The 127,484-nt window shown below is 37.4% G+C and overlaps 2 protein-coding genes across 3 annotated transcripts; both read right to left on the bottom strand.

The window, feature by feature from the left end:
- Positions 1-7,431: 7,431 nt before the first annotated feature.
- Slc25a31 (solute carrier family 25 member 31) lies at positions 7,432-30,745 on the bottom strand. 2 transcript variants are annotated; one of them, XM_047566682.1, is made up of 6 exons: positions 30,517-30,745; positions 23,933-24,060; positions 14,606-14,723; positions 13,873-14,027; positions 12,261-12,386; positions 7,432-8,340 (listed from the first exon to the last, which is right to left on the bottom strand). In XM_047566682.1, exons 1-6 carry the CDS (start codon positions 30,743-30,745, stop codon positions 8,143-8,145), a joined length of 954 nt encoding a protein of 317 aa, XP_047422638.1. In that variant the 3' UTR covers positions 7,432-8,142. The 2 variants fall into 2 exon arrangements, with proteins under 2 accessions (XP_047422638.1, XP_047422637.1); XM_047566681.1 differs by lacking the exon at positions 7,432-8,340 and adding an exon at positions 8,750-8,761.
- A 3,336-nt stretch (positions 30,746-34,081) lies between these two features.
- On the bottom strand, positions 34,082-127,203 carry Intu (inturned planar cell polarity protein). The gene is made up of 16 exons (XM_047566680.1): positions 126,996-127,203; positions 114,281-114,819; positions 93,944-94,029; positions 83,098-83,301; positions 77,260-77,378; positions 74,351-74,440; positions 68,552-68,629; positions 65,220-65,409; positions 57,085-57,138; positions 49,145-49,207; positions 48,124-48,345; positions 46,414-46,896; positions 45,018-45,115; positions 39,581-39,770; positions 37,598-37,755; positions 34,082-36,092 (listed from the first exon to the last, which is right to left on the bottom strand). The coding sequence occupies exons 1-16, from the start codon at positions 127,136-127,138 to the stop codon at positions 35,981-35,983; spliced, it is 2,829 nt and encodes a 942-aa protein (XP_047422636.1). The 5' UTR covers positions 127,139-127,203; the 3' UTR covers positions 34,082-35,980.
- Between the last annotated feature and the right edge of the window lie 281 nt (positions 127,204-127,484).

The raw sequence follows: 127,484 nt of genomic DNA, 5'->3' as shown, positions 1-127,484 counted from the left end.
GAAAGAACAAAGTGTAGACTCCCAAGAAAAGTGAAAGTGAGGCTAAAGTATTCCCAGGTTCACTAAGTTAAGTCGCTTCTCCCACCAAAAGGTCTACGTTTTCCTCTCTCAGGCTTATCTGGGTCATCAACTTGTTCATCAGTTTGTTTCCATCATTGCTCCTTGCATCCCACTTCTTCCTTTTGGGTTTTCTTTCAGTTTTTGTCAATAAAGGTCTCTGAGTGAACTATATTTTGTTTTTGTCTGAAAATATTAACAACCTAACTTCTGAATAATAATTAACTCTAGTTTTTTGTTGTTTTGGTGCTAGGGATTGAAACCTGGCCTGCACACATGCCAAACACACTCTCTACCACTGAGTAATATCCTCACATTCCCTAGAATTTCCAGTTGAAATTACTTTATCGTATCTTTGGTATCCTTTACTGAAGAGTCTAAATACTGCTCGTTTTTAAGTCATGAGTTTGTCTTTTTTTCTTTGACTTCAAAATGATGTGTTTAATTGTGGATTTTCTATGTTTATTCATTCAGAATTGTTAACCTGAAGATGAATGGGTTTTTGAGGTCACAAAAAAGTATAAAACATTCCTTTGAATATTCCCTTACCCTTTTTTTCTCAGGTTCTTCTGGATCTCTTATTAGAATATATGGGTTTGATAATGGAATATTATTCAGCCATAAAGAAGAATAAAACTATGGCATTTGCAGGTAAATAAATGGAGTTGGAGAATATCATGCTAAGTGAAATAAGCCAATTCCAAAAAACCAAAGGCCAAATGTTTTCTCTGATAAGTGGATGATGATACATAAGGGAGGGTGGTAAAAGTAGAGTGGAGGAACTTTGAGTTGTGTAGAGGGAAATGAGGGGAGGGAGGGGGTGGGAGAAGGAAAGAGGAGACTGAGAGACATCATTACCTTATGTACATGTATGACTTCACAAATGGTGTTAATCTACATTGTGTATAACCATAGAAATGAAAAGTTGTACCTCATTTGTGTACAAGGAATCAAAATGCAGTCTGTAAAATAAAAATATATAAAATTTAAAAAGAATGTTTGGGTTTATTAATTTAAACCTCTGTAACCTGTAGATCCTCTTTTGTTTTGTCATGTTTTTAATTTCAAATATTGTACTATTTCTAGAGGTTGTTTTACAAACTTTTCTGTATCTTCATACTGTGTACTTTTTTCTTTAAAATATCCATTAGCTATTTTGGACATGTCTAATTTTATGTCCATTAGTGTATTCTATTGCATTTTAAGTTTGGGTGCTAATTCTGTGGTTCTTATCCACTAACTGACATGCAGTGCTTTTGTTTCCTGTGACTTATGGTGCTCTGACCCTGAATTCATCTTCACTAAAGGCTACTTTTTCTGAGATTTTTGCATCCTTGGTCATGGAAGTATTCCAGAGAGGTGCTATAGTTTTGTCAGCTCTGAGAGTTTCACAGGTTCTAACAGTTTTAATGCTTTCACGTGGGTTCCGATACCATAGGGCGTGAATGTTCTAGACTGTCGTGGCGCAGATTTGAGTGTTTTGATTTTTCACAGCTTTTGTTTTCCTATTCACTGTTGAGGTGGTTGGAAATCTCGTCTACCATGAGTTTGTTTTTATTTTCCTGTCTCTCGTTTATAGCTTCACTGGACAATTTATGTGGTTGGTGGGTATGGTTTGCTTGTTTCATCCCTACTTTAATCAGGGACCAAGTTCCTTCCCAACTCCTACCTGTTATGTTTTCAAAACCACCCTAGCTGTCATGTGTGGTGGTACAGGCCTGTAAATCCCAGCAGTGAAGAGAGGCTGAGGCAGGAGGATTGCCAGGTTCAAGGCCAGCCTCAGCAATTTAGCAAGGCCTTGAGCAATTTAGTGAGGCTCTGTTTTAAAATAAATATCAAAAGGGCTGGGGATGTGGCTCAGTGGTAAAGTGCCCCTGGGTTCAACCCCTAGTATCATAAAAATAAACCAAATAACAACTGGCCGACCGACCAACCAACCAAAACTAACCTAGCATCCATATATTTCTGAATCCCAGGGGCTGCCACAGTGGCAGATTCCAGCTACTACCCAGGCCCTGTGTTTCCTTTGTTTCTGACATATGGTACTCTCCTTTTATTTAAAAAAAAAAAAAAAAGGGCAGGCCAAACAACCCTTTTGGATATTTTTTATATTTTTGTTTTTGTGGGGTTGAGACATCTGTGTCAGAAAAATATGGCATTCTGGTACATATTTAGCAATACACTTACAAGTATCTGATGGTCCACTTCAATTGGATTGAGTTCAGCTCTCTGGTCTAACTTTAGTTTCTCCATTACAGTGCTAAGCTATTGTCTTGAAGCATGCTTTGTTTTTCCCCTAATAAAAAAAAATCAGTGATGTTTTCCCATTATCTATCTAAATTTCATCCCAGCATGTGAAGCCCTTCACAGTTTGCATGTTCCCTCTCCAATGTAAGTGTTCCAGGTGTGGCCTCCAGGGTGATAGGCCACAAGGGCTTCTCCCTCACCGTCAAGATCAAGGCCTTCATAAGAGGCCTCAGGGATCAGCTAGCTTGCTCTGGAGCATTTCTGCCTTGTGGAGACACAGCCTTCTGCCCCTCAGAGGGTGCAGCCTCACCAGACACCATGCTGGTGCCTGGATATTGGACTTCAGGCCTAAAGAACAGTCAAAAACAAATTTCTGTTCCTTATTATATAAACTACCCAGTCTCCAATATTTTGTTTTAGCAGCACAAGATCACAACCCCTGATCAACTTTCCAACCTTCTTGTGTCACATTTTTCTGTATCAAGCTTCAGCCAATCTGATCAATTTCTGTTACACAAGAGCTGACTTTCTGCACCAGGTGTTGTTCCTGTAACCTCTGATTGCTCCAGTTCTGCATGTCTAAAATCTTCTGTACTGTTTAAGATTCAGCATACAGTACCATGAAGCCTCCCGTGATTGCCTTTTTGAGTCCGTGTCCTTCCTTCATGAGCACTTTGTACCTTGGTCTTCTGTACTTTTCACATCCTGTTCACTGTTCTTTTTGAGGTCCACTGGCTAGATTATTACTCTAGTGCTAGATTTTGTTAAAAAGAGTGTGGACTGCTTCATACTAGTTAAGGCCTTGAATTTTTGGATGCACAATAAATAGTTGTTGTAAAAGTAGGAACTTCACCCTATAATAAATGTTACAACCAATTTACATCTAATTCTAAAAGCTTCTATGTTTGAAAGACCAAAATGGTATATCTGTATGTGAAGAGGAATCCTTTGAGGCAGAAAGGTCTTCCTCAGAGGATACAAATTTTGCATTTTGTGTTAAATAAGACATTTTCAAGGTAAGTAGGAAGGAACTAATGGGCAAAAGGAAGAGATTACAAGAGAAAAATAATATGTAAAAAATAAGGTGCAATGGCACAGAGGCATAAAGAATATGACATATTTGGGGAAATCAGAAGTTACTGGTATGCCTGTAATTCCTTAGAAAGGCAAGTACAATGTACAGCTGAAGTCGAGAGTTGGATTATTGAGTACTGTATGCCACGCTAAGTCTTTGTATCCAGTAGGTCAGCAATTTACCTTTCCAAGAATGAGGACCCTCTTTTAAAGTCCAAAGACATTAGGTCTCCCAAAGGATTTTTAAGAATTGAATGAAATATCCACACACTGAAGTTTAATAACACTCCAACATGAAACTATTTTGCTAATCCTCAAAGCTTGTAGAAATATGGATAAAAAATATACATACACATCTCACTTTAGAGTTCAGTTTTATTGATTATATGAACTTTAGATCACTTGCAAAAATGTGCTCCCAACCTTTCCTAAGACATTAAGAGGCACTGAAAAAGATTAGGTAGAAGGTGACACGATCAGATTGGAGTTTAAAAATATTTTAATAGCAACATTGAGAATATATTAGAGAAAAATGAGGTTGGATGCAAAACAGTCACTTGGGAGGCTTGGCAGATTCCCCACTGTCTCTCAAATTCTATTACTGTCCTGTGCACATGGCAGCCCAACCACATACTCTTGTTCCCACTGTCTATAGCCACGTATGGCTGTGTGACTCAAGTGTCATCAGTGTGTAACTTCTACCCGACCTGGTTAAAATTTCTTTTACCTGCTCTACTTCCCACCCTTTCCTGTGACTGGAAACACAGATGAGCCAAAGATGCGCTTTAAAAAAAATTTTTTTTAACTGTAGACGGACACAATACCTTTGTTTTATTTTTATTTATATGTAGTCCTGAGGATTGAACCCAGTGCCTCACATGTGCTAGGCAAACGCTCCACCACTGAGCCACAACCCCAGCCCCAAAGGTACACTTTTGACTATTCCCATGGTATAATGGTCTAGGGCAGGGGTTCTTCACCAGAGGTTCCCAGATACTGAAGAGATCCATAGACAGAATTAAGGGAATGGACTTGAACTAACCTTTAACTGAAATTTAATATTTCCTTCAATCATGAATATAGGCACAAATCATGATTGTAAATCCTAGTTTTGGGGGGATCAGAGCAAAAAGATTAAAGGAAAGTGACGGTTGGATGAAATTCATAGAGCATAAACCCTGTTAGCTTGGACTGCTTACCTCCCAGTCATTATGTAAGAAAAGCATCTGTATTATTTAAACCACTGTACTTTTGAGTTGCTGTTATAGCAACTTAACTTTTACTTTCACTGGTTATTAACCCATTTTGTCCTGCTGTCCCAGACACAAAACACCTATAGAAACTTATGCATGGTATATAATTATACATCATAAGAATGTAATTATATGATTATATTAATTATAATATACATATGCTCTAGATTGTGATTTCCAACCTATTTTAAAGGATCCAGGTCAATTTTTCTTGAAATATTCAGATTGAAAGCTTGGGACTTAATGGGTGAAAGTAATTTATATGAGATATGAGATCTAAATTAAGGCAATGGCAATTGAGATGGAAAGAATACATGAGAAGAAGTATTTAGGAGACATAACTAATAGTTTTCACTCTACTTGCTATATTAACTTAGGTGGAAAGAAAGCAAGTTAGACTTTTAGATTTCTAGTGTTGAGTGACTGGGTACAAGGGGTATGTACTATTGAGATAAGGAAAAGAACAAAGTCTGTGAATTAAGACAAGTTAGGTTTCACAAGTGTTGGGTTAGAAAGTCTGTGATACATACAGGGGAAGATGTGCAAGAGACAGGCAGAAAAATACATCGGGATAGAGTTAGAAAGCACCCAGCATTGGCCCCCTAGAGAATACTAACATTTAGTAGGTGGTGGAAGGAAAGAATTCCCTTTGAATTTACGTTAAGGTCAATCGGTTAATAAGGAATGAAGACATCAATTTCTTATACACATATCATAGTTTGTATTTAAACAAAAGAACTATTTTAGAAATATTTGTTCTAGAACACCAAAGTTCTTTTAGCATCAGTTCAGAATAGGAATATAAAACAGCAAACATTTCAAGTGCTTCTGAACTCTTACTCCCTAGATGGTGCCTGTGTTTGGTATTTTCATCCCCCTTCCCTCAGTGAAACCTGTGAGAAAACACTGAAATTTATTGAAATAAAAGTTAATGTAGTTTTAGTAAGGGTAAATGACTACCAACAGAAAAGGTCATCTTCTTTAATGGAGGATGTATTTTTTAAAAAGTTTTTTAGACACAATGCCTTTATTTTATGTGGTGCTGAGGATGGAACCAGGTGCCTCATGGAGGATGTATTTTAATTGATTAAAGATAAAAAGAATGAAATTCTGAAATGAATTTTAGCTATTATTTGGGGGAGATAATTTGAGCAGGAAATTAAAAATCCTACCCAACTCTGAATAAGATGTAACATTAGCAATTTAAGATAAAAAATTGTGCATATTTTAAGCACATAATTAGCTGTGCATTTTCCGACATTAGGGTATTTAATGAAATTATTTCCTTAGGAAATCTCCATTATGATTTTGCTCATGAGTCATCTCATTTCAGTTTGATGTAATGTAAGAATTTTAGCTCAGTACATGATACTAACATTTTACGCTTTTGTTCTAATGATAAGGTTTGGATGTAGGTGTCCCCCAAAAGCTCATGTGCGAGACAGTGCAGGAAGGTTCAGAGGAGAAATGATTAGATTGTGAGAATCTGAACACAATCAATGAATTAATCCCAACAGGGATTAACTGGTAACTGAAATGGTAGTGTGTGGCTGGAGGTAGTGGGAATTGGGGGTGTGGTCTTGGGATATACATTTGTATCTGGCATGAGCTGTTTCCCTCTGCTACATTCTTCCCCCATGTTGTTCTACTTCACCTGGGGCCCCCAGGAATAAAGCTGGCTGTCTATGGATTGGGACTTCAAACCAGGAGCCCTCAAACTTTTCTTCCCATAAAATTGTTCTGGTCAGGTCTTTTAGTCACAGGAGTGAAAAAGCTGACTAAAACATTCTACACGGGCTGGGGAGATAGCTCAGCTGGTAGAGTGCAAGGCCCTGAGTTCTATCCCCAGTACCATAAAAAACAAACAAACAAACAAAACATTCTACACATCTTCCAGACTTAAATAGAATTCTTGTATAGCAATTTAGTGATTAAATTCGTATTAGTTCTTTACCCATGCCATGTAGAATTCTTTTGTACTGAGGATTGTACCCAGGGGTGCTCTACCAGTGATGTACACCCCCAGGTCCCTTTCTAAGATTCTATGTTGAGACAGGGTCTACAACACTGGCCTCAGGTTTGCAATCCAACTGCCATGCCCAACCCATTCAGAACTTTGAAGACTTTTCCCCTGTAAGTATGTATGACTCTGTGCAAGTTTACGATTTTGCAGTATTTTCTTAGCTAATCTTCATAGGGGAAATGATTACTAGTATTTGATTATTTATCTTTGATCTGAGAGTTAAGAAGGAAAGGAAAAAAAACAACTATTTTGTTTCTGTAACTTCTGTGTTATGTTAACTACAAGAAATCATGTTGAGAGTTTTCAAGAGTTTTTTTTTTCTCAAGTGATAATGGCAATATACTTTGGATTATTAAAAAATATTTTGCCTCTGAATACCAGGATGTTTACCTATTTCATTCTGATCCACAAATCAAAATTCTCCCCAAAATCAAAATTCTCTAGTTTATCCCCACTAGTTTAATGTCCTTACACCCACTCAAACTTTAAAATCTAGGTATTTCAAATTTTTTAATTTTTTTTGAGACAGGGTCTAGCTAAGTTGCTTAAGGTCTTCTAGGTTGCTGAGGCTGGCTTTGAACTTGTGATCTTCCTGCCTCAGCCCCCTAAGCACTGGATCAAATGCACTATCTTCTACAACATCTCTGAAAAAGCAAGCATCCTATACAAAACCTTGGAAATACTGCTTATATTTCTATGGAGAAAACAGACAAACATTTTGCTGTCCTCTGCTAACCAAGGTAGTTAAGAGTCAGGGTTAAAGAAGGTTCATTTACAACAGTTTTAAACTTCCTTTATTATCAATACAGATTACAAAAACTAATTTTCAAAGGGATATTTTCTGTCCCAAGATATATTCATACTACCAAGACTTTATTTTAAATAGCTAGCAATTGGCAGATAAACCATTTTATATCTCTTATTTTCAAACCAGTTTTACAGTGCCATTAAAATCATTATCAAATTTTAATGATAGATCTGTGCTTATCAAAAGCTATATGATACTGTAAGTACTATACAAAGTAATTCCTGAGCTGTCTTATTAGGGGTGTTGTAGAAGAAAGCTTATTTATGCCTACAGATATAATGACGACAACTCTTGATAAACTTTTAAAGAAATATTTGTCATATCCTATGATTTTCAAAAGATGAGAAGACAGGTATATTTAATGAGTAGCAATTTCAAAGAAGATACTTTCATTTTTTCAGATTATATACTTTAATTTTCATCACAGATATAAGAAAAAAATTTAAACTAACAGAAATAACATACTAGTTAAAGTCAAATGTCTCATTAAAATGAGTTAGCATCTAAATGGGAAGGAAACCCATATTTATGATTTTAATATTTAAACCCTTGAAAAACACCTGTGCTTTATTTCAGAATTAGCACTTTAATACTGACAGTAATAACACTATCAAAATGTATACATATGGTAGCTATGTAATTTGTGTGCTTAACAAGTTTTAAATGATGAATTTCCCAGTTTAATCTGATGAACTACCTCCAATGTCAATATTAATGAATTCTTTAATTTTATCATATAACACCAACACCAAAGCACCCCCCGTACCACGAAGGATGTTGGAAAAAGCACCACGAAAAAACGCATTGATTCCCTCATGTTGGTATATCTTCACAAAGCAGTCTATGGTTCCTTTATATTGCCGTTCCGCCTCACCACTCTATATAAAGAAAGACAAACAGTTCTTCATTATCTTGACATCTTTTATTTTAAGAGAGCTTTCTATCAACACTAAGGACAGAGAACCCGAAGCTGAATTAATGGGCGTATGCTGAATACCGCATATTCCATAGTAGCAATCTCCATAGTAGCTGGAGATTTCATACTTGTCAGGCATATCTGAGAACTGACCACACACTAGGCTTACCACACGCTGACAGACGGCATCACACAGACCATGGTTCTTCCTCTATCATACTGCAATTAGTGAGAAATTAATAGCAAAAAGATGACTAGGAAACTGTTTAGATATTTTGTAGGAGAAAATCTTCTTAGAAAATAGTGAAAGTCAAATAACCACAAAACTCTAACTCAATTTATAAGATGTAGCTTGAGTGGTAATTTATAGATTAATTAATGACCTTAACATTAGAAAATAAATTAATGGGGAATTTAAATATTTAAAAAATGTATAAGCCTAAGAAAATTGAAATAAGTAAATAACCAGCAATAAAGGAAGTAGAAAACAAACAAATCAATGTATAAAACAATCAAAAGATAATAGGAAATAAACAGTACAGAGAACATCAAAATATGAGTTTTTTGAAATACTTTTTGGATAAATTTCTGGAAATAATGTTTGAGAAGAAAAAGAGAAAAAAGTCCCAAGTTTATTAGAAATGGCTAGGTCAACATAAATTTGCAAATGATTCAAAGATTAATGAGCAAGATTTGAAAAACTTCATGGCAATTATTTTTAAAACAGAATAAATTCCTAGAAAAGTATAATTTACCAATAGAATAGGAAAAATAACTGAAACAATAGTATAATTGTTAAGAAACTCAGTTGTTAAAAATACCCTCATAAGGAACACCACACATCCAGATGGTGTCACATGTGAGTTTTAAACAATGAACATTTAATTCCAAGTTTAACAAACTGTTCTAGAGAAGAGAAAAAGTGGGAAGACCTTTGCATATTAACATATTAGACTTCCACAACGTTGATACCAAGTTAGACTATGACAACACAAAAGAGAAAAATCCAAGCCAATGTCACTGGCACACAGATGCTGAACAAAGTCCAGCAAACCAAACCCAGTCAGGGATGCAAAACACAATACAATACAGGCACCAGAGTTTATCCCAGACACACAAGGCTAGTTCAGCTCTGTAGAAAACAGATTAATATATTAACATACTAAACACAAAAATAGGATAATCTCAATAGAGAAAAATGATAATCACGTTCATAGTTAATAACACTATATATAACACAGGAACAGAAAGGAACTGCCATAATACAATAATGGGTAACTACAACCTCCCCGTAACCTAACATTAAGTTATATCACACTGAAGACATTCCCAATAAAACTAGGAACAAATCAAGGTGGTCAGTTATTACTTCTTTAATATAAAATTGAATCATTCAGTGAGTAGAGAAGGGCATGAAAAATGGTATGAAAATTGATAAGGAAGGGGAAAAAGACAATATTATTTACCCATTATATGCCTATGTAAATAATCTTCAAAGCGTATACATACAAATGAGCATCTGTAATAGCGTTAATGAAGTCGTAGGTTATAAAATTAAAATACAAGAATACCACTGTTATGAAATGAACTATTTCCCCACCAAAATCACAAGTTGAAGAAATATGCCCCAGCACCTCAGAATTGATTCTATTTGGAGATAGGGTAGTTAATGTTAAAGAAGATTAGTCATGAGAGTGGCCCCTAATCCAACATGACTGTCTTTTGAGATGAGGTACAGGAAGGAACATGAGATGATTTAGGAAGAAGACAGCCATCTATATATAAACCAAGGAGAGAGGACCTGAGAAGAAACCAACCCTGCCAACATTTGGTCTCACAAACTTCTAGCCTTCAGAACTGTAAGAAAACAAACTTCTGTTAAGTTCCTCATTTTGTGGTATTTGTTTTTTTAATTTAATTTTTTTTGGTTCAGGGGACTGAACCCAGGGGCACTCAATCCCTGAGCCACATCCTCAGCTGCCCCCTTTTTTACTTTGAGATGGAGTCTTGTTAAGTTGCTTAAAGCCTCACTAGGTTGCAGAGGCTGGCTTTGAACTTGTGATCCTTCTGCCTCAGTTTCCCAAGTCGCTGGGATTACAGAGTTGTGCCACCACACCCAGCTTGTGGTACTTGTTATAGCAGTCCTATCAAACTGCTATCAACACACATATGTAAAATTCCACATACCCATGCCTATTTTTTTGTATCATTTTCAAAGTTGCAGACACCATGTTCCTTTATCCTTAAATACTTCAGTGAATTTTTTCTAGAACAAGGTTATTTTCTTACACAGACAAAATTTTAAAATCGTGACATTTAACAATGCTCCGATACCACGTACCTCATTTACAGTCTATGTGCAAATTAATTTTCCATTTTTAAAACTTTATCAATGTAAGATTTTGACTACTCCCAACTCAAAGAAACAATAAGATGTCTGAGATGATGCACATGCCAATTACCCTGATCTACTGAGTACACATTGTATACATGTATTAAAATATCATATTGTATCCCTTAAATGTAATTATTATACATGAATTAATCATTTTTAAAAAGTTTGTTGATGAGGTAAACTAGAGCAAGTTATAAAAAGAGCAAACAGATGTAAAAGGAATGACTCTTAGGACAGTCCATGAGTAAAGCAGTAAGTTAGCCCTTCCCTTCCAGGCAGTTCTTCCAAGACCATTTTAAAGATCATAAAAATGAGGACAATGACAGTAACTACACCTCACAGAATTGTTTTGGGAATTTAATGAGTTAAAGTATAAAATTCTTAGGACAATATACGGCACATAGTAAGCACTAATACTACTCTAGTTCTCTGGCCTCATTGGTTTCACTTGCCCTTATAAAACCTATGATCTCAAGCTATACCTCCAAGGATGTCATTTTTTTCCATCTATGCTTAGAATGTTCTCTTGCAGCCTGGCATAGTGGTGCAAACCTGTAATCCCAGAGACTGTGGAGGATGAGGCAGGAGGATCACAAAATCAAAGCCAGCCTCAGCAACTTAGCAAGGCCCTAAGCAACTTAGTGAGACCCTGTCTCAAAAACATAAATAAAAAAAAAAAAGGGCTATGGATGTGGCTTAGTGGTTAAGTACCTCTGGGTTCAATTCCTGCTTAATAATAATAATAATAATAATAATAATAATAATAATGGTTATCTTAGTCTGGAGAAAGCCTCTTCTCTTGAGATTTTGATGTCCAAGAGGCCTCATCTAATTACTATAAGTATTTGGCACTAACTCTCATGCATTCCTGGAACCTATTCACATTTCTATTTAAACTATTATTTTTATGTCTTCGAGTCTAGACTATGAGTTTCGGTGCGGGTTCTATCTTATTTTATTTGTGTCAACAGAGTTTAGAATAGATTAAGCACTCAAATGTTTGCTGAAGGAATCAACATAACAATAAACAGTAATGGAGATGAACTTTGGATTAGGGATTTATATTTAGAATATAGATCAATTATAAATATGTTTTTATCCTTTGCATTTAAAACAAATTTTTATCAAAATATACAACAAGTGATTATGTTGATGGCTTATAACTGGGCTTATTCTACTTAATCTAATATTTCAGCTAAGATAGACACACTTATCCAATCTCTTCCATCCCATTCTCTTCTCCAAGCAATATATACTACAGAGTAAGGGGAATTTCTGTTCTAATGGCAGATGAGGAAGAAGTTTTGCTTGCTGGTGGCTATTTTAGGATAGGAGAGCATGTAAGATGGAATATATCCTGTATTCATTTTAGCTAAGTAAAACAAATGACCTATGCCTTTCAACTAAAATTTCTCTGAAATCTGAATAAATTATACTTGGATATCAGATTAGAAAACTCAATTAAGCTTACAAATAATATAAAATACCTGCATCATCATACGTCTTCTAACTGTGTCAAAGGGATAAGAGAGTATTCCAGAGCAGGTAGTCACAACTTGAGCAATGAAAAAAGAGACAAGAAAGGGCGTTTCCTTTGGTTTTGGTAATAAACCCTAGAAAAGAAAAATGTACCATTCAACCATATAAATTTCAAAAATATCTTAAATTCTTAAATCAAAGGATAATTTTATAAATAGACTGAAAGAAGGTGCAACTGTATTTAAAATTCAATAAAAGTCAGTTGGATTTAATAATAGCAGATCAATAAAAAAGGATACTGTAATATATGACTACACTTCAAGAGCATATTTGGATAAAAAAGTGTATTTTCTATTAAAGGGATTTATTATTAAAGACAACTAAAACTAGGAATGATAGCAGCCAGTAATCAAAAAAGTTCTTCCATGGCTCTTACTTCTGGTGTTGAAAATAAAAAAGAAAGAATGCCTGCTCTTAACATCAACAGATGATGTCTGGCAAGTAGCTTTAAAGCTCTAAGCTACTGTAGAATGTTCCTAAATTTCACAACTACTGTAGGAGATAATAGAGAAAAGCAGAGGGAGAGTACTCAACAATTTTCCTAAATAAATATTCTTAAGATGCTATAATTTTCATTAACACGTCTAAAAAGTACCCTAAAAAGTAATCTGTCCAGATCACAATAAAATGACATTCAACTACATTTATACCAATGAGGGAGGGCAATATAAAATATGGCTTTATTATAAAATTTTCCTCAAGCTTTAATCTTATTTAATAACTAATGCTGATACTAATTCCATTGCTTCCTCTTGGAATCATTTTGCTGCAGTTACTAAAGGTATGGATTTTTTGCTTGCATTTAACAAGCAAATTACTTAACTATCCCTAGACTATTGTATCTTAAAAAATCATGATTGTATATGATTCCAGACCATTAGGAGGATATAAAGTACTTTAGAAAGTTCCTAACAAATAGCTCAAAAAAGATTGATAGGGCTGGGGTTGTAGCTCAGTGGTGGAGCGGTCACCTGCCACTGGGTTCGATTCTCAGCACCACATAAAAATAAATAAATAAATACAAAATATATTTAAAAATGACTGACAGTATTATAACCTTTCTTTCTCCTCCTACATTATAGAAGTGCTATTAAAATATGAAATGGAAAAGAAGTTCAAAGCAACTTGGAGAATGCAACACAGAATTTAACAGTAGCTAGTAGATAACCAAGCTAGCATTTAATTATAACTTCTCCACTTCCATGAAAGTAAGTTGATTATTTCCATGTAAAAAAGTGATAATAAAGTTAATAAAATCTAAAAACTGTTAAGTGTCTTTCTGTTTGCTGAAGATCTGATTATGATGTAAGCCTAGTCAGTATGTTTTCCATTTGCAACATGATTTACATTACAAACACCACAAAAACATAATGTTTTGATACATGATTTGTATGCAAAGTCAGGCCCATAATATGGTTATAACTTAATTAGGTTATGGCAGTCATACTTAAATAGAATTCCATGGCTCTTATTTCATCATTTATTTTGATTTGTACAATTAGAACAACAAAAAGAAATGAACCATTGTTTAATACATCCAAGTTAAAGTTCCCAAATTACCTTAACTGTATCATAAGCTCCAAAATAAGAGGCTCGGTACACAATGATGCCCTGAACCGAAACACCAAATCCTTGGTACAAACCAACAATTCCATCTGATTTTGCTATTTTCATAATACAATCACCTAAACCCTTGAATTGTCTTTCTTCAGGACCTAAAATAAAGCCATTTACAACTGTTAGCAACAAGATATATGAAATAAACATTTTAAGTAAATTAAACATTATATATATTTAAATGATCTCAAACTACCAAACAGAATTCTATTAAGAAAGCATAATCAAAATCTACCCATTCACTTAGAATGATCAAGATTTCAAGTAGCTTTTTAAAAATAAATTGACAGTCTCTTATAAAAGTAATATAATTTAAGCAACCCGACTTAAGACATATCATTAAAATTACCAGAAAATAGTGAGGAAGAGGCAAAAGGCATCTCCAGGATGTGAGATGTACATCTGACATACTGAAGAGCCATAGTAAATATAAGGTGCAGGAAAGTATCTCTGGGAAAAAAGTAGAACTACGTTACATAGTCTTTATGTTCACACTTTTGTTCTCTCTTTTAAGGGGAGTGGAAATGTACTATACTTTAGGTCCTATGACAACATTTGGGTAAGAATAAAATCTAAACTGTATCTGATAACACTGTTGATGCAACGTGACTCTATAACAAATAACGCACAGTTCAAAACACAAACAAGGAAGAGTTGATTTCTAAAAATCCCATACCTTTTCCAATATCGACACCTAATCGGGTTCGGGCAAAATCTAGTGGATATACTACACACAAGGAAGTTGCCCCAGCAGCTCCACCAGAAGCCAGGTTTGCCATAAACCACCTCCAGAACTGAAACACATTAATTTTAAAACAGTTTTTATTAAACTATAGAATCGGACTGTTTAAAACAGCTGGAAAACTCTTATTTTTATAAATGTTGAAAAGATTTGCAAGCTGCTTTTATAAAGTAAACATCTATAATAAAATATACTGCATTATCCAAAAAAACTTCTCTTCATATTCATGTAGCCTTTTATTTTTATCTTTTAAATTTTGCTGTTCTGAGGATTGAACTTAAGGCCTTATGCCTTGTGCTTAGTGATAAGAGCCCTTGCCTAGCATGCATAAGTCCCTGGATTCCATCCCCTGTACAAAAAGGATGGAGGAGAAAAAAGAAGGAAGGATACATAGGAATGGAGAGAAATATTCTGGATAGTTATGTGTTAGTGTTTATTTTTATAAAAGCAGTGTGTAAATTTGTTTTTAACATTTTTAAAACACAGCAAGCACATACTTGAAAAGCAGGTAATTAGAAAACTAGACAAGGTGACAGGAGAAAAGTTTCATCCCTAGAGCTGTTTTTCTGGTTCAAATTCAAGTAGAAGTGTTATCATTACAATTATTGCCTTTTTCCTGAGGTAATCTCTGCTTCCTAAAACCAACTAAGTGAAGCCAAACATGATGTGCACCATAAGGGTTTATGAAGTATATCTACTTAATATCAGGCATGGATGGAGGCTTTATTTTTGCCCTTGTCTTGGGAGGGGTACTTGATAATGACCCAATCTCACTTTGTAATTTTAGAAATAACTTTACACAGCTCAAAAATATATTAATTATGTTCAAACGATGACATGACAATTGGCACGCACCAATTATAATGTAGTTGATGGGATGTAAGTGCAACCTTATTGGTCTACAGCTTCACTTGGGCTGTTGGGAAAGTCTAGTTCATTTTGATAAATATTTAAAATGAGCCTTCCTCAGATCCAGAGAGCAGTTTTTCAACATTGAGGGCTTATGGGAAAAGAAAGACATATCTAAATTGGGTTGCTATGGAAAAACCAGGGTACAAGGCCATTGTAAACATTAAATATATTAAAGTGAATAATATTCTAATTAAGTTCCATTTCTTTCTTCTTTATTTTTTTGGTACTAGAGATTTAACCCAGAGGAGCTTAACCACTGAATCACACTCCCAGTCCTTTTTTAAATTTTGAGACAGGGTCATGCTAAGGTGTTTAGGGCCTCGCTAAGTTGCTGAAGCTGGCTTTGAACCTGAATTCCTCCTGCCTCAGGCTCCTGAGATTCTGGGATAACAGGCATGTGCCACAATGCCAGCTCCTTGCTTTATTATCTTGTTCTTATTTCTAATAATAGTTTTAAATCTCAGATAGCTTTGGAACTCTTAGTTTTCTCTTGGCCTGGAATGTCCTTCCTATTCTTTTTAAACAAAAAATAATTATTGCTTCATAATTGAATTCAAGGTCCACCTCTTTTGAGAAATCTCTCATCTCTGAAACTGTATATAATCATACCCTCTCCTCATAAATATTTCATCTACCAGAGAATTAAAGGTGAATCACAGAACCAATAAATAGAATGTGTCAACATGTTCCAGACTTTCATTTTTAAAACAGTTCATAAAATCATTTTCAATTCATAATTATTTTTATACTTGTCTTTCAATTTATAACAGTATACATTTATACTCCAATAAACTGTTTCCTGAGGCCAAGATTATATTTAATACCTTTACTGATATCTAATTCACAATTCATATGATTTGTTTGTAAAATATGCAATTCAATGAATTATTAGTATATTCAGAGTTGTGTAACTATTATCAGAATTTTCAAACATTTTCATCACCCCAGAAGAAACCCAAACCTGCTATATGTCATTTTACCTCCTCCCTACCTTTCTAAGCTCTAGGTGTTAGGCTACCTTCCATCTCTATAGTTCTGCCTATTCTGGATGTTTCATGTGGATGGAATCATACTATATAGTGCTTTGTGATGGGTTTTTTTCATTTGCCAATGTTTTCATTCATGTTGCATGGTTTAATACTTTATTCTGTTTTATTGCCAAATAATACTGTTATGTGACTATGTAATTTATTCATTCCTCAGTTGGTAGACTTCTGGGTGGTTTCCATTTTTTGGAGACAAGATTCTTAATTCAGTTGTTTATTTCACGAACCAAGTCACGGGGCTTTCCTGGGAGATATGTATTTAATAAATACTTAATGAAGTACAATGATAAAATGCCCCTTACTGTTTCCAGACTCCCACGGTTCATTTTAAATGATATTCATCAGTTCTACAAGTATTCATGTTTCATAATCATAGAGTGACAATTAGATTAGGAGATTGCATGTGACACTAAGTAAGCTAATCCACAGAAACCTGGCAGAAAAAAATGAGCTGGGCCATATTCTTTTTTGGAAATATGACTGAAGAGATTCTATGTAAATCAGCAACAAGAATAGAAATGGAAAAGTTATTGACTTTCTTAGTATTTCAGGTTTCTTTTGGTACTCTTGAAAGCTACAGACAAATCCTCTCCTAAGAAAAATCATACGTATATGAGTATACTTTTAATGTTTTGGTATTCTGGAAGTATTCATGGATACTGCTCTACACAAAGTTCACAAAAGATCACTATGATATTAACCTTGAACTTAAAAGGAATAAAAAGTACAGGTAAATAAAAATGGATCAATATTAAGATAGAACAAATGTACACACAAAAATCAAGTAATCAGTAACAAAGTAAGACTAGATAACTTGGGAAATAAAGAGTCCAGTTTGGTTCAAACTCAAGTCTCACAGTACCATTATAATAAATCCCTTTTTTTCTTAAGACTGATAAGCTACTTTCTGCCTCTTAAAACCCGTAAGTCAAACCAAACATGATATATAGCAAAAGGTTTATGAAACAGATCTTAAATTCTATTTAATCTTTTTCTATCCTTCCCAGATAGAAGAAAAAGACATCACTGACTTTTTGAGTGGATAATCATATAATCTGTCATTCAAGTCAGGACACTTCCAGCAGTGATAGTGGGAGCTATGAAAAATGACACTGGTAGACCCAATATGTATTAACACTAGAGCCAACTTATTGATGGTAGGAAGAAGGGAGCACTGAGTAGAAGGAAAGAAGGGAGAAAGGAGAGAGAGGGACAAAGAAAAGAACCTACTCATGCAAAATGGTGATTCTTGAAGTGTCTGTGTAACAAATAAAGCCTGTCTCATCATGAGAATAATATAGACCCAGAATGTGGTTTATTAGTATAAATGCATTCCAGTTAATTATAAGCTCATAATTTAGAATATTACTATACTTTAAATTCCTTCTGTTATTGATTTCTAGTTTCATTCCATTATGGCAAAAAAATACCTGATACAATTTCATATCCTTACGTTAATACTTGCTTTATGGCCTAATGTGATATATCTTATAGCTGTTCTATGTGCACTTGTGTCTTCTGCTGCTGTTGGGATAGAATGTTCTATACATTTCTGTTGGATCCATTTGGTCTAAAGTGAAGTTGAATTTCAATGTTTCTGTAGTAGTTTTCTATATGGAGGATCTTCCCATCGTTCAAAGTGGATTACTGAGATGATGCAGTTTTTATCATTCTGTTGATGTAGTTAGTATGCATATTTAATGATTTGTGTACACTGAACCACCCCTGCATCCATCCCTAGGTGAACCCAATTGATTATGGTGAATAATCTTTTTAAAGTGTTGGTTTTGACTTGCTAGTATTTTGTTGGAGATTTTTGCATGTATGTTTATCAAGGATATCAGCCTGCAGTTTTATTTTTTTTTTGTTGTGTCATCTGTTTATTTTGGTCATCAAAGTCATGCTGGCCTCACAGAATGTGTTCGGAAGAATTCATTCCTCTTCAATTTTTTGAAGTAATTTAAGAATTAGTTATTAGTTATCATTGCAGTAACAGAAGTATCTGAAGAAACAATTTAGAGGAGGAAAGATTTGAGCTCACGATTTCAGTCCATAGTTCATTGGCTTCATTCATTTTGGGCCTACAGTGACACAGGACACATGGTGGCTGGGAAGCAAAGAGAGGAGAGAGCTGGGAATAATATGGTCCCCAAGGACTCACTCCCTCCAACTAGGTTCTACTTCCTACACTTTTCACTACCTCCCAAGGGTCTATTGAGCAGTAAATCCCACAATGAATTAATTCATGGTGAGATCAGAGTCCTAGTGAATTCAATCCCCACCTCTGATCGTTTGTGCATTGGGAACCAAACCTTTAACACATGAGCCTTTCGGGGAAATACCAGACAAACCATAATAGTTTTTCAAATGTTGGTAGAACTTAGCAGTAAGGTGTCTTGTACTGGGGCTTTCTTTTTTGGGAAACTACTACTGATTTCATCACCTTACCTATTATTGGTTTGTTCCTGTTTTCTATTTCTTCATGACTCATCATGGCAAGGTACATATATTCACTTATACTAGGTTATCAAATTGTTGGCATTTAGTTGTTCATAGTAATTTCTAATGATCCTTTGTAATTCTGTGGTATCAGCTGTAACATCTCCATTTTTATCTTTGAGTCTTCTCTTTTTCTTAGTCTAGTTAAGGGTTTGTCAATACTGGTTTTTTTCCCAAAGACTCAGTTCTTCATTTCATTGATCTTTTGTATTTTTTTTTCAGTCTCTATTTCACTTATTTCTACTCTGGTCTTCATTTCTTTCCTTCTATTATTTTTTGGTTTATTTTTGTTCTTCTAGTTCCTTGAGATACGTTAATAAATTGAGATCTTTATTAATGGATGTGTTGATTACTGTACACTTTTTAGTCAAGGTGCATTTGTCACACATTTTTGGTGATGCTGTGTAAACAAACAGCACTGCTAGGTATAGAAAAGTATATATAGAACATACAACCCTGTATAGTACATACTTGCTAATGACAAAAAATGACTAGGTTGCAGATTTGACTATTTACTATGCTATACTTTTATTATTTTAGTGTACTCCCATTTATTAAAGAAAGTTTATTGTGAAACAGTATGCAGCAGCTCATACCTCTTATTTACTGTTTCTCCTGACCATATCATTTTCTCTTTAAATTTTGTCTAAATTCATCTCTTTCTTGTGTGTGTGTGTGTGTACACAAGGGATTGAACCCAGGGTCTCAATGTATGTAAGGTATATACTCCACTGAGCTACACCCCAAGCCCCTCTCTTGTGCTCAGTCTTGTGTTTTGTTCAGCATGATCCTAGGAGCAATACGCATTAACATAAATTGTGTATGTGTATATACACCTACACACATATTTCCATATGTATGTATATGTATTTATATCTATATACACACAAAGACACAATCACAATCATATAACCTAGGTGAGCAGTAGCTATACCATTTAGGTTTGTATCAGCTCATGCTATGTCTGCTCAATAACAAAACTGTCTAATGACTCGTTTCTCAGAAAGTATTTACATCAAGTGATGAATGACTAAGGTCTTTAGTACCTTAGTCTTTTAACTTTTATACCGGAGTTAAAGGTGATATGCATATCACATTGAAAGTATTAGAATTTGACTATGTATTTACTGTTTTCAGTTAGTTTTACCCTTTCATATGGTTTCTTGTTGCTATTTAGTACCTTTTCATTTCAACTCAGAATTCCCTTTAACATTTCTTGTAAAGCTGGTCTCATTACGATAAACTCTGATTTTGCTTGTCTTGGAATATCTTTATCTGTCATTCATTTCAGAACACCTTTGTTAGGTATAGGAGTCTTTGAAGATTTCATCCCACTCCTTCCTGGCCTGCAAAGTTTCTATTGAGAAGTCTATTCATAGACTTACAGTGGTTTCTATAATACACGATGTCTTTCCTTACTGCTTCGATTCTTTCCTTTGACTTTTGATAGTTTGATTATAATGTGTCTCTGAGGATTATTTTTTAAATTTATCTTGCTTGGAGTCCTTTGAGCTTCCTATACCTGGATGGGCATATCCCAAGATTTAGGTTTTAAGAGTTTTCTTTGAATAAGCTTTCTTCTTCCTTTTCTCCTTGTATTTTCATAATTCATGTAAGTATATGTTTGATAGGGTTTCTTATGTCCCTTATGCTTGCACTGTTTTTCAGTCCTTTTTATTTTTTCTTTTTCTCTAATTGACTCATTTCAAATGACATGTCTTTGAGTTTGTTAATTCTTTCTTTGATATGATCAAGTCTGCTGTTGAAATTCTCAGTGAAGTTTCTCAGTTCTCTCATTGTATTCTTTGCTCCAGAATTTCTACTTGGTTCTTTTGCATGGTTTCTATTCCTTAAAGTTCCCATTAAACAGTCATGCACTGTTTTTCTCCTTCCATTTAGTTGCTGGATTTTCTTGCATCTCACTGAGCTCCTTTAAGATGATTATTCTGAATTCTTTTATAGGCAATTTATATACTCCATTTCTTTGGGGTTAGTTATCCAAGGTTCATTTGTTTCATTCGCTAGTGTCATGTCTGCCTAATTCTTTGGTTTTTATATAGCCTTCCACTGGTGTCCCATGTATTTGAAGGAGCAAACCCCTCTTCAGTTTTTATAAACTGGTTTCAGAAAGTTAAAGTCTTCTAAGTGTCTGAACTTATAGTACTGCCTCCAGAATGTGGTTCAAGAGGACTAGATTCAAGCCACATGGCTACTATGTGGGTCCACAGTGAAAACTATAGGTGTCCAGTCTCTTATCAGGAGTTCTGGAAGGTATGGATCCTATCTAGTCCCTGAATGAACTGGCCTGTCAAACACCTTAGTCCATGAGGGTCTGCTTTACAGTTTACGGATGGTGCATTTACCACGCAGTGTTCTGACAAGAGTGGCTTCTTCCCATTTCTAGGACAGCTCCCTTTGGATTCCTGGGTTGATTCTTAGATATGCTATACTGCTGCAACCCATAGCTGAGGGCTTTTGGGATCGGGTCAAATATTTGTTTTAGGATCTATAACTGAGACCAGAATCTTCAGATCTGTCTCCCGGAAGGTTTTTAGGTGGGCAGGCCTGCTCTGCTCCCGAGAAAGGCTGGAACTAATTTATCAGGCTGTTTCAAGACCTACAATGGGCTATGGTCAGCTAGTCAGCTGGGATAGTTTATGTTAATGTTGTCATTTATTGTAAATACTTGTTTTTGTTTATCTGGGGCTTTGGGATAAGTTATAACAGTTCAACCTCTGGAAGGGGTTGGAGATTGAGTAGCTAAGCCAGTCAGTCACATCCCACACTTTTAGAACTGGACCCTGAATGAAACCCCTGGTATTAAGGTTTAGACATGAGTTTTCTCCCAAAGGCTTATGTGTGAGACAATGCAAGAAAACTTAAGAGATGACATGATAGGGTTATGAGAATCTTAACCTAATCAGCATGTTAATCACCTGATAAGGATTAACTGGGTGGTAACAGGAGGCAGATATGGAGTGGCTGGAAGAGGTGGGTCACTGGGGGGGGGTGCAGCTTGCCTCTGGGGTCTATATTTTGTCTCGGCGAGCAGAGCTCTCTCTGCTTCCTGGTGCAAGGTTTCCAGCTACTTTCCTCTGCCACACCCTTCTGCCATGATGCTCTGTCTCCCCTTGGGTCCCAAAGAATGGAGTCAGTTGCCTATGGCCTAAGACCTCTGAAACCATGAGCCCCAAAATAAACTTTTTCTAGTTAAAATTGTTCTTGTCTTTCGGTCAGAGCAGAAAAGCCATCTAAAACACCTGGACATCAATGCTTGATGAGAACTCCCTTGGTTGCAAACACATCACATATGTTGTCCCATCCTGTTGGCAGAAGTTCCTTGCTTCTCTATGTGCTACTCCCCTTTGATGATTCATTTAAATCCTTTTAAAATAATCAGTCATGTGTACAACAGCTTTTCTGAGTTCTATGAATCCTTCTAGTGAATTACTAAACATGAGGGTAGTCTTGGGGAACCTGATGAACGGAAAAGGGAAGATTCTGAGTCAAAGGAAATTCTAATTATCAGAGCTGGCAGCTAAAACAGACAGGAACACTTTACTGAATGTCGATCATAAAGCAAAGCACTACGCTAAGTGCTGTATAAGTAATCACATTTAAACCTCACAATTAAACTATGAGGTAGATATTATGATGTCCAATTTTCAGACGAGAAAAATAGGTATCTGAGAAGTAAAATGACTTTCAAAAACCTACACAGCTGGGCTGGGGTGGTGGCTCAGTGGTAGAGCGCTTGCCTAGCATGTGTGAGGCACTGGGTTCGATTCTCAGCACCACATATAAATAAATGAATAAAATAAAGGCATGCTGCCCATCTACAACTACAAAAAAAATTAAAAAAAAAAAAAAAACCTACACAGCTAAATGAACAGAGTGCCAGGATCCAAATCCAAACCTAATTCTAAGTCTAAAGAAATGTTTTAGTTACCTCTGTACCCTCTCCAACATCAAAGGTAGTGCAAAGCTTCCAAGAAACATTTTTAATGAAATAAAACTGCAGAATAAAGGGAATAAGGAGAATAAAAGGAAATTAAAGGAGGTTGTAATAAAGAAATGTTCCATACACTGTTGACTTACACATACCTGCTAAGACAGCTTAATTAGTTGGTTGGAGTGGTAAGGGATGTGGAATGGGAGAGAGAAAAGGGGAGATTTTATAAGGGCGAGGAGAAGACCTTGGGAGTAACGTAAATGGTACAGTGTATTGGACACAACAAAACAAATGGAAATCAGAACAAATGACATATAGTTAATATGAGAAGAAAATTTTTAAATTGAGATTTTATAACCAAGGTAGTAATTCCTTGAAAACCAAAAAGCATCTTCACTAAAACATAAAAAAAACAAACAAACAAAAAAAAACTCATCATTTTTCTCTTTTGTTTGATTTGGTCTTCCCCACACACTTTAATCTCAGTTAAATAGTCATAAAGAAATAATTTACTTCTTTAGGGAATAAAACACCCCAGTGATATTTGTTGACCACTTTCTGTACTTAAGAAAAGCAGTGATATTAAGATATAAATTACATTTAATATTTACTTAGAAAACACTGCCTTAAGAAAGAGTACCTTAATTATTGAAGTTCTGTCAAGAGATTTAGTGAAGTTTGCAAAAGTTAACCCAGTTGTTTTTCATGTAGTTCTATAATTTAAAACAAACTGTAATTTGTTAGTATGTCCTTCTTTGTTTTTACCACCACTAGAACACCTTGCTCCCCAAATCAAACATCGCACATAATCTAACCACTTTAAAGATTTCAGAGATACTAAAATTTAATTACCTGTTTTTCTTTATTAACTCCAGACATGAAGAGTTGTTTGTATTTATCCTTAAAAGCAAAATTTAGGGCTTGTGTTGGAAAATACCGGATGACATTTGCCAAGTTGCCACGCCAAAAACTGAAGAAACCTTTAAAAGGAAACATAAAAATATATAAATCTATATTGCATAATTACTAAAGAATGCCCAGTTTTAACATACTTAATTAACTATCAAAAATATACCTTTTCTCAGGAGAAAAATACAGGTTTCTAAAATGTATGTTTCTCCACTGAAGAAAAAAGGCATTGTTAACTTTATGCAGCCTATCCCAATTTTGTTAATTTCAAATAAAAAAGCCATTAAGTAGCTAAAACACTTATGGAAAGCATTACCCCTTGAAATGGGGATTTTTAATACAAAAAGAGTTCACCAGTAATTGTCAGAGACTAGCCTCATTCACAAGCCTTGATGTGTGAACTTCTATGGAGATAGGCTATTACAAATACATCCACTGAACTGGTCTGTACACGTGCTATGAGAATGGGAAGGGGATAAAAGAAACTAAAACACAGTGTCTTTATGCTGTGACACCATGTTGAATGGTAGGTGGAATTTAGCCAGAAAAGGGATCCATTTCAAGTCAAGACAATCTCTAAGAGACCTAATGGAGAAACCACGAGAAACTTTTGAGGTCAATAATATTTCAACCCCAACTCTTGGACTGACCAATCCTCATAATTCAGCCACTGTGTAACTCCTAAAATTCAGAGTAGTCCTTATAAGTCAAAGCTGCTCTAGAATATGGTATGTTAGTTCTTCAGTAGCATTGGTTGTTTACCATTAGATTGCCAACTGTCAAATGATATGACTGTACTACTCTAAATAGGACACTTTTAGTCCTGGCTTGGAGAACACAAAAAAATCAGTCTTTTAAAAATAAAGATTCAGATGGTCACTGTGGCACATGCCTGTAATCCAGCAGCTGGGGGTGCTGAGGCAGGAGGATTATGAGTTCAAAGCCAGTCTCAGCAATGGCAAGGATCTAAGCAACTCAGTGAGACCCTGTCTCTAAATAAAATACAAAATAGGGCTGTGGATGTGGCTCAGTTGCTTAAGTGCCCCTGAGTTCAATCCAGCTAAAATAAACAAACAAATAAATAAATAAATAGGATTCAAAAGAAAATAATCTCTTATTTCATTTCATGAAATTAAGCATTGCTCAATTCTAGAAACGAAAATAATGCCAGAGAAGATCTTTAAAAATTGGGTCAAGAATCAGAACAGACATCTCTCAAAAGAAGACATACAAATGGCCAATGGGTATATGAAAAATGCTCAATCCTCGTAATTATCAGGGAAAAGCAAATCAGGACCACAATGAAATATCACCTCAGAAGGGTAAGAAAGGCAAAAGATAATAAATAAATAAATAAATATTTACTTATTTTAGCTGGTGAGGATGTGGGGAAAAGGGAACTCTTACAATGTTGGCAGAATGTAAATTAATATTGCCCTTCTGGAAATCAGTACGGAGGTTCCTCAAAAAGCTAAAACTAGAATTACCATATGATCCAGCAAACCCATTACTCAGTATGCATGTGTATATGTATCTCCCCAAAGGAACAGAAACCAGTATGTATGAGATAGCTACACTCCCATGTTTACTGTAGCACTGCTCACAAGTGCCACCATGCAGGCATCAACCCCAGTTTCATCAACAGATGAATGGCTAAGGAAAATGTGGTACACAAATGGAGACATGTTACTCAGCCTTAGAAAAGAAAATCTTGTCATTTGCAACAATATGTATGAAACTTAAGTACATTATAAGTGAAATGAACCAGGCCAAAAAGACAAATACCATATGCTCTCACTAATAATAGATGGAATCTAAAAAAGTCAGATTAACAGAAGCAGAGAGTAGAGGGGTGGTTACCAGAGGCTGGTCCAGGGTGTATGTGGGGCAGGGAGTTGGAGAACAGTTATAAGTTGTTTAAAGGGTACAACGTTTCAATAATGAAGGATAAATGCTAAATATTTAATGTATGGTATAGTTACTAACACTGTAAGGACACTTGAAGTTTGGTAAGAGAACAGATCTTAAATGTTCTTACCACACAAAATTTTAAACATGTGAGGTGATGGGAATGTTAATTAACTTGAATGTGATAATCAATTCACGATGCAAGCATATATCAAAACATAACCCTGTACAAAGTAAATATATTCAATATTTGTCAATTTTTCTCCCATAAAGCTGGGAAAATTATTTTTGCAGTAATATTAACACAGAAAAAACAATAATAATTTGCTAGAAACTTCTTTTTTTTTTTGGTACCAGAGAGGGCACTTTAGCACTGAGCTCTATTCCCTAGCCTTTCATATTTTGAGACAGGACCTTGCTAAATTGCTGAGGCTCCTGCACCAGCCCCCAAGTCGCTGGGATTACAGGCATGCCTGGCTGGAAACTTCTTTTAATTCTAATCCTCCTAACTGCCCATGAAGTAGGTACTAGTAGTCTTCCCATTTTCCAGATGAAATAATAAGATAAAAATAACTTCTAAGGAACAGGTGAGTTAAGTAACTTGCCTAATATAACTTGGTCACAAAGTTATTAGCTGGAATTCAAACCCAAGCAGTCTGGCAAAACAATTCACTTCAGTAACTACAATATTTCTCCTTAAGTTCTTTAATCATGGAAATATTTTCTGTGCTAAGAAAGGTCAACTTTTTTTTTAATGGAAGTAAAATTTTTAAAACTTGAGAAATACAAGTAAATTATACAGGAATATTTCTTGCTAGTCAGGGCTGGAATGAATTACTGGGGAAGATAGTGATCTAATTTGTGCAGGTATTTTTACTGATGTTTAAGTTTTTAGTAGCTAATAAAAACTTTCAAGAACATAGTTAAACATTTGTATTTTCTCAGAGATCAGACTTCTGGAGAGAAAGAACTTAGAAAGTGAACTATGATTGAATAAATGATATTGAAGAATAAGATTCAATCTTCTGGACCATGGGTCATAGTAACATAAAAGCACGTTACTGGCAGTGGCTAAAGACAATTTTAAAGAAAGAGGAAAGCACTTTTTGGCAGAAGTCTCATCAATCTGATTGAGAGAGATTTAAATTGAAATAATTTATTTTTAACAAAAACCAATTAACTGGATTTGGAAAAAGTATCATATGAGAACGGTACTGGTATTCACATTTTACACATGGCTCATATTAAAGGTCACTTTGGAAATGGCTAATTCAGCTGCTGGTATGAATACGGGTTTCAGATTATGAGTTATTAGTTATAATTATGTAACTATGATTATGATATTAAATATTTCACAAAATGAGTATTATATATAATAGTACAAGTTTTTAAACTTTGGATATTGAATATAAATGGAAGATTTTAATGACAAAAGAAACCTGGAAGCTGCATAAGAACATGGAGGAGCACCAGATTTATAACTAAAGGAGTTAACTAGAGTTGGTTGAAGACTGTATTTATTTTAGGAAAACTACATTTGTGTGAAAAAAAAATCCATTTGTAGGAAAACAAATATCAAGTTTCAATGAAAATCTAGAACTAAATCCCTAGTTTAACAACAAGAAGACATATTCAGGCAATTCTTAATATGACTGTAAAAATACAATATTACATACATAAAATATTTTTATATACATTTCACAGAATTCATGAACTTCTTGAAGCTGGGATCCCCAGCCCTTTCTATTTTGAGACAGGGTCTCAATAAGTTGCTTAAGGCCTTGTTAAGTTACTGAGGCAGTCCTCAAACTTGCAATTCTCCTGCCTAAGCCTCCCCAGTCACTGGAATTACAGGCGTGCACCATTGTGCCAGGCTAAATGAAGTGATTTTTTAATTTGTTGCTTTTTCATATTTTCTATCAAACATATTATTTGTGTAATAAAAATTTCAAGTATAAAATAAAAATACACAAAGTTGGAAGGTGACAAAACCCATGAAATAAAAAAAAATCTTCAAAGAACAACATTACTTGAGACAAATCCAGAAGCTTTTATAAACCTTATAAAAAGTATCAAAGTCAATCAAATTGTCTATCCAAAGGAAATTCTATCCAGAGGAAGGATGAAGAAATCTATCCTTGAGATAGAAAGAGATAAAGTAAGGAGGTAGTGCAAGAACACCTCGTGTGTTTTCTGAGATCATCCTGTGGGATCATTTAGTGCTGCCTGAAAAAAGGAAGTTAATAAAATCAGAGAATATGTGTAAAACAAAAGAGAAACTTTACAGCATTTGAGATAGGTTTGAATTCTGCTTTTCAAACATGAGAAGGCAAATTCCAGGAAATACAATATCAAGTTTGATTCACTGTTAGATTCTAGAATGTACTAGCATGATGAATTCTCAACCCCACCAGGCTCAAGTCTTCTATATATGATACATATTTCATAATATGTCACCATCTAGAAACAAAATTCAAAGCAATGACCAACTCATCAACTTTAAAAGTCAATATAATGCCCTCACTGCCATATAGAGAAATTAAAGGAATTTATAATATATTTTAATAAGTAAATTGGTGGGCCATAACCATGCCACAGACATAACAGATATAGCCTTGCCTCTACTTATACCATGAGGTTTCATGATAAACAACTCGGTAAAATTTTGAACCAAATAGTATAATCTTCCCTCTGCTTCATTAGATGGGAGGGGTATTACTAGACTCTGTGCATAAAGTCATCCCTTGGACGGTCTGTGTAAGTAGAGGCAGGTTTGTGTTTATAAATAAATTAGGGGCTAGGCTTAGATAATCATAAACAGGCTTTGCTATTACATGAATGTCCAGTGGAAGTATAAAAGTCATTCAGACTGCAAGATAAGTCTTCATTGTACAGGACTGGCCTATGAATACAGCAAGATGTGTAGCATTCCGACCCCTGCATTTCATATTACTGCAATTGGGTATACATAACTGTGCTTAAAACAAACACAAGTTTCCAAAAGTGCCTCTAGATGGCAGTATCATTCCTGTTATGAATCAGCGTAATCTGCAAAGGCTATCATGATGTAATCCTAACACCTTGTGCAGAACAGAAAACATCTTAAAGTTCTGCTTATGTTATATCACTGTGGAAGGTAAAGAAAACAGGGAACAGAACAGTACTTAGAATTAATTCAAATTACAAAAGTCATACTAAATATGTTTTGGTTGAAACATTCAAAAAGTTTGAAACAAAATAAATTAGCACTGATCAGCACAATCTGACCAGAATACTTCCCTTTGATTATTTAAAATGGATGAACTAACATTAAAAAGGCCTATACTTCTGTAGAGGGTTTTAGAATAAACAGGAAGGAAGGCTGGGTTCGTGGTTTTCCTGTAAAAACCCTGGAGGAAATGGGAAAGTTGTTTTGATAAAATGAATGGGAAAGAAGAGAAGCAAACCAGACACTATGAAAGATCTTAGCTTGGCTCCCAGAAAGGCAATATAAATGCACAGTTCAGATGATCCCTTCAGAATCTACCCCAAGCCTATGTAGTCTACTGAACAGGAAAGAGAAAGTTGCAAACATGTCCCTAGAGAGAAAGGTTTTTAATCCTTTTGTTTTTTTAAAGGCCAGGGAACCATGTCCCCAGGTTGATCGCCAAGTCCTTGGCTCAAGAGATCCTTCCATCTCCCCAATAGCTCGGACTACAGGTGCCTGTAGAATGCTTTTTCATGGAACAGGATCCTACCCAAAACTTAAAAGAAATGACTGCTCTGGAGCTGAAACCATTTCATTTCTTACTCAGACTACAATACACAGGTCCACTTTCTAAAGTTTGCGCTGATTTTTCCAAATGATAGGATAATATAAAATTCCTGATAAACTTACCATCCCCTTAGTTAACTTAGGGATCATTCTTCACAAAGCACTGTTTTTTTTTTTTTTTTTGCAGCACTATGGATGGAACCCAGGGTTGCCCTAGTACTGAGTTAACATTTTTATTTTGAAAGCTTCTCTGGCTGGCCTTGACCTTGTGATCCTCCTGCCTCAGTCTCTCTCGCCGGGTAACAAATCCAGATCCATATATAAAGTTTAAACAGAAGCCTGATACAAAAAAGGAGAAATTAGCAATACTGATTCCACTAACCCTAACCCTTCATTTAAAAAATTTGCATTCTGCTATGGTTTTTCCCTCCTAACTTTTGATTTAACAATCGTACATTAAAACACTTTTTATCTTGAGTATTAAGTTTTTTGCCCTCTTACATTCTGCGCAGGGGCAAGTGCCTCAGCTTCAGCCCTGGTCTTCAGAGGTTCACAAATAAGCAGAACCTCTTTTCACGGATGGGTATCAGATGCTTGCATTTTTGTACTTCTCGTAAACTTAATATTCCAATTAGTATGTGAACATCTTAAAGCGCTAGTTAACACACAACAAGCATGCCAAAGGGCATCGCCCCAGTCCTGCAGGCCCACCACGGTCCTCCTGAGCCAGGCTCAGGTCTATCAAGGTTTAATCCTCCTGCAGCAGAGGCTTTTAGAGGAGGCGACCTTCGGCAAGGTCACGTGGAAGGCGCGCAGTCGCCCCTGGCCACCCTCCTCCGGCTCGCCCGGCGGCCGCCCTACGCACCCTGCTCTCGCGGGATCCGCACCAGGCAGTCCACCATGCCCTTGTACCGCGCCTCGGGGCTGATCTGCTTGGACGACGCCTGCACCTGCAGCAGCAGCTTCACCCGCTCGATGGGCGCCACGGCCGTCTTGGACACTGCGGCCGCCACGCCGCCGGCCAGCAGGTCCTTCCCGAAAGACGTGGCGTCGAACAGCCGCTTTTCCTTCTTCTTGGCGGACTCGCGCGGCATGGCGGAGCTGCGGACTAGAACCCAGCAGCAGCGGCTGAAAACCCAGGTCGCGAGTGTAGACGAAGGGCCGCAGACAACCGCTGCGGCTTTATCCTGGCGGGAAAGCCGCGCGCAGGATGCCGGGAGAGCGGCGCGGCGGGCCAGCGGAGCTGCGCAGGCGCGCCCAACGGCCTTCCCGGCCCACGTGACGCCCGCGTGCCGCAGCACGTGACTCCCGCGGGGTTTTGTGCTTCTGAAAACGCGCCGGGTGTGAGAGGCGGCGGCGTTAAACAGCGCTCTTTTGCAGGCTATGGCAACGCCGCGCGAGCAGCCCCTGGAAAGCCCACTGGACCTTTAATCCGGAATGCCACGTCTCGGTATTGTTCCTTTTGACCCCACAGCGTCCCTGAAAGCGTCTCAGGGACAAGGGGGGGATCCCTCAGACTACACCTTGAGGACCCGTCTTGAAGCCGGCATCAGAGTCAAATTCGACTGCCGAGAGCGGTGCGCAGCGATCCTGCGGGTCTGTCGTCCAACGCGCCCTGCAGAGCCCGCTGTGGAGCCGGGAGTCCCGATTCCTTCCACAGCTTGTCTGCCTTTTATTAAAGAGATTCCATCTCAACCATCCTTCGCTCTGTAGGGCTTTGAAGTCTTACAACCTTTTATATTGCCACCTTAAAAAGTCGTTTAGGCCAGTGTTCCAGACCAGAAATCTCAAGCGTTTTTGGTGCCGTATACTTGGAGCTGCTTCCTTTCCAGAGGGGCTTATTCTGCTCTTAACAGAGGCTTTCGGTCTGAGTCTCTCCCCGGTCCTACAGGCTGCTGCCCGGCCCGTCCTTCTGAAGCATTTGCCACATCCGTGAGCCCAGGCTTGAGAAATTTCGGCTTCTCTTTGCTCTGACTACAGAATTCTTTGTGAGGTCCACTGCAAAGTTCAGAAGTGATAGGTTTTTAATCTGCAAATATCTGAAAACACGAATGGTTGCAATCTCCTTTCAGAGAGTTTTAAGCATTAATAAACACATAAAAATTTAAAGGGGGGATCACTTGAATTCACTCCAGGTAAGACTAAAAGCTCCATGAGGAACCTTCTCTGGTCACTGGGAACTTAAGTATCTCTGAGGACAGAATGAAATGTTCTCATGCTTCCCAAGGCAATCTGCTCTTCACTCCTCCTCTCTCCCGTTTGGCTTGATAGTTGACAACATTAAAGCACATTTCTTAGTGATATTAAGATACGCATATATAAGACAGAAATGAAAGTGCCTACTTAAAAATGTAGCTTTTTAACTGTTAGAGATCCAAATCAACTCTTCAACAGATTGGAGCTGAAAATGTTTCATTTGCTGCATTACATTTAGAGAAGAAAAATGTGATTTATGTTATTAAAAGTGTATAGTTTCAGGGCCTTTACACTATCAGGGCCTTTACACTATTCACTTTTCTTAGAAACCCACATGCTCAAGTTTCTTCTCTTCTGGTCTAGTTATCTCAGCAACCCCTTCTCTGGCCACCTGTTCGCCATATTTCATATCCCATTTTACTGCTTCCCTATTTTTTTCTTAGCATTCAATAAAGTAAGTACATATTTTTATCTATTTTGGTGGGTTTTTTTGTTGTTGTTGTTTTGTTTTTTTTTTGTCTTTTTTTGGAACTGGAGGTCAAATCCAGGGCTTTCCGAATGCAAAGTGGACGCTTTGCCAATGAGCTACATCCCAGCCCTTTTAATCTATTTTGTCAGTGGACTACCTCTGCTACTGGAATACAAAGTCCATAAAGGCAGGAATCTTCAGCTATTTTGTTCCCTGCTATATCTTCAACCTCTGGAACTGTTCTTGGCAGAGGGTAGAAATTCCATAAACATTTGTTGGATGAATGCATGAAAAGACAACGAACTGCAAACAAACCTCCAAATCATTTTTATTTAAAACTATCAATATAGTATAAAAATAGTTGTATAGATTATAGAAATAAAACTTCAAAATTAAATTTTTTCATACAGTTCCTTGTACAGGTTAAACTATTAATAGCACTTAATATCGCATTTTAAAATATCCAAAGTATAAAGTTTTAACAGTCCTTAAAACTGTTTAGTGATGAGTAATTTTTCTCAGCTTCTTTCCAAGATGTTGTACAGTAGTGGGTAAGTCTTAGCGGACTCCCTTGGTTTTCAACTGATGGATATTTGAGAGTAATCATAAATGGTAGCAGCTAACAGTACATAATATATCCCAGTCATTATTTAGAGAGAACTAACAAATACAATGAATAATGGTCAAAGCAGACACACCCAGCAAATTTGTTCCATAGCTTTTACAATTTGTATTAGAAATATATAAAAAAAAGCAGGTACTACCAAATTACTATCTTGTCAATATGTATCCCATCTATAGTTCCTTGGCACAAACAAGAAACATTCCTCTGCCAGGTATAGTTCTGTGACAGGACAAAAAGAAATAAGAGCTAAGGAAAGACGGGGGAAGAAAGACAAAGCAATGGGAAGAAAGCAAGCTACGGTCTCTAAAATGTAATTTGGGAGGCTAACCAATAAGCAGTAAGACAGTGCTTGATTTTTTTGAAATAGCAAGCAATAAAAGTCTTTTTTAAAAATGCTAGTTACAGTTTCTCACATTAATAATCTTCCATAGAAGGGAACATCAGCAAGAAATTAATAAAATGTAACAAATATTGTGAAAGCATACCTCTGAAGTATCTGCACTGTCACGCTGTCCCCCTTTATTTAATAAATGATAGGTACTTTAATACCAAATAATCAGATTGGTCTACCTTCAGATGTGAAACTGAACATAGTCGAAAAAATAGGCAGCAAAGTTTACCTATAATGCTTACTTCATTTAGAAGTGAAAAATAAGATAATGTTTGGTTTTATTTCTTAAAAAATTCAAGCCTCCACAACATGGCAATTACAGTGCACCTGAAATATGGCAGATGGCTCCTCGTTCATTATGATCAGCAGTCTGTCATGCTAAGTGCAATAAGCCAATCCCCAAATCAAAGGTGGAATGTTCTATCTGATATGCAGGTGCTGACTCACAACAGGCAGGTGGTGGGGGACTGGAGGCTCACCTGACTGGACTGCGGGGAACAGGAAAGACAGTAGAATGAATCCAGACATAACTTTCCTATGTTCATATATGTAACTTTACATCATGTACAACCACAAGAATGGGAAGTGATATGTTGATTTACATTCTACTATCATGTATAACTAAAAAGGACAAATCAAAAAAAAAAAAAGGTCAGTCTGCTTTGTCCTTTTTTTTTTGGTACTGGGAATTGAACTCAGGGGCAATCAACCACTGAGCCCCATCCCCAACCCTATTTTGTATTTTATTTAGAGACAGGGTCTCACTGAGTTGCTTATTAGCATTTCGCCATTGCTGAAGCTGGCTTTGAACTCGAGATCCTCCTGTCTCAGTCTCCCGAGCAGCTGAGATTACAGGTGTGCAGTTATTGAGTGATGACTCATGATTGCTTGATAGTAGGAAAGCATCAACAGATCAAAATTTAATTAAATGAACCAAGAAAGTTCCTTATGTTAAAATATCAAGTAATGGTGCAGTCTGTCAAAAACCTGAGGTGATTGATAGTCCATTTATTAATAATTACCAGTATTATAAATAGCTAATACTGGGGGGGACATATCCAGAAACTTAAGACATGTAATAACTATATTTACACAAAGTGCCTTAATACATACATAAGCACACAAGCCTACCATGTGGCTCAGTATTGTGATCCTAAGGGGGAGGACATTTCAAGCTATTTTCTACATTATTTAAAGAACTAAGATTTCTTAACTTGATTTGAATGCCAAAATAAAGGCCCCCAAGTAACTAATGAGACAAATGTGCAGGGGTTTATGACTTAAATGCACAGGTGAAAATCTTTTAGACTGTTGACAGATAATTTTTTTCTAAGATCAATGACATAAATGGTACACCCACAATGTTTTGCAGTTAGTTCCAAGCTGAAGAGCTCATGTTTGAAGCAGGGGATATGCAGAGACTGATTTTATGTGGGCTGGTACAACTCTTACAACACTTAAGCCAGAAGAAAAAAAACCCAGTATTGTTAAGTTTTGGGGGCATCTGAGCCTGCCGAAGGACCCATTGGGTCAATGGAAAATGCAGTATTTATTATATTCTTCCTTTCCATGAATCTGCCAAATTCTCATGCCAAAGAAAATTCTTAACCAATTAGTTTTCTTTTCCCATTAAAGGTCAAATACACTCTTATTCATCTAACTGTTCCCCCCTGGAAAACCCAATATGTAATGATCCATATTTGTAAGACAAAAGTGAGCATTTTACAAAAGAAGTCACCATAGGATTTCTTCAGTCAACCTTTTCGGTGTTTTTTTTTTTAACGTGATTTGGTTTTCAAAATGATTTACATATAACTGTCCTAAATTTCGTGAACTATATAAAATGTGTGTGTATACCTGAATATACTTAAACAAAAATAAAAATGAATTATTTATAGGCAAATAATTCAAAAAACATATCTTGAGTCAAAACAAACATCTAAAAGAGGAAAGAAAATTAAATAAATAAAAATTAAGTTTAATTTTCATCTTTCCTCTCTCCCCTGAAGTGAGGTATCCACTCAAATACTTAAACTAGTGAAGAGCACTCGAAGTATTAAGAAATCAGTACTTTGGACATGACAAATTTAGGTATTAACCAAAGGCAAGGGGGGTGGTGGGAAAGTAGCACATTTTACATCAGAGGGACTTTGAAAACTTAGTATAGGTCAATGCATTTACATATGAAACATCTGACCTCAGAGGTGCAAAAACCTGCATGAGGTCACTGCACTAATTAATTATAGAACCTGGTCACCTCCTCCAAGTTTCATGATTCTTTGACCAGATATATTAGTTTTGAGAAAAATAAACAACAAATTGGGTGTTGTCCCCAAATGAACATTTCCTCTTATAACTGTACATGAAACACTATTTCAAACTAGTCAATAAATTAATATCATATAACAAAATGCAATAAGTTAACACTCCCTTCTACATATTTCAATCAAGTATCTTCTCCAGTGTCTCACAGTACTACACAAGATTTGATGCATCAAGTTCAACAGCATTTCATCTCAATAACCAACAATATTATGTTCAATGTTGAACAGTGAAAATGAGCTAAACACTATTTCTGTGTATTCATTTCAGCAATTCTAACACTGTTCCATACTTCATTCATGTTGCTATTAATTATAAAAACACAACTACAAAGTTAATCCAAAGAATAATTTAAAAGCCATTTCAATGGCAATTTCTGTGACCGAGTCATGAAAGCAGACATAAAGTTCCTGAGGTTTTGGATGAAGAAAGAGTCTCCTGCAGAAGAAAAGAACACATTAATTTCAGAAATTAAAATGACAAAAAATAAATTCAATTTTTAAAAATTTTTTGTATGTTTTTGAAAGAACTAGTAGTAAGTTCAAAAACCATTAATCTAAATCACAGTTGGGAGACTACAGCAGGTTCATTTCTAAATAAATAACATGCCTTAGGTTAATTATTTTTATTGTTACAGAGTGTAAAAGTTCTGTTTTGTCAGTACATATTACCATACCTTCAGTTTCAAAATATTAAATCTAGTCATTATTATTACAATATAGCACTGGTATCATTTAAGTGCTAACCATTTTATTGCCACTTTCTAAAGTTTATTCTTAAAATATTAAGTATGTGATGGTTCTTTTTGCAGACAGTATTGAATTGAGATTAACATTAATTTTGGTTTTCTTCAAGAGTTCACTTTTTAATCTATTTAAATAATACTAACACATGTAAATCGAACAATTTAAATTGCGAGCTAGTTCTGTTTGATTTCCTTAAGATTTTCCCTTTATGCAGATCTGCATCATCCTAATCCAGTCCCTTTGATTCTTTCTGTTCTGTTGCTGTGGACATAGCTAGGGATCCACTGGTCTTCCTCTCCTGAGTCCACACCAGTCCACAGGCTGCTCCTGTTGTTTTTCTAATAGCACAGTTCTGATTACAAAGTTAAATTTATACTTATGTTCTCAGGCCTGGTGGTTACACATCACAAACACAAAGGAGCTTATATACTAAAAACAGATTCTGGCTTCCATGGATTAAGGAGGTCTGTGGTTGAGCCCAGCGTATCTGATTCTAACAAGCGACCCAGGTGATTCAGAATCCCAAAGACCAGAACATGGAAATCACTGCTTTGGATAACATATGTAAAGTGTCTGTTATACAGCTTAGTACTACATGGCAGGTATCCAGTAGCCCTAATCCTACCTGTGCCCTTTCCTCATTAACTCTTTTCTCCAACTTAACTTTCAATATATCTCTCAAAATTCAGTCCCTTAGATAATAAGCAAACAAGAAACAATAGAGGGGTCATACAGAGAATAACTGGGCAGCTAGCTACTTTAATCAGGGAACCTCTGAGGAGATGACCTGCTAGTCCTGATCTGAATATCAAGGAGCCAGATGTGCAAGGTTAAGAGTGGAACATCCCAGGTAGAAAAAATAGGTGCTGGTGGGGAGGGCATGTAAGAAAGGAGCAGAAGAAAAGAGGAAAAGAAAGGAAAGGAGAGAAGGAAGTCAGGGAGGAGGGAAAGAAATTGGAGAAAAATAGTGGAATTATTTGACTTATTTGCAAGGCAAAAACAAAAAGATTTTAAGTAGACAAAGTCTTTGGAGAGATTTAAAGGAGATATTTTGCAAATAAAATAAAACTTTAAAATATGTTGAAACATTATGGCTAGATTAATTTTATGTCTATGTTTTATAACACTGATCTTTACTACTTTTCTTGCACTTTTCCAACGTTTTATTTTACTTTCAAACAGCTTTTTCCTACTTACCCTACTACCCAGTAAGCCATAACTGGTGGTGTTTTTTTCTGATCTGTCCAGTTTTCAGGTGAGCATTCAAATAACACACCATATTCTTTTACAGGGTTAAGAGAAGATGGCGAATTTGTAGAATCGGAACGATCTCCACCATTTAGTGCTTTCTTTTTCTGTAAATTATGGGTGTTATTAATATTAGCTAATATTAATAGTGTTACTTTAAAATGCTTCCACATAAAGATTTGAGATGGCTGATCCTAAGTGCATGCAATGCCTTTCTTCCCTTTGCCTGCAGTTTCTACTCTGCCTTAATACTTTAGCTTAAATACTACTTCCTAAAGAAGACTTCCCGGGTAAAGTGTCACTTGCTGCTTCCAGGGAAGACTTTGTTCACAGCCTCATGTTATTTCATATTTATATTATATTATATTAGCATTTTGTAGGTCTGTTTTCCCATATAGAAGATAGATGTTAAGCTTTTATCCAAGGCAGAGACTATGTATTCATTTTTACATATTTAAAAAGGAACAGTGCTTATACATAATGTAGGAGCTTATTAAATGTATATTAAGTGGATAAAAGATTCTGTAGTAAACCTAAAACACATATATTTAAAATAATATTTTCTCTTCCTCTGCTACATAATCTCTAAATTTCCCATTTACAAAAGCATTAGCAAAACAATTACTCATTTGAAACAGTAGGTGATTCTTGGTTCTTCTCTCTCATAACCATTATTTAATGCAACAACAAATCCTTTTGGTTCACCCTCCAAAACATATTAAGAATCCTGAAGTTGTGATTGTTTCTTGCTTCGAGAATTTTAAGTCTTCTATTTGGCCCTGCCTCTGTCCTTGCTATCCTATAACCAGATTTCCAAAGGCGTCCAGGATTCTTTAAACAACTAGGTATCCTGCCCTCCTCTACTCAAAACTATGTAACAATGTTCCATCTGTTTCAGAAAAAGCCCAAAGTCCTTATCATAGTCTCAGGCCAGGCATGATCTGGCCTGCTGCCTTGGCAGTGTCATTTCCTTCCACTTCCTGGCCCCATCAGGAGGCTCCAGGTGCCCCCAGCCCCTCCTACCTCTGCAGTTTGCACTTGGCTCCAGACAGCCAGGGGGCCACCCCAGCATTCATCCCTGTCTCTGTTCAAAGGCTACTTGTCAGTCGGGCCTTTTAAAATAGTAACCCACCTCTCATCCTTACACATCTTATTATTCCTTTTGACACTTATAAACCCAACACATTATTTCCTAATTTCTTCATCTCCTCCATCAGAAAATAGGCTTCAGGGAAGGGACTTTGTTTTGTTCCCCACTGTAACCACAGCACCAGTCTGGTGCAAAGTAGTATCAACATTTTAAAAGACACAGGGAAGACTCATTTATAAATTTTAGCTGTATGATGTTTGACTAGTCACAACTAAACTTTCTGTACACTTATCCTTTTCAAATAATCAACATTTAATTAATATTTTAAACAATCTAATTTATATTTTAATTGTATACTAAATTGGTGCTTACCTAGCAGAAATCATATTAAACAAAACTTCATCCTGGGTTAAAAAGCAAGCAAGTAATCAACCAACAAAGTGCTAAAACATCTGCAATAGTATTTTGTCTACAGCTATACTAGAATCCATTATGTTTCATATTGTTGGTTGAATAGTTATGGAATTAAGGAATCAACCGGTAGATATTATTGACTCAATAGCTGAGTCACAGATATTAAATATTCTACTATAGATATTCTACTAAATTCTACTTTGCTGTAAAACACAGGACCACTGTTTTCCTGAAATAGTAATCAAGGACCTTTAACTCAGTATTATAAAACATTTTGAGATTAACTAGAGTGAGTATAATCCTTTTGGCAGTTAAATTAGGTTGGCTGTTAAAAAAACTTGAAAGCATTGCTGGACATAGTGATTAGAGTGTGTTTGGAGAACTGTGAATGACATTGACAGAAAACTATATTTATAAACCTATTTTACCTCTTCCGTCAAAGTCTGTTGGAAAACTGCACGAATGGAAAGACAACACTGGTGGAAATTCTTTATTAGCTGTGAGTGGACAGAGCCACTGAGCTGTGCCACCTCCTCATGGGTAGGAGAAATGAAGATTCCTTGCACTGTTTCTAAGGCAACATAGTGGAAAAGCGTGTTCTCAGGACCAGATGTCAATCTCAAAAAGAAAAGGGTGGGGGAAGGGAAGACAGGAAGAAAAGAAAAAAGAAATTTAAGTAAATTTAAAAGTACCTTTTCATTTTGAATTCTGTAGACTTCTTACAACCTTTTATCTACAAGATATTAGTAGTACAATTAGGGAAGGAAATCAGGCCAAACATTTAATTCTCTCTTCATCCTTAACTAAAGTACAGGCTAGGGTTATTATTAATTTTCTTAATGGAGGCAAACACTACCTGTTGTGCAAGGATAAACAAACACCAACTCATTTCCAAGTAACTTAATCATCCCTTTGCTAAACAACCCCAATTGGCCTAAGCGCTCTTTTTCCATGGTTGGTAATGAATAACTCGGTTGATGTCTGGCCTAGATAGCTACAAGCCATGAACAAGGAAGGTATCAGTCCAGGGTGAACCATATATAAAAATAGCTTTCAGCAAACTAAATGCATTTAAATTAATCTTCTGCCATGATAGTAAAATTGATGATTCTAAAGTGAAATAAAATTATCAAATTGCAAGCTAGATTAATCTATTATAATACTGTGGCAACAGCTGGTGGTATTATGTCACTTTTCATTACGTTTTTTTGCTCTGCATTATCTTACTATTTTCATTTTCCTTTTCTTCCCCATTTTTCCTTCCCTATTTAATCTTAGATAGGTCAGCAGAATCTGTAAATATTGTTTATTTCTGCCAATAGTAAGAAGAGCTAAAGAAAAACAATAATAGTGACAACAAAATAATAGCTATTAAATACTAACTGTCCTCTATGGCCTGCAAAAATTTTTGAAGCACCTTCATTTTAATTTTCATAATGACCTGCAGGATATCAAATATTACCATCTTTACTTTAATCATGAGGAAACCATGTTCAGTGAGCTTGGATTAACTTGAATGCACTTGCACAGTCAAGTGGCAGGGCTTAGCTGACTGAAGCTTTGCTCTCCTGTACATTATTTTTTCTTCACTGCTGACTCTTGACTGGCAGTCTTTATATGACTGGCAACTCCCACCTACATCTCTAACACTCAAGTTGCCCATTCCAAGGTATCTGTGATAAAGGCTGTCTACACTTACAAAAAAAAAAAAAAAAATCTTTGGTTGATTGTTCTCCAGCTGTTAAGTACAGAGGCAGGGAAAAGGCATATTTTAGCTCTTGGCCTGGGTGCTACCTGGGCCACCCATGCTAGTTAAGTTCCTGTTAAACTGTTTATTAGGTAGCATGAGCTAAATAAACCTCCTGTCACTGAGACCAGGGATTAGGAGACTGGCCTACAGGGAGGGGAGGGAATCATGGATGTTTTCTTCTCCCACTTCTCTGCAGCGTGGCTGGCTCATTAACTGCAGTTCTTACACAAAGTCCATGAACTGCCCTTTATGTGAGGAAGGACAGAATTCGGAATTCATAGAAGAGCTGGAACCAGCTGTGAGCCTGTAAACTACCAAGCTGATTCTTCATAGAAAGCACTCTGTGTACCAAGTGGTGATATCTTTCAAGTAATAAAATCTTAAATAATCATGATGAAAAGGGGTACAGTGATTCAAAAGGAAAATAATTTAGAACACATTTTAATCTAGAGGTCTTTGAATTGAAGGAAAAGTACAGAAGACAAATTATTCTTTAGAAGAACTATTAATAAGATTACTTTGGTGGGTTATAATCAACATTTTTGCAATCTATAAATTTTCACTCAAAAATAAACTACATGGCTGGGGTTGTGGCTCAGTGGTAGAGCACTTGCCTAGCATGTGTGAGGCCCTGGGTTCACTCCTCAGCACCACATAAAAATAAAATAAAGGTATTATGTCCACCTACAACCAAAATTAAATAAATAAACAAACAAACAAACCAAAAACCCACTCTGGAAAGCAGTATGGAGATTCTTCAAAAAAACTAGGGATGGAATCACTATATGACCCAGGTATCCTACTCCTTGGTATTTGCCCAAAAGATCTAAAATCAGCATACTACAGTGACAGATATCAATGTTTAGAGTGGCACAATTCATAATAGCTACATTATGGAATCATCCCAGATGCCCATCAATAGAGTAAGAAACTGTCACACACATGTGCGCGCGCACACACACACACACACACATGCACACATAGTGGAGTTCTACTCACACACTAAAAAGAATAAAATTATGGCATTTGCCAGTAAATGGATGGAAATGGAGAATATCATGCTAAGTGAAATTAGCTAAACTCAAACTCAAAGGTCTCTAACTCATGAAAGCTAGAGTAAAATAAAGGAAAGGGGTAGGGAAGGATAAGACAACATAAAGAACCAATCAAATACAAATTAATAGAGGGGTGAAAGGCAGTCTAGCAGAGTAAAGGAGAATGGCAGAGGGGAGAAAAGGAGGGAAAAGGGGGATCATGAACTTAAATGATTTACAAGCACACAGGAGTTTGTTGGGATGAACCCAACTACTATGTTTAACTATAAAGCTCTAATAATAATAAGCCACAATAAGCAAGTTAGTTCTTGAAAGCCATAACCTTATTCACTGAATATTAACTGAAAAGTTAAAAATCACCAATTACCCAACAGGAAGACAAAGATTTGTATAAAAAAGTACATAAAGTCAGATTTGACCTTTGGAAAGGTCATTCCTGCACTAGAGAATAGACTGAGAAATTTAAAAAAAAGAGAGGGAAAGGGAGAGGGAGAGGGAGAGAGAGGAAGAGGGAGAGGGAGGGAGGGAGGGAGGGAGGGAGGGGGAGAGAGAGAGAGAGAGAGAGAGAGAGAGAGAGGGAGGGGAGGAGAGGGAGGGAGAGAGAGAGAGAGAGAGAGGGAGAGAGAGGGAGGGAGAGAGGGAGGGGGATGGGAGAGAGAGAGAGAGAGAGGGAGGGAGGGAGGGAGGGGGATGGGAGATAGAGAGATAGAGAGATAGAGAGATAGAGAGAGAGAGAGAGAGAGAGAGAGAGAGAGAGAGAGAGAATGAGAATAGATTGAGGGTGAGCTGGGGGCTGGGAGACCATGGCAATGAGACCAGGGAGAGAGAGAGAGACCTTGAATTCAGGGAGCATCAAGGGGCTGAACAGACTCAAGTTCTACTGAAATGCAGAATGGACAGGATTTGGCTGCTGAATCAAACCTTTGGTGTAGGTATTATTTTTAATATATATTTTCATTTTATTCTTTGGTGTCTTTTTAAATAGTAGAACCTATGATTTACACTACATGTGAATTTGTTTAAGCTATTGAACTTGGAAGAAGAGTTTTTATTTACTAAAGATTAAGCCAAAATAACACAAATATTTAAAAGTATGATATAGAAGTAATAAAATTTCAGCAGTTCTTGTTAAAGGAAGACTAGGGTTTTGTGAAGGTACTTTAGGGTTCCATAAAAGTTTGACTGATGGGTTGGGGCTGTAGCTCAGTGGTACAGTGCTTGCTTGGAACGTGTGAGACACTGGGTGTGATCCTTAGCACATAAAAATAAATAAATTTATTGTGTCCATCTACAACTAAAAATATTTTCTAAAACAGTATGATTCAGATTTAATTGTTTTAAAGGACATTTTTAACTATTAAAAATAAATATTCATATGTGAAGGCCTTAAATACCCAATTTAACACATTAGATTTCTAAAGAATTATTTTATGCAAATTATCTTGTTTTTGCCCTAATTTCAGGGAAAAAGCATCTTACTAACTTGTTATAAATGTCTCCATGATTAACAGGGTAGTAGTTATGTACTCCTGTGCGTGTGTGTGTGTAAATTCTATTTCTGTATGTCTAGATGCTTAAGTAAAAATATGCAGTTGATCCCACACATGGTAATCACAATTGATCCCACACAGGACATGGCAATCACATACCAAGCAAGGCTCAGGCTGACCTGCTTGCCTATCACATAGCAACCACACTAGGAGAAGTGAATATGTAACATTTTATTCTTTTTACCTCAGAATCTCCTCCTCAACATAGACATAAGTTGGAGGTTCTCTAAAGAGTGTTAGAGAACGGGTTCCTAGGTCCCAGGCTCTGAGAGAAGGACACACAAGGAGGAAGTGTGGTGGTGCAAAGAACCAAAGGTCGAATGTTCCCTCTGATACGTGGATGCTAATTCACAGTGGGGGTGGGGGAGAGTGGCATTTTGGACTAAACAGAGGCGAGTGAAGGGAGGGGAGGGGGCATGGGGTAGGAATGAGGATAGAATGCATGGGACATTATGACCCTGTGTGCATATATGATTACATGACCTGTGTAAGTAACTCTACATCATGTGCAACCAGAAAAACGAGAAGTTATACTCCATTTACATACAATGTGTCAAAATGCATTCTACTTTCATATACATCTAATTAGAACAAATGTTTTAAAAAGTTTGGTGGTGTGTACTCTTGGGAGCAACAGCTGAGGGGTGGAGGGAGAAGCAAGAGTGAGCAGAGGGAGAAGCTGAACCATGAAGCTGGGATGGCCTTGCAGAGCTGTCTTGGATTTGTGCAAGGACCAAGCCTCTGCACTCTCATATCTAGCAGATTTAGAAGGGGCTACGCTCCGAGAGGAACTTGGCTCTGAGCCACTAGCAGTCACCATCACAAGTGTTGGCAGTGGGAGACCCAGGATAAGGGATAACTTGGCATCCACCAGAGTCTAAAATCAGTAAATTTGAAGGCCTGGAGCAGTTGTGCACACTTGTAAGCTCAGTGACTCTGGAGGCTGAGGCAGGAGGATCACAAGTTCAAGACCAGCCTCAGCCACTTAGGCCCTAAGCAACTTAGTGAGACCCTGTCTCAAAATAAAAAATAAAAGGGCTAGGGATGTACCTCAGTGGTTAAGTGCTTGGGTTCAATACCCAGTACAAATAAAATAAAATATGAATAAATAAATAGTAAACTAATTTAAAAATAGTATTAGATATACAAAAGTGAAGTTACCTGTGGGAAATAAAATATTTGCATGTTTTATCTCTTACATCATGAATATGTTTATTTTCATAAAAGTGCGATAAAACATAGAAATATCTCATATATGACCTCAAATATGTTCATCAGAATTGTATTTGTGGAATAACCTTTGTATGTTATGAAACTGTATTTTAAAAATATTTTCAGTTGTAGATGGACATATTTTATTGGTGTTGAGAATTGAACCCAGTGCCCCACGCATACTAGGCAAGTACTTCACCAAGCTACAAGCCCAGCCCTGTGAAGTTGTATTTTCTTACTATAAAATTTTCTCAAAGAACGTTTAAGTGAAAAAGTATATTAGAAGGAAGTTCCTTACTTCATTATGTTATATATTTCCAATTCTTTTTCGGAAGGGTCCTTTTTCAAATTTCCCAAATGAAATGGATTTGGAAGAGTAGACTTCTTTTTAGTGATCTGGAAAATATTCAGGTAGATCAGTTCATATGTAAGAACAAAATCAAATAGCAGAAATGATTTAAAAATTGACAATCCCTCTGAGAGAACTACTTAATATTTCGTAGCATGTCTTTGAGATGTCTTTGATGCTGACTCCCACCTCTTGGCCTTTACGAACAAGGACCCCAGGCCTGTGCCATAGTGGGTGTGCTGGTGTCCCTTCACCAGAGCCGTTCTGTGCATGCACACCCATGGCCCTCCTAGACTGCACTTCTCAACGTCAGGGTCCGTCTTATTCATTTTTATATCTCTTTTGTGTAGCGCAGACCTTGGTACTTAGTATGTGTCCAATCAACACTGGTTGAATGGCTGAATCTTAAAGGTTCATTCACTTTCTCTAAGGAGCTATTTATGATTTTGTTATTTTAAAATCTATCCATATTCTCTTGGACTATATTTCCTACCAATTTCATCAACTGCGATAATGGATACAGACATGAAAGGAGTACTTCCTAAATACATTCTACTAATGTCTCCAACAGAATCCTGCTGTTTGGAATCAGGAGACTAAGTTATTTATGCCATGCCACCCAGAATCCCATATTTTATTAGTGCCAGTTCTCCACCTTCTTCTCGCCTTGTCTGCCATTACCTCCATCCACCCAGATGGCAAGTTTGAAAATGTTTCAAAAGAAAACATCACTAGCTGCATACACAGTTTTTGTTTTGATAATGATTTGGATATTTTATGGTATTTTCATGAAAAAAATCAAGAAAAATAATATTAAAAGTGAACATCTTCTTGGCTTTATAGTCACATTGCACATCTTTGTGTGTGGAGACCAGACCTTCCCAAATACAGATTTAAAAAAACCTTATCTATAAAAAAGAGGCATGCATACACAGACACACACACATGCACACGCGCACACACACACACAGTTGGATTCTCTTCTTGTTTCTACTGAATATTTTACTTGCTGTTTTTGTCAGATCAGCTCCTCAAATGCTCCATAGCCATGATGTGCGCTGTTATCACCATGTATAGAAAGGAGATGTATGTGGAAAGCAAGATTAAAGAGCTTCTTTACCTGCAGTACTGCTGGGGAGATACCCTGCATGTCAGGCGCCTCCTGTCATTACTTGATGTTCCTTCTCTTTTTGCTTCTAAATCTTTGGTTGGCCAACAATGACCAAAATAACCACTATTTCAAATGAGAACTGATCTACCATTAAAAAATTCTCTTGAAATTAAAATATAAGAACTAGAGAGACAGTTTAGTTCCCAGAAGTTACACACTGGAACGAACACGCACCTTGAGCAAGGCTCGGCTTGCTTCTGAATCATCAGATCCCTGAGAGTCTCTCTGCTTTCGTACTGCATCAGGTGTGGTATGAGGGCTAAGTCCAGCACCCTCTCCACCTTCACAACCATTGTCAGATCCTCCACTGCTCCGGGAGGGACTGGGCTTACGTGTCTTTAAGGAATAGTCACCAAAAAGGGTTCTTCTGCATGTTGGAGAGGCTGCTGCCCTGGAAGGAACTTGCAGCCTGCTGAGAATAGGGGAAGTAGTCAAACTCTCAGTTTTCTCACGTGTTCCAGAAAGGAACCAGTCAGCACAAGACAAACAGGGGCTTGGAGAAGACGCTAGCCGTTCATCTATGAGGGAGTCTACTCCTTCCAGCTGGTGAAGAGTTGTTCTGACCTGGTCCACATATATACAGTCAGGGCCAGGATTCCCAATAGCTTTGGATGCACAGCCTCCAGCTTCTAATAGCACACATAACATATAGTATCTCTATAAAGGAAAATTATTGACATAGGTTTAGCCACCATGAAAATAGTTACGATATGTAAAAATTTGTGAATACTATAAAAGATGTGGGCATATGGCACACATATGTGATAATTATTTTTTTTTTATTTTTTTTTTACGTTTACATAGGGTAATGATGTTTATTTTATTTTTCCCCTCCCCCCACCCCTCCCACCCCTTTTTTCCCTCTACACAGTCCTTCTTTCCTTCATTCTTACCGCTCTCCTTAGCCTAACTCTAAACCTAACCCTAAACCTAATGCTAGCCCCTCCCACCCCCCATTATATGTCCTCATCCGCTTATCAGCGAGATCATTGGTCCTTTAGTTTTTTGAGATTGGCTTATCTCACTTAGCATGATATTCTCCAATTTCGTCCATTTGCCTACAAATGCCATAATTTTATCATTCTTCATTGCGGAGTAATATTCCATTGTATAAATATGCCACAGTTGTGATAATTATTAAAATTCTTCCTTAGTTATTACCAATGCTTTTTTTTTTATAAGAAGCCATATTTTTATAAAGTAGTGAGGTTACCTATGCTTCTTGAGCACAGTTAAAAACTATCTCAAATTGTCTTTTTTAAATTTTTTGTACCAGGGATTGAACCCAGAAGCACTTAACTTGAGTTACATCCTCAACCCTTTTTATTTTTTATTTTGAAAGAGGATCTCGCTAAAGTTACTTAGAACCTCGCCAAATTGCTCAGGCTGGCTTTGAACTTGAAATCTTCCTGCATTAGCCTCCCAAACCGCTGGAATTACAGGCATGCACCACCATGCCTGGCTTCACAGTATCTTATTTTGATATAGTATCAACCACTTCTCTTGGTACGTAGAATTTGCTATGATGGTTTCAAAAGAGCCTCAATGATGAGAAAGTCTCTCATTTCCAATTATGTATTTATTCCATTTCTGATTCTACATTCTTTTTATGTCGTCTTTTATATTCCAAAACAAACCAGAGGATAAAACCCCTATAGGACAGGAAACAAAAAGGGTTCAGAACATGCTAAAATATTTTCCTGGATTTTACTAGTATTTCTTCATGAATATTAAAGGAATGCAAAATAGAAGAAGGCACATATAACACTTTATGGAATACCATATTTGGTATATGCATAGCTTTAAACAGGCATGTTTGTGTATTTTTTTGGCAGTAAATAGGTGGGGAAAACAATCTCAAGAAAAAAGTCCAGGTGAACTTACCAGTCCAACAATTAGCAAAAAGTACCTCCCTTCAGGTTCCGGAAAGACTTCAGCGCTTGAGTCTGCAGGAGGCTGGAGGTGGTGTCGAGGAAACACTTCCCTCCACACTATCAACTGGCCAATCCTTTGTCTTGCTGCTAATGGCAGCAGGCCACAGTGGCGACAGTACGCAGCGATCTCAACAAGATCATCCTTAGGCAAATGACTGCATATCAAGTAACCCTCGAATTTAACCACAAAGAGCAAGTCAACTAGCGATACCAAGCAATAATCCTGTATCTCCAAGAGTTTAGAGATGCTTCTTCAGTTGATGTGAAATATTCTAGTTTCAAACATAACAAAGTAAGATACAGTATAAGTAAATGTTTTTCTCCCTTGAGGTCAAACTAGAGATTAAATGATAAGGCACTCATCAGGTAGACTTTTAGCACAAAGCAAAATCATCTCTGTGGTATTAGCCTGAGTGTCAAAATTAGAAAAGAACTGCATTCTGAAAATGGGAAACAGAGAAGCAGGAGTCAAGGTGGGCAGAAACTTACTTTTTACTCTGGACCCTTCTGTATTGACTGATTCTTGGTTAGATGTGTTTTATATCATGTTCACAGATTTTTTTAAAAAATGAAAATACTTAAATTCATCTGACAATTTGTTCTCCCTGGAAGCCAACTACTTAATAAATATTATAAGATTTACTTAAAAGATGCGTGGTTACTTCTGAAGACAGAATAAAAAACTCACTATTGCAAAAGGAAATCAGGAAAGAATTACTCTTTTTTTGGACACAGTTGGTTCAAGTACTGTTTCACTTCACACATATTTAAATGCTATAGAATGTGATGACTCTAAGGATATATTACATTTATAAATGTGTAGGTACAAGTCTTATTTTAAGATCTTAATCGAAAGGTAACTAAATCACAGAGAAAGAGATAAATGTACTTTTCATATATATAAAAGTTTGAGCAAATTTCCTTTAGGTCTGTACATGTAGGAGTTATAAAAAATTCAAACTGCAACTTACCTTGTAAAATAGAGAAGACCCCACAATTGTATACAGCCGTCTCATGTCATAGTAATCCTCAGACTAGGGAGAAAATCACAGTGGATTTATATTGTGGCACGTGTGTGTGTGATAGAGAGAGAAAGAGAGAAACAGTTTCCAGTTAAGCTACAATAGTTCACATGGAAGTTATATTCATTCCTAATTGAACTTTTCATAGTATCCTCCTTACAAATAAGCATTCGAGCGTATTAGTGTAAAATACAATACAGATATACATTTATTTGAGAACAACCTTATTTTTGGTTCTTATAAAATATTGTTGATAAAATTTGTTTATCTCATGTGGAATTTCTTAAAACAAATCTGTTAGGACAAAAATCTTTTATTATACATCATCTGAAATATCCAGTATTACCATATACTATTTTTGGAAGCACAAATTGGTACAACCTATTTGTAGGCAACTGAGTTTATATGTAAAAAATGTTTTAAATACACATACCCTTTGAGTGATTCCATTTCTAGAAAGTACAGAAGTATTCAAATAAGAGAATCAAGACTTTTACATAAAAGTTAAAAGAATTATTTGGAATATGTAAAAGTAAGAGATGATGCAAAAGTCAACAATGGAGGAATGATTAAATTTTAAATTAGATATGTTAAATCAAAGAATATCATATAGATATTTTAAAAATAAGGTTGATTTATATGAGCAAGCACAAGAATTTTTAGAATATCTTGCTCAGCAAAGAATGCAGAACACAATATTCACTAGATCCAATTTTCGTTAAACATAGCATCCCCTCTCCAACTATAAACATGTATATATGTACACATACATGTGTTGGTTTATGTGTGGGAATGTATGTGTATAGAAAAAGGTCTAGTATCCCACTCCTCGGCATAAACCCAAAGGACTTAAAATTGGCATACTGAAGTGAAACAGTTACCTCAATGTTTATAGCAGCTCTATTCACAATAGCTAAGCTATGGAATCAACCTAGGTGCCCTTCGACAAATGAATGGATAAAAAAAATGTGGTACATACACACAATGGAATATTACTCAGCCATAAAGAAGAATGAAATTATGTCATTTGCCAGTAAATGGATGGAAATGGAGATTATCATGTTAAGTAAAATAAGCCAATCCCCCAAAACTAGAGACTGAATGTTCTCTCTAATATGCGGCTGCTGACTCACAATAGGCGGGGGTCAGGGGGAGAGGAGTGGAGGCTCACCAGATTGTATGGGGGGAGTTGGGGGAAGAGAGGGGGGTTCGGAATAGGCAAGACAGTAGAATGAATCAGATGTAACCTTCCTATGTTCATACATGAATACACAACCAGAGTAACTCCGTATCATGTACAACCACAAAAATGTGAAGTTATACCCATGTATGTATAATATGTTAAAAATACATTCTACTGTCATGTAGAACTAAACAACAACACCACGATGAAAAAGAAAAAGGCCTAGAAAGACACATTCTAAACTATTAGAGCAGTGATAGTTGGGAATGGAAGTGGGGGAGAGAAATATGGAAGAACTTTTGCTTTTATAATGATGCTTAAACTTACATCTTCGCCCAATATGTTTTTGATGTTTATAATTAACCTAAAGAAAATGAAAACCTGGAAATAAATGAAGTATGTTTCAATTGGGAAATTGTGATACATCCATCCAATGGTCTACTACTTAGCAATAAAAAGGACTAAACTTCTCATATGTACGACATAGATGAATCTCAAACCTCTTATGCTAAGAGAAAGAGGTTAGACAATTACCTACTATAGATTCAATTTATATGGCATTCTGGAAAAGGTAAAATCATGGGGACAGAAAACAGGCCAGTGGTTGCCAGGGGCAGAAGGTAGAAAGAGGATTTGACTATAAAGGGTGCAGAAGAATTCACTAAATGTAAATTGTTTCTTAATAAAATTTTTTTAAACTAAAGAAAAGAACACAAAGTTAAAAATATGAGTCAATTTTAAGCTAACTTCATAAAAAGTTTAGAATAGATTCTTTTCATTTTTTAAATTAAGGTAAAATTCACCATGAACCCTTGTGTGAGTTGTGACAAATGCACACAGTTGCCCAAGTTCCACCACAAGGAAGACAGAAGGGTCCGATCACTGCTTCCGCATCCTGGTGGTTCTTCTGAGTGCTATTCCAGTGTCTGGTATAACACAACCTCTCTGTCCATTCACCTGCTGATAAGACATTTGACTGTTTCCAGTTTGGGGTTACTATAAACGAAGCTGCTATGAAGAGTTATGTGTAGGCTTCTGCAACACACACTGTGCAGAGAAGTGACTGGAACCATGGCCTCTGATTCCCTCATGGCTGCATTTGTGCTGGGAGCTGCCTGTGCAAAAGTGTAGGTCGAGATGCCCCAGTTGCTATGGTAACACCAGCCACAGGAGGCTACGTGCAAAGGGGCAGTTCTAAAGTCGGAACCTTGGATTTGGACACCAGTTCCAGGGGTAGAGAATTCTGGGCATGACAAGATGACCTCGAAGTCTCACAAGTTTCGCTGCGTGCTTCAGAATGCCTGCTTTGCTAAAACGTTCTCACAAACAACCTTCTGATGACAAAGTCATATAAAAAATGTGCTGAGCTAGCTCTGGTGTCAGTCAAGCCTCAGCAGGGTTGGGCTTTCCCTCCTGGCCCCAGCTTTTTCTCTCTGTGTCTGTTTGTCTCTTCTTCACCCCTCATTGCCCTTTTGGATTCTGAATTAACAGCCTGGCAGTTGTGGAAACATATGCTTTTATTTATCTTGGGTAAAGAGATCCAGTAGGATGGCTGAATCTTATGAGGTGTATATTTGGGTTACAAAAAAACTGCCAAAATGTTTTCCAAAGTAGTTGTACCATTTTACATTCTCATTTTATCATTTTTCTTTCATTGTGTTTTTGATCTTATATCCAAGGCACCCCAATAAATCCTTTTCTAACCACAGAAAATATTTGTTAGCTCCACTGCTCATTAAAATGATGTTCTATAGAGGTAGAAGATTTTAAATTAAACCTATTGGTTTAAGTTTTAAAAACCAGTATTTTAACACTTTACATCTAAACTGTTCCTTGAGGGAAGCCATCCATGGCTTGTATGAGAACTAAGTACGGCTGAGCCAATAACCAGGAGGATCTGGTCTCACGAACTTAACAATTATCGGTAATTGTTCCAGACTGCTTGAGTCATGCGGTTATTCCGCGTTGGTTCACCGCTGAAGTTCAGACACAAGCACTAGATGTGGGAGTGACCCCCTAGAGCCAAATGGCCTGCTTACCTCTGCCCCACAATCCTGTTTTTTGGAAGAAGTTCCTACGGTCCTTTTGATCTGTATAAAGCAAGCGCGCTCCCTCCTTTGTTAGAGCCAGACCCCTGTGGACAGCTCAATTGGTCATGCCCCTGCTCTTAACATAATTCTGTCTTCTATCATTATTTCTCATAAATAAATTTCATAGTTTTTATTTTGCAGCCGGTCCATCCAACAGGAACCCTTTCTCTCACCCACTCAGACATGAGGGGCAAGTTCCTAATTATCATTCTCCATCTAAAAATTCTCCAACAGTGAAAAAATTTACAACCTTGTTTAAATATCCATTCTTACAAACAAAACACTCTTTGATTTGCTCAGGATCTTAGTGAGGGACTCAGCCTCCCCTTCAAGCTAACGTTACTTCCCACTTTCACTACTAACCTTCTTGGGGATGATCCAACACTCAGACCTTCTACTTCCTCACTTCCCAGTTACTTTTTCTTTTCTTCCTTCCTTCCTTTCTTTTCTTTAATTTTTAATTTTTTTACCTTGTTACAGTGCTGGGGACTGAACCCAGGGCCTTGCTTATGCTAGGCAAGTGCTCTACCACTGAACTACACATTCCCAGCTCCCTACTCTTTTTAAATTTTATTTTGAGACAGGGTCTCTCTATGTTTCTGAGCCTTCCTCCTGCCTCAGCCTCCTAAGCAGTTGAAATTACAGGTGTGCACCATTGTACCTGGCTCCTGTTCTTTTTAAACAAACATTTATACTGGAAATTTTAATGTTGGGCAAAAAGAGAACATTGTCCTGTCATCAACCCACTTTGACTATGACCAGTACATAGCTCATCTTGTTTCATCTGTATTCCTCTCTTCTTCCTTCTTCTTCCATTGAATTATTCCTAAACCAATTCCATTAGCATTTCATCTGCTAATACTCTAAACAGAAGGAATTTACAATATAAAAATACCATTATCACATCTCAAGAATCATTCTCATCTAATAGTCAATCATTAGCCTTGATGTTTCCTTGATTGTCTTACAAATGTTTTTAAAAAGTTTATTTGAATCAGGATCCAAGAAAGGCCATATGCTGCACTTGGTTGTTTAAGTCTTTTGTAAGTGATACAGAACTTTCTCTCAAGTTCTTTCCCCTCTTCCCCTGCCGCACTCCATCCTTTTCTGATTTATTTGTTGAAGAAATGGTCCTATGTTTCCAGGTCTGAATTTGCTGACTGTAACCTCCCTTCTCCAGATAGGGTCATAAACATGTTCCCTTTTCAATGACATTTCCCGTAAATTGGTAGTTAGATACTGAGGCCTCAGTAAGCATAGTTCATGGGGTTTGTGTCCTTCCATCAGCAAGCAGGTACTGTCTGGCAGTCTTTCCTTCTGTGATATCAACAGCTATTGATGACCATTTCTAGATCATTAGATCAGTGAGGAACTACCCAATGGCGATATTCCAATCCTGTCATTCTTTCGTAACATGTTAGATGAACTATTTCCATGAGCAGCGCCCCTTTGCGGGACACCACTTAACAGTTTGCAGGAAAATCAAGCTCGGTTGGACTATTAGACAGGGATTCTGGCTTCAGGAACTTGCAATTATGGAAAACTGTTTGAGATTGCCTGAAGCATGTGGTTACCCTGTGCTGGGAAATGACCCACTAGAGCAAAATGGCTTGCTTACCTCCACTGCCTATCCTGTTTTTCATGGGAGAAGCTCCTACTGGTCCCTGTCCTTAATTCTGTCTCCTATCATTCTTCTTTTTTTTTTTTTTTTTTAATTTTTTTTTTTTTTTTTACGTTTACATAGGGTAATGATGTTTATTTTATTTTTCCCCTCCCCCCACCCCTCCCACACCTCTTTTCCCTCAACACAGTCCTTCTTTCCTTCATTCTTACCGCTCTCCTTAGCCTAACTCTAAACCTAACCCTAAACCTAATGCTAGCCCCTCCCACCCCCCATTATATGTCCTCATCCGCTTATCAGCGAGATCATTGGTCCTTTAGTTTTTTGAGATTGGCTTATCTCACTTAGCATGATATTCTCCAATTTCGTCCATTTGCCTACAAATGCCATAATTTTATCATTCTTCATTGCGGAGTAATATTCCATTGTATAAATATGCCACAGTTTCTTTATCCATTCATCAACTGAAGGGCATCTAGGTTGGTTCCACAATCTGGCTATGGTGAATTGAGCAGCAATGAACATTGATGTGGCTGTATCTCTGTAGTATGCTGATTTTAAGTCCTTTGGGTATAGGCCAAGGAGTGGGATAGCTGGGTCAAATGGTGTTTCCATTCCAAGCTTTCTGAGGAATCTCCACACTGCTTTCCAGAGTGGCTGCACTAATTTGCAACCCCACCAGCAATGTATGAGTGTTCCTTTTTCACCACATTCTCGCCAACACCTATTGTTGCTTGTATTCTTGATAATCGCCATTCTAATTGGGGTGAGATGAAATCTTAGGGTAGTTTTGATTTGCATTTCCCTTATTACTAGGGATGTTGAACATTTTTTCATATATCTGTTGATTACTTGTACATCTTCTTCTGTGAAGTGTCTGTTCATTTCCTTAGCCCATTTGTTGATTGGATTATTTGTATTCTTCGTGTAGAGTTTTTTGAGTTCTTTATAGATTCTGGAAATTAGCGCTCTATCTGAGGTATGGTTGGCAAAGATATTCTCCCACTCTGTAGGCTCTCTCTTCACATTTCTGATAGTTTCCTTTGCTGAGAGAAAGCTTTTTAGTTTGAATCTATCCCAGTTGTTGATTCTTGCTTTTATTTCTTGTGCTATGGGAGTCCTGTTAAGGAAGTCTGATCCTAAGCCAACAAGTTGAAGATTTGGACCTACTTTTTCTTCTATAAGATGCAGGGTCTCTGGTCTGATTCCGAGGTCCTTGATCCATTTTGAGTTGAGTTTTGTGTAGGGTGAGAGATAGGGGTTTAATTTCATTCTATTGCATATGGTTTTCCAGGTTTCCCAGCACCATTTGTTGAAGAGGCTATCTTTTCTCCATTGCATATTGTTGGAACCTTTGTCTAGTATGAGAAAATTGTATTTATTTGGGTTTGTGTCCATGTCCTCTATTCTGTACCATTGATCTACCTGTCTATTTTGGTACCAATACCATGCTGTTTTTGTTACTATTGCTTTGTAGTAGAGTTGAAGATCTGGTATTGCAATACCCCCTGCTTCGCTCTTGCTACTGAGGATTGCTTTAGCTCTTCTAGGTTTTTATTCTTCCAGATGAATTTCATAATTGCTTGCTCTATTTCTGTAAGGTACATCATTGGGATTTTAATTGGAATTGCATTGAATCTGTATAGCACTTTAGGTAGTATAGCCATTTTGACGATATTAATTCTGCCTATCCAGGAACATGGGAGATCTTTCCATCTTCTAAGGTTTTCTTGAATTTCTTTCTTTAGTGTTCTGTAGTTCTCATTGTAGAGGTCTTTCACCTCTTTTGTGAGATTGATTCCCAAGTATTTTATTTTTTTCGATGCTATTGTGAGTGGGGTAAGTTTTCCTAATTTCTCTTTCTGAAGATTCATCACTTATGTATAAAAATGCATTGGATTTATGAGCATTGATCTTGTAACCTGCTACTTTACTGAATTCACTTATGAGTTCTAAAAGTTTTCTGGTGGAATTTCCAGGTTCCTCTAAATATATAATCATGTCATCAGCGAACAGGGATAGTTTGAGTTCTTCATTATTCTTGTTAAATAAATTTCTTAGCTATTATTTCATAGCCAGCCCAACCCTCCGACAGGAACCCTTTCCCTGGCCCACGCAGGCCGTGTGGCAATACCCCTTCTTCTCTATTTGGTGCTCTGATATATGGTTCAGACAGGAAAGCCAGAATAAGTGTTTGATTCTTCTTCATTTACTAGTTTTCACAAAAATGAGTTGGTTCCCTAGCATGTTCCAAAGTTAATCAATAAGTTTCTATTTCTCCTTTCGTATCATTGTAAACTCATGGATTTAAACATATCAGATCTATTCCAATTGATTGTAGTTATTATCCTTCTAGAGGCTCAAGACAGAGTCCCTTTGAGGTGGTTTCTGACAATTTCAGCCTTATATATGTAACCCTAGTCATCTTTTAAAGCTCTCCGGATTTTTTATAAGTTATGATATTTCCAGACTTGCATATTTTTAGCCCTGAATCTGAAATGAGCCACTTCTCTGAGGAATCTGGTTCCTTTTGATGAGTAACATTATTTATACACCATGGCCTGGGTATAAGAAATACTTATTGCTAAGATGGAAACTATTTCTTGTCCTTTTCATTGGACAGAACAAGGAAATATATTTTTTTGAAGATTAAAAAAACATTATGACAATTCCAAGTTAAATTTAGAAATATAAGGTTCTCACTTAATAATTAATATTACATCTATATTTCCTTTACTCAAGAAGCCCCATTCTTAAGAATATCAATTATAATTAGTCATTTTTAATGTCATACTACATACTGTGTAACAAATATTTTCGACAGAGTAGAAAGTCTTAAGACAAATAAAACAGGTTTTGTCAGTGTTAAAAAAGGCCTAATGCTGTGTTTGTCAAGCTTATTACAAGCCCACTTGGTAAATGCTTAGGATACTGACTGATTTACAAAATAAGAATTCAATATTGACCCTTTCCCTAAATCCCCTCTGCCTCTTACCAGTTCTGCAAAATCTGCGGCCTCCAGGTCACTTAGTGCTGTGTCTAGTTCCATCTATGTTTAAAAAAAAAAAAGAAAAAAGGAGTAAGAACCATTTGACTCCTATTAGTTACTTGGTTACTTTTCTGTGGTGGACACATAAAAAGTGCTTAATAATTACTTGAAGAATTGAGTAAGGCTCTTTCTCCTTTGCTGACTTAAGAAACATCTCAAAATGGAGCATCTTATTTTTAAGCTTTCCAATTAAAATGACATTAATTTATTTAACATATGGGTTTTTTCAAGTAAATCTTAAGTATTCAAATATAATAATATAAAACAATTTATGAGGTTAAAAAATCACTTTCCAGTTTTAACTCAGAAACAGTTTAATCCATTAAATTTCTTGAAGAAAAATGAGAATAATAATATTAATGTAGCTGATCTATTTTGAATTTTTTTTTTGTTTTTCCTTTTCCTGCGTATTTCTCAACAGTTCTAAATTCTTTGAAAATACCAACATTCTTCCCTGTCTCTTTTCTATATACAATGTTTTGAATAAAAGATCATCAATCTTTATTCATAGATTAAAACATGAAGGCAAGAGTACCCCTGGAATCTGGCACGGTACTGAATACCCTACCGAGTTATTAGAAACAAATCTTTTGCACAGGATTTGGCTTTTGTTTCTATGGAAATTAACTTAACTTTGCCCTAAAAAATTTCAAAGTTTAAAAACCAAGATGTTTGACCTGTAGATCAGTCTGTAATGTATATAAATGTGTGTATAAGTACAAACTGAAAATGATAGGTAATTGAAGTTTGTAGTATACAAACTACACACAAATAAGAATGCTTTCTTACTTTCTTTATTTTTTTTTAAATCTGAGACATTCTCTGCAGGACTGTTTCACACACCATGTCCTACTGAGACAACAAAAGCTTTTGAAACATTGGTCACGGCTTTCAATGTTTTTCACACAGTATGACCTACATTTTCTGCATCTAGCATACACTTTTTTTTTTTTTTTTGGTTATAGTCTACCTTGTGGAAAAACTGTAGCACAAAGAAATTATAGACCTGTGATTTTTGACCTGAGAACCTGTTTAATGAGTTGCCATTCCTGCTGCTAACCTCTGTAGGCCAAAACACAGGATTATCATAACCCTTCTTCTCTTAACTATTCCAGTGTATCCTAGAAAAACATGATTTAAAAAAAAGAGTGCCTCACAAATGAAGACATTTTCAAATACCTATAAAATAAAACTAAGTGAGACTTTGTCATATACTAAACTCAGAACAGATACATTATTTCCAAGTAAAAACAACTACTCAGGGCTGGGGGTGTGGCTCAGTGGTACAGTGCTTGCCTCCCACGCACCTGTGAGGCACTGGGCTTGATCCTCAGCACCACATAAAAAGAAAAACAAAATAACAAAATAAAGTTATTGTGTTCATCTACAACTAAAAATATTCTTAAAAAAAATAACCATTCACACTGAAATCTGCTGGGTACAAGTCACCTCACACACGTTTTTAACTAGAGCACTTAAAGGCATTAAAGTTCTTAGTATTTTCCTTTAGGAGACATATAGTTGATAAAATACTACCTTAAGACAGAAAAAGAATCTCAAGGAGAAAACGGATATAAGCTCTTTTCAGTCTGCTGGAGAACAAAGTCCTCATGGACTTCTGGTTTCTGGTTACACACAGAAAGAGCCTGAAGCTGCCACTCCGTCATGACAAGTGAGAAGCAGAGGAGGTCAACAACTCTACTATCTGTGAGAGAAGGAAGGACCCCGAATGCCCCAGGGCTGGGGAGATGTGAACTCGGCGCTCACTGCTCTCCAGGCAGACTCACGGGCAAGAACTGCTAGAAGGCCCAGTGCCAGGTCAGAAGACCTGGACCATGAGTGGTACATGGTTGCGGCTCCACTGTGGGCAAGCCTGAGAGTCAGAACTGCAGCAGGACTTGGTCTTCAGGACCTCCACACTGGGAGTCTTACTGGGAAACACTCTCATGCTTCCAGCAGGAGGGGAAAGAATCATTCTGAAATACTCTGGAGCACTCTACTCTTCCTAACAAAGCCCTGCCTCAGGAGAAGCTAGTTAACCATACCCTAACCTTCTGGATATTATCAGAGCATAACTGACCTGCAGGAAAACATGTCCAGCTGCAGGCAGCAATGGCCTTGCACACTGGAGAAGAAAACCCCTCTACCCTCATACATGGGAGAAGGAAAACCCAACTCAGCTCGTTCCAGCCATTCTGTCCTCCCAAAGGGGGGGGGGGGGGGGGAACATTTGTAAAGTTCATAATCCAAAGGCTATTGGCACAAAAGCCCAAAAAAGAATAGAAGACAAAATGAGAACAGAAAAAGGGAAGTGAATAGAAAGCAGTAACAAATACGGTAGTTATTAATCCAACTATATTGATAATCACCCATGGTTCTAAGAGGAATTCTCAAGAGAAGTTTATAAAAATTGTTTTTAGCCAAGATCCACACATGCTTAGCAAGCACTCTCCCACTGAGTTACATCTCCAGCTCTCAGAAACTTGAACTAATAATAGTGGTATCATAATTTATCAAAATTTGTGTGATGCAGCAAAAGCAGTGCTCAGGGGAAATTTTTAAAATCCACAATCTAAGTTAGGAGACTAGAAAAAGAAGAACAAATTAAACAGAAAAAAGCAAAAGTAATAAAAATTAGAGCAGACAGCAAAGACACTGAAAACAGGAAAGTAATAGAGAAAAATCAATGGAAACCAAAGCTCAATCTTTGAAAAGATCAATAAGGGTCATTAAGTGTCTAGCCAGGCTAACAAAGGAGGGAAAATGTCCAATTAATAATATCCAAACTGAAGAAGAGGATATCACTACTAATCCCAGGAACATTAAAGAGATAAGAAAAGACTACTATGAACAACTGTATGCTCACAAATTTGATAACCTAAATGAAATGGACCAATTCCTAGAAAGACACAATCTGCCAAAACTCACAAAAGAAGACAATCTAAATAGGTCTATATATTAAAGAAACTGAATTAATAATTAATCAATTTGAAAAACCAGAATGTTCCAGGCCCAGAAAATACCAGGCATAGATAGGTTTACTGGTGAATTCTACCAAACACTGAAGGAAGAAATTATACCAATTCTCTATAACATCTTTAAGAAGATAGAAGCAGAGGGAGTATTTTCTAACTCATTCTACGAGTCCAGTATTACCCAACCGGCAAAAGCATATGAAGGCATACAGAAAAGTACAGACTATCCCTAATTAATGTAGAGTCAAAACCCATCTATAAAATATTAGCAAGTATAATCCAACAATGTACAAAAAGAATTATACCATACAACTCAATGGGATTTATTCCAGGTATGCACTGTATTAGGTTCAACCTAATACAATGAATGTTAACTCATCACATCAATAGGCTAAGAAAGAAAAATCACACAATTGTATCAACAGATGAAATAAAAGCCTTTAACAAATTCTAACACCCAATCATGATAATAATTTTTAAAATCCTCTCAGAAAAGTAGGAATACAGAGACTTCTTCAACTTGATAAAGAATATCTATCAAAACCCTACAGCTAACATCATACTAAAGGCTGAGAAATAAGACACTTCCTCACTAAGATCAGGAACAAGGTAAGGATGCTCCCCCTCACCACTCCTGTTCAACATCACACTAGAAGTTCAAAAACAAAAGGCATACAGATTGGGAAGGAAGGAGTAAAACACTCTTTGTTCACAGATGACATGATCTGTCTATGTAGAAAATCTGAAAGAAATGACCAAGGTAGGGGAGAGACCCTCCTAGAGCCCAAAAGTGATCACAGGAAGGTTACAGGATAGAAGGTCGATATACAACATGGACGCCATGTTCATAGCAGCCAAATCATGGAGATTCCAAGAGCCCATTGATGACTAAATGATAAATAAAATCTAGTCCATCCATTAAAAAAAAGGTTGATATACAACAATCAACTACCTTCCTGTAGAATCTGTAATTAAGGGCATAATACCCTTTCCATTAGCAACCCCCAAAATTACTTACTTATAAATCTAATAAAATATATACAACATCTACATGAGGAAACTATAATACCTTGATGAACAAAATCAAAACAGAAAAAAAATTAATGGCAAGAGAGTCCAAAGACATGAAGACTCAAACTGTGAAGGGTTATTTCTTTCCTATTCGATCTATAGATTCTATGCAGTCTCAACCAAAATACCAACAAGTTATTTTATAGAAATTGACAAAAATGATTCTAAAGTTTTTATGGAGAGGCAAAAGACCCAGAATAGCTAACACAACACTGAAGAAGAACAAAATCAGAGGACTGGTACTCCTTACGTCAAGACTGATTATAAAGCTACAATAATCAAAACCATTTGTCAGGGCTGGGGATATAACTCAGTTGGTAGAGTGCTTGCATCACAAGCACAGGGCCCTGGGTTCGATCCCCAGCACCAAAAAAAAAAAATTGTCAGTAGAAAAATAGATCAATGGAACAGAACAAAGATTCCATGAACAGACCCACATAAATATAATCAACTAATCTTTAACAAAGAAGCAAAGACAGTACAATGGAGCAAAGATAGTTGACAGTCTTCAACAAATGCTGCTGGAACAACTGGACATGCACATGAAAAAGAAAAGAATCTGGATAAGACTTCACACCCTTCATCAAAGTTAACTCTAAGTGAATCATAATACCATATATAAAGCAATAAAATTCCTAAAAGATAAAAGGGGAGAAAACTTAGATAACCTTGGGCATAGCAATGATTTTTAGATACAGCACCAAAAGTATGATCAATGAAAGAAATAATTGATAAGCCACATTTTCATTAAAATTAAAAGCTCCTACTCTGTTAAATACATTATCAAGAGAATAACAAGATGAGACACAGACCTAGAGAAAATATTTGCAAAAGACACATTTGATACAGGACTGTTATTCAAAGTAGACAAAGAACTCTCCTCAAACTCCATAATAAGAATGCAAAAAACCCACCAAAAAAATGGGTGAAAGACCTCAACAAATACCTGACCAAACAAGATGTACAGATGGCAAATAAATATATGAAAATATGCTCCACACCGTATGTCATTAGGGAAATGCAAATCAAAACACTGAGATGCCACTGTACACCCATCAGAATGGCCAAAACCCAGAAGAATGACAACACCACATTCTGGAGAGGATGCAGAGCAGGGACGCTCCCTTGTTGCTGGCAGGGATGCACAAGGGTATAGCCACGTTAGAAGACAGTTTCTCAGTGTCTTACAAAACTAGATAGACTCTTAACTAGTAGATCCAGTAGTTAAGCTCTTTGGCATTTACTCAGAAAGAGTTGAAAATTTATGTCCACACCAAAACCTACACAAGAATGTTTATACTTAAAAGTAACCTAGGTGTCCTTCAGTAAGCAAAAGGATAAACATCTAAAGAAAAGAATTATTCAACACTAAAAAGAAATGATCTATCAAGCCGTGAAAAGACAGGAGGAACCTTAAATGCATAAGACAAGTAACAGAAGTAAATCTGAAAAGGCTGCATACTATGTGATTCCAACTATAGGACATTTTAAAAAATATCGAACTATGTAGATAGTCAAAAGTCACTTGTTGCCAGGGGTTAGAGAAAGGAAAGAATGAAAGGGAGGGATAAGCACAGCACAGAGGGATTCTAGGGTAGTGAAACCACTCTTTTGATATGGCAATGGTGGGTACACGCCATTACACGTCTGTGCAAACCCACACAACGTAAACCTCCAAGAGTGAACCCCAATGTACACTATGCACTCTGGGTGATTATGATGTGTCAATGTGGGGTGATTATGACGTGTCAATGTGGGTTCAATAGTAACAATTTTTGAGGGGGTACCAAGGATTGAACCCAGGGTATTCTACCACCGATCTATATCCCCAGTCCCTTTTTTTTTGTTATTGTATTTTTATACCTTTATTTTATTTATTTATTTTTAGGTAGTGCTGAGGATCGAGTCCAGTGCCTCACACATGCTAAGCAAGCACTGTACCAGTGAGCTATAACCGGAGTCCCCCAGTCCCTTTTTTACTTTTATTTTGAGAAAGTCTTGCTAAGTTGCTAAGGCTGGCCTTGAACTTGTGGTCCCCCTGCCTCATCCTCCTGAGAGGCTGGGATTACAGATGTGCACACATGCCTGGTTGATCACAACGATTTTTATCAGGCTGGTGTAGGATGTTGATAATGGGGGGACTGTATGTGTGATGTGTGGTGGCAAGGTGCACAGGAAACTTTCTGTCTCTGATTTTTTAGGCAAACCTAAAACTAATCTATAGTCACACATACACACACACACACGCACACACACCAAAAAAACCCCCAAAACTTCACAGGTTATTATGTCATTCAAACTTTACATTAATCAAAGAAACCCTCAGACAACTTTCACAGAAAATATTGATCCCTCTTGCCAAAAGTATTCTTCTTAATTCTCTTAAGCAGACTACAAAATATAGAAAATACCTAAGGTCTATGTCTAGTGTTTCCTGTGTACTAATCTCAACCGCTTTACTTGACTGTGAACTAGAGCTTTTTCTGGGTTCCAAAAGGCACATCATAATACAAAGCACTGAGCATGATGATTTCCACACAATATTAAGACTTAAAAAAAATAAAAACAACCAAAGCTTTGGGTAGGTAAACGACAGAATTCATACATACCAGAATTCACACAGTGATTTATTAGTTTGGTATTTTTTTAGGTTGAAATTTTAAAAAAGCACGCAAGTTCTCTAATCAAATGCATGCTAAATTAGAAATAAATCCAGTAAAAAAGAAATCTGAACATAAAAGCAATTTGTAAGATCAAAATAGACTACATTTTAAAATGTCTTAAACTTCTTAGAGGGAGATAATACTTAATGACTCTAAACTATAAAAATGATGCCCCTAAAAACATTAACTACCTTTACTTCACAGAAAGAAGAGACAACATATTTTGACCAAAGATGTTTCTTTAACGAAGAGACTCTGAGATGGAGCAAGAAGCTGCGTAAGTGCCACCCAGAATGGCAGGCTTCATGAGTTGGTACCTTCTGACTCAAGAAGTGGGCCCGGGGCGGGGGGGGGGCTGCACCTTTCCAAGGCAGAGACCCTCTGAAGGTGGGGTTTTCCAACCTTAAGGCAATGTTATCTAGTTACTTCTTTTATTGAATTAACACTTATACTTTCTTATGAAAACACTGGTGAGGTCCATTTCTATATCTTATACTTTTGGCGTTTCAGATGAGTTAGGAAAATGATGACTATTAGCTGGAGAGAGCAGAGGAAGCAGCACAAGGCAGTGGACAGATTAGAACAAAATAAAAACAACAGCAAGTGAAGTTTTTTTAAAACTTGCTTTAATATGTCAGTTCCTTTAAAATATAATTATATAATAATACTTCCACAACCACAACTATAGTGTGCCAGGAAAAATCCTAAGCACTTTACATGCAGTAACTTATAGCTCCTTTATGAAGTTTGTACTATTATTTTTCCTACTTTGTAGATGAGAAACTGAGTAAGGAGATTGATCTATCAACTGAAATAATTATTCAGCTGTCTAGAAGGCATTTATTTAGTCACGTTATAGAGTTTCATGAGGAATAGAATCATGAATTAGATTATTTTTAGATTTCTTCCATGGGCAGAGAAATGGCTATGAAATAGTGCTCTTTTAAATACCTATAAGGATGCTGTAACTAAACAGATTATATGGTGATCTGCACTGATGAAAACCTCTGAAATGACCTTGTCAGTAATTCAACAGTAAAGTTATTCTGGGGTACAGACAATATAATCTACAATTAATGTCATGCTGGTAATATTTAACCATCATGCTTGGTAAGCTATGTATGGGACAAACCAAAAGCTAAACACATTTGTTCATGTAAAGAAAGATTTTGCTGGTCAGTGGTCAGGTACATGTTTAGCATGCATAAGACTCCTGGGTTCCCCCCCAATGCTTACTTTTTTTTTTTTTTTTTTTTTTTTTTTTTTGTGGTGCTGGGGATGGAACCCAGGGCCTTGTGCTTGCAAGGCAAGCACTCTACCACCTGAGCTACCTCCCCAGCCCCTGATTCTTACTTTTGACTCCTAACGCTACCTTGATTTCCTGTGGGAGTGTGAGCCACTGGACTCCAGGGAGGCTGTCTGCAAGCGCTGCACTGGAAGTGTGGTACTGCTGAGCCCTGGGACTAGCACAGGAAGCGGGGTTCGCAGGCTGCAGTGCTCGTTGAAAGAACAAGGCGAAGAAATGATCCAAACGAGGAACGTTCCTAACCTGGCAAAAGGAGCTGAAGGAATAAGAACTGAAGTTAGGACAACCGGGGCTTTTAGTTTTTTGTTTGTTTTTTGTAGAAAATATAAGTTGCTTTTACCTCTTACTATTTCTCAACCATTTATTACTCCCACTATCTTTGAGGCAAAATATAAGATAATAAAGAGATTCTGACCTTTGTAATAGAGAGACTTGGCTTTGCACTTCTCTTGCACTTCTCTTACTAGACAGCTCTCATAGGACAAACCACCTAACCTCTCTGAATTACGGCTTCCAACTCTGTAAAAACGGGTTAATATAATCTAACTCACTATAAACTACCTCGTACACAACATACCTAAGTTCTTAGTATGCTCATTACTTATTAATGTAACACATAGTAAATGAAAATAAGGAACATAAATTATTCTTTTCCTTTTCCATTACTGAAGGCATAACCGTTGGAGGAGAGAGGGAGAGAGATATTTGGTTTTTACCCATGTAAAAACAACACAGTACCAAGTACAACGATTCATTGGAACAGCCACTAGCTCACACAATAACTGGTACATGTGACATTAACATGACAAAATAATATTCATTGCTGGATATGGTGGTGCACGCCTGGTGCACCCGTAATCCCAGCAGTTTAGGAGGCTGAGGCAAGAGAATAACAAGATCGAGGCCAGCTTCAGCAACTAAGCAAGGTGCTGAACAACTCTGGCAAGACTCTGACTCAAAATAAAAAATAAAAAGGGCTGGAGATGTAGCTCAGTAGTAAAGCATCCCTGAGATCAAGTCCCCAATACCAGAAAACAAAACAAAAGAAAATAACATTCACTGATACGTCTAGCAAATATCTGAGTGCCTACATGCCCCAGGCACCATCTCAATTCTGGAGGCACAGCAGTAATGTCAAGCCAAAAGACAAGGAGCTTGTGGGGAGCTCATCATTCTAACGGAGAAAGACAACAAATGAACTGGAAAAACCATGAATACCTACCTACACAGGGCTATGCAGAGAATGGCCTAGTGTGATTGGTGAATGGGCAGTGGGATTGGTTAGTTATTTTATTTTCTTATTTTTAAGTCAAAGTCTCCCTACATTGTCTAGGTTGGTCTTCAACTCTCAAGAACTACAAGTGTGTACCACCATGCCTGGCTACTTAGCTAATTTAGATAAAATAATTAAGTAAGAGTTTCTAAGCATGAGGCATTTAAGCTGATATCCCAATGAGGAAAGAACATAAAAGCCCTAAGCTTTACCCTGTAGTACAGGGTAGAAAGTGGGGTGTGGTTTGAGATCTGAAGTCAAACAGGTAGAGAGGAGCCAGATAATAGTATAGAAAGATAATTTTAACTGCTTTATGAAAATTAATTAAAATGGCAGGTAAGGAAGTAAGAACACCATTAGGTTACTGTGGTTTCACAGGGCAAGGAGGACGTAGAGAGAGGGATGGACTGGAGACAAGCTTGAGACAGACAGATCAAGACAGATCAAGGTTTGCTGATGGACTGGCTGGGAATGGTGAAGGAAAATGTTGTATCTTTAATTTGAGCAAAATACTAACCTGTTAATATGTAAATCAGTTTTCTGTGCTAACAAGGAACTAAACAGCTCACGATTTTAAAAAAGATAATTAGGTCTTTGGACTTTAAAAAATATTTTTGTAATTTTTCACAATGGTCCTTATTTTGTTCCATAATCAGAAAAAAAATTATTAAAATATTACAAAAAGTCTATTAACACAGTGGATTCATACTGCTTCTTGGTTTTAAGAATTCAGTGAATCTTGACATTTCTTTTTTGTCCTTCAAATTCTCACTTAAACAAACAGAAACTAAATTTGCTCCCATCTTGGAGACATTTCCAATGAAAGTTAAATTTCAAGATGAAATTCAGAGAAACTGAGTCCCTCCACCTTCCTCACTGGAAATTTTCAGAGCAACTTCAGTTGACTGTTTCCATGTATTAAAGTCATTGCAGAAATGTAAACTTACAACTCCTATTTATTGGTAAGGAAAGCTTCAAAAAGCTTTGCAGTATGCGGTATGATACAGCAGTTTGCTTCTCTTGTGTACATTTAAGGAGATAGTTTATAAGTACACTCTTACTCTTCACTAAACATTTTCTTATTAGTAAAGGGTAAAAGCACTATTTATAGATGCCCTGCTTTTTGTAGCCCACTCATTTGGAAAACACTGGCGAGTTATCAGGTTGGGAGGAATGTGCCTCCTCTAGGCTCCTCCAGTGAAACAGTGTGAACCAGACAGTTTTGCCAGATGACATAATCATAGAAAATTCTCCCATGTTGCTTTGAGAACAGTTAACAATAAAGATCCACCATAGATAAAACAGAGCACCATGGTTAGGAAAGATGTGTAAACTGTCTTTGGATTTTTATGCTGATATACGCTCAAGGCTTTGGAAGCCAAAATATCATTTTAGCCCTTAAAAGTATTAAGTGTAGAAAAATCCCATTAAGAGAAATATCCGTTTTCCATCCATGATTTTGCATGCTTGAATGTTGAAAAGTTATCTCAAATTTTCACCTTCGAATCAAGAAATGTGCATGACATTATACTCTAAGGCTAGAAAAGCAAGAAGCAGAAAGATATGTCTAATACAGACTCACTGTGTAAAGGAAGAGTATATACATTCATATTGTGTAGAAATAGAGGAATAACATGAAACTGGTCAATGCCTTCTCTACCACACATTTTTTTAACTAGAAATTTTTTGAGAAAGAAGTATTATATCTTAGTAGAATGAACTGGACAATGGTCTCAAAGGGAGAGAAAATACAAAACTTTATTTAAAATCTTACTTTTCTCTTTATCTGTTATGAAGAAATACTCTTGACATTTGTCCCTACAGAAATATACCAACTCACTACATTTCATAATGATCACTGTATAATATAGTATCACTAGTCCACTAAAAATTTCATTAATGAACCACCCCAAAAAAAGGAAAAAAAGAAATGGATCAAAAAAAAAAAAAAACCACAATTGCCCAGCATTACAAAATAAAAACCAGTACAAAATATGAGAAAATTATAATATGGAAGAAGAGAGGAACTACACAGCTAACTTTCAAGCAAAAAACAGTATAAGGGTCAAAGGTGACACAGAATCATATATTTAAAACTTGAGATTCAGATCAAAGAAGTACTTACCTATCTAAAGAACCATACATAAATTTTAAGGTTTGGGCAACATCTTCTATCATATTCCTTAGCTGAGGAAGAGGAACTCTTAAAAAAAAGAAAAAACATTTATTCATTTATAATAATCAAATGATAGATATCATAAGTAGGGTGCATGTCAACTATGAGCAGAACTGTGAAAAATGTTTGCTTACTACATTAGCAACTGATCACCCTCAGGTCTACGTTTGGGTTTCTAGTGTGAATCAAAATGGACTTTTTATATCACCATAATGTAAATTATTTAACCTTCCTAGTTGCTCCATGGCTCAGGGTTGCTCCTCAGGGAGGTGGGTGAAAGAAGAAGTTTACTAAAATTCAATATTGGACAATGAGAGTGTCTTAGAGACTCAGAAATTTAGGTATAGTAAAGAAGAAGGAGCACATTGGAGCCAAGCTGGTTATGGCAGCAGCAGCTGTAGTGGCACTGATTCATCAAGAGGGAGAGAGAGAAACAGATTTGGCACAGAAAAACCTGAGACAAGAAAAGAGGCCTGAACTTGGCTGATCCAGAGGCTGCACTATGCACTCTGTGCTGTTTCCCAACTAGCTGCAGAGAGCTGAGGCGGAGCCATCTTGAGGCAGCCACACTGCAGCTGCTGCAGAGCCAGGAGATCAGGGCAAACAAGCCAGACTGTCCCGACAAGTGCCTGCCGTGTGGCCTAAAGTGTACCTAGCAGAAAGGAAGAGAAACAGGCACAGGGAAGACTGTCCTCAGGGGGATTCAAGTTGAAAAGTGAAGGGGAACCCAATTCATTTCTCTTTTGAGTCTGGTGGCTCATAGGACCAGCTAAAGTGGGTTGGGAATCTGAACAGGGAGATGTGAATATACTCCGGGACTAAGCCCAAAAGGCTGAGTTCCTGGACAGCAGAATGTGTGAGGGATTAGCTCCCTGACCTGGGAGTGGAATTCTTGGGAGGCTCCTAAGATCCAGGCTTCCAAAAGAGATCAGCAACTGCCAAGCCCTGAAAGTGTGTTGATCTAATCTCTCCAGAGCAGACACCATCCAACAAGGACTCTGAGGCCTGACAGACTTATGCCACACTCACCAGTAAAAGTCTAATAGAGCAAACCATGCTGAAGGCAGAATATGGGGGCTGGAGGGCAAAGTGGCCAGCTTGAACATTTAGACAGTGTCAAAGAAAAGAAAATAAGGAACCATGCTCAGAATGTACAAGAACTCTGAGACAACACTGAGAAACCAAATTTAAGAATCACTAGAATTGAGAAGCGTTGTGACATGCAGGCTAATAGAATGGATAACCTTTTCAGGAAAATAATAAAAGAAAACTTTCTAAACCTTGAGAATGAGCTGGACATCCAGATATAGGAGGCATTCAGAGCCCTGTACAGACAAGATAAAAAAAAATAACACATTACAATTAAAATGCCTAGCCTACAGAACAAGGACAGAATTTCAAAAGTCTCAAGGGAAAAATGTCAGGTCATAATGGGCAAGCCAATCAAAATCATTTCTGATTTCTCAGTATAAACTCAAATAACTTGTATTCCAAGTCCTGAAAGAAAGAAACTGTCAACCAAGACTGCTACATCCAGCAGTTATCCTTCAAAACCAAAGAAGGGAAAAAAAAAACCTTCCAAGATAAGCAAAAACTCAAAGAATTCATGGCTACTAAACTGGAACTACAGAACTTACTTAAAGAAATACTCCAGACAAACCCCAGAGCTCACAATGAACAAATCTCATTTGAAGAGTAGCTAAGCAAATGAGAAACAGAACCAAATTAAACATTAGACATAAGTCAAAACAGCACAAATTAATAAACATCTTTCTATAATAACACTGGATGTAAATGGTCTCAACTCTCCAATTAAAAGACATAGGCTGACTGAATGGATTAAAAAAACAAGATCCATGCTGTTTGCAAGAGCCACACTTTATAGGCAAAGACAGACACAGGCTGAAAGTAAATAGATAGGCAGAATATTATTAAAATGGCCATACTACCAAAAAGCAATATACAAATTAAATGCAATCCCCATCAAAATACCAATGATATTCTTGACAGAACTAGAAAATAGCCCTGAAATTGATTTGGAAGAATAAAAGACCCAGAATAACCAAAGCAATTCTAAGCCAAAAAAAGCAATGCTGGAGGCATCACAATATCTGATTGCAAATTATACTACAGAGCTATAGTAACAAAACCTGCAGGATACTGGCATAAACAGACACACAGACCAACAGAGCATAACTAAAGACACAGAGATAAACCCACACAGATAGAATCATCTGATCCTTGACAATGGTACCAAAAGCATACACTGGAGAAAAGACAACATTTTTAACAAATGGTGCTAGAAAACTGTTTATCCATATGTAGAAGAATGAAAATAGACCCTTTCTTCTCGCCCTGCACAAAAATCAATTCAAAATGGATCACAGACCTAGAAATTAGATCAGAAACTATGCAATTTCTTGGAAAAAACATAGGTTAACACTCCAGCTTTTAGGCATAAGCAACAACTTTCTCAATAGAACTTGATAGCTCAGTAAATAATGCCAAGAGTTAATAAATGGGAGGGCATTAAAAATCTTCTGTGCAGTAAAGTAAGCAATTTGAAATGTGAAGAGAGAACCTATTAGAATAGGAGAAAAATCCTTACTAGCTACTCTTCTGACAGAAGATTAATATCTAGAATATATAAAGAACTCAAAAAACTTTACACCAAAATAATCAAATAACCCAATTAATAAATGGGCAAACAAATTGAACTTCTCAAAAGAAGAAATACAAATAGGCAAAAAATATATGAAACCATGTTCAACATCATTAGCGATTAGGAAAATTCAAATCTAAACTACACTGAGATTTCTACTATTTCATCTCACTCCCATCAGAATGATAGCCATCAAGAATACAAACAAAAAAAAATGTTGGAGAGGAGATTCAGAAAAAGGAACATTTTACACTGTTGGTGGGATTTTAAAGTAGTACCAACACTTAGAAATCACTATGGAGGTTGCTCAAAAGGCTAGGAATGGAACCACCTCACCAGCTACACCACTCCTCTATTTATCCTCAAGCATTAAAGTCACCATACTAGAGTGGAACATGCATGCCCATGTTTACAGCAGCCAATTCACAATGGCCAAACTATGGAACCAGCCTAGGTGTCCATCCTCAGATGAATGAATAAAGAAAATGTGGTATATACCCACAATGGAGTTTTACTGAGCTATAAGAAAAATGAAATTATGTCATCTGCAGGAAAATGGAAGTAGAGACCATCATATTTTGTGAAATAAGTCAAACTCAGAAGGTCAAGGGATGTGTTTTCTCTCACAAGTGGAAGCTAGAGAGGAAAAAGGAAAAGAAAGGTGGGGACGGATCTCATGAAAATTGAACAGAGATGAGTAGGGAAAAGGGACCAAGGAGTGTGGGGGGAAGGGAGGGGCAAAGTGCTGGGGAATGATATTGGACAAATTATATTATTGTTATATTGTATATTGTGTGCATGTACAAATATGTAACAACAAATTCTATCACTATATACAACTATAATGCACCAAGAATAAAATGTGGGGGAAATAAAAAAGTGCTGTCATCTAGTGTATGTCAAAGTACCATTATCCTTTCCTGTTAAAAATTTGAACTCATTTATAATACATTATCACTCTTTCTATCCAAAACTAAAGTCACCTTCAAAACACAATCATTTTGAAATCATTTACTGAAGCCAACTCTTGAGTTCCTGTTGTATGATGGTAAAACATATCCACAAATTGTGTGATACTCTCCTCAAGAAGTGAAGCTCAATTCCTCTCCCTGAGTGTGAGCTGGATTTAGTAACTCTTTCTAACAAACAGCATGACATGGAAATAACAGAGGTCACTTCTAAGACAGAGCTATCAAGTCTTACTGACTACCCTTCTCTCTTTTGGACCATTTGATTTTGGGGAAGCCTGCTGATGACATGTTCTGAGGACACTCAAGCAGCTCTATGCAGAGACTCCCAGCTCCACGTTAAGCCTTCAGACGACTCTCCTCTCCAACACTGGACTGCAACCTAAGGGGGCCCCTGAGCTAGAACCACCCACCTGTGTTGCTCCTAAAGTGTTGCTATCTCAACAACTTTGAGATAATAAATGTTTGCTATTTGGGTTGGAATTATTACTAAGTTTGGTGGGTTTTGTTTTGATTTTTTGGTTCTGGAGAATCAAACCCAGGGCCTTGTGATGCCAAGGTCTACTACTGAGTCACATCCCCAGCCCAGAATTATCCCCAAATATTTTTGGAGACTGTTACACAGCAACAGTTAATGCACCATTATATATGAAAGAAATCTGGTTAACATAGTCATTAGTAACAGAAAACCATCATATTTGTGTTCACATTGTATAATGCACTTTTTCAGTCCACCTTTTTCTTTCTTGGGAAGCTTAAAACCTAGAGAAACACTAAAAGAAATTTTATCTAAATTTATATCATTCACATACTATAGTATTTATTTTAAAATTTGATTGCTCTTTGGTAGACAACATGCCATAGTTCTAAGGGCCAAAGGGGGAAATTAAATTGTGTATCATAGTTCAATAAAGGTTGCCCAAATAGTTCTCAAGTTTAGGTGAGAATTTAAATTACAGGTTTAAAAATCATTGAACAAATCAAATTCCATGCATATATGATTTTGTTAAGATGAACCCAACTATTATGCATGACTATAATGATCTAATTCAAAAATAAAAATAATAGGGGTAATACTTCAGAACTTGGATAATTACTATCAAGGGAAGTCCTCTCTGTGGAGTGCAGGCAACAATGTATGCACATAATAGTTATTCAGTTTTTTCTGTGTGTTAGCCACATATGAATCTGAATCTTAACTGCCTGTGTTTAATAAACACATCTCAATGTTGAAAAATAAAATTCCTGAACCGGGCTATATGACCATTCCAGCAGTGTTTTAAAGCCATCTCCTTGGGGATTGCTCTCCAGTTGTACTTCGCGTCCCTCTTAGTTTTTGACATCCTATGACATTTTAGTGTCAGCGTTGTAAAATTCAGATTTTATTACAATTTCCAATTTTGCCTCTTGCTGATTATGTAACCCTTGGCAATTATTTAACCCTCTCTTGGTTCTATTTTCCTCATCTGCAAAATGGAGTCAGTAATCACTAGTGTATCTGGAGTGAATTCTGAAGATTAAATGAGATTAATAAATGTAAAAGATCTAATGCAGTCCTGTGCCCAGTACATTATAAATATCACTCCTATTTTTATTTCCATCTACTAATGTAAGATATATTTCAAGATATTTGCAAAAAAATTAAGAGGGAAACCAGGATAATAGAAGATTATATTGTTAGATTTAACAACAGAGAAGTCATTCTTTTGTCAAAGGTGCTCAACATCAGGGTAAAACACCCACCATCCTGCTGTTCTTTAATTCTTCAAAATCTCCAACAGTAAAAAAAAAACTGCAAACATGCCAAATCCAAATCACAGTATTGGCAAAAGATTGAGCAGAGGATCAGATCATCTCTCAGCTAACTCTATACTGGCCACAAAACAGGGAAGTGTCTTGAGCACCCAGCTTTACTAATCTGTCCAAGTGGGCCTTCCTGGCACCCTCTGTACCATTCATACTGGGTACAGGAAACTGTATTACTGATTTAACATACCTTTAAATCATAAAAATGTTTAAGGCAGCTTGCCTTTTGACAAAAATGTCATAATTTTAATGAAATAGTGTTTTAACATTATTTTAGAAATGATTTTAATGTGAACAAAAATGTCAACTTACTCTTCAGCAGGTAAGCCAATTAGCAATAACTTGTCAGATTCTTTCAAGTAAGCCACATGAATTTGTTTTCCATTTAAAAGGAGGGATGAGCTAAGAAAAATAAATTTAAAATAAAGTTAGAATATCTTTAAATATCATAAATTTACAAAAAAGTACCCATGAAAGATTACATATGGTATGATTTAAGGAACTGAATACTCAACAAGCGAATTTCTTGGCATATACCTAACTACCACACAGAAAAGGCAAGGAATTATATGACAACAAAATACATTCTAAACTGTTCTAGAAACAGAAACAGAAACAACCCAACAAACCTAGAAAAGTAGACTCAGTATTTATAAAAAGTTGAAATTCTTTTGTTATCACAAGTTACTGTGTACAATTTTTTTTAAATGAAAGCATTCATCCTAGTTGGTCAATTTAATAAATTTTTTGTGATTGCCTATTTATGAGCATGATTTGCTAAAGACAATACAAATAAAGGAAGGCAGAAATGATCTCAGCTTAGAAGATAATAATTCAGTAGGGAACACAGACCTATAAATAAGGAACAAAAACATATATCAGATTGAAACATGTTCTCAAGAAAATTTTTGGAGTGATGGAGAAATTCACTGTGGTGGTAGTTCAAGTGGTGGTAGTTAAGTGGTCTCTGTAACTGTCAGAACTGATCAAATTGTACATATTACAAGTGTTCACTTTATTGTGCTTCAATTGTTTCACGAAGCTAAAAAAAATTGAAGAGATATAATAATAACTATGGAAATACAGAGAACAAAGTGTGTGGGATTTTCAATATGAATTATTAAATAGACTTTTTATCTCAAAAGCACATTATTTTTGTTTTTAAATTAAGTTTTAAAATACATGTACTTTTGCATATTAATATTACCAGAGTTTAAAAAATTTCTAAAAAATCCCCCAAATAATAATTTTCCTATTTGCTTCCTCAAAAAAGTTTTTCTAACTGTATTTAGGATTTTTGCATGTTTAACTCATACCTAATCATTAATAACAAGATCTAACTATTAAGTAAAATGATATTTATCCTATACAGTAAGGGGGGAAAACAAACCTATGTGGAGAAAGTCAAAACACACTTTCTTTAAAAATGAGGACTGTACTGTGAAACATTATGCTAAATGAAAGAAGCCAGTCACTAGCAACCACACGTCATGTGATTCCACTCAAATAACAGGTCTAGAATAGGAAAATCTGTAGGGATGAAAAACAGATTAGCCTAGGCTTGGCCTGGGGAAGACAGGCTGATTATACGGGGCATGGGGTTTCTTTCCCTTTTTTTTTTTTTTTTTTTTTGTACCAGGGATTGAACCCAGGCGCACTTAACCACTGAGCCACATACCCAGCCCGTTTCTATATTTTATTTTGGGACAGGGACTCGCTAACTTGCTGAAGCTGGCTTTAAACTTGCTATCTTCCTGTCTCAGCCTACAGAGCCCCTGAGATCACAGATGTGTGCCACCATACCGGGCACCAGGTTTCTTTTTCAAGTAATGAAAACATTCTAAAATTGACTTTGGTGATGGGTGCACACATCTGTCAATGCACCTGAAACCACTCACCTGTGCACTTTTAAAATGGCTAAATATTTGTACTGTTTATGAACGATAGCTCAATACAGGTGGTTAAAAAAAATAAAACAAAACAAAAAAGGGCTGGGGAAGTAGCTCAGTGGTACAGCACTTGCCTAGGATGTCCTGGGTTCAATCCCAGCAGGGCAAAAATATAAAAATAAAAACAGGCCTGCAGCATGCTTTTATGAATGTGAATTTATATATTAAATGGAATCTTGGTAATATTGCCTTATAAAAATTAACTACTTTCTACATTTATTATATCAAAACTCAGATTTAAACATGAATCTTATTTAGGAATATAAGGAAATTCATTCCTCTTCCCATTGACCTACAGATGCTACCTCTTTTTTTTTTTTTTTTTTTTTTTGTGGTGCTGGGGATTGAACCCAGGGCCTTGTGCTTGCAAGGCAAGCACTCTACCAACTGAGTTATCTCCCCAGCCCCTACCTCTTATAAAATCATAGAAGTGTCATTTTTATCAGAAGATGGGAAATGAACTTAAAGCCTAGAAAAATCCAACTTGGTATTTTGTCATTAATATAAGGGATCTTAATTTGAAATAAACTTTCTTTTTAAACTCTAAAACTGCTGAAATATTAGGGAAGAAAATTTGTTTGTAATATTTAATAATGAGAAAAAAACACTCAAAAAATTTTGAGCTTCCTGATCTCAAAGATCCTGGCATTTCAGTCAGGACTTGATCAATCAAAGCAGAATAGCTCTCTAATTGACTATATGGTGTTATATATATATATATATATATTTTTTTTTTTTTAATTATTTGACATTAGAGTTGCTTATCCATCACTGAATAAATCTCATAGATGAAAATTATCCTGAATATTCCTCCTAAAGTATTTTGCATTTTTCTATTATTGTTGTAAGAAGAGATTATTTTCTAAATATATGAAAAATTAAGTGTTCTTTCTTGACAACCATAAGGTACTGCCTAGCAAGTTAATTATAAAGAGAAAAACATGAAGTCTAGACTCATAATAATACCATGTTTAAAAGATACCACCTTTATGAAGAAATTACAATTACAGGGCATTAGCCAAATTCCATTAATTAAAATATGCTGAAACACCCAGATCTACAGCTATCTTGAAAACCTACCCTCTAAATTTAACAGATGGCTGGTGGAAACAACTCAGATGAAACCAAATTCTGCAGACATCCTATCTACCAATATAGGCATTAACATTATAGATAAAAGTATATTTGTAAGATAGATAATTTAACTATTTTGCTAGAATCAAAGAAAAGAACTTGAAAGAAACATAGTTAAAGCTAAATAAAACTTTTTACCTAGTGACCTGTGTCCCAGTTACATTTTCCAGCATGTCACAGAGTGTGAGAAAAATTCCTCTCACACTTTTAAGCTTCTGAGATGCTTCAGACATTGGATAATGATAAAGAATTTCCTGCTGCTAAATGAAAGGAAACAGAAATGATAAACTCCCCCAAAATTTCCAGCCACTATTTTTGTCATGGGTGGTTTAGACTTTGTATTAAGAACAAAACAAACCAGAATCCTGATTTTAGTGTGAGTTCTATTCAAACACAAGGAGAGAAGTATGCTTGGAATTTTAACACATTAACTAGCATTTGAAAATTAGTGAGAGTGCCAATTGCTCATGGTACCAAAATATATACTAACTAGACTACTGATTATTAAAATTATAATTAATTTAATTTCAAAATGTTTTAGATCTTAATCTCCTTAACAACAATTTCTAATACTAATATTTGATTGTATTTCATTATACAGACATTCCCACCTTCCAGAGTTACATAGCTATACACAGCACATGCAACTTTTAGGAGTCCTTAAATGCAGTTTCTTTCACATTGCTTTTTAAAAGATAATCTTTATCCATTTTGGCAGAAGTATTAAATATTTATTTAAAATCAAGGCAAAACTGCAATTAAACTTACAAAATAAGAATATAAAATGAAATTAAAGTAGGACACACATAAAGAAAACAAACATGATATTATAAAATCTTATTTGTTTTAAACTTGAAAGGGTCTGCATACCACAAATTAATATTAATTCAAACATTAAAAGAGAGCATATTTTGTTTTAAATGGTGAGACATTTTGTGCCTCACTTTTTTGCTTTTAAGGAAACAACTATTTTTCTCACAAGACAAATTTAAAGCAGGCAAAATAAAAATTTCTACATAGAAACCATGGAGAATGCAGAGTAACTTCCAGTTACTGTTCAATGACTACATCCATAAACACGAATCCCGCCACAGTTGAAAACCCAAACTTCTTAATAAGAACCTGTATTTTTCTTGGTTCTTCATCTTTCTAAAAGAAAGAGTGTTAAACACCTTGCCTTGGTCTCTTTATACAAGCAACATGACACTGTGTCCATCGTGATTTTTACATTGTGATAAACATAAATAATGGTACATTATACACATCTGCTTTTGTACTTACTACGCACGTTCAATATATGCAAATTGTTGTGGGATATGTTGGCCAAATACACTCTGCCTCAGTGTTCAAATCTTCTTACAATATTTCCAGTGTAAAAAACGGTTACCAAACACTATTTTATCTCTAAAACTTCATTGATCAAGATCTGTTATGTGTGCTTGCTAAGTTTAAACCTTTGCCAATGAACTGCTTTAATTGCATTTAGCTAAAAATACCAAACACTGTTTTAAAAAAAAAAAATCTTTGATTAGTTTTTAAAATCACTCAGCTTATGGTCTTTATACTCCAAGTCTTATAACCTGAAGAAGAAAAGCTTTTATCAAACATGTAACTCACAAAAACCAAAATGACCCTATGACATTTCACTATAAAATACACTAGTTAAAAAGGTCAATTGAGAAAGTCCCCATTCTGTCTTACATGCTCAGTAGGAAAGCCCTGGCAAGCTCTACAGTCCCTAACCAATTTAATTAGCTGTATTTTTAAGCACTTGCTAATAGCATGTATTTGCAGCAACTTCAGTAAGAATAAAAAGCCTCTTCTAATTACAGTGCTGATACAGGGCTGGCAACAGACAGAAACCTGTTCAATTGTGAAACATCTACACGCTTTCCCAGGGAAAGAAAGGCAAGGACGACAAAAGGTCTTAGCAGTCTCCTACTACAAAATGACCTGGAGAGATTCAGGATGCACTTACTCCTGAAATTTGCCGGGTGTTTTATATAATAAATGCTTAAATGCCTCACTTGTTTTAAAGATATAAGGAGTCAATAATACAAGAAATTAGAATTACTGAGTCTATATGTATTTTTCAGAAAACAGAAAATTGCAAAAATATGAATAAATATAAAGTAAATACCTTCTTTGCCATTTCAAATATTAAATTGACACAGAGAACTACATCCCTTGGAATAAATGGCTTTGGCATTGGGAATACAGAGTAAAAGGACTGCAAAAGCAAAAAACAATGTAGAGTAGTTAAAAACCTTTTAGATGTTACTTCTATTCAAAGCACTACAGAAAAGGAAATGCTTTTAGAGACCCTCATTTTGTAACACCAGAAGCTAGGGCAAAACACAGTTGCTGAATTGCTGGCATGCAAGCAGGACAGAGGTTCCCAAGAGCACCTCCCACACTCCACAACTTTCCCTACCACTGTAAAGCAAGCAGGGGCCCCAGGAGTGCTGAGCTGTGGGTCACAGGACAGAAGCAGGGTGTCCTGAGAACTGATGTCCACAGTAGCTTCAGTCAGATCAGGGAGCACTGGGCTAGTGGCAAGGCAGGTGAGCTGAGAGGAGGACAATGACGCTAAGCAGAGACCCTCAAGAGAGGCTGAAGTGCTCAGGCTGATGGCAGAAACATAAGAAGCAAGTTCTCCCTGAAGGAAAAAGCATTCCGACTTCAGAACCACAGGATTCACAAGATAAAAGCAAGCAGAAGGTTTAGACAAAGATCCTCAAAGATGTAAGGCAAATACCCATTATGGTGGGATCTTAAGGTCCCCCAAAGGTCCATATGCAAGTCTGTGGCAATACTGGGGGTGGCAGAACCTTGAATCATGAAAAAATAATCCTGATGAGAACAATAAAGAGCAATGAGATTACATCAGTATTAGAAAGTTTTCCATCAAAGAAAAGCCCAGGACTTGATGGCTCACTAGTGAATTCTACCAACATTTTAATAAAGAGCTAATACTGTGTTTTTTTCAAAAAGAAAAAATAAGAGGAGCGAATCCTTCCAAACTCACCCTAAGAGTTCAGCATTACCCTGATGTTAAAACCAGATAAGAACATAAGGAAGAAAAAGAGAACTATAGGTAGATAAAATTTTAAATATAAGATTCAAAGCTATGAAACTACTAAGAGAAAACATAGGTGAAATGTTTTGGAACATTAGGCTGACCCAAGATTTTTTTTAAAAAATAAGGCCCCAAAATACAAGGCAACAAAAGCAAAAACTGACAGATGGGATTACATCAAACTAAAAAGCTCCTGCACAGCAAAAGAAACCATCAACATGACTAAGAGACAACCTGGTAGGATGGAAGATATGTGCAAACCATACATCTGGCAAGGGGCTAATATCCATAATCTGTAAGGAACTCAATTTAACAGCAAAAGAAAGAGAAAAATCCAATTAAAATATGTGTTCAAGATCTGAATATTTCTCAAAAGAAAACATATAAATTGCCAAGATACATGAAGAAATGCTCAACATTGCTAACCTTCAGTGAAATGTAAAACAAAACCAGGAGAAGAGAGCACTTTGTCCCAGTTAGAATGGCTATTATCAAAAAGACAAAATAAAAAACAAAATCAAATTAAACAAAAACCCCCAAATAAATGCTTGTGAGGAAAGGGAATTCTTATATACTGTTGATGGGAATGTAAATTAGTGCAGTCACTATGGAAAACAGTATGGAGGGTACTCAAAACCTAGAAATAGGACTACCATATGATCCAGCAACCCCACTACTGGGTATATATCCAAAGGAAGGGAAACCAGCATGTCTTCCCACGTAACACCATTCTTCCCACGTTTATGTGATACTCTTCACAATAGCAGGACAGGGAATCAACCTGAAGGTGCAGCAGATGAACAGGGTAAGGAAAGGGCGGTATACATACAGAGCAGAATACTTTTTAGTCATTGCTGTAGCTTGGATCTGGAAGGCTCTCTAAAGGCCCATGTATTGAAGGCTTGGTTCCCAGCCTATAGTGCTACTGGGAGACGGCAGAGCCTTTAGGAGGTAGGGCCAAGTGGAAGGAAATTAGGTCAGTGGGGGCATGTCCTTGGAAAGCATTCTGGGACCCTTATTTTTCTCTTGCTTTCTGGTTACCACAATGTGAGTGGCTTCCTCTGGCTGAGGTACAAAAGCAACAAGCCAACCACCCATGGACTGAAACCTCCAAAACTGTGAGCTAAAACAAACCTATTCTTATAGGCTGATTCTCTCAGGTATTTTGTCATAGTGGCAGAAAGCTGAGTAACAGTTATAAAAAAAGGATGAAATTCTGTTACTTGCAACAACATGGATGAAACTTGAGGTCATTATGTTAAGTGAAGTAAGTTGGGCACTGAAAAAAAATACCACATGATGTCACTCATATGTGGAATCTAAAAATGTTGACTGTACAGAAGTTCAGAGTAGAATAGTAGTTACCAGAGATTGGGGAGAAGAGGGCAGAGGGGGAATAGAAAGAGGTTAGCAAAGGGTATAATTGATGCAGGTAGTAGGAGGAATAAGTTTTGGCACAGCAGGGTGAATACAGTTAAAAATAATGCCTTGTATATCTCAAAATAGAAGAGAATTTTGAATGTACTCATCATAAAGAAATGATAAAAGTTTAAGGTGATGGATATGCTAATTAATGAGTTGATCTTTATGCAATGTATATATGAATCAAAACATTATACTCTACCTCAAAAATATGTACAAATACTATGTGTCAATCAAATCTAAAGTTAATTAATTTTAAAAACCAGAACATTATTAGGGTTGAGAGAGTTCTATCGTAATTTAAAAAGTTCAATTCTCCAAAAAGATTAAATAATTTCAAACGTTAATGCAACTAATAAAATTGTCTCAAAATATGTAAGCCAAAAAAATGTGGAACCAGAGGAAGACGTGAACACATACTTAACAAAGTGAGAGAATTCTATGTCTCTTTTTAACTATGAGTAGGTCAAGAAGACAAAAAGTTCAGTGACAGATATAGAAAATTTGAGCAAAAAGCAATTAATAGCCTTAAAACAACTATGATGAAAAGTAACCTGGTATTATAAAAAGGGCACAAAATTTGGAAAGCAAAACACCTCTGTAAAAGTAGGAATTTTGTCAGTTATTAGCTGTGTGAATTTGAGCAAGTTACTTATCTTTACTAGGAAATATCTTCACTTGCAAATAAAAATGCCCAATATCTAATACTATGCTAGGCATAAAAATATGTTCAAGAAATAATGAGAAATGCCTGTAATCCCAGTGGCTCAGGAGGCTGAGGCAGGAGGATCATGACTTCAAAGCCAACCTCAGCAACTTAGCTAGACCCTAAGCAACTCAGCAAGACCCTATCTCAAAGTAAAAAATAAAAAGGGCTGGAGATGTGGCTCAGTGATTAAGTGGCTCTGGGTTCAATCCCCAGTACCAAAAAATATACATATGTGTGTATATATGCATAAGATACCAAAACTATTCACAACCTCTGAAAAAAATGTTAGCACTACCTGTACCCCGCAGGAGGGGGCTGCTGCCAAAGGCCCAGGAACTTCTCCGGGGTGGTGAAGATGCTGCATATCACGAGTGTGATATTGCTTACACAAGTGCATAAATGTGTCAAAACTTGTGAAATCGCACACTTGAAATTGTTTTAATTTGTAATACACAAGTAATTTCTCAATAAAGCTGACAAAAAAACCCAGATCCTTAGCTTTTAGAAGATACTGCAACAACACCTTCTCCTTTCACCTTTTCCTACTGCTTAAAATATACTGCTTAATAAAAACTAGTCAATTCATTTTTATTTTACAAATGTGTAGTGTGAGATAGTTATATATAAAAGAATATAAAATATACAGTTTTAAATAATAATAAAAACAGTTAATTCACTGTAGCTTCTTTCTCATATCAAAAATGCTCATTTACTAGGAACACTACAAAAGGTCCAAGCTTCTGCCTCTGCCTCCCAAGTCACTCACCTCTTCCTTCGAGGCTTCTGAGTCAAGCTGCAGCGTGAGGTACATGATGATGTGAGGCATGTCTGTGAAATTCTGCTGGATGCTTCCGACCTCTTCTCCCGACAGAAGTTTGACTAAATCATTTGTGTTAGACTGTGCCGCCTTCTTTCTTGGTTGGTTTGCTTCCTTTTTTACAGCATATGCATTTTCAAATGTCAGTTTCACCTTTAAAAATTAAAACAACGGTTGGTTTTCAACAAGGTAAACAGTTGCATTTTTTTCAAAGAAGGACCTGCCTGCACACACACTTGCCAATATTCACTGGATGAATCATTCCAGAGCCAGGGCTCCTGACGGAGGGGCCGTGTGTTCTCTTGGCATCTGTATCTCCAGCACCCTATGTACTTCCTGGCACAAATACTCACAAATATTTATTGAGTAAGGATGTATACAATGCTCTGCACAAAAATCCATTTATTTAATCAATGACTACACAAACATAAAGAACATGAAAAAACAGAAATCAGAGGATGTGATGGTGCAGAGCGACAGCACACTGTGACTGCTGAAGGCACCAGACCATCTGAGGAAGAGAGGAGGACAGGATTCAGGATAGACAGCGACCTCACGCAGCCAGTCAGCTCTCGCTCAAGTGAGGTGATGTTCCAACGCTCTTCTCTCAGACGTTCTTGGTGGTCCTTTAAAACAAAGGCTAAGATGGTAAAAAGCCATCACCATGCTGGACCTTGGACCATGGCCCTACAAAGATTATCTGTCAATTTTATCAAGACACTTTTAATTTTGTGGCCTATTGTCAAGATTGCTAAGAATCCAGAATGTGGCCATTTTCCAGCTATTTAAAGGTGGCGTCCACTTTTTAACAACCTTTCCTTGAAAAAGGAGATATTCGTCTAGGTGCCAGTTGGCCGAAGATAATCCCTCATTTTGAAGAAGCACCAGTGAGTACACTGTAAGTATGGACATCCTAATGACGACCGACAATCTATCAAGTTTAAAATTTAAACATCAAAGTCCGATAATATTTTTAAAATAAGGTTAAATCTTTAAAGGAAAAGGACAAATTCACGTTTAAGAATAAAGAAACTAGTCAACATTCAAAAGCAGATAAAATTGTTTACAATAAGGTACACTTATGATAGAATATTTAAAAATTATCAATAAAGTAATAACCCCTATTTTAGTAAATTTATTACAACAGATACCATTTTCAAAGTCAACCTAAAAATGCATGATAAATTTTAACACATCATAGTCACTCTTTTTAAAAATGAGCTTTATATGTTTTCATCAAAAATGTTAAGCACACTTATAAAAATCACTCATAACTCTACCTGCCCATCTGTTACTAGTAATATGCTATAAATCTGTCTTGATGAATAAAATCTTCCAAAAGAAAAAGTAAAGACATTCCTGTTTTGTTGGCTAGGAGTGACTGCTTATAGTTGTTTCCAATTTTTCTTATCTGTAGCTCAAGGTGGCATTTCAGGAGCACAAGTTTTGTCTACCTAAAGTGGATTAAATTAAAAACACATCTTTTCTGAGTCTCAGGCTTTATTTTATGAACAAGTTGCTACAGTTTGGATTTTTGGGGTGGGGTGTTGCTGGGGATTGAACCCAGGGCCTTGCACATGCCAGGCAAGCACTCTACCACTGAGCTACATCGCTAGCACTTTAATTTGGATCTTAAATGTCCCTCAAAGGTCCATGTGGCTAAAGCCTTGGTCCCCAGCAAAGGGGAATCTGGAGGTGACAGAAACTTTTGGAGTGGGCCCAGTATAAGGTCTTTACATAATGGGGGCATGCTCTCAAAGGGGACTGTGGGACCCTGGCACTTTCCTCTTTCTCTCTTTTGCTTCCCTGCCATGAGATAAGCAGTTTTACTCCATCACTCGCTGTTCCCTCCTGCCATCTGGCACCCCCACAGAAGCCTAAAGCAATACGTTCAACAGATCATGGACTAGAACGTCTAAAACTGTGAACCAAAATAAACATTTTTTTCTTTTTAAGTTGATTATCTCAGGTGTTTGTTACAGTGATATAAAGCTGACCAACACAGAAGTAGAAAATAAAAGAGACACTGGGTCTAAATTCATCCATATGTATATATTCAGAATAAAGATGCAGTAGGTCAAGACCAGTAGTGATCTTTAAACTTAGCAGGAGGAAAGAAGTTCTTTATGAAATGTTTCCGAGGCATGTTGATCATATTTCTTTACAAAACGTTCAATGTAACTTTTTAAAATTTTTAAGATTTTTTTTAGATGTTGATGGACCTTTATTTTATTCATCTATTTATATGCAGTGCTAAGAATTGAACCCAGTGCCTCACACATGCTAGGCAAGTGCTCTACCACTGAGCCACAACCCCAGACCCTCAATGTAATTTTAAATGGAAAAGATAAATGTTTACTAATTTTTTTATGTTTTCTACAAACTTGATGTTAAAAAATAAACCTTTGTATCTGAACATTATATTAAAAAAGGCCAAGTAGAAAATTAGAATTTTTTGGGAAAAAATATTAAGCAAACTGAACAAAAATATTAAAAATTAAGAGACCCCCTATGGAAACAATCAAGAGTTTTCTTTCAAAGAAAATTAACACAGACTGAAGTGAGAGTTGAAAAGATACCACTTTAGATGGGTATAAAAGAGAATATCTAGGTGAGGTCTTGACTCCATGGGCTACAGGTAAGCACAGTATGGCCGGAAGGACTGTTCTGAAGGTAGCTCCTCTCTAGTGGGGAGTCCATCAACAGTGGTAAGAAGGAACAGGACTCAGAGCAGGGAGGAATCTTCCCAGCTTAGTCTTGTGGATGGAGGGGTCAAAAGAGAGCATGTGACTCACCAAAACTAACAAAAGGAAATGACTTGGTAGACTTAAAACTTCAATAATGTTACTTTAGGTAGCAGCAACAAACTAAAATTTAAGATTGGTTTGCTATGCTTGGTTAAAATGACACATGTACGTGAAAAATAACTCTACTGCAAACAACATCACTTCTTTTCTGCAGTACAAGGAACTTTTCCCCCTTGCCACCACAAAAACCCAAACAAAAACACATCACTATTTTAGCTCCATAACATAAAAATAATTACACTTTAGAAAGACATTTTTTAAAACTTACATGTTAAGTAGTTATAAATGTTGGAAACTGGGGCTGGGGAGATAGCTCAGTTGGTAGAGTGCTTGACTTGTAAGCACAAGGCCCTGGGTTCGATCCCCAGCACCCCCCCAAAAAAAATGTCAGAAACCTGGGGTGCCTTGATAAAATGGGAAAGGGTGAGGCAGATAGCCAAATTAAGAGTTAAGTGCCATATTTTAAAAGGGGCTGATATATATAAATATTAAGACTATTACGTGTTTGATGTAAAAAAAATCTTGTTATTGGAACTTCTTAGTTTTCTGTTGCTTCTCCACAGGCTTTGACCTGTGATATGGCTTATGGTCTCGAACCTCCTGTCTCCTTATTTGAGAAATTTGCCCATCCCTCCTCCATCCCTCCAGGTCAGGTGAGGATGTGCCTTCCTCAGGTCCAAGGACATGCTCTCTATAATTCATGGCTTCCAAGATCTTGCTGCCTTAACCACCCTTCTCTCTCCTATTTCAGCCCACCCTCTTTAAGCAGCCACACCCAGGCAGCCTCTACCACTCAGACCCTCCCTCCACTGTAGCCAGCCAGCATCCCCTCTGCAGACAGACCTGGGAGGTTCTGGAATCTCAACTAGTCTCTCACCCTGCCCCACAGTCTGCACTGCCTTTCTCGTATCTGGGTGCTCTCCACGTCTTGCCCTCTCCCTTAGCCAAAATTCTGAAGGAACCAAGTCTGACTGACTCAGGAAATTATTGGTCCTCTGTGCTTTTCTCTTGTTGGCCACCCTCACTGGGTTCTTCAAGATGAAACCTGTAAGGCTTCTTGCTTCTCTTCTGCAGGCAGGATGTCCTCTCTGGCTCCTCTGTACTTTAAATCTAACCTGCTCCTCCTCCTCCACCCCAAAGTCAGTATCTTTCCTCAGGTCTTTACTACCTTTGCTGGCCTGTGGGGAACCTGACCTCCTGCTTCTCAGACCCCAGTCTCCACTCTGCCCCGTTCATAGTAATGTACTCCCAAAATGCACCTCCAATCCCATCAGCCCTCCATTTTTACATACTGATAGAGTTCCTATGGGGTTCCGAGAACAGACAAGACATACAATTAAGAAAAATTTACTAGTCTGTTTTTTAATTTTTTCCCAAACTATTATGAATATCACTTTTGTATAATGAGGAAATAATAAATGTTAAAACATTCCATTTAAGTATCATCTCTAAGGAGTCTCTGTACCTTCCTTTATGCCTAACAAATACCTGACAGGTAAGAGCCAAGACAAATGATTTGCAGGCCAATGACCTGGAAAATAAGTTGGGTTCCTCTAAAGCTCCAGGGAAGCCAGCTATGACCCAGTGCTGAATGAAATAAATTCTAGGCAAATGCAAAATTTGGACCCGAGCTTCCTGATCAGGCTGAGGAGAGGATGATGAACTATATGAACAATTACATGCTTGTTGAATAAATGAATGCACAGATTTGTGGCAATGGATCAAGGAAGGCACTGGATAGCTTCATTCTTGTCATTTTCAATGTAAAAAACCTTTTTTTTAAAACCCACAACTTTTTATTTAAAAACTTCAAAGCTACAGAAAAGTTGCAATTTTTTTCCTGCACTGGGGATTGAATCTAGGACCTCACGCATGCTAGGCAACTACTCTACCATTGAGCTATATCCCCAGGCTCAGAAAAGATAACACAAAGCGTACAGTGATTGCCATGTATCCCTTACACAGTTTTATCACTGTTACTATTTCCCCACATTTGCTTCATTCTGCCTTTTCTTCCTGTCTTCCTCCCTTCTCTTTCTACCCATCCCTGTGGATATTTTTAAATTTTGGCTGAAATAATTGAGAATTATTTGCAGATATTTTAATACTTAATCCTTAAGTATGTATCTCCTAAGGTTAAGGGAGTCCTCCTGCATAACCACAATATAATTTATCACTTGAGAATTGTAACATTAAAGACAGTACAGGGTTAGGTTCCTTAGTCCAAAAATCTGAAATCTAAAAGTGCTCCAAAATTCCAGACATTTTGAGCACCAACAAATGTTTCAAAGTTTCAGATTTTGGAGCCCTTAGTAGTTTCAGATTTCGAGATGCTCAACTAGTAAAGTCTATGCAAATATTCCAAAATCTGAAAAAATCCAAAGCGTGATCCCTAGCATTTTGGATAAGAGATACTCACCCTGCACTATTATCTAATAAAGTCCACATTTTCCAAGCTGTACTAACACAGCTGATCCTCACTACAACCAGGATTAGTCAGGGAATACTTGCTGTATTTGGCTGAATGTCACCTGTTTATCTAGCCTAAGACAGTTCTCCAGACTTTCTTGCCTTTCATGGTATTAACACTGGGGGTGGGGTAGGAATGGAATCCAGGGACTTGCACTTACTACACATGCTGTACCACTGAGGTATACCCCAACTCCGTGATCTTAATGTTTTTAAAGAATCTATGACAACTGTTTTGGAAATGTTAAAAATTGGCTTTAAAAGAAATGATTTGGCCTTTTGACATCTTGTAAGTGAACAGGCTTTGCCTCTGGACTTCATTCTGGTATTCTGAATCTATTTACAACAGAAACTATTTAAAAATCCAGCACAGAACAGTAGAGTTGGAACTGGGCTCCAAGATTACCCTTTCAAATCCCCTTTGACCACACATGAGGAAACTGAAACCCAGAAACGTTTGGAAACTTGTTCTGTGTGAGGTTTTAAATGGAAGGCTGACCTCCTTTCCCTTGGCAACTGTTCTTTCACACTGCTCTAAAGAAGTTTTCAGACCATTTTTACTCTGATATACATTTAAAACATTATTGTTGTTTATTTCCAGATTTAGATGTTAGCAAGTCTCCTATGGCATTCCTTATAAACAAGCATTCTTCCTCTCTTCGTGCTTGAATAACTTTCTAACAAATGCCACAGACACAAACCAGTGAACAGCTCACTCTGACCCACGCTATGGTTTAGAATATGAGGTGTGCCCCCAAAGCTCCTGTGTGAGACAATGCTAGAAAGTTTAGAGGTGAGATGATTGGGTTAGGAGAGCCTGAACCTAATGAGTGCATTCATCCCCTGATAAGGATTAAGTGGGGAGCGACTCTAGGCAGGAGGGGGTCAGGGCAGGCCATGCCTTCATGCTTCCTGTGCCATGTCCTCAGCAGCTTTCCTCCACACACTCTTCACCCTGATGTTCTACCTCACCTCCAGCCTAGAGCATTGGAGTTGGCCATCTATGGACTGATATCTCGGAATCTACATGCAACAAGTAAACTTCCTCTTCCGAAGCTGTTCTTGTCAGGTCTTTTGGTCACAGCAGTGAAAAGCTGACTAAAACACCCAGCAAGAACACAGGAATACAGACATCAGGATCTACATAGATTTGTGTGAACTGGGAGGACCCGTGCTCTGAGGTTGGTCTGAGTTTCAGTTGTTTATTATTTCTGCAAACTTGTATCCAAATGCTTTTTCCTCACGTTTAAAACAGTCACATGGAGAACTCCCATCTTGTAGGTTTGTTATGGTTTGTATCTTAAGTGTCAAAAAATGGGTGCTGGGAAGTGCGGTCATTACTATGACTACAACTGATGATGTGGTTCAGATGTCTTTGGAATTAGTTTATAGGAGAAATTTGGAGTCTGAGTCTGGAGAAGCAAGCTAGAGAAAACCTAGAGCACTATAAGCAGAGCCTAATGAGCACTTCACGTGTGGGCTGAGAAGATCAAAATCCTAATAGAAATGTGAAGAGGAAAAGCCAGGCTTGTTAGGTTTCGGATGGAAATGAGAGTCTACCGGAACCTGAACTAGAGGCCAACTGAGTTACATTCTGGGGAAAAAACCAAAGCAACGACAATTAAAAAAAAACCTGTCTACATTTTGTCAATACCCTGAAACTTTGTGGGAGGCTGAGTAGAAAGGCAACAGACTAATAAATCTGGTGGAGGAAATTTCAAGGCAGATCAGAATTCAGACTATTGCATGGGCATTACTGGCTAATTTTATCCAGCTTACGGTGAGAACTGAGAGCGAAAAAGAGAAAGATATGAAAACCCTGCAGTTTGGCCAGAAAAGGAGCATGTTTAAAGTTGCAACCAAGGAGGGTATGAGGATTAATGTCATTAAAAAGAAGCCAAGTAGGAGCTGGGGTTGTGGCTCAGTGGTAGAATGCCTGCCTGGCATGAGTGAGGCACTGGGTTCAATCCTCAGCACCACATATAAATAAATAAAAATAAAGTTTCATCAACAACTAAAAAGAAATATATATTTTTTTAAAAAAAGAAGGCAAGTGCTTTGCTCATGGACAATCGAATATATGCCTGGAGAGAATCTCAGGCATTGGCACCACCGAAGGCTAACGGGTGTGAAAGTGCAAACTCATTTCAAACACTGGCCTTTGAAAAGAAAGCCATGGGGCACCCTGTTCACTCAGGGCCACATAAGACACTGTTTCTAGGTGTTTACTTCCCCATATTCAACCAGCAGAACACTCAGAGGTCACTGCAGCCATGGTACAAAGGGGCCCATGGAGCGGTCATGCGGGTGGCAGCCTTGTTTTCCATGCGATGCTGAATCTGCAGGCACGCAGATGCAAGAGTTAGGGGTCATGGACGCTTCCACCCAGATTTCAAAGGATATCCTGGGAGGCCAAGCAGTATGTGGAAGTGTTGGAATCTCTGCAAGCAGCCCCTGACAAGGCCATGCCTCCTGAAGCTATGAGAATAAAGTTGGAGCTGAAATAGAGACCCAGGAAGTCAGAGATTCCAGGAATGTGGTGTGCCTTGTGAGGGAAGTCGCAGACAGCAAGCAGAGCCAGTCTGAGAGATGGCTATGTGGGCAGCAGCCAGCAAGGCTGCAGGAGTGTTTTGCCCAAGCCCTTTGGAGTCTGCGTGGCACATGTGTGACTCAGATCCACACAGGAAGCTGTAGGATTTCATGTCTGCCCTGCTAGGTTTCAGTTGCGCTTTGTTCCGATTTCTCCTCATTCTTTTCCTGTGCTTTCCCTTTGGAATGGGAATGGTTACCCTGCGCCATTGCATCTGTAAGATCTTTTGAAAAGACTCACAGTTGAGTTTGTCTTAAGTCTCAGAGGAGACTCGGGACTTGGACTTTTGAGCAATGCTGGAACAGCTGAAACTTCAAGGGAACCCTTGAAGATGGACTAAATGCATTTTGCATTATAAGATGGACATGAGCCTTTGGGTTCAAGCATGGAATGCTATGGTTTTCAGACCTTAAATGTCTGCCCAAAGCCTGTACACCAGTCTACGGCACTATTGGAAGGTGGTAGAACTTTTAAGAGGTAGGGCCTGGCCAGAGGATGTTAGATCACTGACTGGTATGCCTGAAAGGGACACTGGGACTCTGGTTCTTTCCTATCTATTTTCTTAAGCTCTACCATGGGATGAGAAACTTTGCTCCACCGTCCACTCCCTGCCATGGTGTTCTACTTCACAACAGGTCCCAAAACAACAGAGCCAAGTGACCTACTACAAACTGAAAACCTCTGAAACTGCAAACCAAAAGAGTACTTTCTCTTTATAAGCTGATTTTCTCTGGTATTTAGTCACAGTGATGGAAAGCCGAAAGGAAATGATATCAACAAACACCTGACACATGGCGGGACACACAGACACGCTCATTCTCCTCCCAGTCCTACTCCTGTCTCCCTGAACTCCTAGTCTACCTGGCCTTGGGGAAACGGCTGCTAGTGAAAAGTTTATGATTTACCCTCCCTCTTAACAGTAACAAAGTAGGAAAAATGTGGTCTGCCAATGAAATATAGTTTCTAGTTAAAGGAATTTAAACTAAACTATCTTTTATATAGTTATTAAAGATACATTGCCCTAAATGTAGACGTTTCTTTTTGAAAAAGACAGTTATAATACCAATTTTGCTACTATAATATATGTTTATATGTAGGAGAAAATACTACAAAGAAATACTTCAATATATTAATAGTAGATATCTTTAGGTGGTGGGTGTTTAAGAGATTTTGTCCCTCACTTCGATGAATTTTCCAAAGTTTCTACAATAAAATTTTTATTATGAAATTTCTTTCATAACAAAAAGTTATACTATTTTTCTAAAATAATAAAAATATTTCAATAACACATACTTATGATAGAATTATATCTTGAAGTTGTATATCATCAAAACTCCCCTGAAATTAAATTAGAAAGGCTATGCCATGACATAATATAGTGTAGTCTCTCACTACAATAAGACTAACTGAGTCAGTTTTCCTTCATCTTTAAAATAAACTGCTATTTTTTCATTTTGGCACCAGACATGGCATAAAAAATATATGTTTTTAAACTCAGAGCAACACACAGTGCAGCAAAATGCTCATGGTATGAGGCAAACTGAACAAACAGTTACCTACTGCAGCTATTGCACACTCAGGGAGGATGTACTGATTGTGGATAGACTTGATCAAAAATATTCAAATCATTATTTCTTTTTCTCATTTTTATGCCAACTGTACATCAATGAATTTGCACTTGTTAATTAAATATGTGATTCTGCAGTAAACATGAATGCGGTTAAGCTCTGCAATACTGGCAATCTACCTGCAACCAACACAGGCAAGAAAGAGGGGCCCACACTCAGAGCTGACACATGGGCACCTTATTTGGGGGAAGCTCGCTCAGATGTTACAACGCTACAGTTCCTCTTTACTGATGGGTATTTAGCTGCCGTCTCACTCCCTGAGGCACCCTAGTACCCCGCCCCGCCCAAGGCTCTCCTTGTACCTAACCTCCGTCCCAGCTACACCACGTATCTCCACCTATATCTTTCTATCCACACCCAGTCACTACTATCAGTGGCTGCCATGGTCACTTCAATACTTTCATTTCACATTTCTAAAGACAGCTAAATTTACAGAGCATCTGTGTAAGTCTGCACATGCACCTGAAAGCACAGAAGGAAGTAGGCATGAGGGAAATCTTATTTCTTAGAAAACAAGAAATTTCCTCACAGGGCTTATTTCAGAATCTCAAAACACATACAGGTAACCTTCTGATCCCTCAAGGATTTTATTCTTCTATCTAACCATCCCCAACATTTCATCCTCTCACTGCCTAATAGATCCTCTAACCTAGCTGAAGTACATCATCTTCTTGATCTCCCAAGAAAAAAGGAAAGTGAATTCCTGATCCAATGAGAACAAAGAGTTCCTAAAAAGGAGGTAAGGCACTTCCAAAATACATCTAATAACCTAAAATGCCATCTGTGATACAAAATGTAAGTTTATTGAATTGAGTTAGCATAAAATAAATTTATTTTTATCTACAAAGAGTGAAAAATAATTCATTAAGTAGTTTAACAAATTTTACCAAAAAAAACAGAAAATTCAAGAAAATAGTATAATTTGTTTTTAAAATGGTATTAAAAATCTTTTATAGCAATAGCGACTTTAATAAGTCAGAGAATAAAAATTTCCATGACTTTAAAATGATTCTTCTAGAAACTAGAATGCCATCAGCACATATGTTAGTTATAATGGCAAATTGGCAATTATGCTTTTATTATTGTTGCTGTTGTTGCTTTACTTAGGATGTTTTATTTGTAGCTATTTTTCTCCCTTTTCAGAACAATGCCCCTAAGCTAAACATGTTACCAAGAACTAAAATGTCTTAAATATCCGAGTATAAATATAACTAACCAATTATACAGGACAATTTTCTTAAAAAATAAAATGGCACAAGATATATGTACTTAACTCACTATAAGAAAAAGAATGTCCAAACCTGCATAGGTCCAGGAATGCAAGACAGAACTCTCTCTATGTTCTCGGAGGTAACATCAACATCATTCACAGCAACAAGGATATCACCTAAAAAAGGAATAACAACAAAAGATAGTTGTGTGAGTAAACAAAAACCAAAGAGATGCAGATCTGAAACATTAAGAAGTAGCTATTCTGACTTCCTCAAGGTACAAGGGAAAACATGGTACACGCTCAGGGACTGTCCAAGATTGTACAGCATATGGGGCAGAGCTAACACCCAACTCCACTCTTCTTACTTATAATGCCACCCAACGCTGCATCATAACTACATACAGGCTATGAATATTTATAGGGATAAATATTCCTATTCTTGATGTAACTGGGAGAGTTATGAAAACCCAAAGGACATAGAAAATTTTTAGCATAAACCAAGTTAACTTAACAAAATTGAATATAACCACTTAGTTCCCACAGTAAAAGAATAAAATGAAAATTTAGCTGAAATTTTAATTAAATCCATGTGGTACATTGTAGCTCAATGTGCTGTGGCATTTGTTGCTGTTACTGGTTTGTCTACACACATTTCTTTGTTTCAAAAGGTTCTGACCATATCAAAATACATGTACCAGTAAAAATCTGCTTTCCCACGGCTTTTCTTTCACTGTATACTTTAATCAAATTTGATAATAAAGATCAGGGTTAGAATGAAAATTTGCTTTCAGAACATATTTAAAGGTAATGTCAAAACACCAATGAGCTGTTAGTAGAAATATGAACATATGTATTATTTTTTCTCATCATTCTAAAATCTATCATTAGGAAACAAATCAAATAACTCACATGCATCCATTCATTTAAGAAACATTTACTGAGCACCTACTAAGGGAAGGTACTGTTCTAAGCAGTGTGGATAGGAATTGGGAAAATCCCCAAAATGTCCACACTCGTGAAGCTATTCTTTGGTGAAGACAGGTAATAAACATGTACACAGGTAAAATAGTGTAGGTGAACAGTTCTCTATGGGTCTCACATTTCTGGACATCCTGCAAGCCAAGGCACTGAATTTCTGTTCTGGACTGTCTCTTCAAGGATGGTTATGGAACCAACAGCCTGGATGACAAGAGACAGTGCTTACCTCTGGGACAGAGGTTGAGTTTGCTTACTGTATAGTATACAATTTCTTGCTCACTACCACATTATTCATAAAATCCTTACAAGAGGCTGGTGTTCCCCCAGTCCAAAGTTTCTCTACTTCATGCAAACTGCTACTAGGCATCACCTGGCATCGGCAGGCTTGGGAAGCAGAAGGAAATACTGACACTTTATGTACCACTGCTCCTCTCCTGCTTCCAGCCTCTGCTTGATGCCCTATCATACAAAAGGGGCTGAGAGTCGAGTGTATGCGGGGAGCTCAGCTGCCTGTGAAGGTCTTTGAAGGGCTGCATTAGATTCTCAAGGGATGCGACTCACTTGCGACTGCCAACCTTGGGTACCAAGTATGCTGTGATGGACTGTGACGGTCAGCCACTCAGCACTTTGGGCAACCTGGGAACGTTTCTTAAAGTATCCTTGCAGATGAAAATAAACTCCAAACTTCAGTTCCACTTGGAACTATAAAAGCAACACACCTCTCCAATTTCTCTGAAGAGATTGTATCAATTATTATATCACTTTTAGGCCAAAGTGGAGTTCTGGCATCTATAGACTATGCTATCCTCAAGACACTTAAACACTGAGGCCACTTTAAATTTGTTACTTCAAACTAACAAGGTGAAGTCCCATATGACTTTCTCCTCCCAACTCTTATGAATATATTTTGGTAGCTGAGTGTTCTAAGGAGTATTATCTGAAACTATCATGTATAGCAAACCTCTAAAAGTAGGAGACATATTATCAGAAAACTATAGGGAAATAAATTTAAAAAGCAAATGCAGTATAACTAATATTTCAAATGTTTCATAGCATGATTTCCAGTTCTACAAAAGAAGTATTATATTGACTTCTCATTCTCCCAGATCGTGTCTTGTCATTTTCCAGAGCACTTCTGTGAAGTGACTCAGGAGGTGGGCTTCCTGGACCTAGATCCACCACTGCAGCAGGCAGCAGGTAGTCCAGGAAAGTTTTTCAATGACACGCACAGTCATTCATATGTTCTGTTCCATTTCGAAGGCTGAATGGAAATAAACTGGGGCTTATTAAAGGATAGAAATCGGAAGAAAAGTTTATGAAAGGATACATCCAATCATCGAATAAAATATACAGATATAAAATTAGTTAATCATCGTGCTTAAATTAATCCCTCATTATAAATAAAGCTAACTATTTGAACAAATGCATTAATTTCTCAGCATGTACTTAATATCAAACAACTAATGTATATGGAAGAGCTACTACATAAGGCACAAAGAGCTATGAAAATATATAAGCAAAAATTTGTTTACTGCTGTATTAAAACTATATACAAACTGAATACACAGATTGAGAAATTACAATTTATTATATATTCCAAAATAGAAGATTTCTTCATGCTTCCAATACAAAAAATAAGGTATGTTTGATGTAATGGATATGCTAATTGCCCTGATTTGATCATTGAATACTGCATACATGTGTCGAAATACCACACTATACTATATGAATATGTCAATTAAGAAAGAGATCATTTTTGGAAAAAAATTCTTATACACAAATGTGAGGAAAAGAAAGCTTATTACATCAAAATGTTGCCTTTAGAGAGATGAGCTTTCTTCTCTTATGTTAACAATTTTCTAAAATGTCTACAATGAACACATATTACTGCTATTATAATGAGAAAAAATTAAAGCTCGTATTTTACAAAAAAAAAAAAATCCTGCACCATGGTGGGTAAACTCTCCCACCCTTAACTTCCGCCAAGATGTTCGTGTCCTAATCCCTAAAATCTGGGACTATGTTAGTTTACACAGCAAAAGGGACTTTGCAGATGTAATTAAATCAAGAGATTGGGAGATTATCCTGGATTATCTGAGTGGTCCTAAGGTAACATCAGGGTCTTTTAGCAGAAGCAGAAGTATCACAGCAGAGAGACTTGAAGATGCCATGCTGCTGGTTTTGAAGACGGGGAAGCGATCACAAGACAAGGAATGCAAGCACCTCAAAGAGCTGACAAGAAAAGGGATTCTCATCTGAACCCTCCAAAAGGAAACCAGTCCTGTGGACACTTTATTTTAGTGTGGGAAGATCCATTTTAGATCCGAATTTACAGAACTGCAAGATAATATGTCTGTATTGTTTTAAAACACTAATTTGTGGTAATTTGCTATAATAGCAACAGAAAATGCATGCAACCATCTAACAATGCAAAGCTATCTTTGCTAAGTAGCAAATAAGAGGGATCATGAGTGCTAACGAAAAAAGATGTGACAAACAAGGTACATTTGCAGAATGGGAGGAAAAAATAATTAGCCTTGTTAGAAGGGGGCATTTTTATACCAAAGGATTGGGAAATATGTGTGGGACAGCAGGACAAGCTCAGACTGTAAATTTTTAAAAAAATATTTTTTTAGTTGTCAATGGACCTTTATTTCATTTATTTATTTGTATGTGGTGCTGAGACTCGAACCCAGTGCCTCATACATGCCAGGCAAGTGCTCTACCACTAAGCCACAACCCCAGCCCTGACTGTAATTTAATGATTTAAATTAAGTCTAATTTGACTTCAAGGAAAGAATCTAGTTTTTGAACAGTTACTATACTGCACTCTTATACATTCAGAAGTCAACATTTACTACCAATGTTTTTACTGACACTGTATTTTATTGCTATGACTTTTAACAGCTTCAACCTCAACACCGCATCCACAAAATGTGGGCCTTAAATGACAGAATTAAGGTCCGTCCCAACCTACCCTTATAGAAGTCCATGAATAATGGTAATTCACATATTGTAACTATCATTCAGAACATCTGATTTAAAATGTCATATTTCCTGAACAACATATTTCATGATGATAGTGAATAATAGTGAATAAGAAATTAATGCAAGACTCTGTGTGTGTGTGTGTGTGTGTGTGTGTGTGAGAGAGAGAGAGAGAGAAAGAGAGAGAGAGAGGGAGAGAGATTTTGTTTTGGTTTGTTTTTTTGGTGGCAATGGGGATTGGCCCCCGGGCCTCACATATACAAAGCAAGTTTTCTACCACTGTGCTACCCTCCAGTCCTGTAAAATTTTGAGACAAAGTCTCACTAAGTTGCCCAGGCTGGCCTTGAACAGAACTTGCAATCCTCCTACCTCAGTCTCCCAAGTAGCTGAAAATATAGGTGTGCACCACTGTACTATCACACCCAGTTTAGTGCAAGATTTTTAATCTCATTAAATTAGAAAATACTATTACAAAAATGTTAGGAAAATTATGATGGTCCTAGCATTATAACTATGATTTATTTTTTGGGGGGGATACTGGGGATCGAACTCAGGGCCTTGTGCTTGCAAGGCAAGCACTCTACCAACGGAGCCATTTCCCCAGCCCAGCTATGATTATTTTTAAAAGTTAAGTTTAGTTGTTACTGTGTTCACCTAAATTAGATAAAAGAATGTTCTTTAAAACCTCTCAAGTGATAAGAATTTGTATGCTAGTATACAGTTTACAGAACTACTGTTTTAAGTCAAACCACATTAAAATCCTTTAAATTATAATTTAAATAACCATACTCTTATGAAAATTTTTATGCTTCTAATTTTTTTTAGAAGTATTGAAAAATGCCGGAGTTTCAAGATGGCGGCCTAGAGGGCGGCTGCATTTCACGTTGCTCCAGGACACAGGATTCAAAAGAGGAGATAGTGAGAGACTTGGGACCAACTCAAAGCCGCCGGGTGAGTCTCTCCCGTTGGGGAGGCGTCCCGGATGGGGCGGTAGCCCCGGAACGCAGGGAATTTGTGAAGTAGAGTTGCCCGGCGAGACGCCCCTCCCCCCGCTGGAGCGGTAAACACGGACAACTAGGATCATCGTAGAGGAGGCGGCACAGCACAGCGCTTGGACTCGGAGCAACCACTGGGGCTCCGGGCAGCTGCCTGAGGAGGAGCTGCGTGGCAAGCTGTTTAGACTCTGAGTAATCGCTTCTGAACACCGGGGGGCTGCCCGGAGGAAGAGGAGAAGCGCGGCGGGTCGCTTGGTCTAGGAGTGACTACATCAGAGCAACAGGCGGTTGCCAGAGGAGGAGGCGAGTGGTGAGTTGATTGCACTCAAAGCGACCGCTCCTGAACACCGGTGGCCTGCCTGGAGGAGGAGCGCAGTGGGTCGCTTGGTCTCGGAGCCACCGCCCCTGAACACCCGGGGGGCTACCCTGAGGAGGAGGAGGAGGAACAGGGTGGGTCACTTGGGCTTGGAGTGACTGCCTAGGGCTACGGGAGGTTGGCGGGAGGAGGAGACGCGAAGTGAGTTGCTTGGACTCCTAGTGACTGCGTCGGAAACCGGGCTGCTTTCCGGAGGAGGAGGTGTGTGGCGGGTCTCTGGGTATCGGAGCTATTGTACGGGGCTCCAGGAGGCAGCTCAGAGGAGGGGCCGCATAGCCAGGCGATTAGGTGCAGAGTAGGGTCCCAGGAGCTAGGTGGCTTCTTGCTGGAAGAGTCGCACAGAGACACGCCTAGGGGCGGAGCGAAGTTTCCAGGACTGCGGGCAGATTATCTGGGAGAGGCAGCCTAAGGAGACTCGCCTGCGGAGGGTGAGGCTCCCAGGCCCAGGAGGTAGGTCCGGGCCCCTGGGAACGTTGCAGAGGAAGACAGCCAGCCCAGGCGGTAGTTGTAGATTGAGGGAACCTCTAGGAGGGGAACTGACCAGCGAGACGTTCCCACCGAGTGAGTCTTCCCTACCGGGTGAGATTTTCCCACAGGGACGGTAAAACCAGAGACACAGGCACAAACAGGACTTGCCTCAGCCCGCAGCCTAGTTCCCTGTTGGATGACCATTGGTCAACAAGTGGAGGCACCTCTGCCCACTAGCAGGGAATATACGCCACCTGAAGGTCACCACCCCTAGAGAGGCAGCTTCTTCGTGGAGCTCTGCATTATCAACTTCCTCCAAGACTTCAGGCTACTGAAGGATAAGAGGGGATACACTAGCAATCTTCAGGGACATTATAAGTTGATAGAGGAAATCTGCAATATCTTAATGACCCACTGATTCCTGAACAATATGAGAAAACAAGGGAAGAAAATGCCCCAAACAAATCTAGATGTTACATCAATAGAATCCAACTACAGCATGGCAGAAGAAATGACAGAAAGGGAGTTCAGAATGTACATAATTAAAATGATCAGAGAGGCAAACGATGAGATGAAAGAGCAAATGCAAGCATTGAATGATCGCACCAATCGACAGTTAACAGAGCAAATTCAGGAAGCAAAAGATCATTTCAATAAAGAGTTAGAGATATTGAAAAAAAAACAAACAGAAATCCTTGAAATGAAGGAAACAATAAACCAAATTAAGAACTCCATAGAAAGCATAACCAATAGGATAGAACACCTGGAAGACAGAACTTCAGATATTGAAGACAAAATATTTAACCTCGAAAACAAAGTTGAACAAACAGAGAAGATGGTAAGAAATCATGAACAGAATCTGCAAGAACTATGGGATATCATGAAAAGGCCAAATTTGAGAATTATTGGGATTGAGGAAGGCTTAGAGAAACAAACCAAAGGAATGAACAATCTATTCAATGAAATAATATCAGAAAATTTCCCAAATCTGAAGAATGAAATGGAAAATCAAGTCCAAGAGGCTTATAGGACTCCAAGTGCATAAAATTACAACAGACCCACACCAAGGCACATTATAATGAAAATACCTAACATACAAAATAAAGACAGAATTTTAAAGGCTGTGAGAGAAAAGAACCAAATTACATTCAGGGGGAAACCAATACGGATATCAGCAGATTTTTCAATCCAGACCCTAAAAGCTAGAAGGGCCTGGAACAACATTTTTCAAGCTCTGAAAGAAAATGGATGCCAACCAAGAATCTTATACCCAGCAAAGCTTACCTTCAAATTTGATGATGAAATAAAATCTTTCCATGATAAACAAAAGCTAAAAGAATTTACAAAAAGAAAGCCAGCATTACAGAACATTCTCGGCAAAATATTTCATGAGGAAGAAATAAAAAACAAAGAAGCAAATCAGCAAAGGGAGGAATTATCCTAAAGGAACTGTCAAATAAAGGAGGAACCAAGATGTGTCAAAAAATAAATAATTAAATAAATAAAATTTTAAATATGAACCAAATGACTGGGAATACAAATCATATCTCAATAATAACCCTGAATGTTAATGGCCTGAATTCATCAATCAAAAGACATAGACTGGCGGATTGGATTAAAAAGAAAGATCCAACAATATGTTGCCTGCAAGAGACTCACCTCATAGAAAGAGATACCCATAGACTAAAGGTGAAAGGATGGGGAAAAACATACCATGCACATGGACTCAGCAAAAAAGCTGGAGTATCCATCCTCATTTCAGATAATGTGGACTTCAAGCCAATGTCAGTCAGAAGGGATAAAGAAGGACATTTCATACTGCTTAAGGGAAGCATAAATCAGCAAGATATAACAATCATAAACATCTATGCCCCAAACAGTGGCTCATCCATATACATCAAACAAATCCTTCTCGATGCCAGAAATCAAATAGACCACAACACAATAATACTAGGTGATTTTAACACGCCTCTCTCACCACTGGACAGATCTTCCAAACAAAAATTGAACAAAGAAACCATAGATCTCAATAACACAATCAATAATTTAGACTTAACAGACATTTATAGAATATACCATCCAACCAAGAGTGAATACACTTTCTTCTCAGCAGCACATGGATCCTTCTCTAAAATAGACCATATATTATGCCACAAAGCTAATGTCAGCAAATACAAGAAGATAGAGACACTACCTTGTATTCTATCAGATCATAATGGATTGAAGTTAGAAATAAATGAAAGAGTAAAAAACAAACTACTCCAACACCTGGAGATTAAACAATATGCTATTATATGATGAATGGATAACAAAAGATATTAGGAAGGAAATTAAAAAATTCTTAGAGGTAAACGAGAACAAAGAAACATCATATCAAAATCTCTGGGACACTATGAAAGCAGTACTTAGAGGAAGATTTATTTCATGGAGCACATTTAATAAAAGAAGTAAAACTCAAAAAATAAACGACCTAACACTACAGCTCAAAGCCCTAGAAAAAGAAGAACAGACCAACACCAAAAGTAGTAGAGGATAGGAAATAGTCAAACTCAGAGCTGAAATCAACGAAATTGAAACAAAAGAAACAATACAAAAAATTGACAAAATAAATAGTTGGTTCTTCGAAAAAATAAACAAAATTGATAAACCTTTAGCCACGCTAACAAAGAGAAGACGAGAGAAAACCCAAATCAATAAAATTCTGAATGAACAAGGAAATATCACAACAGACACGACTGAAATACGAAACATAATTAGAAGCTATTTTGAATATCTATACTCCAACAAAATAGAAAATTTCAACAGGTTTCTAGAGACATATGAATTGCCGGAACTGAACGAGGAGGACATACACAATTTAAATAGACCACTTTCAAGTAATGAAATAGAAGAAGTCATCAAAAGCCTACCAACAAAGAAAAGTCCAGGACCAGATGGGTTCTCAGCTCAGTTCTACAAAACTTTTAAAGAAGAGCTCATTCCAATACTTCTCAAAGTATTCCATAAAAAAGAAGAGGAGGGAACCCTCCCAAACTCATTCTATGAAGCCAATATTACCCTGATACCTAAACCAGACAGAGACACATCGAGGAAAGAAAATTTCAGACCAATATCCTTAATGAACATCGACGCAAAAATTCTCTACAAAATTTTAGCAAATTGCATACAAAAACATATTAAAAAGATAGTGCACCATGATCAAGTGGGTTTCATCCCAGGGATGCAAGGTTGGTTCAACATCAGGAAATCAATAAATGTCATTCACCATATCAATAGACTTAAAGTCAAGAATCACATGATTATTTCCATAGATGCAGAAAAAGCATTTGATAAAATACAGCATCCCTTCATGCTCAAAACACTAGAAAAAATAGGGATAGTGGGAACATTCCTTAACATTGTAAAGGTCAACTATGCTAAGCCCATGGCTAATATTATTCTAAATGGTGAAAAACTGAAAGCATTCCCTCTAAAAACTGGAACAAGGCAGGGATGCCCTCTTTCACCACTTCTATTCAATATCGTCCTTGAAACTCTAGCCAGAGCAATTAGACAGACCAAAGAAATTAAAGGGATACGAATAGGAAAAGAAGAACTCAAGCTATCCCTATTTGCTGATATGATTGTATACTTAGAGGAACCAGGAAATTCCACCAGAAAACTGTTAGATCTCATAAGTGAATTCAGTAAAGTAGCGGGATATAAGATCAATGCACATAAATCTAAGGCATTTCTATACATAAGCGATGAATCTTCAGAAAGAGAAATTAGGAAAACTACCCCATTCACAATAGCTTCGAAAAAAATAAAATACTTGGGAATCAATCTCACAAAAGAGGTGAAAGACCTCTACAAGGAGAACTATAGAACACTAAAGAAAGAAATTAAAGAAAATCTCAGAAGATGGAAAGATCTCCCATGTTCTTGGATAGGAAGAATTAATATTGTCAAAATGGCCATACTACCAAAAGTGCTATACAGATTCAATGCAATTCCAATTAAAATCTCAATGATGTACCTTACAGAAATAGAGCAAGCAATTATGAAATTCATCTGGAAGAATAAAAAACCCAGAATAGCTAAAGCAATCCTTGGCAGAAAGAGTGAAGCAGGGGGTATCGCAATACCAGATCTTCAACTCTACTACAAAGCAATAGTAACAAAAACGGCATGGTATTGGTACCAAAATAGAAAGGTGAATCAATGGTACAGAATAGAGGACACGGACACAAACCCAAATAAATACAATTTTCTCATACTAGACAAAGATGCCAAAAATATGCAATGGAGAAAAGATAGCCTCTTCAACAAATGGTGCTGGGAAAACTGGAAATCCATATGCAATAGAATGAAACTAAACCCATATCTCTCACCATGCACGAAACTAAACTCAAAATGGATTAAGGATCTCGGAATCAGACCAGAGACCTTGCATCTTATAGAAGAAAAAGTAGGTCCAGAGCTTCAACATGTCGGCTTAGGACCAGACTTCCTCAACAGGACTCCAATAGCACAAGAAATAAAAGCAAGAATTAATAACTGGGATAGATTCAAACTAAAAAGCTTTCTCTCAGCAAAGGAAACTATCAGCAATGCGAAGAAAGAGCCTACAGAGTGGGAGAAAATCTTTGCCAATCATACTTCAGATAGAGCGCTAATCTCCAGAATCTATAAAGAACTCAAAAAACTCTACACCAAGAATGCAAGTAATCCAATCGACAAATGGGCTAAGGAAATGAATAGACACTTCACAGGAGAAGATCTACAAGCAATCAACAAACATATGGAAAAATGTTCAACATCTCTAGTAATAAGAGAAATGCAAATCAAAACCACCCTAAGATTCCATCTCACCCCAATTAGAATGGCGATTATCAAGAATACAAGCAACAACAGGTGTTGGCGAGGATGTGGGGAGAAAGGTACACTCATACATTGCTGGTGGGGCTGCAAATTAGTGCAGCCACTCTGGAAAGCAGTATGGAGACTCCTTAGAAAACTTGGAATGGACCCACCATTTGACCCAGCTATCCCACTCCTTGGCCTATACCCAAAGGATTTAAAATCAGCATATTACAGAGATACAGCCACATAAATGTTCATAGCTGCTCAGTTCACAATAGCCAGATTGTGGAACCAACCTAGATGTCCTTCAATTGATGAATGGATAAAAAAAATGTGGTATATATATACAATGGAATATTACTCTGCCATAAAGAATGATAAAATTATGGCATTTGCAGGGAAATGGATGAAACTGGAGAATATCATGCTAAGTGAGATAAGCCAATCTCAAAAAACCAAAGGAAGAATGATATCGCTAATAAGGGTTGAGGACACCTAATGGGTGGTGGGAAGAGTTAGTGTTAGGGTTAGAGTTAGGTTTAGGGAGGGGGGCAAGAATGGAGGAAGGAAGGACTGTATAGAGGGAAAAGAGGGGTGGGAGGGGTGGGGGGAAGGGAAAAAAATAACAGAATGAATCAAACATTACCCTATGTAAATTTATGATTACACAAATGGTATGCCTTTACGCCATGTACAGACAGAGAAAAAACATGTATCCCATTTGTTTACAATAAAAAAAAGAAAATAAAGTATGGAGCTAAAAAAAAAAAAAAAAAAAAAAAAGAAAAATGCCTCAAAAAACATTTTTATGTTTTTTTTCCCCCCTTTTAAAAAATCAGGGTCAACAAACTTTTTCTGTTAAGGACCAGAGAAAAAATATTTTATACTGTGGGCCATATGGTCTTTGTTGTGACAACTCAACTCTGCTGCCACAGCTAACAAATACATTAATGTGGCTGTGTTCCAATAAAATTTACTCATGACACTGATATTTGGATCCCATATACTACTCATGTTCCATGAACTATTATTTTAATTTTTTTAACCAGACTGTACAAAAATGGGTGGTAAACCTGATGGCTATGATTTGCTGTTCTGTTCTGAATTACATTTTAGGAAAAAAGGTCTCCAAATGGATTGGCTTGTATTTTGTTGTAAATTAATACTTACTTCCAAATTATATTTTGTAAAGATTAAATACTTTTTTTTTATTCAAGGAGAAATAAAGGCTTTGGTGCTTCCCCATCTACTAAAGTAACAGGGCAAGAAGAGAGCACTTTTGTGGAAATCAGGGCATGGCCCCATCTTTATTGCTGAGTAACACTCTCTTCTTGGTAAACCATGGGATCCTTTGCCCTCCATCTGTAGCAGCTATAACTGCACACACAGCTTCCTAACCAGGTCTAACAACACTAAAATTCTGTCTTTTCAACAAACTCTTTGTTTTTCAGTCTATTTCCTTTACACTGGGTCAAATAATTGAAGCAATGTGGGAAGAAAATGGTGTCAGAGAAAATAAAGAAAAACTCAGCAGTTACTTTCTGTAAAAAAACCAAAAAGTTATAAGTATTTCAGATGTGGAAAATAAAAAATATATATATACCAAATTAAAAAATTAAAAATATTAAGGAACAAAACCACACATTATGTGTTCAGAAAAATCAAACCTGTTGTTTAAAAAAAGCATTTCAAGTATTTAAGTGGAAACAACCAAAATGTCCATCAACAACGGAGTAAAAAAGTGTATGTAAAATACTATATACCAACCACATGGATACTTCTTAGATATAATCTGAGTTAAAGAAAACAGACACAAGAGAATACACCATTTACTTCCATTCACCTAAAGTTCAAATCGCAGGTAGAATCAACTCTGTTGACTTTTAGAAGATAACCTGGGCAGGGGTTGTGGGGTGGGGGTGGGCAGTAACTGGCTGTAAGGAGGCAGCACAAAGCTTTCTGGGTACCAGAAATATACTACATCTCAGTCTGGGAGGAAGTTACACATGCAAACACGTAGGTAGACATCACCAAGTATACACTTAAGATTTGAGTATGTAATGAATGAATGTTACATATCAAAAAGATTTCTTAAAACATCTAACAATTTAAAAGAGAGATACAAGTGTGTCACACAAATCTATTCAGTAATCACAAGGGAGAATATTGGAAGTTATATGAAAAGAGTTTGAAATTAAAACTGTTGTACTTTGTCAGTAGGGGTATGGGTGCCTAGAACATTAACACATGATTCCTGTTAAGTCACCGAGATGACATGCAGCTTCTATAACATAGATGAAGGAGGAAATTGCATTGGATCTTGTCTGGACACAGGAGCTGCCTATGGAGAGCCAAGGAGCTACTGGTTGACTGCCAAACCTTAAGAAAAATTCAGAAATAGAAATGTTTTTAAAATATAAAGATCCAAGGATTTGGCAGTGGGAATAACAAAAATGGCACCCCGAAAAGGCAGGAAATCCCTCAAAGAACTAAGACAGATACTGGCTGTGTTGAAGGAGGAAGAGTCACTGGTCTGCCTGTCCTGGTCAGGCCCTCTGTCAACACTGGTCTCTCTTGAGCTGGACAGCAGAGATCAACATTGGGAGCTGCATCACCCACACTACCTTTTCATGATCCCTCTGCCCATGAGGTCACTTCAGAACTCGACCACTGGCCACAGCGTGAAACGACTATGAAAGAAATGAGTGAGAAATTCCTTCCGTAGGCATACTTGTGGGATTAGCTAAACCCAGGATGACACTAACACAGTCCACTCTTTATTTCTAAAATGCATAATTTTAAAAATATGGGACATAGTCATAAAATTATAAAAATATGAGTAGAGAAAATGATCATCTATAATGCCTCTACACTAACCCATATACTGTTAGCGGTTGGCTGCATTCTGTTTATATTCACTTCTCATTGTTTTCCCTGTACATATTTTTTTTAGATTATGTATTCATTGACTCAGTAATTGTCTTTTTTTTTTTTTTTTGAGGGTTTATCCTGAGCCAAACATTCTGCTATGCACCACGGATGAAACAATAATTTTACCTCTTTTCCATTTCAAAGTTGAAATCATGACCCTCATTTTTCTAACTTTATTGCTATTTAACGTACATGCAGAAAAGTGCAAATGTTGTAGGCATATGACACAATGAATCACCACCATGGGTCAATACATCTGTGCAATCATACTTAAGTCAGAGTGGTATCCAAAATGCTGCTTGCAACCAGTTAAGGTTTGATGAACGTCCCCTAAAGGTCTGTGTATTAAAGGCCTGGTCCCTGGGGTGGCGCTCTGAGGTGGTGGTGGAACCTTTAGGAGTGGGGCCTAGTGGGATGTCTTAGGTCACTGGGGCATGACCTTGAATAAGACTGTGGGCCTCCACTCCCTTCCTCTCTTCTGTTTCCTGGCTTATGAAGTGAGCAATCTGCTCCACTACATGCTCGCACCATGATGTGCTAACTTGCTAGAGACCCCAAACAATGAGGGTCACCTGATCTTGAACTGGAACCTCCAGAACCATGAGCCTAATAAGCCTTTTCTTTTTCTATTAGCTGCCTCAGGTCTTTTGTTATAGTAATGTAAAAATAATACATACACCTTCCCAATTCCTACCCCTTCTGTTCCCCAAAGTAAAAACTTTTCTGACTTCCAACATCTTGATTAGTTTTGCCAATTTGTGCTTAGCTTTGGCTTGATATTAAGATTGTGAGAAATATCTATGTTGTTGCATGCAGCTGTGGTTTATTTTTATTGCCATATGACATTAGATTGTGACAACATTTTAGAAATGATCCATTCACCTGTTGGATTAACCTTACCAGTTGTTTTTAATTTTAGCTATTATAGATAATACCACTAAAAACATTTGGGTAAATGTCTTTCCAATGCAATTATATTCTCATCTGGAAGAACTTCTGTATCATAAGGAATGTGTATGTTCAGCTTTAGTAGATACTATCAAAAGAGTTTTCTAAACAGTATTATTCAAATGCTATTCCAAATTCTAACACTTCTTATTATTAGTCATTTTAATTTTAGCAGCTCTGAGGTCTTTGTAGTGGTACTTGGAGGTATTATCCCAAAAGATACAATCCTGAACACCATAATAAAGAATAAAATCCCTGAAAGTCTAAATTCAGAAAGATAATGCAGAAGTTAGACCAAAATAAGGGGGGTGGGTTTTTGTGGAGGAATCCCCTGAAAATAGAAGGGAGATGAGTGGAAAAGAGGAAGGGGATTGAGTGGGAAGAAAGAGGGACAGAAAAATGGAGGAATAATGGAATGAAATTGAAAAATACCTGCATATGAGAGAAAGCATTTGACCCTTGACTTTCTGGGCCAAGTTTATTTCACTTAGCATGATGTTCTTCAGTTTCATCCATTTACCAGCAAATGCCGTAATTTCATTCTTCTTTACAACTGAGTAAAGCTCCATTGTGTATATATATCACATTTTCTTTATCCATCCATCTGTTGATAGGCACTCAGGCTGGTTCAATAGCTTGATTTGTGAATTGTGCTGCTATAAATAATTTGTGCCTGCATCGCACAGTATGCTGATTTTAGTTCTTCTAGAAAAATACCAAGGAGTGGGACAGCTGGATCATGTGGTATTTTCATTCCTAATCTTCTGAGGAACCTCCACACTGCTTCCCAGAGTGGTTGCACTAATCTGCAGTCCCACCAACATTATACAAGTATACCATTTTTCTCACATCCTCATCAGCATTTATTATTTGTATTCTTGATGACTGCCATTCTGGAGTGAGATGAAATCTCACTGTAGTTTTGATTTGCATTTCCCTAATTGCTAGAAATGTTGAACTTTTTTTTCCATGTATGTTAGCCATTTGTATTTCTTCATTTGAGAAATGTCTGTTAGTTTTTTACCCATTTATTGATTGGGCTATTTGTGTTTTTGATGTTAAGTTTTTTAAATTCTCAACATTCCTGGATATTAATCCCTTATTACAAGGGTACCTGGCAAAGATTTTCTCCCATTCTGTAGGCTTTCTGTTCATGTTCTTAATTGTCTCCTTTGCTGCTGAAATTTTTAATTTGATGTTGTACCACTTACTGATACTTGGTTTTATTTCTTGAACATTAGGGGTCTTGTTAAAAAAGTTCATGCCGATTGCTGGAGTGTTGGGCCTAATAATGCACGTCTTCTGAGAGACTGATCAAAACCCCACCAGAGGCCATCACTACATATGCGGTCACCTGAAGAGCTGAGTATTTTAGACATTTCATCTCTCATAAATGCAGATATTTAAAAAAATTTATTTAAGTCAGTTTTTTTGCCACTGTGACTTAACAACCCAACCAGAACAATTATAGAGGAGGAAAAGTTTATTTGAGGGCTCGTAGTTTCCGAGGTGGGCTCCATTCCTGGGGGCTTGAGGTGAGGCAGAACATCATAGTGGAAGACTGTAGTGGAGGGAAGTGGCTTCCCTGATGATCAGGAAGCAGAGCAGAGACTCCACTCTCCAGATACAAAATATATACCCCCTAGCCTCGCCCCCCAAGAACCACCTCTTCCAGCCACACCCCACCTGCCTCCAGTTGCCACTCAGTTAATCCCATCAGGGATTAATCCACTGATTATTTTAATGCTATAACACAATCATTTCTCCTCCAAACCTTGCATTGTCTCACATGTGAGCTTCTGGGGGGCATCTCACTCCAAACCATAACAAATTAGAACTCTCTAAAAAAGTCTTTACACAAAAATCACACAAATTATAATTTCAGTTTTGAAAATGAGATGAAAAGTAAAACTCACAATATAATTGTAAAAAACAATGTTGACAATTTAAAATACTGGGGGGACAAACACAAACAAACAAAAACTAAAGAGGCAAAACCAAAAACCCAAAAAAGCTAAAAAATAAGCTGACATAGGAAAAAGAGTATACAGGGATAAACTATGGGCAATGGCATGGAGGTTGTCTGCGAGAGCCTGCGGACTTTCACACTCATCACTTGGACTTTGAAGTCTTGCATTGTGATAAACAGCTACCCTTTTTCTTTTAGGGAATGGTTCTCCTTGGAGTTCATATTCTTTTCCTTCAGAGCCCTGCCCCTTTTGAAATTCTATGATTTGCTGCACACTGACATGAGCATTCCCTATTAAACTTCCCATCTTCATGCTGAGCTCTATGTTGTTTTCAGCATGTGGAAATTCATTCCACACATTGCCAGAAACAATACTGATGATCAAATAGCAATGCTGCTAAACAAGTGTTTTCTTATCCGACTATGCACATAATTATTTTTGAACCAGTCAGGAACTCTGCTAGCTTCTTTGAAATTGCAGCTTTAATTCACTGAAAGTTCTTTTTTTTTTTTCCCTCCTGTGTTGCTGGGGATTGAACGCAGGGCCTTGTGCATGCAAGCACTCTACCGACTGAGCTCTATCCCCAGCCCTAGAAGTTCTCTTAAATGAGTTTTCATCAGAAGTTTTTGTCACTGTCATATTGTATCCTATCTCCAGAATTCAGTTTTCTACTTCTCTCTCTCTCTCTCTTTCTCTCTCTCTCTCTCCCATAGGAATTTCAGGTTTGGGAATTTCAGTCTTCAGGATTTTGACATTTGGAATTTTAATCTGGGATCATGATTTTTTGAGATTTTAGACTTAGGGGTTTTGCTCTTTTTAGGATTTTGACATTTAGGGATATGGCGTTTGAGATTGTATCTTTCAGGATTATGAAGGGCCTCATGGGCAGTGGTGTCTTATTGTGGTTTCAATTTTCATATTTCTCTGACAAATACTAAAGTTGAAACCCTTTCACATATTTTATAGTCATTTGGATATCCTATTTTGTGCAGTATCTGCTTGTGTTTCTTGTTTATTATCTAACTGGGTTGTCTATATTTTTACTATTGATTTGCAGTTTATTTTATAAAAGTCCCTTGTCAGTTCTAGAAAGTCTGCCTTTTTGACTCTTACAATAGTGTCTCTTTTTGCTAGACCCAAATTCTTAATTTTAATGTACAAGTCATCATTTTATTTTGTGACTAATATTATATAATAACCCTTTCTGAAGTTTTGAAGCTATCCTCCCATATTATCTTATAGAAATCTTTTATCTTTTATATGTGAATGCACACTCTGCTCAAAATTGATTTTTCTGAATGGTGTGAAGTAAGAGTCAAATCTCTCCTTTTTTCCCCTATATGGATACTTTTTTAGACTCTCAAAAAGTTTATATATATTGGTTCCTTATCTGTAGATTTTCTGTTGTGAGTCACAGATACCTGTGTATGTTTGAAGGAAAATATTGATATGGTGCTTGGTATGTGGAAGGTGCTCAATATATGTTTGTTGAAGGAATTATATTTATTTGGATTATTTGATTATTATTTGACATTCACATTTGATCCTACACTATAACATTTAGAGGAAACTACAGGCTTCTTTTCCCTTTTGTTCATATTTGATAAGGCAGTATACTAACAAAGGTCACAGCAAATTAGAATTCTTAAAGGGAAAATAGTAGGATCACCAATGACAGAAGCTTTCTTCCTCTCTATGGTTCATTCTCTTTCCTTTACACCAGATGTCAAGAGAAGAGGATAAAAGGAATTGTAGATATCTGTCTTTAAACCAGTCCATTTAGATACTTAGGAAAGGCCCTAGGTATGTAGAAAGAGAAGGCACTAGCTGGAGTTTCCCATCATGTGGGATGGGAAAATGGGTGGTCGGCAGACCACCAGGCAGGATTTCCTAAGTTAAGAATCTTGGCCTGTTGTAGAAATAAAAAAATTAATCTGAGAAATAGTTCAATCCCATTATTTTATAAGAAAGACATTTGAGGACTAACAACATACAAGTAAACATTAGCTCCCATTCCAGTTATCAACTGCTGTATTACAAATCATCCAAAACATTTATTGGCTTGACACAACCACATTAATTTGCTGTCTCTTCTGGCTCTGGGCTCAGCTAAGGTTCTCACAAGAGGTTCCTAACACAGTTACAGCTACGTGGTAGTTGGGGCTGGAGGCATCTTGGAGGCTTCTTCACTCATGTCTGATGGGTGGGACCTCAGCTAGGCTGTCAATCGGAACACCATTCCTGGCTTTTCCATATGGTCTGGACTCTCACAGAATGGTGACTGGGTTCCAAGAACAGGCATCCCCAAAAGAACCAGGCGGAAACAGTATCACCTTTTATGATCCAACCTCGTAAGTCACACAACTTCACTTAATCTGTAGTTACAGGCCCAGCTAGACTTGAGGACATGGATGTAATTCTCCCTAGGGAGTACTGACATCATATTACGAGAAGACAATGTGGAGATGCTGTTGCTGCCATTTTGGAACATGCACTTTGTCCTGATGTCCTTCTTACACAATTCTGGAGGACACTCTGTATAAGTCCTATCGTGACAGTTATCACACTGTGAAACTGTCTGCCTGTTTGTGACCCATCCCTTCCAAGAGAATATGAGCTCCTTTAGAGGAGTATCAGATTGTTACAGCAATCTTTGCATTCTTGGTACTTAGTAGATGCTCAAAAAATGTTTTATTTGTTGAATCTATGAACAAAAAGCTGAAATTCAGACTCCAAGTCAGACATACTTAAAAATGTTTCTGAAGTATCTATAAAACCTTCTCCGTCTAATCTCTCAAACTGGGTCAACTTAAAAGGCTGTCAGCTTTTAGAACTATTGTAACTTTTAAATTTCATTAATAATATAGACTTCATCTTTTTCCTTAAACTAATGTTGAAATTTTTTATACCTTTATTTTATTTATTTATTTTTATATGATGCTGAGGATTGAAACCAGTGCCTCACATGTGCTAGGTAAGTGCTCTACCGCTGAGGTACAACCCCAGCCCCAATAATATTGACCTTATCTTTAATTAATAAGATTGCTACTGGCCCGGCATGGTGGAGCATGCCTATAATTCCAGCAGCTCAGGAGGCTAAGGCAGGAAGATTGCGAATTCAAAGGCAGCTCAGCAAATTAGTGAGGCCCTAAGCAACTCGGCAAGACCCTGTTTCTAAATAAAAAATAAAAAGGTCTGGGATGTGCTTAGGGATTAAGTACCCCTGGGTTCAATCCCCAGTACCAAAAGGGAGAAAAAAAAAAGAGTGCTACTAATTCAAACATTATATGCAACACCTTAAAATTTATCAGTAAAACAAAATAAAATGTTCATCTTAATGCATATTCAGAATAACTTGAGGACTTAACCTTTTCCTCAAAACCAGTGGAGTATTTTATGACAAGCATTCTTAAAAGGAAATTTAGGTATAACACTACTGTTGCTAAGTATGCCAAATGAAACCGTTTAAAACCACTCCAAGAACTGAGTGTACCCAAGTGCAAACATACAATTTAAAAGTATTTTTATTCACAAATTATAGATTTTTGTATCATGTTATTGGATGCAGTCATTCAAGCCTAAATTATCACCATACAATCAACTTATTTTCTTTTTCTTGTCAGCAAATATAACCAAGCTTAAATAAAATTACATAATTCAAAACTTGAAAATTAGGCTATTCCCAGGCCTGAACAAGGACCACAGTATTGAACACACTGAAATGCTTATTTTAAGAACACTGTGCCTTGTGGTATACCAATTGCAACAATTTCTCTACCATAGAGAAATAATCAGTAGATCACTAATCAGTCCCTCATCTGTGGAGACTCTATAATATTGCTCTTCTTTTATCACAACTCTCAGAAGGCATTATCATCAACCTCACCTCTCTGCAAACAACATGGACATTCATCAGCGACACTTACCAATGACTACCTGACCACTCTTCATGGCAGACCCTCCTGGCACGAGGCCATGGACCACAAGCCTTTCTCCATCACCCTGCTTTCCACTTCTTCTCCAGCTCCACTTGGTCTGGTGGATGATTCCAACCAGCACTTCTAGAAGTCTGAGCTGCTCTTTGGCTTTTGCGATGGTGAGCTTTTTGGGGTTGACATAAACACTTACATCTTTGTACCGCTGTTGGATAATGACTCCTGTCTTCTGATTGGACTGATGCTTTAGAATGGATACTGGCCCATTATCACTGCTATTTTTTTTATTGTTGCGCTTGGGTAAAAGTCTTTTACTTTTTAAGATTTTGGTAAACCGCCTGAGCTTGGGTTCATACTTTTTCCTTTCTTCGCAGTCATCCTCTTCAATGATAATCTCATTTTCACTGAACCTGACGTGGTTCACGGTTGGTGTCTCGGGAAGGAGGCTCTCCTCTTCACCCTCACTCAACTCCAAGTAAAACAATTCTCCATTTTTCTGCACGCTTTCCAGCCACTCAGGCTCCAGATCACTAGGAAACAGAGAAAAGATAATCTGGATGCAGTTCAACATACGAAAAAGTTTCACCTTCCCAGGGGATGAGGATGGGGGTTGGATGGGGGAGGGGGTGAATTTTCTTTGATTATTTCAAATTCTTCCAAACATTTTTAATTTATTGAGCATTAATATTATTTCCTATAGAATGCTTTCTATAGAGTCTTGAATAATGGGAGTTGGGGGAGAAGGAATTAAAAGGTGCAGAGATAGAAAAGAAAATCCAAATTTAAAAAAAGGGGGTCCTCCTATATAATCAATAGGATTTTAAAAAATAAATTAATTCAGTTACTGTATCATTATTGTTTGCTTTAGACAACTACACCGGACAATGATTTACCTCAGCTGTTGACTATGCAATTGTATACACAGAAACCAGCCATGTGGAATTTGTACTTGAAAATATTCTATAGGCACAGAAGTTGTTCAGCATGGCATTCACAGATTATTTACAAAAAACCTTTTAAAAATTCATTCATGGACAGGAAGATGACAGAAATGAGCTAGGCAGTGAGTTCTGATCTCCTCACAACACAAAAAGAGACCACAAAGGAAAAGCAGAATAGAGGGATGGGTGACAAAACAGATGCTCTAAGACTCAATACTGATGCCAAACACAGGGAAAGAAGAAAAAAACATGTTGTGCTTATTGGCATTTTCTTAAGTATCTGGAATTATCTTATATGATCCCAAAAACTAAAAAATGTGCACTATGTAGTTTAACCATATATACTGATCCCAGAACAATATCCATTTACACCTGTTATTGCAGTCAAATTGTTCTCAGAAGTATGTCTGCTTGTGATAAATTATATGGTTCCTCTATTTCTTTCATTGGCTGTGACTGAGTTAACCAGTATCTGTTAATTCCCAACTTTACATTTTCTTCTATAAATCATATATTTCATGTCTTCTTATGATTTCTTTTCCATTTACCCCTTTGACTTGGATAATCTACAGAAAATCTGTCCCAGAATTACTGGTAATTTTACTGAGAATTTAATATTCTAACAATTCTTAACTAACCAACTATTTTAATCCATTATGTCCCATTGTCACATATATAGGACATCTATAAAAAACTTAAATTGAAAAACAAATATACCACTTATGGTCACTTTAAACTAAATAATGTTTTAAAAGTTCTTTAAAAAATAAAAAACAAGACTCAACATTACAAGGTCGGAGATGTGGAAGATAGGTTACCAGAGTAGAAAACAAACTCAGAGTCCCCTGAACCCAGACCCAACCTGGGGATGGGAAGGGGGAAGGGACAGGAGAGAGAAGCAAGGGCAGATAATCCTCTTAACAACACTTTGGAAAGATAGACAAAACTTAAAGTGTGGCTAACAGAAGGCTCCTCAAGACAGCAATCAGCTTAAAATCAAAGTGCGAACAGCAACTAGCCAGGAGCCATCACCCCCTCACATCAGCATGGGGCCTTCCCACACCCAGACAGCTGCAAACTAAACCAGGGGGCAGTCCCCTGCAGCAGGGCCTCTTAAGAATTTGGCCAGAAAGAACTTCTAGAAGGACCACTGCTAGTCAGGATTCACTGAAACCCTCTCTCCCGCCCTCACCATGAGCAAGGGGAACGAATCAGGCTGGTGGGACCTGCGCCAGGAACTCGCCTAACCCTGCTCAGCCTCGGAAGCCCAGGCAGGGCAGAAAGCTCAACTCAGACAGGGCAACAAAGCAGCTTAGCCCCAGAATCACCAGGCCCTGACCAGCGACGCTGGGGGGAGGCACCACGGAAGCCCAAGGACAGGACCCAGGATGGAAGGGCCGTATCAGAGGAAAGCTGCCTTGTCAGGGCCAATGTGACCGTTTATTCAGGGCTACGGCAACTGCTCAATGAGGGGATTAGGAAAAAGACAGACAGACAGAAAGTAGAGGAAAAGTCAGGGCTCGGTGGTTCACCCTGCCTCCGGTGGGGGAAGGCTGATCACGATGAGCAAGTTCAGCACTTATTATAGAGATTTACATCAGAAAGATTTATTGTGAGAAAGCTTCTTCAAGGTGAACTGAGCTGAAGCCCGGTTAGGGTCTATCAGCTTGTGCCTCTAATTCTCTACCTTGGGCAGCAGGTGTTTGAACCCAAGCTTATGAGCTAATAAAACTCCTTGCCTAGCAAGGACTTTCCCTTTGAACAGAGCATCACCATACAACTGGGCGGTTTTCTCAGCACTTTTGCACTGAGAAATTTCTAAGAGAGGCATCGCCTCTGTCTCTGGGCAGTTCAAAGAGCCATAAGTCATTCACTGCTCCCGACAGTGCCTGAACACTCAGTGACATAGAGACCTGATGGAGAATTACCAGAGCCTACAGAGAAAGAAGGGGCGACTCCCAGTCTTACCTGGCACACAGCCTGACCCAGGATCACAGACGGAGAGTGAAACGGCATTGCTGACACTCGTGGGAGCTTGTATCAGACTTAGTAAATAGAGGCAGTGAACCCCCTGCCCACCATTCACAATTTGGGGCAGCAGAAAAGACAGGCCGGGTGAACCACATGGGACCCTTCACCACAGTACCCCAGAGAGTGGCGCTGCCAAGGGAATACTTCTGCACCACAGAACACACATGGGAAACCCACAACCAGAGTCACTGCGCTCACAGCCACCAGGATCTTCACTACCATGAAAAGGAGGCTACAGAGAGGAGAAAGCACACACAACCCACGGCAGACACAGAGCGTTTCAGAGCCTGCATCCTGAACTACGGAACACAACAGAAACAGCCCCTCACAACACTGCACCCTCCAAGATTCAGCTGCAGGCCTCTGAGCGGACAACCCAGAAGCCGCTGCTGGGAGGGTCATGACAACTAGGGACTTGGCTCCTGTGGCCCTGCAACTTGTGAGAGATCCAGAGCCAAAGACCGATGGACATCTGCTAAACGTCCAAACCTCAATGAGATCCAAACCAAAATTCAACAAGAAATTTCTTCACCTTGACATTATTTACTGCAAACACCTCTAACGTCAACTCTGATCATATAAAAACTCTTTAACTTGAATGATAATTGTTAACCCAACAGCCAACACTGTACCTGGAACTCACTTGACTGTATCTCATCTAATGGTCTGAGGCATTAATTGGCATCAGTCTTCCTGTCTCTGTTTTCCAAGCCCCACTTGTCCCCAACTCATCCTCTTGCATTATCTGCTACTACCTCAAAAACCATCTTCCTCCTTTCTACCTTGGAGTGAATTATTCTATTATATCTCCCCAACTTTCTCTCCTCTCTTTTATTGGCCAATCTTTCTTCCTTCTCCCTTTTAACACTCATGGTTATAGTAAGTTTACTAAATTTACTGACCTATTCCAAAGTGTATTACAGGTTTGTACCTGAACTTGAGGAACTGTGGAGCGCAATTATAAAAAGCGTTCATTTCTTATAAGGTTGACCAGAATGAGGCGTGGCTCTGCAGTTGACAGGGCTCAGCGGCATCTCTTAAAGTGGTGCTGATATTGAGATCCGCAGAGATTGAGATCTGACTTATCACTGACTTAAAATATCATTACCTAGATAGTCACCCAACCCAGGGCTCTCATGAGAAAGAAGCTCACAAAGTCGTCCTTCACTTAGAAGTGAGAACTACACTGATGGATGGGCAGATGTACAAACAACGTGAAAATCCAAGTAAACAAATCATCCCAAACAGCCCACAATGCTTGAGCAACAGACTGGAGGAAATGCCAGAGAAGGAATCTAGAAAGTTCAGAGTTAAAATGTTCTATGAGCTGAAAAGAAAGTAAGGAGTGAAATCAGAGAAAACACTGAAAGTGAAAGATCACTTCAAAAACAGAATGAATCAAACAACCTTACCCTATGTAAATTTATGATTACACAAATGGTATGCCTTGACTCCATGTACAAATAGAGAAACAACATGTGTTCCATTTGTTTACAACAAAAAAAGAGTAAAATAAATAAATAAATAAAATAAAAATGAGAAAAAAATAATAAAAGAGACAGAGATTCTGAAAGACAACCAAACAGAAACCCTGGAAATAAAAGAATCAATAAACGGGGAGGCGCCGGCGCCAGGGGCGCAGCCTGGGAAGCTCCCGCGGGCGCCCCCAGGAGGCAGGGGAAGCCCAGGCGGAGGCCGGCCGCCCGGAGGCTGGGCCCAGGAGGAACCTTTCCACACAGAGCTCAAACCAAAGGGAAAACGGGCTGCAGCGACTGACCGGGAAACTAAAGACTTACCCGCCGAAAATGGAGAGACTGAAAACCAGGATAGTCCAGCCTCTGATGAAGCGGAAGAGAAAGAGGCCAAGTCCGATTAACCATACACCATGTCCTATCGTGTACATCATGTCCTGTTTCCCTTCCTGTACAAGTTGATGGTTTTTATCACCTAATTTGTAAATGCAAGTTTTTCAGTAGCTCTAGAAACATTTTTGAAAAGGAGGGACTCCCACCTCATCCTACTTTTTAAGTATAAATGGTTTTTTTTAAGAAGTGAAATCATTTGCTGGTTTATTTTTGGGTACAACGAGAAAATAGTGGGATATTGAAATATGGGAGGCTTGGACTGTCTTGGGTGTCAGCTTAACATTCCATAGGTGGGGGGTTAGTTTTATATCCTACAATACAAAGCATGTTAAATGGCAGTTTGGAGTCACAGTCTTGCATTTAATGTCTTATATATTTTAAATTACTTCTATTCCTGTGGTTTTGAATAGAACTGTTTCCTGAAGAAGACCACTACTGGATCATTGCTGTAAGAATCGTGTGTACTCTGTAACATCTTTGGTAATGGAAGTCTTAGTTTTCCTAATATTTTTAATGTGCTGTGAAAGATTGAAAGTTTGAGTATGTAGGGTGTGTGACAAAGTTTTGAATTTGTGGGACCTAAATAATAACAGCATTCAAAGATACTGGTACTTGATATTCTATTAAGAAAAATTTGCCTCCAAATTCAAAGCTGGAAAGTCTCTAGAATAACTGAAAAAGAATCACAGTACAAGGCTTTTTAGATTTCCAGTATGTGTGTTAAGAATTGTGTACAAAGTGAAATGTCTATGTACTGATTCTCAATACAGTCAATAAAATCTCAAATATGAAGAAAAGAATCAATAAGCCAAATTAAAAATTCAATGGGAAGCATCACCAGTAGATTAGATCACTTTGAAGATAGATTTTTAATCTTCAAAGTACATAACTTTGAAAATAAGGTTGACCATAAAGAAGAGATGTTAAGAGACCATGAATAGGTTATTCAAGAAATCTGGGATAACATCAAGAAGCCAAATTTAAGAATCACTGGGGTAGATGAAGGCTCTAAAATACAAGCTAAAGAGATGTACAATCTTTTCAATGAAATAAGAAAAATTTCCAAACTTTAAGAATGAGATGGAAATTTAAATATAAAAGGCATACAGAACTCCCAATATACAAAGTCACAATAGATTCACTCCTAAACACATTATTATGAAAATGCCTAACATATGGAAAAAAGATAAAATTTTAAAAGCTGTAGGAGAAAAATGGTTGGTCACACTGGATTGGTAAACCAATCCAGATTTCAACTGATTTCTCAACCCAGACCTTAAGAGCCAGAAGGGCTTGTGATAATATATATGAAGCACTGAAAGAAGATGAATGCCAACCAAGAATACTATACCCAGCAAAAATTAAGCATCAGAATTGATGATGAGATAAAAATTTTCCATGATAAACAAGAGTAAAAGAATTCATAACTAGAAAGCCTATACTATAAAACTCAATAAAATACTTCATGGAGAAGAAATGAAAATAAAAATGAAATCCAGCATAGGGAGGAATTACATTAGAAAAAGTCAATCAAAGGAGAATCAAGTCCAATTTTAACATTGGAAATGAATCAAAATGGCAGGAAATAATCATTTATTGATAATAACATTAAATATAAATGGTGTAAACTCTTTGACTGAAAGACATAGGTTCACAGATTGGATTGAAAAACAAGACCCAACAATACACTGTTTGTAAGAAACTTACCTCACAGGCAAGACATTCACAGACTGAAGGTGAAAGGGATGGGAAAAACACACAATTCACATGGGACTCATAACCAAGCAAGGGCTTATAGTCTCATATCAGATAAAGTGGACTTTAAGCAAAGATTAATCAGAAGAGACAAAGGTCATTTCATACTGCTTACAGAAATCATATATCAACAAGATAAATTGATTGTAAATACTTAAAGTCCCAAGCAACAAAGCATCTATATACATCAAATAAACCCTTCTCAACATTAAGAATCAAAGAGACCACAATACAATACTAGGTGACTTCAACATGTTTCTGTCAGTATTGGATATATCATCCAAACAAAAACTAAGTTAAGGTTCTTCAAAACTAAAAAATACAATTAATAATATGGATCTAACAGATAGCTGTAAAGTATTTCACTCATCAATGACTGAATTCATTTTCTTCTCAGCAGCACATGGAACAGTTTCCAAAACAGACCATATTTAGGATCACAAAGCAAATCTTAGCAAACACAATAAAAGAGGTAATATCTTGTATTCTCTCAGAAATGAAATTAGAAATCAACGATAAGATAAATAACAGAAATCACTCTGATATCTGGAGATTAATACACTTTTGAATGATGAATAGATAGCAGAAGAAATCAGGGAAGATAAAAAAAAAACATTTAGAGGTAAATGAGAATAGCAAAACAACATATCAAAATCTCTGGGCACTATGAAGACAGTTCTAAGAGAGAAATTCATAGCATTGAGCTCATACATTAAAAGAATAGAAAGATACCAAATAAATAATCTAACACTGCATCTCAAGGCCCTGGAAAAAGAAGAAACCAAAACCAAAATCAGTAGAAGACAGGAAATAATTAAAATCAGAGCTGAAATCAATGAAATTAAGATGAAAAAAAAATACCAAAGAGCAACAAAACAAGGAATTGGATTTTTGAAAGGATAAACAAAATTGATAAGCCCTTAGCTGAACTAATCAAAAGAAAGAGGGAAAACATTCACATTATCAAAATCTGAGATGAAAAAGGAAATATCACCACAGACACTATGAAATAGAGGATCAGCACGAACTATTTTGGAAGTTTCTACTCCAATAAGCTAGAAAAACTTGAAGATACTGACAAATACCTAGAGACCTATGACCCACCCAAGTTGAAGGAAGATATAGAAAACTTAAAACAGATCAATTTCAAGTAATGAAATTGAAGCAGCGGTTAACAGTCTTCCAACAAAGAAAAGTAAGGACCAAGGGGATTCTTGGCCAAATTCTACCAGACCTCAAAGAAGAACTAATATTAATCCTCCTCAAATTAGTCTATGAAACAGAAAAGGAAGGAACCCTCCCAAACTCATCCTACAAAGTCAGTGCACCCTGACACACTCAGGTAAAGGGGCCCAGATGGAGAGGAGCTTCTTCTGTGATGGACAGGATGGGGTGGAGTCAGGGGAGCCATTCTCTCAGGGAAACTGGACAGGGAACCACTCCCAGGCAGCCCACATACTTCTGTGGCTGCTAGTACTGGAAGGCAGGCTTGTGTCCCATGGCTCAGTCTCATCTGATTCTGCTAGATAAGTATGGCTTCCCACAAATTATTGCTATTAAAAATACTGAAATAGCATTAAAAATTCTAGTAACAAACCTACTCACAAATCCTATCCTGCTCAATGTTATGAACAGTTTACCTTTCAAACTGCTACCCTTTAAAGTGAAGCTGGTTTCACTGGAAAAATGAACATGTCTTTTCTGAAACATGAGCTGGTGTGAAAGGGTATAATTTGTGTTCTCATCATTCAAACAGAAACTTTTCTATTTTCTACAGTGTTTATTAGCAACATTTTTGCCAAATATCTCTTTCTAAATGCTGTGAAAACAGCACCCAAAATATATCACTCAGTTCTTAACTACTGCCTGGTCTGTGGTCGGTTAATATAGAATTTTCAAGTATATATGAGTCACTTTTTAAAAAAGACATAATTAGCTCAAAATATCAAAACTAATATTTCTTGGGTTCCAGCTGACTCCTGAGGTGTGGCATCACTTCAGTTGCTTAGCACCACTTAGCACCACTTAGCACTGCTCATTGACCATGCATCAGTCATTTCAACCACACCATGTGCACTCCCAGACATCAGTATTGACAAACCTACCTGTGCTCACCACAAATATGTACATAGAAAATGTATCATTAGTTTAACTAGTACAGTATAAACACCACAATTATACCTTCATAACTTATCTATACATATAAATTTAAACAATAAAGTTTTGTTATTTATAGAAAAATCTTTATAGCATACATACACAAACTTAGCATATATATATACATCAAGTATAAAGATGGTGCATTTTAGCCAGGTACGGTGGCATACACCTATAATCCCAGCAGTTCAGGAGGCTGAGGCAGGAGGATCAAGAGTTCAAAGTCAGCCTCAGCAACTCAGTGAGACCCTGTCTCTAAATAAAATATCAAACGAGCTGAGTGGCTCAGTGGTTAGTGTCCCTGCGTTCAATCCCTGGTACAAAAAAAATAAAAAATAAAAAATTAGATGGTCTGTTATAATCTCTCAAATCTGAATGTGAAACCACTTTTTTGTTATGATTCTAAGATGCATGCAGGTGAGGGATGGAAGGGATAGCATCCAATTGTGGAACAAATAAATAGCACCAGACACTGTGCTAAATACCAGAATTACAAGAATGAAACTATCAGTTTCTGCCTTTGCTTAGTGGGGAAAAGAAAGAGAGGAAGAACCCATGACAATGCACTTGGAGTACAAGAGAGAGGCACATATGAGTGCTCTACAGCCTAGCTGAACAACAACTGGTTGAGAAGAGAACTGGGGAGCTGAGGAAAAAGAGAAGTTTAAACGGAGAGAAGTCTTGAGGGACAGTGTCCACCGCCTACGTGGAAACCCGTCAGTGACTGCGGGTGCCAGAGTAACGTGCGAGGGGTGGAAGGACAGAGTCGAGATCTGGCTTCCATAGAGGTCAGAGGGCATCAGGGAAGAGTATGCAGGGTCTAGAGGTCAGATGTCCCTGAAGAGTCCTGCTGTGGAAGAAAACTGAGGTGGGTTTGAGATAAACACAACCCAAGGCAAGACTAGTTGGCATTTCAGTAGTCAAGGCAAAAATAACTAACATAATAAGGACGGCAGACATACTTGAAAATCACCAGGACTCTGAGATTCAGTAGTGAAGAAGATGAGAGAGAAGGGATTAACATGACTAGATTTCTGGCTGGTGACTACCAGCATCTCTCTATGCATACACAGGCACAAATAAATGGAAGCATAATTACCAGTCATTTTCTTTCCTACTCATTGATATAAATGATGTTAAAAACACATGTTTTATAATCACATAAAACATACATACTTATATGAAGGTACATACTTAGCTTTGTAATTTCTCACTTGACAATACAGGTCTGAAAGCCCTAATGGCAGCATAATATTCCATATCAAGGACGTAGCATATTCACTCATTTAGCTACTGATAAACTCTGTATTCTGTTTTAATTTTTGTTTTTCTCTAACAAAGTTACAGTGACTATCTTTATATGTATGTGTATGTACAGGTCTTTGCCCAAAAGACTACACCAATGCACATTTTCACCATCAATGTGTGAGAATATGAAAAGTAGAAAATAGTTACTTTATGGGGAAGAGATCTGGCCACTACTACGTCAATCGAGTGATGGAGGTTATGAAAACCATAGAACTGAGAACTTGTCACAGACCAGAGGAGACTAAGGAGACAGACTGACTACAGGCAATTTGATATCCTGGGTTGAATCCTGGAACAGAAAAAGAACATTTGTGGCAGAATGGTGAAATCCAAATACAGTTTGGAGTTTGGCTAATAGTACTTAGCAGTGTTAATTTTCTTAGTTTTGACAAATGAGCAATAGCTATGTAAGATATCAACATGACGGGAACCTGGGAGAAGGGCTTATGGGAATGTTGTACTATCTCTGCAACTCTTCTGTAAATCCAAACTTACTCCAAAATTTAAAGACTATTTAAACAAACAAAATTAATGGTGTCTCTTTTGTGAGAATGTCCACATGCCAGATTAAGACATATTATACCAATCTAAAACCTTCCTCTTCTACAGCAAGCCTGAAAGAACTCTACAGAATTACCCTAAAAGGTGGATTTTTATCCCCCAAACAATAAACGTACTGACAATCACATGCAGCTCAAATTGATTTTCAGTTACAAAACATATATGAAACAATGGTTAACTTCCAAAAAGAACAAGCAGATTGTTAACTAGAACTTGGAAAGTTCAAGATAAGATTCTTCATGTGAATTGATATGTAGTATATTTTCCTAAGTAAGCTTCATATAGACCATAAAAGATAATAGGCAATTCATCTCTCTTTGATTAAGGTTCACAATGGTATGCCTTTGATCAAACACTGGTTCTGTCCAAGGTAGGAAGACTGCCTACATTGGTGATTGCAGATTAGGGAGGTGAACACCTAACACCAAGAGAGAAACCAAACCTAAGCCTTCTGGATCATGTCAGCAAATCAACCTTTAAGTCATATACATCAAGAAAGGACAGACATAAAATCTGAATCTTGATAGGACTCGACATAAAGACCAGAAAAATATTTTCCAATAACGATTTACTGTACTTTTTCTATTGGAAGACAGAACATTAGGATGAATAATGAATGACTACTGTAGGAATCTTAATGATCACTTTTAAAAACAAATATAATAGATAACATGTATTCTAGAAAATGAAATACTTAAGACATTACCCTATCATAAGGTACTCACAAGGTATTGCATATTATGAAGAAACTGAATTAGCTCATTTATTTTCATACCACCAAGTGCAGGGTGCTCCATTGGAAATCAGGTGTCTTGAATTTCTATGACAACACTTAACTGTGGGTGACTATGGGAAAATGACATATTATCTCTAGGCTAAATATGTATGACTCCAAGATGTTGAGAAACCAAAAAGTTGGAGTCTCACGCTATCTATTGCTTCCATACAAGGACCAGTACGTTTCCATGTAACCTTTATTTCCTTCCAGCAGCCTCCCATAATAACCATGAATTTTTAAAATACTTTTAAATGACCACAACAAACTGGGTGCAGTGGTACATGCCTACAATCTCAGCTATTTGGGAGACTGAGACAGGAGGATCACAAGTTCAAGGCTATCCTAGGCAACTTAGAAGGACACTGTCTCAAAACATAAAAGGGGCTCAAGATGTAGCTCTGAGGCAGAGTGCTTGCATAACCTGCATGAGGTCCAGGTTTCAATCCCCTGTACTGATTTTCTTAAAAGGTCACAAAGAGATTACAAAAAGTTGATATTCTTAAACTCGTTTAAATCTTAAAGAATACAATCTATTCTTAAATTTCTAGAAGGTATTAAGCAGGCTTTCCTCCTACACTTACAAAGACAATAATAAAAATGTTTTAATTATAAGTGAAAATAATTTAGGAGCAACTCTTACTCGTGAATACACATTATTTGTAACTGTTATTCCTAACTACCCATAAAATACCATCTTGAAAGTCTGTAGGGCAGTCTCTTATCAGCTGGGTTGATGTTTGGTACCTAAAACTTTCACATTTAGGCATTCATTTCAAGCTGTTCTGATTGGCTTTTCCAAAAAGTTCTTCGTCCACAGTAAAACAGATTCCTTAAAAAATGAAATATTGGGTATTGTGAATAAAAAAAAAAAAAACTTAAGGTATTACTAAGGATACAAACATGGAAAGAACACTCAGGGATCTGTACTTTAAAGAGCAACTATAACCAAACAGAAAACCCGGGGGATGCACGAAACACAGCACAAACGGGGCAGAGGCTGTCCTCAGGTGGGGACGCGACACTGCTGCCCACAGCTGTCACCTTCCCCGCAGGGGGGACAACTCCGCAGCTTACGCAGCCGCCTTGGAAAACCTGCAGGGTGTCCGCGTTCAGCACACGGCGCGGCTGAGGCGCCCAGACCGCAGCAGGAAGGGCGCAGCCACCGGGGAGGCAGCTTCCAGAACATTCCCAGAGGCGCCCGGGCCGCGCGGAAGCCGGGCGGGCCCGAGACTCCGCGGGACGCCGCGGTCCCTGCTGGCACCGCGCGGCCACGTGCGCCCTCGGGCTGCCCGGTCCCCTCCAGCACTCACTCGGAGGCGCCGCTGGCCGAGGCGCAGGAGCCCGAGGAGCCGGACCAATCCGCGGAGTCACAGTCCTCGTCTTCCTGTGAGGCGGAGTCTGCGGGGAGCGCGTCCGGGCCCCCGCGCGAGGCCCCCCAGGCCGGCGACGCCATCGGGAGGGCTGCAGGGCGGCCAGTGGGGCGCCTCACAGCCCGCCGCCACTGCCCGCGAGGGCCGCCATGTTGCCGCCGCCGGGAAAGAGGCGGGGCCACGTGACCGCGCCGCGCCGCTGCCATTGGTGGCGGCAGGGTTGCCAGGGCGACGGGGAAGCCGCCAGCGGAGGACGCCGGGACCCGCGCGGAGTCGGACCCGGGAGCGCGTCTCGTAGCTGAACGGGGGCGGCTGAGACGTCACCGCCGCTTCCCCTAAACGTCCTCCCTTGCGGGCCGCGCAGCTCGTTACACCCGGGAGAACCACTGTCCGCTTCCAGTTCGCACTCGTGAACGGAGCCGCAGAGGC

This window comes from Sciurus carolinensis, chromosome 10, assembly GCF_902686445.1.
Source record: "Sciurus carolinensis chromosome 10, mSciCar1.2, whole genome shotgun sequence".
Lineage (NCBI taxonomy): Eukaryota > Metazoa > Chordata > Mammalia > Rodentia > Sciuridae > Sciurus > Sciurus carolinensis.
The sequence above is the reverse complement of the archived record's forward strand: the minus strand, read 5'-3'. Positions and strand labels throughout refer to the sequence as shown.

What these genes read in the sequence shown, in the direction of transcription:
- Slc25a31 (XM_047566682.1), bottom strand. Translation starts at nt 30,745, where the DNA reads ATGCCGCGCGAGTCCGCCAAGAAGAAGGAAAAGCGGCTGTTCGACGCC. An exon ending in GAGTTAATAAAGAAAAACAG is followed by an intron (nt 14,724 to 23,932) that starts GTAATTAAATTT and finishes AATGTGTTTCAG; the next exon opens with TTCTGGAGGTGGTTTATGGC. An exon ending in GAAGACGTATGATGATGCAG is followed by an intron (nt 8,341 to 12,260) that starts GTATTTTATATT and finishes TTCTTTATATAG; the next exon opens with AGTGGTGAGGCGGAACGGCA.
- Intu (XM_047566680.1), bottom strand. Translation starts at nt 127,138, where the DNA reads ATGGCGTCGCCGGCCTGGGGGGCCTCGCGCGGGGGCCCGGACGCGCTC. An exon ending in ATGTATGGTTCTTTAGATAG is followed by an intron (nt 65,410 to 68,551) that starts GTAAGTACTTCT and finishes TTATTCCTTCAG; the next exon opens with CTCCTTTTGCCAGGTTAGGA. An exon ending in TTTTGCTAATTGTTGGACTG is followed by an intron (nt 46,897 to 48,123) that starts GTAAGTTCACCT and finishes TTTCCTTTATAG; the next exon opens with AGATACTATATGTTATGTGT.